Consider the following 133,902-nt stretch of genomic DNA (forward strand, 5'->3'; position numbering starts at 1 on the left):
TAATAATTTGTTCCGTCATCATCGATTTGTTTCAACTTGTATTGTATTATCATTATCATTATTACTATTATTGTAAACTTTTCCCCAATATTTTCAGACTTATTGTCAAATGAATAAAATTCAAATCGAAATTCCCGAAGTATTGCACGCGGTGACTTCGACGACCGCATGGGATGAATTATGTACGTATTGTACACACGTTCGTGCGTAAGGAAAGGTAGAAGGCAACTTTTGCTGGACGGATACATGTGATATATACCTAAATATGTACATAATATACACTATGTACAGATATCACACATACACACACACACTCGCGCGCATATTCACAAGGGCACGCGGATACCGGATGTGAGTGGGACGAACGGTCATGTTCACCACCTGCCGATAATGAAGACCCACGTATGTATGCAATAGTACGTATATTCTCTTATGCACGCGGGTACCGAATTGTAAGTATCAATTACCTGCACCTATAGTGTATACATACATAAGTAACAAGATACGAGGAACGAGTGAGTGAATTAAAAGGAGCAGGATTATATTGTGGTATACACGGGATTATCTACGTAGATTGAATCGGATTGCTCCAAGAAATGGTAGGAAGAAAAAAGTTTATCAAATTCGGCAAATGAATAAGCAAAAGGATTAAAATTCACTCCGACGATATTAAAAGAAAAAATAAACAAACAAACTGAAACAACTGGAAAACAACGATATACGTAACTTATGATATACCATGTATTATATCACCAGGCATTACATCGTCGTAGTGAAATTTTATTCGTTCTTATGACTTATTTTTATATTTCATATATATGTACATACAATGCACCCGTACATACATGTGTCTATATAGCATATAACGGAGATTCGTTGGGGCAATTTTTTTTTTTTTGGTACAGAGCAAACACAAGTATATAATAATAATATATTTAATAAACATACCGCTGACTCATTGTTATCGTATATTAATATTATATGTATAATAATATTGAATTAAATCACCAGCGTACTTCGTCATTCTTTCGACTTACGTGACAGGTACATAGGTGTATAATTGTATATATATACAGAGTGATTATCTAACGGCCGAATGGTCCATCATCTGCTACAATGTAATGCGCATGCGCTATAATCCGAGAACCGATGTTTGCCAGGGCGACCAACCGTCATGAACGTAAACTCAAAAATTTTAACAGTTGCCGCTGGCAGTTGTGCTCAACACAGACAGCTGGCAACATTTTTAAGGCTGTCATATGAATTTGTGACGATTGGTCACCCTGGCAAATAACTACTCTTGAATCTTATCGCATGCGTATTTCATTATAGCAGATAACGGACCATCCGGCCGTCACATAATCACTTGAGTATACATTGTATATTCATTAATGGGATCTCAGTGATTCGCTATCTTTTTTGAAATCGAAACTGAAACGAGCTGTCTTTGTGTAGAAATTTTACGTGTTGTGATCAACGTATCATTTGTATCTGTTATCACTTACGTCTCTAGTCATTAGCACATGAAATTTGATTAGAAAGAAAACTCGTTCCCGCTTTGATGCAAGAAAGATATCACTGTGAGCCACTGGGAACATATTAATGAACATTACTCTACATACAGGTTATGATTTAATCATGATACGTTATTTGCACAGCCTTGATTCGCTTAGTCATGGTAACGAATCTCAAATAAGATTAAATTTCCGTTTCTATAACCACTGTCATCCTATTCCATTTTTTTAAAAACTTTTCTCCATTTCATTTGTTACTATCCTTATTGATTCCTTTTCTTCTTGCTTCATAGTTTCAATCTTCACCCCCATTACCTATTTTTTCCTGTAGAGTAATTAAACTTGTAATGCGTGTCAAATTTTATCATGTTACCTGTGAGATGTGAGATGATTAGAAATATGTTTTGCAAAAAAAATAAGAAATTTATAACCGTGCTTCATGCAGTGATATTTCTTCACTTTTTCTTCCAATTATTCATGGCTTTATTATTTATTCTTCTTCTTCTTCTTCTTCTTCTTCTTCTTCTTCTTCTGCTTCTTCTTCTTCTACTTTACATTCAAAAAACGTACTTTCACATTTAAACCCAAAGATTTGAAGCGATTTTTTTATATTCACGCAAATCGCTAATTTCTTTCAATTCAAGCATGCGACCGCGTCTTTCTTTGTTTTTTTATATAATATAATAGAATTATTATGTACAGTGTGTATATATTCATACATATACATGTATATGTAAACCATAATATGACAGCCTCTAAATTGCTACGCGATGCCACACGACATCTACCCTGTTAAGTTCTGTTCCTCTCTTTTTTCATCCGCCATCTTTCTCAATAAAAAAAAACCTCATTCCAAACGAAAGAATAAAAACGGAAAACGGATATCACAACGTTTTACCTACCTATGCATATCATATATGTAAAACTGTTTAGATTATGGTCTTAAAAAATTAAAACTATGTATAATTGAGTCCAAAACCTACAAGTATAGGTGTAGTCAAAAATTAATTCGCAAGCAAAGAAGTTATGAAAAATGATAAATAACAAACTAATAAAAGAATCTAAAAAAAAGCTGTTGAATTAGTTTTTTTTCCCCTATCCCTAAACTCTGTCTTTCATTTCATTACTCTTAATTCTGTCTATATCTATATGTATCTAGATTCGAATATACACTATGTAATGGATAATCATAGGCATATATACTAGGTGTATTATACTTATATTTATTTTAATGTTGAATTCAGTTGATCGGTTGATTAATCAACATTATAATATAAATACTATTATTTTCGTTGAAAAAATATCATTCAAAAGTATTATTTCTCCCACTTATTGATCGAAACGAACATCGGAATAGATAAGATTATTTACATTATGTGTGTATGCAAATATTCTAGTTGAATCCACCTGCGATTGCATTTGAAGTAACGATACCAAGAATGAAATAATCTAACTAAAAAAACCTGACAAGCTAGAATAACGAAAAACGAGGAAAAATCTAGTCCAATCATTGGAGACAAATTGCATATCATCTATTTTCTTCTACAACTCTATCGCCTGTCACCCATTGAAAGGAAATAAACGAAAAGAACCTAATGATATCTTCTTACGTAGTGAAATAAATAATTAGTTAAATGACTTCGAGAAATAGCTATGCATATTGACAAAAAAAAAATTCCTCTTACGTCCCATAAAGATCACATGGATTTTGGAATTATCATGCACACTGTGTTAGGTGTAATACCCGAAATAGAGGTACCGGTTTCATACCTTTCTATACCTACTATACTTTAGGTATTATAATATCATGAAATAAATAGACTTTTTTTTCATAACGACAAAAATTTCAACGATTATAGAATGAAATTGAGTGAGTCTCATCGGAGAAAAAGCGACCTCAGAATCTATGTATTTCAATTATTTCAACATGGCACGCCTCACGTATAGTATATATTGGTATATATGTGATATAAATATATGCATATATTTATAAATCCCTCTCTTTTCTAAGATTAAAAGTCAGTTCGTTACTTTCCGATCAAAGATTTGTTTACCGCATCTTATGAGTACTGTTCAAATATTGAAAAAATCAAGCGACGAATAAAAATGACATCCCACAAGTCACGGCAAATTATCATCGATGAACTATGTACTTTAGGATTTCGCGTAGTATATATAGGCAGGTATAAAGTTTTTTCTCAGTTGTTGCCAGTCATCTCACGTAGAGTTTGCGTTGACTCATCAAACAAAAGGAGGCAAAGTATAGCCTGAAGTTTGCTGCGAGCCGGCTCAAAGTTTGGATCGAGAGCTAGCGACGATCGATAAAAACTTATAGCCTTTTCAAAATCACCCTGTCGAGAAGAAAATCAAAGTAGAAGTAACGCTGAGGGGAAACAAAATTGATCTTGACGTGAAAATCAATTTTTTTCGTTATTTTCTTATCTATTTCCTCTTGCTTCATTTGCATAAAAAAGAAACAAATGTTTCAAAACGTCTCGATAATGAGAAAACCTTATGAATAAATTGGTAATAATTTTGCAATCCTCTCACTCACCACGGCCGTGTGCAGATTCGCCATAGAGAAGTGATTTATCACAAATTCCGGTCCTTTCATCAGCGCCAGGTCAGCTATCCGCAAAGCGTCTTGATGAAAGCCGCGTTTGCTTAGCAAAGATGCGAGCGTTATCAGTGGAACGTCCTGCATTCCATCTGGCGCATTGACCAACGCTTGTCTGATGCAATCGACCGCTCTTCGACTGTGACCGTCGACTCGCCAGTACAAGGCAGCGGCCGTCGCTAAAGTCCACGATCGAGAATTCTGGAGGTTGATTGTGCACATCGAGTAATTGAAAATTTTTTAGATCCATATATGATTTGTTCTGCGCCAACTCAGCCACGTTTTGTTTATCCTCTCAGATCTGTTCCATAATTAGTTACGTAGGCGTACTACTTAAAGGTACTCTCTGTGAATTTTTTCAGAGTTTTAGATTACTCATTTCGGAAATGGTGTTTTTTTTAAAACCCGTATATCATGGAAGATTGAAGCCGAACAAAAAGATTTTGATGCCATCAAAATATAACATAAATCGCATTAAATAGTTCATTTAAACAAAGCAGACCATTTCCGAAACGAGTAAATTAAAAAATCTTAAAAAATGTCTATAAAGTACCTTTAACCAGTACCATTATAGATCAGATCCGAGAGGTTGAAAAAAAAAGTTGCTGAGTTGGTGGACAACGCCTAATATACAAAGAGAAAAAAAACAGATGGGTATTTGACACTCATTCTTCTCAAATGATGAAACTAACTTTTCGCAAAGCAACGGCTATTCCGGCTCCCAGTTGCTCGACGGTGCTTTTTTGATCATTAGCCATGAGAGCCAGCCATTCAGCATTGTCCAATTCCGTCATATTCGGCAAGACTTCTGATAACGCGTCCAGATTCGCGACGTCATTGATGTCGGGATTTCCTCCTTCGCATATCGGCTGCTGATAAGGACCGTCTTTTAAGGGTTTTAGGTCGTGACTGATGCTGTCGAATAAGAAATTTATGAAGTAAAGATCCAATAATGGATAGAGCATGCGTTCGATCGTTCGTTTAAAATTCGATAGCAAAAATTTCACTCAATTTGTTATCAATTATTTCCTGCAGTCGATGTAGACTCTGTAAATATCGCGAAAATGAAGTGTTTGACTGAATGTATTGCTCAAATTTTTTGCGATCAATGGATAGCTCCTAGCCCCAAGTCGATCCTACAACCGATCACAAAGTTTATGCAAAGAAGACGAATTCTGTCTCCAGTGATCGATAATCACTGTGTTAGAATCGCGAAATCGTATGAATTCTGTGACGTACTGTACAACTCAATTTTTTTATGATTGATGCACAACTCCTAATAAATTTTAGACTTTTAATCAAATTGGTCACTAATTTTTGCAAAATAAATTCCGTTACATTTTCAGGCTGTTCAGGACCTAAAATTGGAGTTCTTCCATAACCGTTTTATCTGAACCTAGTATCTTAATTACTTCAGGTACGTTTTTACAGCTATATCCGATTTGAATTTTTAGATAGTTCTCTTCGTTCCTTTGACTTTTTGAAAAGGAATCAATTCGTCAGATCACAGCACTCACTCAATATTTCTGGCAGTGATATGATGCCACATAGATTGAAAAGAGCGAGAAGGCGGATGCCGCATGTCCCTGCATCCCTTGGGACTGAGTGAAAACATTCCAGTTATATCGTGAATTTGTAAACCAGCGTCGTTAGAGCCTTCCTCAGTCATGGATACGTAAAAATCATCGAGTACATTGACCCCGGGCTCTTTGACATCGTCGCCGCAAGATATCCGCATGTGAAACGACTGTGCAGAAAATTTTCAAAAACTTTAATAATCGCGATGCAATTCCTAAGCTCACGTTACCGGTTTAATATTCTTACGTTTTGCTCCATATTCACCATATTTTCCAGCTCAGATTCGTCTGCGCCGCCTTCGTTCCCAGTTGTCATCAGTGTGTCAATTAAACTCTGATGCTTGATAACTTTTTCCACTTTTCTTGTACACCTTGCACTGCCTGTTTTCGTAATATCAAATATCAGTGAGCAAAATCGAGCCAGAGAGAAAAAATATTTGTTGTGAGTTGGAAAAGAAAAATTTGTAGAAATGCCAACCGGTCGTATCTCCAGTCGTCCTCACTGCATCGCATTGCACGTGTTTGCAGTTTTTCCCATCGCTGTCGCACACCACCGCTTCACCTACACAAAGCTTGTGCCTAGTTATCATCTCTGGCGGTAGATGAGGCGCTCCGCAAGTTTCCGTGCCACCGGGGCTTCCTGCAGAATCTTAGTTTCCACGATAACACAATTTGAATGATAATAGATTAAGCCACGTATCAAAATCACCAACGCCAAAAAAAATCAGGAATTTACAAACTCACCGGGTCCTCCATTGTTCAACCATTCCTGACATGCCAATGTTCTGAGCATCGTTAAGGCCCGTCCATTTATGGCATGTACGTCGACTCGCAGAGTTTGTTTCAGATGGTGTATAGCTCCTGAATTGTTACCTTTGACATGCAGGAGAGAGCCATATAGGAAATTGGTGATGGGCTGAAAGTGAGACAAAGAACAGAATTTGGGTTGTCAAAAATCCGAACTTTGTATTCATTTCTTGACAACTTTATATCTTACAATTAATCAAATTACCTCGACTGGGTTCACTTCTATTGCTTCCCTAGCCACTCTCAGCGCGTCCTCAATGAGACCAACTTTTTGACTTATGGAGGCTATACTAACTAGGGGAACGTCTCGGAATTTGCTTGGAACCGTCGACAGTGCCAACTGAAGACAGTCCAGAGCGTTTCTCGGCTTTCCGACGACTCGCCAGTGCAGTGAAGCCAGCATTGACAAAACCCAAGGTGCAGCGACTTTCTGAATTCACCATAAAAATCCGTAATTTTGACGAAGCAAAGAAATGTCTACACGATTTAATAGGCAAAATAATCATGTACTCACGCTTCTGGTAGCAGTAAGAATCCGCTGTCCGATTTCGGCGAGCTCAGAGTCTTTCACTAGACTTTTCAAAACCTGGGACAACGACGAGTCTGGCAAGTTGTTTCCTATTGTTGCTTTTAACAGCGTCGTAGAAATATACTTGGCATCGAAAGTTTTTGGTGCTTCACAGGCTGGTGGATACCACGGAAGCGAATGTTCCTTGCCAGGATCAATGCCTATCAGTTCGCTCACGAACAAATGAGTTCTGTAATTTGAAACAAAACATCGCTCAGACAAAACAATAGGAAAAAGACTTGAAACAAGCTGAAAAATGTCACACCTACGCGTAGCCTTTGTTTTCCGGCGGTAAGTATGCTGGAACGTATTGTTTCGAATCGGTCAACAGTGGCAACCGACCCTCGCAGTCTGAAGCTCTGGGCCATTTCTCGTTCTCAAATTCCTCGGTTCCCTCTTTGATCTTAAAATTGTGATACTTCGGTCTGCCCGTCGGTTCCATGAACACGGTGAAAAACTCGGGTCCCCTTTCCTTGGGAAACTCGGTCGACTTAATCGTGCGATCCTTACTTGCTGGAAAAATAGACTAAAATTTGAAGCAAGAAACTAATTTAATCAATTTGGTATATGAAATTCAGATAAAAGGTGTAGAAGGAAAGTAGGAACAGAGCACGAACAGATTTACAACGGTTTTCACAGAACGAAAGTATGAAAAAAAATATAGCAAAAACACGCTACCATGCCAACTTCTCGATTTAGCCATCTGTTCCTCGATCTTAGTGAGCTGATTCTCAACGTTTTTCAATAGCTGGAAACTGACGCTCAGATCTATCTGCAAGTTGTGTGCCAACATTTGACTCTCGCTTGTTACGTCGCAGGTCAGGATGGCATCGTTGCCACCTCGCTGCATGCAGGACTGACCCCTGGTCGTCAAAATGGTGCCTAGAGTCTCCTCCTGAATATTACCATTCTGCAATCTGATGAAGGCCGCTTTGGGCGCCTGCTCCCATAATACGCGTTCCTGGAGCTTAAGCCATTCTTCCTGCTGTCCATGATAGGCGTGAAGTTCAGCCAGGATATCTTGCAGTTGCCTACAAAATAAAACCATATAATTCTCGCTTTACAAGGAGAAATTCGACTATACCTCGCACCAGCTTTCCAATTAGAGAGAATATAATTTATGACAGCCACTAAAAATACTCAAACGGGCAAATAGTCTCGTCCTGACCAAATTATAACTTCTTTTCCCTCACTCAAATTCTATCGAATAGTAGCAAGTCGAGTATCTAATAAATAATGCTCGGAAAATACGGGTATGATCTATTCAATAGTCACAGAACCAATTACAAGGGAAAAAATTGTTCTTAAAATTTTGCTTTTTGATGGGCAAAAAGCTCGATACTTTCTCTTTGCATGCCGCCACAAAATTTTCCAACTATATGAATAATTTCCCTGATCAATGGCTCCGTGTAATATCTGTTTAAAAAATTCTACGCACTGGAGAAGCGAGGTTAGAGCTATTTCCAGCTTTTGATGACACAGTATCGCATGCTTGGCATGTCTTGCTTGATCCATCGTCGGCGCTAGCCGGAGACAATTGTCGTAACAAGCCACCGATCGATTATAGTCGCCGAGGGCAGCGTAGACATGACCCAGTGCCAAGTGTTGGTGACTCTGAGTAGGGGCATAGCTTATCGCTGTGTGTAAGATTATTGCTGCTTCACCTGAGTGCTTTGCAGCGTGTAATATTCCTCCTGTCGTGAGCAGAGCAATGTCACGATACCTCCTGAACAGTTTTCAATGTCGTTTTATCAATTCTTCAAAAATTTTGTGCAAGAATAATTGATAATTGTTAACAACAAACTGTGTTTCGTACCGAGGAGCTGTGACGATGGCCCGGCGACCGCACTCGAGCGCGTTGTACGAGTCTCCTCTAACCCGCCAGTATATAGCAGCGAGGTTAAAGTGGAGCCAAGAGCTGCTGTTTCTTATGAGACCGTAAGCAACTTGGTGTCCAAACTTATTGAGATCCGTTCCAGGCGGCAGGTACTTTATCAGACCCTTTTCCTGCTGCTGGGTCAAGTTTTTCCTGTTCCGCATTGCCTAAAGAATAAAATTGCTTGTTGAAAATTAATGGTTGCACAGGGTGGCCACTCAATTCCGCTCACGGAATTCCCTGACATTTCCCGGTTTTCCCTGACTAAAATCATTATTTTTCCCTAACATTTTGATGCACAATTTGTGCAGAAATCACTAAAAACTATAGTAACCTAGGTAAAGTATGGCCAAATATATTAAAGTTATAAAAGTTTTTATAAGTTGTTCATTCCGTTTATTATGATTTTTGAAAGTTGACAAAAAATGAAAATTTCCATTTGCTTGGTCTTGTTAAGTATATATTTAAGAAGGGGCTCCAACAAGCGAAATATTTTTAGAGCTATTATTTGAACATTTATGCTGTTTGCAATGAAAATCGAGGTTCGAAGAATTATGACTAATTAACGAATGTGTAACTTTTTGAAAAATAAACTTAAAAATTTTTTTCCAATGGGACATTTTTCTTTTAAACGTTAAGAATACACCACAATTTATCCAAATTTTTGAATTGATATTTAATACAGCAAAACAATTATTTTATGCGGTGTACTGTCTAGACACGGCGCGTCTATGCCGTAACAGTTGCGCAGAGCCCTATGTTCAGCGTTAAATTAAAATTACTAATACTGAAGATAGAATTCCGGGTGCTTGTGCTTTTTTATTGGAAATTCCCTCCTCTTTAAGAATCTTTTTAAAATTTTCGCTAGCGCTCTTACTTTTTGAGTTACTGCCAAAAACCTGACGCTTCGTTTTTTCTAGACTATTAGGCGTCGGTGAACTTGCGTCCCCACATGCAGTGACGACCATAGATAAATCAAACCGATGTCTGCTCGTACTACTGAATTCATATGACAATCAACAACTAAGCTTATAATCGTCAATAAGAAGAGAAGAAAAATTGTGACGATGCGGTGATAGCATCTCAATTTTATGGACAAAGCTTTTGAAATCCGTGAGTTCTATAAAAAGTCCCTGACCAACCAAAAAATTCCCTGACATTTCCCTGATTTTTCCCTGACATTTCCCGGTTTTCCCGGTTTTCCAGACGGGTGGCCACCCTGTTGCACTGTCGAAATAGATGATAAAACACTCTCTCATATTCAAATCTTTGTCTTACACTCAAATGTTCGAAAGTGAACATGCTGAAATCCAAAGGAAATGTTTTTTTGCAGTCAGGAACTTTTTTCTTCCCGTCCTTAGGAACACCGTCTAGCAGATAATCCTTTTGTCTGAAAACAGTTAAGAACTAGACAACTCATTGTCAAGAGTAGAGACCAGTATGAATGATTTTGAGGATATTGGACAGAATTGAAGCAACAAATATTAAATAATTGTAAAATGAATAAAAAATGTAGTTCTATCTTACGTAACGCCATTTCTGTAGCTTCCATCAGTCGCGACGCTGGCATAGAGATCTACATCGGCGAGGGGTTTACCTGCCAACAGGCAATCAGGGTCTGTAGAGTACAATCGAGTTTCGACATCCATTGCAGAGTCCAGGCTAGCGCAGCGACTGTGAATAGCAGCCTTTCTGGCCACAAGTTGTCTGTACAAGGCGTCAACAGCATTCCGACGATCTTCTTGCTCGAGGAAGGCAACAAGGTCGTAAGGACGGCGCATTTGAAACACGGAATCCGGCTAAAAAGAAATGAAGGCTAATGAGGTGAAATTGGAAAAGAAAATCGCAGGCTGAGAAGTGGGTCAAATCGATGATAGGTTATCCTCAACATGGTTCAGCAAAAGCAGCGTTTTATCCCTGAGGAAAACATGGTTTCGAGGTTGTCATTGGCTCAGTAGTCGGAATTGGTGGTCGAATAGTTTCACACCAAGATAGAGATTCCTTGCAAGTGAAAACCGGGAAAGATAAGTCTGAGTCGAAGTTGGACGCGCAGATAACCGCGACCTCGTGGAAAATACTCTTGTATGAGGTAGAACGCGAAATTAGCAAAGGATGAAAGGGAGAGTATCGCGATTCTTGCGTGTCGCAACTAAAATGATAACGAAACTTACCTGCGACTGAATTCTCCCATTTTCGGTAACGACCCAGTGAGTGGTAGCAGAGATGCCTAGAATTATTTCAAAGAAGGCTAGAAAGACTTTGGTCGATTTGAGCATCATCGTGCGTAGCGCTACCGGTTCCGTCGATGTCGATAATCACAAACAATCACATCGCCAACAAAGACAAACAACATTTATTTGCACGTTGAGTATAATTGCGTGAGCGCGATCAGCAGCAGCGTAACGTCGAACACAAACAACGGCGAATCACTGTGCTGCTGTTCTCTGTCTCCAGCCTTGTCGTCGTCTGCTGTTTTCCCCCCCTTCGAAGCTACCGCGATGCCCATAGGATTAGAGTAGGAGAGGTATAACACGCTCGTACAAGTGAAATTATCTTGCTATTGAAAAGAGAAAGAGAATGTAAGACACTAGTTCCATGGTAAGGCATTACATTGCTTTCTTTAACAACGCATGCGCAATGCTATAACCGCCTGCAGCCATCGCAGCTGACTTACAGACTGGCGTATGTAAGACCGTGGGCTTGACGACATATGGGTTGGATTACTGCGCATGCGTCAGTAGAGATAGAAGGCTTGGTCTTACGTTCTCTCTCTCCTTCTACAAGCCGGACGCTTTCAATGCTCTTTCTTTCCCACTCTATCCCTCTGCCTCCATGGTGCTTCATGGCGCCGCAGCGTCTGGCAAGAACTCGCCTCTGATTGGCCGAGAGTCTATAGCCTCCTGCCAGTTTCAACCAATCGGAAGGCGCAATCGCATCTCAACGGATTGCAGGAACGTTCAAAACAAGTTGACGATTGTTCCTGCATGATTATCGCTCCGCTTAACCGCAACCCGGGATATTTTTTCACCGCAAAGATATTTATACAACCATAATTGAAAGGTAAGATTGGCTGATTATCCTCGGTTGTAACGCACCACTCATCATTCAAAATTTAACCCGGTTAAAAATGCTCTCAGATCTTTCTACGAATCGATGACACTCTTTGTTTACTTGTATTTGACCTTTTTTCTGTATTAACTCTGTACTTGTAAACCCTGATCTACGACTCTTTTCACCTCACGGTCTTTACCATCACAAAAAAACCTTAGGTTTCTCTGTCTGCTTGTTCGTCTATTTTCATTTGAGCGTATAACCTTACAGTCCCGTTTATCCTTGTCTCTGTGCCTGCAGCTCTTAACGTATAATAGAGAAAAAGAGACGTCCTGCGAAACAGAGCGTCGACAAATGCAGCATGAATTTTTCCAGGCAGCAGTTTAGTACTCGCAATCAACAAAACAACCTGGCTCCAAAAAGTAAGCAAAAGTCTATTTTTTTTCACTAAAAAGAAGTAAGAGTAACTCTGTTTCAATTTGACTTCGATTTATTCTTTTTATTTTTTAGCATTCCACCTCTCATTAAAGAAAAAACGAAATCTAAAGCAAGAGCAAGAATTTGCTAAAGAGAACAATCCAAGTGCAGCTAACACAAATGTGGGAATGTGCAACTATCGCAATGCAGAGATTTGCAGATCCGAAAGCTCGAGTTCACCGGATTCTCAGAACTACAATTTGCGACTTTCTGACAGCTTTACTGACACTATTGGCAAGAAAAAACCCTCGTATCCGAAAAGCAATGATTTGAGACATGCTACTTGTGAGAATCGTAGTATAGTATTAGTCAGTAACTCTAGCGCCAGCAGTACCAACAGCAATGAAAGTTCACCCTGTGCGGACAAAAGTAAAAAATCTACAGTTTATACCCCGTTGTATCGGAGCAAAGAAAAAAGTCGTGATAATCCTACGGACACAATTGTGCTAGAGTCTTCGGACAGCGAAGAAAATTGTGGTACGAACAAAGACTGCAAAGGTGTAATTACCCTGGACAGCGACGACGATAGCGTCCTTAATACTCTGAGAATCGAAAAAGATGTCTTTAAAAAATCTAAGAAAAGCAATTCTAGGTATCTCGAAACTGACAACTTGTCGCTGGGCAGTACAGAAGGCGTGAGTAAAATACTGACTGGCTCTGATGAACGGGGTGATAAAAACTCTGGAAAAATTGGTAGAGCCGAATTTGCACAGTTCTTAAACCGTCGCAATAACTCTCACAACTGCACCAGTGGTTCGAGCAGCACAAATTTCACCCCAGATTCAAATATTGCACAAAACAATGGCTTACTGGTTGAGTATAAAGTGATTAGCGAGTCTTCTTCTTCGAATGATGAATCTAGCAGAAGATTGAGTGCAGATTTAAAACATAACGATAATTTCCGCACTGGTAAGAGAAGATCTAAACTGAACAAGTTGACCAGCAGTGAGAATCAGAAAGGAAATAAATCCCTTGCAAATATTAGTTCAAAATCTAATTCCAAATCGCTGTTAGTGACAAAACCATACGATTCTGTGAAGCTGACGAAGAAGGATGCGCAGAGAATATTCAAAGGAGGGAATAACAGCACCAATTCTCACTGGACCCCGAATATAGATTCTCCTTATTTCAAAGAAACACGCAAATCTCTGTCCTGTTCTTCACTAGATGGGCCAGACGAGGTCAAAAGAGGAAATGTGATAAACGAAACAGAGTCTGATCTCCTGATGACAGAATCAAGTTCGGACAAGGAAATAATAGACAAATCGCCACAAAATTTGCGGCTGAGTAAAACTCACATCAGCAGATTCGTAGATCCGCCTAATCAGGAGCAGCAGTACGCCGGTTTGTCGGATAGAAAAAAAAATGAAATTTCGGAATGGCTGAGTAACAATTCACCGGGTTCGACCAACTCGTCCAGCATCATTTCAGAGAGCAACAGAAACAGCAGCTTTGGCAACAGTAGCCTTGAGCGATTTGAACTCAAACACGAGACTCCCAATAATCGAGGGAAATTATTGAAGCCTGATACGTCTGAAAAGGTAATGAGCATTCCGGGTCCCTTAGATCGTTTCATATACAAAGGCAAGACTAGCGTTTTGAAAAATCAAACTCCCCTCGGAGTTGGCAGTACAGAAAAGACGAACACCAGTCCGGATCAGCTCAAAACGCCAACGCCTCGCCCAAAACCAGCCGTAGATGAGAAGAAGAAAAATCAGCCTATAGTAACTGCTACTCAAGGCCTTCACATTGATGATTGTGCCAATATTTTAGACAAGCTTTATGGGGATTTATGGAGGAAAAAAGCTGACGCTGTGCTTACGCCACAAACCGATCTCCGAACACAGAAAAAGGTGATAAACAGGAAAGTGAGTCAGACTGAAAGGTACGTGGTGGTTTCTAGTTGGATATAAAATCGTATGTTATTATCTGTTGTTTTCATAAATAATAATGACCGATTACTCTGCAGGAAACAGACCTCAAAGGCTGCTATAGAAAATGGAATATTATCTAGCTCTGAAGACGACGAGTTTGAAATTTGTAAGTTGTGACTGAATCTAAACAACATTTTAAATACAATTTGGAACTTTTGTGTGAAAAATTGCGATCGTGTTTCAGTCACCAAGGATATAAGGCCAAATTTTAATTCGACAAAGAAGAAACTTTCCAGAGACAGCTTTATTAATGATAAATCACCATCTGAAAACAGCAGCGAAAGTTTCTATTACACAGCTCTGACGAACCCTAGAGTATCAAAGGAGAATTTCCCACCAAAACCACAACCAACGTTAATTTCAGCCTCCACCAAGAAGTATGTCCGCAATAGGCAAACGACACATTTTTTTCTCTCCAAGTTTGATTGCATACATTTTTACCCTGTTGCAGAGCCATTGCAATTTGCGATTCAGATTCTGACGACGATAATTGCCACCTAAGATCAGACAAGGATTTGAACAGAAGAAGACTGTCGTTTAGCGAGGATGCAAGCAATTCTAGCACAAGTGAATTTGATCCAGGGGAAATCGTTCTTCCAAAACCAAATGCAAAAAAAGGTGAGACCTGTCTGAGGATGTAGGTTGAAAATTAGCAACGTTTTTTACTTACAATCAATAAAACAAACTGAGTAAATCTTGTATTTCAGTTCCAGCAAAAAAAATGCCACTAGCATCGAAGTTCAACGATATTATAAGTACTCAACAACAGATTACGAAAAGTTTTTTGGCTTCTTTATCTGCAACCATACCGATCCAATATTGTCATCCTGAAGCAAGGGCTTTCAGAGAGAATTACAAAAACAAAAAAGAGGAGCTGTGTAAATATCTGTTCAAATTATACAACAAAGAGATATTTGACGGAAAAGTAAGTTTGTTTTTGCAGTCTGGGCAGAGATGAAATTATTAGTAATGAATCGACTGTCAGTAAAAAAAATTAATCATCAAATAACGTCAATCTTCGTCGTGTATGTATAGCTGCCAGATGACATGGCTTTAGAATGGAATGTGAGAATGCGTGGAACAGCAGGTTTCTGTTACAACAAAAAGTCGATAAAGAGTATTGGCGGGATCGTCAGATCGTCACGAATAGTTTTGGCCACCAAAGTATGTGAGAAAATATCATTGCTGGCGTTTTTATGCTTCTAACACTTTTTATGAAGATTCTCTAAATTATTTTCTACACAGATTTTGGACACCCCGGATCGACTGCGGGACACTTTGGTCCACGAGATGTGCCACGCTGCTGCCTGGTTGATAAACCAAGTTTCCGACGGACACGGACCATACTGGAAAGGATGGTGAGTTGCCAACATCTCTCACTATTCTTTCTTTGCCCGACTAAAACGATTGATAATCTTTTCCATATCACCGTTTACTTCATTCTGTAAATTTCTATCCCAAGGGCAAGCAAAGCAGTGAAAAAATTCCCGGAACTACCACCGATAAAGCGTTGCCACGATTATAAAATCAAGACGAAGTATACGTACAGATGCACGAAATGTGGTTACAGGTAAGAGAAATGATCTCTGAATAAGTGAACATATTTTTTATCTGAAATCGCGGTTTTAACTTATTTTTATCTTCACAGCATAGGAAGGCATTCGAAATCGCTCAATGTGGAGAACAAGCGGTGTGGTCATTGCTATGGAAAGTTTGAACTTTTGATCAACCGAACAACAAGATCGGGAACAATGCAGACGGCAACTCCAGCACAAACCAGAACACCGTCAAGCTTTGCTCTCTACGTTAAGGAGAATTATCACTCGGTTAAAAAAGACCGCAGGAGTATAAAGCATGCAGATGTAATGAAAATTCTTGGGCAACAGTTTTCCGCTGTTAAAATTGGAAGAAAACAAGGCGAGGACAACAAAACTTGTCGATGAAATATTGATTTTTTTTTGCCCAAGGATGTACGTATGTATAGTGGATGTAATACTTTGAGGACCATCAATGGTTTCCATTGCCGGCATTGGATTATTGCGTATATTATAACAATTATGACGAACGCCGACTCTGAAAGACTGACGACGATAAATCTCCTGAGATTTATGAAATTTTTCTACAGCTTTAAACCAGATTTAAGTAGCGTTATTTACATTTAATATGTAGCTGATAAGCAAGCGATTTGTAATAATGTAATAATGCGATGTAAAAAGAGAATATATTTTATCTTCGTAATGAATACGAACATTATTTTCATCACGATAAGAACCCAAGTATGCAATTTTTAAATTTGATACATACGCATTGAATTAGGAAGAAGCAGCGCAACCTGTGGCGGTGTACGTGTAATATAGGTAGTTTTGAAAATATGCGGGCAGTCCCGTGATGCACCGGGTGTTTATGATTGTTGGACTGCGCAATCGCGGTGGACGGCAGCGCTCTCTAAAAACAGTAAAATGAAAGATGGCGACGTGCGAGTGGTGTATTTAAACATGTTGTTGCCAGTAGGTAAGAATTTCGACGACCAGTGTTAATTTGTGCCTCAAATGTAGAATGTCAGAACAAAAACGTGTTCCTTTTCAATCCCTGGGCACAACGAAAAAGGAGAAAAAGGGCGAGGATTTCGTACAGTCGTACCGTTTTACGCTCACCTTACCAGAGTCGAACGAGCAGGCATGTCCCGAGTTCAACTACTGCGAGCTCCTCAGATCGGCGGAGGTAAGTTTATAACAGAAAATGGTTACGGCGAGCGTTGAGGCTGTTTACCAATTTTCGTTACCGATCAATCGACGCGAATATTTCTAAAACTAGCCAATAACGAACAATAAATAGTGGCGGTATCGCGCCGCTGACACGTTACTTCCCCATTGGGTGCCGGTCCAGATAGAATTTCGCCGTATTTCATTCCCAGCGGTAGATCGGGTACCAGGGTAGAGATAGTCTCCCTCGTTCGTAATTACGTGCCAGAAGGATTCAAGAGCCTGTCGCCATGTTTGAGAGGAAATTCCGATCACCTCGTCGGGTTAATCGGGGCGCTGTCAGGTTGGGGTAGGTTGACCCTCTAGGTACCCCCCAGACTCGACGGATTTTTCCATTTTCTACAAGCTTTCCTTGTTTTACTTGAAATACAATATTTTTTATCCTTCTAATTTTTTTTCCTTTTCTTTTTAATGCACGCACCGCGACCGTCGTCGGAAGTAGATTTAGGTGGCTTTTGTCATTGAGTGACAATGTTCGATTAGATGGGCAAACGCGTGTGTTTTGCCCAACAACGCGATTATCATCACGCGTCCTGCATCGTATGGTGCATGCTTACGTGTCGCGTTGTTCATACATTTCTTCTAGATCGATGTTCAAGAAAGTCACCTATACCCACCACTCATCACGCTAGGTGCACACATACATATGCGTCGCATATTCGCGCTCGCCATAACACCATGTGCATACGCAGGCACACAGGCACGCGTACCCAACACATCGCGACGTGATATTATACCGAAGTATTCGTACATACATCTATATCCGCTGTTTGCAGCACTGCTAACCTGCGTAAGGTTTTAACGCGTTGAGCAAAAATCTCCGAGTGAGCCGATCCTAGGCGGTTATAACGCGTGAACTGCGCTATATGTCATGTCTCGAATCGTAGCGTAGGCAAAACATCTCTCAACTCTCATCTGTCAACCTGATGTGCTGCGCGCAAATACTTCCTCCTCCCTTCGGTCCCTCCGCCTATAACTCACACGTTATTATATTCTTTCAGATCCCATCCTGTACCTGTCTCTGCTTGCCTCGCTACCATCAGCGTCGCATCTCGCTCCTCTCCTCTCCTCTTCTCTCTTCCTCTCCTCCTCTCTCCACAACTCACCTTACTTCACGAAAAAAGAGATTGTCATATTCACCGCTGAGGTGACGTTGAGGAGATGGGAAGCGGTCCAGCGATCGAAATAAACTGTATGCAGCTGGCTTTGTGACCATTATAAAGACGCTTGTCAATTCTTCTCACTCACTATCGGGATAATCCGTCGCGCCGGTTCAGCCTGATCGATCATCACTCGTACTGTAGATCACGTATCCATCCCTGTTCCTCACCTCACACTTTTAATTCGATGCGTGCAAACGAAACGCGTAGACTAGTAGCTCGTCTTTTTTTTTTGGTATCCCTACTTCATTATTCTAATCGGCTTTTGTTCTAAGATATTGCGAACAAAAGATAAGTGTAAGATTATTTTCTTTTTTCTGGTCTTTCATTTCTTTTTCTTATTTTTTATTTTTTATCTTTTTCGTGAACTCGTCTACGACTATTATCGCAAATACGTAAACGCGTAACGGAAAATCCCTACTAGTTAATTTCCCTCGCACGATTTTCCTGTCTGCTTATACAACGAAATTGTGTCCTATTTAATCGCCTCTTTCATTATTTTTTCACCTATTGTCTAGTTGGCATACAAAATCGGCCCTCGCGCTGATTGGGAGATATGAGATCGCGACGGGTTCTCCCGTGATAGTGCAACACACTATATGCATACAAAATATACATACCTAATGCCCTCCCGCCACGCGCTCGAACATACTGAGAAATGGATGTGATTTTCCATTTTTTTTTTTCTGTATTGCATTCGAAAGGTCGCGTAAATCCACGTCCTTCTTTCGTTATGCCTCCTTGCAGTTCTCGCCATTAATGTTATCTTTCCCGTATTGTTTTATCCACGGAATTGGTCAGCGTTTTGCTTCTTCGTGTATCAGGAGAGTAGAATCAAATGTGAGAGAAGTGAACCGTCCTGAAATTTTGGCCAATCGTTCGACTGTGTTGCCACCGCAGCGGTTGCCCATTGCAATTATACTTAGGCGATCACGACAATACGGCACTCTACCTTGTCTCCAGTCGATAATGTTTCACCACACGCTGACCCCTGATACAAAAAATTGCTTTAAACAAAGCGTTCCGTGTCGAATTGAAGAACGAGCTTCATCACTGAAGTATACACCGTGTGTATGTGAATATGAGAGTGAATGAATGAGGCTTGTCATTCCATACGACGAATTAAACGCTCTTTATTCTGCTTTCATACCGACGGTCAGTCTGTAAAAAAAGCATTATGGATTGTAGAGATAAAGCAGATTTCTGCACTGCGGCCAATAATACGTTGAAACTGTAGCTTGCTTTCTCAGCATGGTATCCTGATAGATTTCAACATTTTGCGCACCCTTTGCGTTCTCTTCCGCCTTTATTCTTCCTCTATTCTACGTGTTCACATTACTCTACGTAACGTATGTAGCGTCATCTGCATGTACGCAATAACTTTAACGCTGAACCTAATAGTCGGTTATTATCATGGTTATAAATTTGTGCAGAAAAAACGGAAAAAAGAAAATACTAAAAAGGGCGATGAGAACAACACTGTCAATGGCCTGGACCCACACGATGACGATGACGATGAGAAACTTCAGGAGATGGCGAAGAGATTTGAAGCTAAATATGTAAGTTTTGATTTCGTATTTTTTCAACAGCTGTCGTTAATTCACTAATCTGCTATTCAGTATTTTATTTTCCTCTCTTTTTCCATCGAGGAAAAAAACGTTCATTATTAATCCCCAATTGACTTGAATTTTATGTATCAGGGAATCAACGATTATGTCGACCTTGGGGCAGGATATGACGAGTCAGATTCATTTATTGATAATACAGATGCGGTGAGTTTGACACTTTGCAGCTTGAGTAAATTATAGCTGTACAATGTGTATGCGCATATCTTTTTTGTTCTGAATCTACTAATTTACTTTTTGTTATAGTATGATGAAATTGTACCCAAAGAGGTGACGACGGTGAGAGGAGGTTTCTACATAAATTCTGGTCTCCTCGAGTTCAAAACTTCGGAGAGAAACTCACTAATTGGTAATATTAATAACAACAACAACAACATCGAGGATGAGAGTAGTGCAAGTAGCGAAGAAGAAACTGAGGAACCGAGCAGCCCTAAACAGTCCAAGAAACGTGTCATAAGCAGCTCGGAAGAGGATGAAATTGAGGATGCTGGTAGCGACCATCAACCCAAGGTACAGGAAAAATCGTAAATTTCTTTGGGGATTGACTAAAGAATACATATGCTAATAAAATGAGCCAACGATTATCAATGTTGTTTATCGTGTAACTATTATTCTTGGATATGAAGGATAATTTTGTGATAACTAACTGTTGTACATTATAAAAAAAAAAAAAAAAATTCTGTTAATGACAGATGTTCTGAAATAAATTGTTCTGAGGAGGGCCCCCATCCGGGCTGAAACGTTAACACAAAAAAAGTGTTTTTTGTTTATGACCTTCATATTCAAGAATAATATTTACACAACAAATCACCAAGGTCAAGAAAATCGTTTTCATCAATGTTGTTTATCGTTTGTTCCAGAAAGCCAAGCTCGATGATAATGTAGAAAAACATTCTAGCAACGATGTAATATTGAAGAAAAAAAAGAAACAAGAACAATCGATATTAAATAGGCAAAAAAATCCAGTCGTCAGAGACCTACTTAAAGTTAAACGGGAAATTCGTGACGGCGAGCTGGCAGGTATGAATGAATTCTGATGAGACATAAAAGTTTTTTTCCGAATTATTTTGATCAATTTCCCCAATTTTTAGACGATCAAGATGGGGGTGACAAAAAAAGAGTCAATAAAATTGAACCTAGTAAAACGAAAAGTATATCGGAAAAAAAATTTGATATTAAAAGATTTGAAAAAAAAGCATCTAGCAATGGGTTGGATGTAAAAAAGCCTGAGATGAAAAAAATCGACGACACTATAGAAAGTGTTGTTAATGCAGCACGAGTCGAGGATCAGTCAAGCTCCGATACTATGGATTCCGGTAAATCTAGAAGTATTATTTGCTCGAACTCCGACTGCGACGAAGCAATGGACAAGGAAGAATCTCCCCTGCCAGATATGCTCACTGAAGACATGAAGGAAATAATAAACAGATTGAAACTTCATGCCGAGAACAGTAAAGAAGGAAAAACCAAATTCTTCAATAGTCTGATTAATGCTGATCTTTTTAGGTAACACGCAATCATTTATCTTTGTTTGAGAGTGCACGTGTCTTGTTTTTTCCTGCTTTACCATGGAAAGCTGAATTATCTCTTCACTGCACATTTCGATTTTACTTTCAGCTTAGAAAGAAAGCTGCGTTTGAGGTACTCAGCTGGTGTAAGACTCCTAACTTATGCACATCTAGCCCATTTTTTACCGTGCAGTAAACCCACCCTCGTTAATCGAGCAAAAAAACTATATCTCCAAAACGTCGAAGACAAAGTAAAAGCTCCAATTGAGAGGTATGTGCTTTCATTTTAATGTACGTGAAAACGAAGTGTTTTAGCTTTGCATTGTTAAAAAATAGAGAGTATACTGTGTATAAAAATCATAACATTTTTTCCTTAGGTTAAAGGCAGCTATCGATAGAATAATGCCATCTGTGCTGGTCAAGTACACGAGGGACTGCCAGAGAGTTAGTGACGAAAAGTAAGCTCTCAAACTATACGTGTTATTAAGTCGATCCTTATGTTTGGGCTCATCCAGAAACTCTGATCTGATTAGTGATAATGGATAAAAAGAAAGTACTGTCTTTTCAAAAATTTGTATCAACCATCAGAATCAGTCTATTTTTCTGTTTTCAACTTCAAAAGATGATTTGATTTTTTTAAATATTATACATTGCGCCATTGTCATACGGATACTTAACCCAATCTGTTGATTGGTTTAATAGTCGAGCTATTAACTGTAATTAGTACATAGAAACAAATGATGAAATTTAAGTGAAAGAAGAAAGAAACAAACGATATTTTGTTTTTTCGTTTCTTAGCCCACAATTGTACTGGGAGATATATCGGTACTGTTGGTAAGGCGCCCCTACAAGCTGCAACTTTCTTTTTTTGCCTTATACATTCTTCCTGCTGCTCACTAATCACGCTTGCTAGCGATCACATATATTTGTACAAGTGTCTTCATTTCATTCAAAGACATAAATGTTTTTCCAAAGTGATTAGAGTTTAGAATCACGAATCTACAAATCTCGATAGTTTCTACATAAAACAATACATGCAGTCTCTCTTTTTTACCAATAAATTTCTTCCCACCAACATTGAGATGGTGTAAAGATTCTCCCAAGATTTTATCAGTGATATCAACACTTTGTGCCAATCATCATCAAACTTATGGTCGCATTAATATTATCGCACACACAGACCCAGTTTGCTGTTTTACCCTGGATAAAAATTAGTCGATATTCTACAAGTCTAAACAAAATCGTTACCTGATTACACATAGCATTGGGTACTTTAGGTAGATTCATTAGTCCCAGCAGCAAATGGTGCGAGTCACTGTTTATTACAGAATACACATATTTTTCTCACATTCTATCATCTTAGTGTTTCAACAAGGCCTCAAAATTGAGTTCATACTTGTTCATGACATCGAAAATTTCACGTTACAGGGGCGTCGAAGGTTCTCCGTCAGATGTTGAAAGCAGCGACGGAGAAGACAGCGGTAATAAGTCTTCAGAGAAATCAAAAGTTCCTCAAAGAAGGTTTCCATGGAGTGATGAAACAAAGTAAAATCTTTTATGCATTTCGTTTTGAATCCAACCGTTTCGAATTCTAACTGATAACGTCAATCTATGTGTAATTTTTGCAGAAGATTAGTAGCCGAGATTGCTGCCGCACGAAAAGAGTATTTTGAAATATTAAGACCGAGGAAAGAAACCGTTGAAACTTTCGTCTCGTCGTTTATGGATGCCAGAGTACGATCGCTCTGGCCTCCGGGATGGGTTCGACTGCAAACCTTGCTCAAGTATTCCAATCCTCAACTACAGTGAGTATAAAAATACTTCTTTTCATTCCAATAGTGAAGAAATGGCATAAATGATACAAAAAAACATGATTTATGCAATATTGTTTGGCGCTCGCTGCACGGCAACTGTACAATAGAAAATATCATTGACCGTCAATTGGAATTATGTCTTTGGAAAAACTCAATCAATCACCCAATAAAATTCAAAATTTACTTCCAACTCTGAACAATATTCTCTTGTGTACGCTATTCTTCATCGAAATACACGCGTCTAGAGCATTACCATTTGGCCGTTCTGTGTTTTCAGGGTGGTGATTGAGTTGGATTAGTGTTGGGATAGCCCTACTCCGGATTTTCCCCGCTAATCAATGGATTCTATCATAGTTATTACAATTGAATATTTAATTTTGTACATTCGAAAATGAAAAACGAAAGAAAGCAAAAAAAAAAAACAAAGAAATGCTTATGTTTTACTGTTAAAAAGCAGAATCGAGGTGAACTTTCCTTATCTTCGTACATATTACTTTGCTACATGTTATATTTCTTGAACGCCTCATTCTCTATTGTAAATATGTAATGGCCTGAGATACACAGATGTATCATTAGACGCATAAACTGATGATCCTGGTACTCTGATATATTTATTAAAAAACGATTTTTTTGACAATTCAAATTTCTGATTACTGTTCTTCCTACTCTCTTCTCGTTTCCCCTCCCATAAATTAATATACTGAAATACGGTCAGCATGCCACAGTTCAGGAAACAAATCAACAAACAACTCATCAAGAAAATAAAGTGTTTCCTTCCTGCCTCAAAAAGTAACTAGCAAATTAGACATGCGGTAATTTTTCTGATTGTAGGATAAAGAGGAAAGCAAAAAAGCTTAAAGACGGTTCTGCGCAGCCCGGCACAAATCCAGGACTTTTAACGTCTGTCTCAATTGGTATGACGTCGACCATGATGAAAGGAGATCGTTTAACAGCAAACAACGAAGTGGCAGTGATAAATCAAGTGGAAAGAGACAACAAAACGCCGACGAATTATTTGAAATCAGTCTCCATGAATTCATTGGACATCCAGATGAACTGCCTATCGTCTAATCAAGGTACGAAATTGAATGACACCACAAACGTTGCCCAAAGTTCACAGTCGGATAAAAAATCGTGTTCGAAATCGTCCAAGGATGCAAAACGCGAAACCCCAGCAACAAGTCAATACAGCTCGACTTCTTGCACAACAACGAATGTGGCGAACGTTGCGAAAATATCCGTAGTACCAACCGCGCAACTAATGCCGCCCAAATCTAAGTTGGACAAATTCAACCCAATGGATCTGACGAGCAGTTCGCTGTCAATAACGCCGGTAAACGACTATCACAAGTCAGGAAAAACCAGCGAGACGAAAGAGTTAAAAAAGGAACGTCAACTCGACACCATTTCTATAACTCCCTGCCCTGATAGCGCAACAGATGATGGAGCGGCCACAGTTCCTCTTTCCGTCTCTTACCACTCGAGTGCCTCGACTCAAGCAGCTCCTCAGTCAAAGCCGTTGCCGTTAAAGCATCGGATATTGCATGAGAGTTTGGACACAAAGGAAGAGAAGGCGAGCGGAGATAAGGAAACAACAGATACGCTCAAGACTGAGAGGAAGGAGAAAAGGGAGAAACGGGGCTCAGAGAACAGGCATAGATCCCATGAGAGTAAAAAGGCCAAGAAGGAGCAGAAGGCGTACGAGGTGTCAGAAGCGCTGAAGCTTGATCCTGTGCCGCTGATGTCGCTGCTGTCGAAAGAGGAGCAGGAGCAAAGGCAAATCGAGGAAACTGTTGCAGCGACGAATTTCTTGAGCCAAATATACAACAATGACGATGCTCCCAGGACTGTGACGGAAAAGCGAAAACAGGCAACGAACTTGTTGGACGAGGCAACCGGCAATGTAATCGCGCCGCCCAGTGAGCAGGAGAACGACGTTCAGATGGTTATGCAGTCCCTGAAAGAACTCGAAGAGCTACAACAAATCCATTCGCCAGTAAGCGTCATTCAAAAGCCTAGTAAATCTTCAGCGAATGTACAATACGGTAACTACCCAGATGACTATCAAGAGGATCATCAGCATCTTTTTATCAAGAAGGAGGAAAAGGTGAGAACTCCTAAGAAAGAGGATACTCACTGGTAGGATAAAAGAAACTTAAATTCTGAATGTATATGTTTTATATGTATATATTTATATATATACATACAGACTTATCAACGCTGTGCTTTGATGCACCAGATGAATATAATGTAAACTGCAATGCAACAAGTTTAAGACGTTATTCATCGCACCAATCCCTTCGTTGTAACAAAAAAACAAAAATAAAGAAAACACTTAACATAATACTATTTGAAATAATACTGAACTTCCAAGGAATTGAAATACGTCCTGATTTTCCGTTGTGAAATTTTTTTTAAAAATGGGGAAAAAAAATATAAATAAACAAAGTGGATAAAACACGAGTAAATTCTATCGTTAAACAATTATAATAGGACACTGTTTTTATCACCATATAATAATAAATTGTAATGTATGGTAAATTTTCGTAATATGACAATTATTGAATGGTTTTGTGCGGTAAAGGAAAATATGTTTGTACGCTAAAGTGATGACAAAACGCAGGATTACATTTTTCCACTTCTCTGCAGCAAACTTTTACCCTATGATAATAATAACAATAGTTTCTCACAATAGAAGCAGCGTTATAATAATAGTACGTAGAAGTAATTGTTGTTTCTACTGGAGAATGGACAAATCAGTTATTGAAGTAATAATAGTAACATTAATAATAAGAATATTAATAACAATAATAATAACATTAATTAAAACAACGTGATGCCACAATATCATTTCAGAAAAGGAAGAAAACAGTTGAAATCAAACTCTACTGAGTATTTGTTATTCAATATCGAGTATAATATTACTATGCATATGAAAATATGAAATACCAAATAAAATGGAGGACGTTGATGTATTATAAATAATAATAGATGAATGAGATAAAGTGTAAAACCAATGTGATTCAAAAGCATATTTATTGTGCTTACTTTCGTGATTGATCAATGGAATATTTTGTTATTACATACATGATTTGCAATATATATTCCAGATCTCAGGCTTCCCATGATCCACTGAGTTCTATGACTTTTTTTTCGATACGTGTGTATATCTAATGAATCATCGTCTATCGTTTATTATGTGTCGTTGGTCCTTCAAATCTGAACATATTTCTCACAATGTTCTGCGATATGTTAATTCTGGTCAAAATATTCACCAATTGAGTGAGTGATAGAATTGGTAATTCTAGTTCACATCGTAAATTTTCTTTCTTTTTATTTTAAACACAGAGGTTGCGAAACTTGCCTATTCTAAGATTTTTAGGATTGATTTATTCCATGCTCCCTGCCCTTATTCTCTGCTGTATTATTAGCTTGTAATAGACGCGTTCCATGATTAAAAATTTAATCAGAAAAAAATTGTCAGTGTGGTTGCTGTTATTCCAAGTGCTAGGAGTACAGCGATAAATTTTTGTGATCTCTGCACTTGAATGTGCGAAAATGAGACTATTATTATTCGTGTATGACAGCGAGTCGTTGCGGTGTACAAGACAAATGAATATCATTCATTGTATCGTACATACAGTAATATGTACATGATTGCAAACGCATAAGCGTTGACTACATATGTGCAAGGAAAAATGATGAATCCTTATAGTTTACGAAAATTGAAAACTAATCGCGATTTATCTACCATCAGTAGGTATTGAAAAGAAATAATCTTAAATTATATTGGCAAAAGGGAGGAAAAGAGAACAGAAAGTTTTGTTTCAGTGGTCAATATAAGCCACTGGTGCCTGATAATATTGTTGTTATTATTGTTATTATTATTATTATTGTGTTGTTGTAGTTTTTGAATTTTTAACGAGCCTCTGCTGTACTAATAATTTATTATTATCGTTATTATTATTACTATTATTGTCCTGCTACTAAATATTATATTTTGTCTTGGGGAATTCTTCGTAATTTCTGAAGCATTTTAAAAATAACCAAAATCTATAATTTACACAATTTGATTATCAACCTGTAGAAGGCTGGCATTCTTACCTTGAAATTGGATATTTTTTAGAGGTACGAATTATGCATATAAATAATCTACACGTTCGATGGAGCTTCCTAGTTATCTACTGACTCCTAAAAGAGGCAGGCTGGTCTGCTAAAGGTTAAACCGTAATGATAGTAATGATGATGATGATGATGATGATAATGATGATGATGATTAATAATGACAATGATAATGATAATAATAACAATAGCATTAGTAGTAATATTAGTAGTTTTAATGATCCAGTGTGTACAGTGAAATTAAATTATAAACGATAACGATGATACAATTACGATATCTGAAGTAAACAACATGAAAGGTGAGAATGAAACTAATAGGCAAAAAACATTTGTACATAAATTATGGTGACGTAATGTGCGATGGGGTGGCTCGAGTCATGAAATGGTCAGTATCTGAACTATGACATTGTCTATTTTTACTCTTATAAATATCTACAACAGACATTGCTAAACTGTCGACTTTATTTTTTTCATTGTAAAGCATAAACATATTTTAACTGTAATGCTTCTTTTACTGTGCCCTAATATATGTTGGATGCAAACGGTTTCATTTTTAGATCGCAGGCACGCCGAAGTATATCTTGTTTATTTATTTATTTTATATACGTTTCGGCTTTTAAAGTATAGTATCGATAAATCTTATGATTGACAGTTCTTTTTTGGGTCACCTCAACGCTGCGATGGGTCTCCTCAACGACCCAGTTTAATGAAAATATATCGACGATTGTTCCTAGCGATGTGTATAAGCCAAATTCGTTTTTTTCTTCTTTTAAATTATGTTATTAAACTAGAGAAAGAAATTTCTGTCATTATCAATTCTCTTTTTAATCTCACCTGTTCGTCTTACCACTGATTTGTTTTTCTACTATGCTGTATACTGTAATTAGCTGAAAAATATTGAAGCAAAAAAGAATATAACAGAAGTACTACCTTGGTAAAATAACTGAAAGGTAATTTAAGAGAAAAATTAAGGAAATAGAATAATATTAGGTAAAACACTCAAACTGTGCGATAAAAACATTTTGAGTATCTTGTAATTATGTACAATATGCTGAAATTATTTCAATAGACATACGTTGAACAATGTTTCCAAACTTTGCGTCCTGTTCGAATGGTTTGTATGTGTCTAAATAATCGCGCACATCTCGACTGTGAGGTAGAGAGAAAAAGAGAGAGAGAAAGAAAAGAAAGAAAAGAGAAACAAATTTAGCATATTTTTGGAATGCATAAAGCTGAATAATATTAGCAATTATTATTGATATAATGTAGAGTAAATATGTATCATATATAGAAGAACAATCTCAACAAATAACATCATAAATAATAGTAATGATAAAGACATATTGCGACGTTATAAAAATTGCCTAAAAGTATGGAAAATTTTAAAAGAAAATAACAAAAAAAAAAAAAAACCAAACAACCGTGTACTGTATCAAGAATATTTCGCTAAGATGACTTTTAAAATATAAGTTTTGAATATTTTTTACAATATCCCGAATATTATACCTCATCCATCCCCCCTAGACACGACATATTAAAAAATCAACACATTTCGAAATCGATAAAATTTTGTACTCTCGCGCCGTTTTCAGCGCCGGTAGGTGCGCGACTAGTCAAACCGAATGCCTGCGACTCGCCTAGTCAGTCATTTAATCAGCGTAGTCCAAATTATTCGGTTTCAATTTTCAAATTGTGACAACCACAGGCGGGAATACGGACACACCGTACAACATTGCACAAAACAGGTATGCGAGTACTTTACCGGTAATCAACGGCCATCCATTTTGCCTGAAGCCATTGAGATTCCTACCGTCAAATGCCGATAAATATTTCCCGCATCTGTTCAGTGACATTATCGTAAACCGATTTTTAAACACGCATAATTCAAGGTTAGGCCGAGCAACGCGATGGCGCAAAAAGCCTGCGACCCGACGGTGGAGCGGCATTTCAAAGGACACAAGAACGGAATCACTGGTCTTTGCTTCCATCCTGGTACCCACCAGATCGCGTCCAGCAGTTTGGACCACACGCTGATGGTTTGGAACTTCAACGAGAGGGTGCGAGCTTTCAGATTCCTGGCTCACAAGGACATCGTCCTGGACACGGCATACGCTCCTTCGGGAGAAATCGTTGTCAGTGCTTCCAGGGATCGCTCGGTCAGACTCTGGATACCAACTATCAGAGGCGAGTCTCTGGACTTCAGAGGGCACATGGGCGCCGTCAGATCAGCCAGATTTAGTCCAGATGGTGAGAAGGTGAGGGAAAGTAGACAAAAATTGCTTGATCTTTATAATTCTACTTTGAATTTGAATGGTTGGTATTTTATTCCGTTTCCATAGCTGGTCACAGCGTCAGACGATAAAAGTGTCAAACTGTGGATGGTCTGTAGAAGAAGGTTCCTGATGTCCTTTACAGAACATAAGAACTGGGTGAGATCTGCAAAATTTTCACCCGATGGAAGGCTTGTCGTTTCATGCAGCGATGATAAGACAATTAAGCTGTGGGATGTGGTCAGCGGAAAATGTGTAAAAACGTTTAATGAAGTAAAAGGTATGTGTATGTCTGTGTACTTGATATTTATTTTTAACCCTTCACGGTGGCACTGAGTCATTTTTATCCCCAGAAATCATGGATTTATTATGGAACAACAAATAAGTGCGACCGCAAAGGGTTAAGAAGTCTGATTAAGAATGGACAGTTGTGTATTCATAACGCTATTGCCTAAGAATACAATTCATCTTTCTAGGGCCAGCGCTTGATGTTGAATTTCATCCCAGTGGAGCTGCTTTAGGATCAGCAAACATTGGCGGCTGTGTTAAACTCTACGACTTACGAACAGCTTGTTTGCAGCAGCATTACGTAGCACACAGTGGCCAAGTGAACAAGGCAACATTTCATCCGAATGGAAATTTTATCCTCACAGCGTCAGAGGACTCCACAATGAAGGTACAGTGATTTTGAAGCTAAGGATTAAAGATATTATACATTATCAATGGAGTTTCCCTTAGAACATGAACTTTCATTTCTCTTGGGTAATCGAGTTTTCATATTCCAGGTTCTAGACTTACTTGAGGGTCGGCCGATTTACACCCTCAAAGCACATAGCGGTGGTGTGACAACTGCAGCCTTTTCGCTGAATGGTGATTTCTTCGCATCAGGCGGATCTGACCGCCAACTTCTGGTATGGAAATCGAATTTCGACAGGGATGACAATGCCCGAAAAACTCCTCGACAACTGATATCGCCAGGGGCTAAATTGAAGCTGAATATGAAACAGGGCGAGAGCGATGTATCGAAGATAGAGGAGGACAAGAACAGAACGATAACAGACGATGAAAAGGAAAAATTAGAAGTAGATGAAGACAGGGATGAAGAGGTTTAATGTCTTGAGTCCAAAATTAGTCATCTGTCAGCAGCTTCCAAGGGACCAGCATCGTGATATAGACGTTAAAATCGAATTATCCGTAATTTTTCAGTATGGAACCGAATCTATGGCGGAATTTGAATCCGGGGATTCAGATGGCTGCTGCAAAGGACCCCTTCGCGATATTCCCGGGGGACGAGTCGACGTCGAAGTGATAAATATGCGAAATCAAAGACCGATGGAAAGAGGACACATCGCTAAATTTCCACCTTATCAGCATAGCACTTGTTCTGCAAGTGAATTGCCAAACCAGAGTCACACGGTTGTAGAAGCACTTAGCGGACAAGTTGAATCGCTGAGGAGTACGATTGTCCTAATGGAAGAGAGGCTTGGCATGGTCGAGAGAGAGCTTGAAAACTTGATTGTATGAATTTTTTAATATTAACGAGTAGTATTAAGTACCGATGAGTCTCATCTTCCTGAATTTCGAATTTGGAATGAATTCCGTATATGTTTAGTTTGACAGGCAGATCGCGACTTAAACGGGGTGTTGGGGCTCTAACAATTTGATTGAAATTTACTTATTTTATGTTTTGCTACCTTTTCACTCACAATACTAAATCTATTTTTATATCCAACTTGATTAATTATTATATGATAATGCTTAGGCGAACTTGGAGGCTTTTCTTTCAATCGTAACTTAAGATTTTTATGAGGTGATAGGTGAGATTGTAGCGAGTGAATCCCAAATTGAAGTTATGCCATATAATGAAAACGCTAGTCTTCCGCTATTTATTTTTTGTGTTTACACACATGTGATGATATTTATTTTATTACCATTATTCTTAACATTAGAATATACACAATAAAAATATGCACAAAAATGGAGAGAAAATCTTGTATTGTTAGTAAAAGGTACATGTATACGATTACAAAGTTACAAAACTGTTAGTTAATTAAAAGTGGCTATTCAAAAAGAACCAAAAAAGCATAAAGAAGAAAGAAAATTACGAACAAATATCAGGGATATCTGCTGAATGATCGATTTGTTTAACGTTCATTTTTTAGTACCAAGATAAGTACAGGATTTTCCGGTTTTCTTCAGGTAGCCCAATATCTCGTCTGATGAGAGCGGTGTCGTTACGAAAACCTTCTTCCCTGGCAGATCAATCTTCACGTTTTCGATGCCTGGAAAATTATATTTCCAGAGAACTTACCCAATGATAGTTATGTACGACGTCTATGCCGTTAAGGTACAAAAAGGTTATGTTTCACCAACGTACCAGCTTTGTTGCCAAGAACCCGTTCGACGGCACCAGAACAACCGGAACAGGTCATCTCGACGTTGAATTCGTGTACCTGACGAAAGGGGGGAAAAATGATTAACGTGGAAAGCAATGATGGAGCGAAACAGGGCTAACATTAGGTAAATTTGACGCTTCTTGTGCCTCACCTGCGACCCCATTGCCACGTTCACGAATTTACAAATTTAAATACTGCGGGGAAAGATAGAGAGGTACTGAATAGAGGCGGGTATGCAGTGTTCGATAATTACATGCGCGAGATATTTTACACTGACTGGTGTCGATTATTGGAAAAAAGAATATCTAATTAGCCTCTTATCATCTCTTTTCTAAAGATGAGGGAGATTATTATAATATCCTTATCGTGCTGGTGTACAAAGTCAAATGTTACGCTGTTTCATTTTTATTCTATTTTTTTGTCACGTGTCAATCTGACGTTTGTGTACTTACCTTTATATTGTAGTTCAGTCATTTTTCGTACGGTGTCGCTAGTAGTTTGCCAAAAAGCGTCACTTGACAACGATTTTGTGAACTATATTTGCCGTCAATCCCGTCCAGTCACGTCCAGCATTGATATTATTGATACACATTACACCGTAAAATACGTTCATTCGCCAATTCAAATTTATCGTAAAGTAATTCATAAAACGATCGTTGAATCGAAGCAAAAGCTGCCGCACCTGTTTGATCTATTTTGAAAAACCGTTGCTTCCTTATCACGAATTCCGAAAATCTGTGTACATGTTTTAAAACAGCGAGACATAGATTTAACAATTTTTGAAAGGATATAATCACAATCATCAAATTCTTTCCTATCTATTGTATTGGTTAATTGTTTATTTTCGCCTTATTCTAAGCCGAAACCCACTCTAATTACCCTAATTCATTTTTTAAGGGATACCTGCACGCGGCTTTCCGGCACTTCGTCATCAGCTTCAGAAATGTTCAGAATTGGATCGATGCCCCCGTGTTGCCGTAACGATTACGGAAAATCCGGGAGTCGGACACGGATTTGTGCGACAAAACACAAGTAAAAGAACGCGTGTAACGACTTACTCACTCATGGATCGTGAGTCGATCCTCCACTCTGTACCTGATTGCGAGTTAGTCGGGTCCGAGACTCGAACAAGTCGCAGACCCGTTTCGCGAGCTCTGGAAGAAGCTTCGGTTCCGCGAGGCGCAGCCTTATTTGAACAAGTTATTCGTCAACTGTCAATCGCCTTGCGAAAGAGTCAAGAGACGATAGAATTAGCGAAGAAAGTGGAACGCAATGTCGCGCCGACAAAATTTCATCGATAACTGGACGCTTCTGACGTTGGCAATGACTTTGGCCCTGAGCGGGAGAATTGCCGACGGCCAGGTAGACGATGCTAGGATTGTCTACCCCGACGGCTACAGGGATTCAACCGGGCTGGGATCCACCATCGGTGGAAACACTACTCTTGAGGTAATTATCACGCTGTTTGTCGACGTTATTATTTTAGTTCGACAGATGCGTTATTTTTCACTCTTATGGGCATGGCAATGCGTTTGAAACTTATAGCTTCCACCGATGCCAATAATGCATTCATTTAATGTATTTACATGCACTTATCTGCACTGACGTATTCGAGAGCAAGGTAATATAAGCACGTCGCGCAGAATATTCAATATCCAGTAGTAGGTTCATGTATACATCCTTGCATCACAATTTTTGCAAAGATTACCATTATCGAGGCAATGTTATTGCGTAAAGATCGTCGCGAGACGATCAGGTTAAAAGATTTCAAACCGACTTACTATTAGTTTCATTGTCAGATTCTATAGAACTCTGTTCCAGTTCTGAACCAATTAATCTAAATTCATTCAATCTCATACTGTATCCAGATCAGCTTTTTCCACCTATATTTTTTCTAAGCAAACTTACGAATTCTTTCCCGCGTTTTAATCACCTGTAGCGCAAATATAAATAATCGCTGCAAAACCGAGGGGATATTCACTCTTGAAATCAGCTGTACACCCTAGTTTGAAATCAGTCAGAAGTCGCTTGAAACGAGAAAGAAATCACAGAATAGCGCTGAAATCAGATGAAATCGACTAAAAACTGGTGGAATGGGTATCGAAATCGCCTTGAAATCATAACGAAATCACTCAAGATTATCTGAAGTTATCCGGAATCATTTGAAATCGTTATGAGTCATGAAATCACTTACACACTAAAAGTCTGAGTAAACAGTTCCTCTGGGAAAACGAGCAGCACAGCCGAACAAGTGTGATATATTTCATTGGGAATTGGCAATAAAAAAATTGAAGACATATGTTGAACAAAGAGCAGGTGTTTTTCAATATTACAATTGACAGAAACATATATGAACTTGAGATGAAGAATCTAACGAGACCTCGAGGTATCAGGTGGTTTGAATAATTCATGACTATATTGCTCGGCGGGTTACCCTGTAACAGTTTTTTTAAACTTTTATTTCTATTTTTATTTTCGTTCGTCGGAATCGATTTTGTAATCGTCACCTTCTGCCGCCTCCGTGTTCCGTACCTTTGATAGACCGTTGTTTATCGCTACTTATACGTACAGACAAGGTCGTGAAAGTTCGTATCGACTCAGAGAATCGATCATAATTCAGCTCTCCGAGTAGCTATAGAAACGTTTCTAAGATAGTCAACCTGACTTGCTAACGTGGCTCGAAAGTAACGTGAATTTTTGTACCGTCATAGGAAATAATCTATGATTCAAGAATTAATTAATAACATTCAAGAAAACTGTACGGGCAGTCCCGATCTGTAATTGATTGTTGCTTCAACTTGTTGTTACTCAACTTGGGTCCCTTATGCGGCGATAGAAAATTACGGCGGAATAACTTGACCTCAAATAATCTTACAAAAATTCTTATTCGTTTTCTGCTGATCCCAACTAACGTAGTTATTTGCACGCATACCGTATAAAATAGGTCAAGAAATCCTCCGACGTGTTTCTCTTTTCTTCGTGATTCACCAAGAGAATTTCCCGTTTCGTAAAGTGTGTGATTTGTGCATCATCATATGCACAAACGGTTGAGGGAATCCTGCGACCTCATAATATCGTCATCGTTATCGTCACCGTGAATACGTCAAGCTTGAATGCCAGATTTCTATAGGGTATGTAAAAGGTGTAATCTGCAATTTTGCGAATACCAATAAACAAGGCGATAATTTTTTTAACGAGGAAAACAAACCTGCTGCCAATATGCGAGTCACGACGGAATGCGGTCTTCGATCGTGCCGGACGTTCCCTAATTGTTTTTTCCCCTTCTAGTGGCTTAGTTTTTGTTTAGAAATTTTTTGCCATCTTTTTCAAATTACTTTCATTGTGCACGCTTATTTATAATGATTACAGATTCACACCGAGTGCAAAGAACGCAACGAATTCGTTTCGGCCTCGAGAATTCTAAAGCGGCTAATCATTCTCGTTTACATTCAATTTATATACACAGTGCAGCACAATTGCTTTATTATATATTCCGTGCATTGCTTTTGTAATCGTTAATTCACGTCTCGCGGTTACCGATTTATCAAACTTATACGTCATATATACGCTGGGGAAACGTGACTTGAAGATTACAATCTACTTGGGATTTCCTCGAGCTAGACATTTCGTAATCATTTTTCGAGGCTCAAATCTGAGGATTGCCAGTTTTGTTTACAAGTTTTTGAAATCCTCTGCGTTTCATGCTTTTGATCGAATTCGCAGAATATTTTCTCTTCGTGCCAGAAACGATATATTAAAAATAATTATATTATAATATGTAGTAAAATCGTTGTCAGTACTATATAGGTATATGAAATTTTTTAATTAGTTACATAGCTAAATTTAAATATCGAGATAAACTGTGCAGAGCAAGTAAAAATAAAAGATACATTATTTATGGGATACTTTTCGAGAGTGCTTATAAAACTATTTCACGGAAGCCAGAATTTGTCGATCGTTATGTAGCGGTATATAGTATTATATTATATTTTGTCGAATCATCGATGAAACTAATAAAAAAATCGATGTCACATACTTCTGTAATATGAATAACGACAATAAACGGTGAAAGGAAACGAGTTTTCAAGAATATCGCGCGGTATTTACCGCACGTTCAAAGGACGTAAATTTTTGCGGTTTACAAGTAGCGAACAAACACGCAGATATCTATACCCTCGATGATTCACACACCTCAGGTAAACGATGGCGAGAAAAGAATCGTCTCACGCAAGTTCTCTACCAACAAGTGCAGTCGGCCGACGATGAATTTCAATTAAAGTTCAAGTTCCCGATTTACAGAATTTTTGTTGATTTTTCTCAACACTGACGAAAAAACATCTCAATTGGTGACACAACTTCATTCGAGATGGAAAAACTGGGTGCTTAAAAATTCATTGGTGCAAATCGGAGATGCGCTTCGTCGTGGTTTGACGACCTTTTCGTTTCACCCGCTCTTACTCATGCGAATGTAAAAAATTTATTCACGCACACGTCCTGCTGCATGCTGCAGGTAGAATTTCGTCCTCATCCATGATTCAGAATCAGAATGTCCGCTGCTGGGTTGTAATAAATATCGTTGAGTTTACTTCTAACATACGTCGAAACCGGTGCGGAGCTATAAATATACCGTTTAGTAGCGCGATTTCCAGTTATTTACCGTTTTTTTTTCGTTTTTATCTCCCCCTATTCTAGTTTGATCTGTACAATTTATCTGAGATATCACGCAATCAATTTCCAGGTCTGAATCATTCCTCGGAATTTTTTACCTTCGATTTTTTCTTTCCTGTGACTCATTGGTTCAATCAATGTTCGGAAATTCTTGAGTAATTTACGAATATTGAATCACTTCGTAATTTGATTGGCACAAATAATATGGTAGAAATTTAAACTCGCCTCAAACTCTTTTCTACCCCGCCTATAATGAACGTTTTTGTCATAGAATAATAACTAATGAATTTAAAAATATCAACAAATCTAGTTTAAATTTCCTTATCTACTAATTTTTCAGATGGAGCTCACACTGGCCCGAGAATTCAACGAGATTCAAACTTTAGAGGACTTTCTCAATAAAATTCAAGGTGTACCGGAAGGAGAGAATCTTGGCGTCCCATCGCTGTCAAGTGAGTATATTAACACGAATATCAATAATAATAACAACAACACGCGTATAATATTGCATAAATCTTTATTTGAATATTTGTAAATTGCTTCGCGTTACAGCACATATCACAGAAACTTTATTCTCGTTATATAAGAATCATCGTAGGTATACTGTATAAGTAAATAATAATAAGTAATATAGATATTTAACACGGATATTAAGATAATAATAATAATAAACAAGATTATTGCAGGGTGTATATAGATATATTTATATTTATATGTATTTATGTATGTTGTATGCGTATACTTTGATATATTTCATTAGGATATATATTGGGTATATTAAAAATAATAATAGTTTATTGCCTCGCGGTAAAAAAATAAAATAGAAATTCATCCTAACAACTGTAACGAGATCATTTCACAGTATTGCATGGTATAAAACAAATACAGGGTATAAGTATAATTGCTGAATCGAACGGACAGCTAACTGATAAATAAAAATCCAACAGAAAATAAAGTACATTATAAAAAAAAAAAATCGCTGACCCAGTCCGCGCATAGAATGAAACTCAATCAAGGGAACGTCGGACAAATATATTGTGAAATAGAAGCTCAATATTTGTAACAAATAATAGAAAAGAAAGATAACGCTCCCAGCGTTATTATATTGTTCCCAGCTCCATATAAATATTGCGATGTATTGCTCAAATTTAGCAACTTCCATATTGTGATTGTGATGAAAGCAGAATATAGATAAAGAACCGAAGATGAAATTCGCGCGATGATTATATTATCTCCTTCATGATATGAACAAGAGAACACTAACATCGAGTATAAAATGTTCTAATTATTCTGCACCGATATTTCATATCGATAATCACCTCAGAGGTTTTGAATCTGCGAAAGAACATTGACCGCATTTCGAGTAAACAATCGTAACAAAAGAAGAAAAAACAATAATAGTACAAAATATCTTTCAATCACGTTTTGACAAAGTATATGTGAAAAAGCGAAAGAAGATGAAGTAAAATCCATCCGCCGACGAACAGAATCGAAAATAGATCCCAGGATCGGGTTCGCCGTTCACACGAATTCCGAGCCGGTGTCGACGAATCCACAGGGCGCATTGAACTCCTGATTCAAGCTGCGCCTGCACCTCGAGCTGCCCTGATAAATGATTAGGTGAATGAGATAGTTGAATACGAATCGAGCGCCGCAGTTATGGGGAAGTTGTTCTTCGCGGAGCGGGCGGTCGTATAAATCGGCAAATACGAGTCTACCCTCGCGGTTGTACTGAGGAGTGCGAAGCGCGGCCTCCGCCCTCCGAACGGAAATCTCGGCGTTGAAATTCTCCAAGAAACGGTCGCGCTGCGCAACGAAGTCGTCCTCCTCGTTCTCCGCCGGAAAATAGCCGCCGAAGTTGCAGTTTATGTTCGGGACGAGCTTGCTGCTGATCTCTGTGATCTCGACGAGCGTTGGCAGCAGCGTTCGATCCTGGCCATCGGTCTCCATCGAATGAACAGCCTCTTGGTGCGCCAGATTACCGACCTCCCTGGTGAAAAAAGGCGAATTATTGTCTGCGATTTTTTTTAAGTGTTTGTTAAGTGAGAAAACGGTTGTGGTTTTTTAAAAGAAGTTTTTTTCCCTCAGATTTCACGGTCTTTAATTGGATGACTTTAGAATTGATTGCTTTTTGCGTACGTCAATCGTTGAGGAAATGGGTATCAGTTTTTGTAGAATATCTTAGAATTTATATCGTTTAGAGAAACAATTGACTAATATTTGTTTATTCTCTTTAAAAGGATCAATTATCGAGACAAGGCGAGTTCAAAAATATTTGACAGATTATTTAAATTCACAAAAATCGTACGGAAAAGATTAGGAAAAATCTTTGAAAACAGACTTATTATCTGTTAGGTCAATTAAGGTAGATTCCAGAATAGTATTTCATACTTTCCCTCCAGACATTCGGAATCTTATACACAGAATAATTCCAAAAATCTGATATTCATCTGCGTAATTCTATGAAAAATAATTTCTCTTTCTTCATAACTGTAGATTTTCACAATAGTTGTAAGAAGTTGCAATGTGTTAGTCTACAATCATCTATACGTGAAACTATAACTGTTCCTATTTCTCCATATATTTTCTTACAATAATACAAGATTTCACGGACTGTCATTGTCATTTATACGGCCTGCAGATTTGTTACTTTCTCTCAATATCTGTTGCAGAAAACTGTCGATTATCCTAATTTATTACTCTCCGTATATAAGGAGGAACTCATATTATACTCTTTTGCAAAAATTTACTGAGTTCGATTTCACTTTCTTTTTTTTTCTTTAAGTAGTAGATTGTATCTATATTCTGTTGTAGATGATTGGTAAATATTGTAATTCTTCGTAAATATTTCATCGAATTATCAATTACTTCTGTATACGAATTATTTTTACCACGGTTCCTCCTCGTCTAGGATTTCATTGCTGACGAGTGAATATGCGATCTGCAGCTGGCTCTGCCTCCGCCACTTCTGGAGCCCGGCTCCCCGCTTAGCTGACTTCTTCGAGAACTCGATCTGACCACTGGCCTCGACGTACTTGACCCCGGATCGCGACTCGAGAACGTCGAAGGCCCATTCGTCGGCCGTTATCCTGCGCGACGAGGGTCGCTCCTCGGTCCGCATCCTCCGGATGCTCGCCTCGATTTCCTCCACTCTGGTTGGCGCCACATCCAAGGCGAAGAGCCTCGTCAGATCGTTTTCATTTAGCTCCCACGGCCCGTCACTCTCTTCGACTTTCTTCACCACGTTGTTGTTTTCCGGGTCCAAAACCAGCGGCTCACCATCGCTAATCGAAAGCCTCTCGAAATTCAGACGACAGTTCGATGTTATCGCGTAATTGTCCGCCGTGTTGTCACGGTGAAGTTTCCTGCAACAGTGAAAAACAGAATCGATCAACTTGTAAGATTGCAACCTGAATTTCGTTAAATTCAGTCCCAAAATGGGTATTGCACACCGAGAAATCGCATATGGTACAGTGACGAATTTGCAGGATTTGCAAACGCTAACTACAACCATAGTACAGTACAATTTTCTGTATATCACACGGTACATTATGAAAAATTGTGGTGTCAAAATTGACCAAAATTGCCCATCGCGGACTATTACGAGAGTACGATTTTCATTGCAATAAATCCAAAAATTCCGTATCAGATGATGTTAGATTGACATCGAATTACAGTCTCTAAAAGTCCGTATAGCACTTTTCATACAGTGTACAAGACTGATCTTTATGCCATATGGCATTATACAAGACGTGAATTTTTAGTACATATACTATTATGTACCTTTTTCCCCGCGCCTGACTTTTCAGCATTGCTGCAAACTTACTTTACTTTTTTTTTCAATTTTCAAACCCTCGTCCGAGGCGCTAGGTTCAATTTAAACCCGTCAAGAAGGTTTTCGCTGGTGTTAGTCAGTCATGGATGTGTGGATTTGTCCCCCGTTTGGTCATCTGCATATGCAGATTGGCACTTGGGCTCGGCCACAGAGAGAGAGAGAGAGAGAGAGAGAGAGAGAGAGAGAGAGAGAGAGAGAGAGAGAGAGAGAAAGAGAGAGAGCAACATAGGAGGGGTCGGCGTTCTCAGTATAGCGTAAGATTGTACAACCAGACGTAGTAAAATAAAACTCGACAAACGGTATATCAAGACGGCGTATAATATGCCCGTCCATAGTATTAAGGTACAGTACGAGCGTTAGTTCGTAGTACGGGGATCCTTGGACCCGGAGTTTAAAGTCAAGGTCAAAAAAATCTGGCAAACTACCCAACGCTAATGTATACGTGTTATACATCACTATGCCATGGTGGAAAACACATTACAGACCAAGCCGATGGCCGGTGACCCCCTAGCTAGCTTAGCCTCCAGCTTCCTCTCCTGATTCTCCTTCTCCTCCCCCTCCTTGTTTAATCGAATGCCAAACTTGTCCGTGCAAGTAAACGCGAAATCGATCGAACCCGCGAGCGTCCAAATTGATCGTGACCACATTTTCAAATTGTACAGACAATATTTGCGCCCAGGAAATGGGTTTTATCACCAAAAATTCCCTCGGCATGATACTTGATTACAGGTAATCTAAATGCAAGCACAGTTCGAACTTGAGAAGAATACTCGTATATCGTCCGGACTGCGCAGTCGTCGACGAAAACAACGTTTGGTTTCAACTACCGGGTTGCTACAAATATTCAAACACCAAACGATGTTGTATCGTTGACAGGCCGCGGAACACGGGCGAGAAAAATCGACCGTCACCACCATGAACTGACCTTGCGACCTGGGATTTCCTATAGCTGATGCCGGACGCCGATTCGATGGAGCTGAATATGTGTCTGGACGTGATTTTGTGGGCCTTCATGAAAGCCGCGACGTTTTCGCGGCCGCTAATCGTACGTCCGAACCAGTCGAGGACGACGTTGTGGGCTAGATGGTCCTCGAGGCCGGGGGCAAGTCCGTCAACCAGGGAGAAGTAGCTGTTGGCGAAGGAAATCGCCTGAGCTTGATCCTCCATCCTGACAATATCGGTCTATTGACCCCTCCTGGCCAGCTCTGCGGCGCGATTTAGACGAGTGATTAGAATAACGGACTAGACTGCGACTCGATTTATTTGCTCCCAGAAACCGGCGACGATCACAAGACGGACAACGACGGTCAGCGTGCAGGGAAATTTTACAAGGGATGCGGAAAATCGAGGACCCGTTAACCACAAACCATCCCTCATCCACTTATCGTATAAGGGCGCTCTTCTCCTCCTCGTTTTTATATCGCGAACCAGTCCCAAATCCCTGCAACTATTGACTCCTACAGGATGAGGTAGAGTTCTCGTTAGGTAACAATCGCCGGTTGATATCCCTCCGTCTCTTCTCCTCCTCACGCACCGTACAAACCGACTACTCCACTCTCGGACGTACTATGACCACGGTTTTACTCCAGCTCCTCTCCCCCTCTCTACCTCCTCATCGCGGTTTCTTCTCCCTCTTCCTCCTTCCTCTCCGTGTCGTATACTATACTCGCAGCTTTTTGTACCACTCCGCAAGGCGAAGCGGACCACGGTATATTTGCCCGTGAATGAAGAAGCGTCTGTCCTGCGAAATGAATGAGAGAGAGAGAGAGAAAGAGACAGAAATGATTACCCCAAATCACGTCTAATTCACAAACTTCTTCGCAGACCGGTTCAACGTCGGGGACGAACGAGCGAACGTCGAGATACCGAAGCAGGCGACTTGCACCCCGAAGGAGCAGCCCGTACTCCTGAAGAGGTCCACCATAAACACCAAGTACTTTCCCTCCTGCACGTGGGTACCGAGGTGCTCCGGGTGCTGCGGACATCCCGAGTTCTCTTGCCAACCGACCGAAACCGTCGCGAGGAACTTTCAGGTAATTGCCGTCGAGTACGACATACAGAAGCACATGAGGTACAAGAGCAAGGAGACCGTCGTCATCGAGGAGCACACGAAGTGCAGGTGTGGTTGCACCCGGAAGGCCAAGGTAAGGCAGTAGGTTTTCGAACACCCTTGTTGTTTTCCATCCCGGTAAGTTCATTGGTTAATCCATTCGATCCGCTTCTTGCAGGACTGCAACGAGAAGCAATCTTACATTGCTGCCGAGTGTCGCTGCGAGTGTACGAACACTGACGAGGAGTCCAAGTGCCTGAAGGAGAGCGCGATCAGGCGCTGGAACCCTGAAACGTGCACTTGCGCCTGCCTCGGAATCTACGAATGCACAAACGGAATGTACTATGATCACAATATATGCAGGTGCGTCAGAAGCCGCTGATGATTATTCTCAGGGAAATTTCGGCACGCTGCTGCAACACAGAACTTTATTTTTCTAGCTATCCGTAACTCTTTCTATGCAGTATTTTGTTTTTCTCATTTTTATGTTCCTCGTGGTGTGAATAAGTCCGTTTCCTTATCCGAACTGTGTGCTTGTGGACTTGTAGTGGCTTTGGCTAACGCGTTATGTGGTGAAGGAAAGTGCGGCAGTAAAGAATCGCTAACACATCTTGGGAAAAGGTTCTTTCTTCTAAACGTTATGCACCTTCTTCATCTACTTCTTATCCCGATTGGTAATAAAAACTCCTTCTGACTCCACCTCCTTCTGAATTAAGTATAATCTCTTCCTCTCATTATTACCATCACCATTAGCGTTGTTGTTATTATTATTATGAGGAGAGTAATAACTTCGGCGAAGCTTTTAGCGGCCATGTTGCGTCGCTGCGTTGTTTTGGTAATTGATTTTCTTCCCTTGTAAGTTGTTCCCATTAACACGGTCTGCGGATGACCTGCATTGTAGACGCTCCTCTGCAAGTTCGTAATACCGAGATTACCGCTCTACCTGCTCCCCTGCATCTGAGCACCGTAGTTAATGCTGAATGCACATTCATTGTCGAAAGAACGAGTAAAGCAAACTCGATTCCGAAGAGATTGCGCGACGACGGCCGGTGCGCGATTTACAACATGGATGGAGGCACCCTGGTATTCTGAGTGTTTTGCAAAGTAGAAGGACTCGAGTTTGAACGTTCTCGCGGATTCCCCTCGGGTGCAACGTGCCCTTGATGACGGCGAAATCGTGACTCGTCACAATTGGCTGAGGATTAGAGGAGAAAAACCCGACGCTTTTACTCTTCGCGAAGAAAGGCAGTAAAAATGAAAGGGAATAACATTGGCAATTAGTTGTTGGGGTTTGGGAATGGTATTATACGGAGTTGTGGCTAACAATAAGGTGTGAGTCCATCGGTCCGACGAGTGTCCTCATTTCCAATCGATGAAAATTCTTCCTTCACTAAGCAGGAAGAAGAATTGCAATCCGTTCACGAAGAACATCATTACGTTTTTACCCTGACGTGATTTCAGCTGTAGAAGATTTCTCCTGAGGAATCACAATGACGACAACGGTCAGCAGAACAGGCGAACCTATCCTAGGTACGATTTACCAGATTCATCGGCTGTTGGACAGTCTCCTGTTATCTACACCATTGACGCTAATGATCCAAGACGCAGGCATAAAGAGGATCCTGAATAACGTTATACACCTGCTCACTTGGGAAGATGATCTGGCTTCCTCAGCACGACAGAGATGGAAAAGAAGAAATGACGAATAAAGACTGTTCTATTATCCCATGATCGTACTCTTCCCCTCACCAATGATGACCAACCTCAATAATTAGAGAAGGCGAGAAAAGCTGAGATAACCATTCCTGTCGATAATAAGTATCGTTTTTTGTATTATTAGTTGAAATGAATTGATATTTCTAGACCAAAATTTGTTCACATTTTAGTAGAAGAGACATATTTTTGCCTTATTTATGAAAAGTTTCTTTTTAAATCTGATAGTTTAGAACCAAACTTAATTGTAAGACCTAAACCTTTTTAAGGCACAAATTTCATGGTGCTTTTTCGTCTATTCTTCTTTCGGGTCATATGATCCTGAATTTCATTACTGGACTCTAAGGGAGAAGTGATAGGGTTTTGAGCAGCTGTAGTAAGGGAGTATCATTCCCTATGTGATAAAGATCGGATAAGAGATTTTGTTTTAAACAAATTGACAAAGCGATATGATATTTTTCTATACGCTTCTGAACGTAATATACATGTATTTAATAAACATATGTCCAGAATAGGATACAAATCTCTATTTTACAGATAAAATTCATGTGGTCAATGCTACAATTCGTAAATTATTGCGCACAACATTGAGTTTGCTACTCATGAAACACCGAATACACATATTGGTCTATACGGATTATAAAACATTTATAACGAATCATTAGTCAACAATAACATTTTACTACGCGAGATCGACATTTCTTGTTAGGACAAGAAATGACTAAACAAACACAAAGTATCTATAGAACAGGGTCCGACACCAATGCTAAGTGCCCAAGTATTTATCTAGTTACCCTCCGGGATACTAATCGATGTCTGTAGCTCCTCCTTCTGCTTCTCTTGCAGTTGCAAGTTCAGTTTTACGATCGACTTGTTTAGCCTCAAGAGTAGACTATGTGAATTGTTCACAGATTCGATAGTACTCGCTATAGATTCTGGAACAAAGAACAGCTTTTGCTGAAAAATTCAGGGTGGTTCAGTAGATTTTTTTTTGTTTCTTATATCATGAAGAAAGTAAAAATGCATGTTGAGGTTAGGTCTGAAGAATTCACGATCGAATTTATGACAGTTGCATGCATGTCAGAGAGAATTAGTGATTAGATAAATTGGAGCCATTCGTGAATTTGATACAAGCGATATGCCCTCACCGATCGACGTCGCGATATCTTTGATCACAGACTCCGTAGATATCCTACTCTTTTTTGTTTCACTCATTTTTTGCACCGCCTAGATTGATACCTCTGACAATTACACATTGGCTAATTCGACAGTGACTAGATTCGAGAGCAACTTACAGGGAGCTGAGAAACAATTTTCACTCCGTTTTTCCGTTGACATCCATTAACACACGCAAGTTGCCATACGTATTCAAGTTTGAGGTTCTTTGAAATGGCGGGAAACTCTTCAGCGGCGGTCATTACCTGACTCTCTTGGTCATACTGCGTTCAGTTGCTACAATAATCAGTCGATCGAATCGACTTTTTTACGGGTAGAAAAAAAATATTATCAAGTTTCAAGCTTCTTTTATTACCGCAAGATTTCATTCTATATCGATCTCTGTTTTGTACAAACGTATTAGATTAAATTCGCTTGGAATTCGACCTTCGTTTGACTAGCGACGTTACGTGAAAAAAAGTGAAGATCCAAAGACGAAGCTCCGAAGACTACCGCAGTTGTAGTCGAACTCCGATCAGATGGCGCCTTTTCCATCTATCCCGTTCTCACCAAGCCGTCGAGGCGTTCACATATATCAAGATTTTTTTTCTAAAAATAAGATATGAACGCTCAAGTTTACGTCTGGTGTGTAAATACGTAGAGGCAGAGCATCCTACTTCGTGTCTGCGATTTTTCAGTAGCGAATGACCTTCCAGAATGAGTTTTTCAACGCAAATCGTCGTACATCAGGCTGCGTGGAGATACTACAGATTAGTTGGTTTCCGAGTACTATAAATAAATGTTGAAGAATTGGGAGAATTCAAGCGATATTGAACATCGAAGGTATAAAATTAGCACTACTATGGATAGTTTGTACAGATATTGGTGCCAGGCTTGCACACCTAACCCGACAAGTGTTTATTATTCGTCTGTTGTTGACGTTCGGGAAGTTTACAGGCGTTCGAAGGCATTCGCGGGTGGAACGACGTGCGAGTACTAGGACCCAAGTTGAACAGAGACAGCGTTAGCATTCTATTAGCTGGTCAGTCTAATTCGGAACTTCAACACGAGTAGAAATCACGCAGTCTTTCATCCCTGTTCCCGCAGTATGGTGAAAATTGTAAATCATAATTCGAGATAACGAAAAACGTTCTAAAATCCGTATTAGCTGCGGTGGAAAAGAGACAGAAGGGCATGTATCGTCGTGACGTCATTACAGAGGCCTGGGGAGTTACTAGGGAGTTTGACGAGAGCGCCACTAGCGATTAAAATGAGAACCGAAAGTCAAAGCGGTGATAAACAAAAGAGTGACAAATAAATTTATCCCGCCTAAAAGTGATCGATCGTCGATTGTTTTCTACGCGTTCTTCAATTTTTTCGTTGCTATTTTTCAGTCGGGATGCAGAGTTCGAATCGGAAGAATCAATCGTTAGCTCCGGTAAGTGCACGTTGACGATTATCAACGTTGTTATTGTTTTCGCGTTATTTCCAAGGGTCGATTATTCCATGCTTCCAAGTTTGTTTACAAAATAACTGTCGGATCTTAGTTTAGCTTCGAGAATTCATCAGGAACAAAGCGTTCCGATACTTCTAATCCGCGTCTTTTCTCCTTGCCTTCGTGCGTACTGTGTTTGTTTGTGCATTGGGTGTTGTGCGTGATTTTCACCGTAAAAAATAGCCGATTTGTATCTCAAAGCCTATTTCATGTGCGACGAGAAAAACGGTCGCCGGATCTCCAAATGTAAGTAATCCAATTAATTACACTAACATTGATTTGATTTGTATTTTCTTACGATTTTGTATCATTACTGTTATACTTCTCTTAACCTTTTAACATCGGGACTGCTCGATATATCGACCAGCAGTCAGGTTGGGGACTTCGAATAAGAAATTCATTGAATTTATTTATAAATTTCCTGCCTAATACCAGGTCGATTTTAATGTAAAATTTCCCTTAAAATCACTTGAAACCGCTGATAATTGCTTGAAGTCTACGACTGTTGAAATTAGTATCGTTATAAACGCAACGAAGGAATGCGAAGAAAATTACTGTTTTGCAATGTGAGAATATCTTTGAAAGAGTTAAGTTTGGAAAATATGAATATATTTCGCTTCATTACGATTAACCGAAAATATATACAATATTCCTATACATCCATCGTCGTTATGATAACATTACCAACTTCATCCTTCATCTATCAAAACCCAATCATGAATTACTTAGAATTCGACTAGAAATCGTAGAAATTGCTCGAAATTACTGACAACATCGTGAGAATTAAAATCATCTAAAAGGAGTGTTGAAATTGTTTCCTAAAATTACGTGAAATCATAAAAATCTTTTGTAATCGCGAGTCACTAAATCTGTAAGTGCAAATAGCAACTCGACTTTCGCGCAGTTTCGATTCTCCGTTTTCACTACGGGATTGAAGTTAAATAACGTTAAAGTAACGAAATATTACAAAAAAATCATTAATTAGAAATTTGACAATGGCTTTTAAGATGTTAAGTTTATAGATTCCGAGATTTGTTTTGTTTAATTACGGTTTATTAAATTTCATATCCTAACAATAGAGAACAACTGTTTTTCCTGAAAATACATTGTGTCACGTTATCTTGACCAACTTCAATCTCATTTTTTAGCCTAGGTATACGTATATCGTACGAAGCTTACGTGCGTCTTCTTCCCATATGATTTTTGTCCGCGGCTGTACCGCAGCTCGCGTAGCCCGGTAGTCGTTCCGCATCCACCCTGCAGCAGCTCAGAAGCAGAAGCAGAGCCGTTGTGCCGACACGAGAAACACGGTTATTGCCCAGGCAGTAAATAAGATCCCCGGCGAGTCGAGGATCAGCTCCTCCTTGCCTTCGGCGCGGTCCAGTTTTCCTCTCCTCTCTTCTCCTCGTCTCCTCGTCTTCTTGACCGTAAGGTGTAATCTTCTAAGACGGCCATCGCCTGCCTTATATTACTATACGTAATATGTATACATATACATAGGTATACCATCGTTAATCTTCTATTGTATAAATTACCGACGAAACTAGTTTCGGATATTTATCCTCCTTCTATAGCTTCTTCTTCTTATTCGAGTACCTCGCGCTCCTTTCTCGTCCCGATTCTGATCCTGTGTTACAGAAATTATTAAACGCACTCGTGTCCAGTAGCTTCCGTCTTTCAATGCTTGATGTATATATTGTGCGACATGAGAGGCTCGAGCTTCGTTTTTTAGTATTTATATAATATAAATAAAAAGTTATATAATACCAGGAGACGGGAAGCAGAAATTAGAATTTGATTAATTATTCGGAGAAATCGATTAGGAATTATTACATATGTACATATGGTTTCTGTACGATATTACACGAGTGTTTGATCCACATGTAAGGAGAAATTCTCTCAATTTATCGTTACAAGTATAAGTGTATGCGATACACGCCTGAAACTTGGCAACCTAACAATCACAGCTGTAACTTAACTATAACAATGTGATTAGCATCAATTGAATGAAAGAACAAAAACATCTATTACAAATAAAAATCAGGCGTAAATTTTATAGACCTAGAAAATAAAATTCGCCCGAAAATTTTACATAAGTTATTTTTACATCTCATCGTATCGTATAATATAGGAGTAAGAAATGAGAAAAAAAAAGAAATAGCTAGCTTGAAGAAGCCGACATTTATTCTTTTTCTATTTTGTGAATATAAACCGCTGCAAATTACGAAACGAGCAAATAACGACGAACCTGAAATCCTGATCTAATCTTTCACCACGTGATATGCAGCTAGTCACGCGTTCCTCGTTTCTTCTCTCGATTTCCTCTTTGCCTCGATTCAAGTACGCTACTCGGTAGCCTAAACTCCTGATCGTGGCGCCGCTTCTTCGTCTTCTTTAAATCGTTGTCGTCGCGGTTCGGGATATTTGCCCCGGATGTTGTTCTACTTATTTTCTCTCTTCATTTTCAGTTTGCTCGTTTCTTTATTTCATTTTTTCCCTTTCGTTGCGCCGTTTGTTGACAATCTATTATTTCTATCACCTTCGAGCTGCACGATCATCCGCACTTCCATTATTCCATAGTGCGCCGGGTCTTATCCGATCATTAATCTCGATTGGCGTCATCGGGTTCTCTTTTTTCTTTTCTCTTTTCTCTTGTTGCAGTTCTTCTCCTACAGCAGTGAAGCACGTTTCTGAATTTTACAATCCCGAACTCGTTTCGCAAGCTTCCTGATTACTCATTGAGCGTTCCTCCTTCATCTTATTCTTCTTGTTTTTCTTCTCCTTCTTCTTCTGCTTCCTTTTCTTCGTCGGAAACCCCCATTTTCATGAATGACCGCGTATGTCAACATACTTATATCAGCACAATAATTTTGCAGTTTTTTGTTTTTGTTTTTTTTTTGCACTAGCACAATAAAAGTAGAAAGTTTAATAATTTCTTTTCCTCTTTTTCGTTTTCTACACTTGATCCTGGTGTCAAAAATTTCCATCGCACACGAAAAATGCACCAGATAGAGAGGTGAAAAATTATACAGAGAATACAAAATGACTCGCTGTATAAGCCTAGTCCTTTAGTTTAAAAAAAAAAATTGTTTTGCCTTTTTTTTTGGTTTTTCTTCCTTGTTACGAAGACTCTAAAATCAACCAATAACTATATTATTACCTACAATATCTGGAAGATAAAAATTCGCGACGAATAATATGTACAAGAATAGATTATAAAACAAAAAAGTGAACAAAACTCCTCCCCAAAGTAACGAGAGAAATATGATGATGGCTTTTTGGTTTCTCAGCAATGGGCGCGGGCTCTATATACTTTAAGTATAGGGCTTACCTCCTCGAAGAATTCTGTAATAGCTCTCAGCCTGCTCCGTGCGCGTGTGTATATGTAGGCATCGGCATTATAGGGTACAAGTTTTCTTCAATGGTGACGTCATCGTTCGAACATGGCCAACATGGACCATCTCTCTCTCTCTCTCCAATACTGTACTTACACATGTGATAACTTACGGATACTTCGGGTTCCTATACACATCGTATACAATTCTATACATCTATATACGTATATATACATATATGTGTGGTGTGTAAATGACGCTCCGCTGCAACTGCAGCGTAGCATCGTATTACGCACATCCTATACATGTTTTCTATGGGCTGATGACCTTTACCTATTTAACTAGGCCAGTGATATAAGCTCCGGGTGCGTGTATGTATATATATATATATATATAAAATATACTATACCTATTTATTTATATATTCATGGATTCACGCATCGTGCTGAATTGGATTAAAGAGGATGCGCAGGATGCGATGCTCTCTCTCTCTCTCTCTCTCTCTCCTCTTTCCTTCTTATTCATAGATGTAAGGTCGGTGTGATATTGTTTTTTGAGGCTTTTTTCGCTCTTTTCGTTGTCTTTATTCTCTCTATCTCTCCCTATTACTCTTTATGGGAATGCGCGTTTTCTCAACAGAGAAAACGAAATTTATCGTATCTTACTGATTCTGAAAAGGAGAAAAATATATCTTGAAAACCATTTTGAATGTATAATTCTTTTTACAAATTGTAGAATTAAAAATTCCACAGTACTTATAGTATAAGGATGTCTGCAGTGAATTTTCTTCTTTATCTTAATTTCTATCTCCGATCACACCTTGAAACTTTCTAATTTGATATGAGAAGGAAAAAAAATTGGTAATTTTTTTTCTTTTCATCCCAGGCAGGTATATTACGACTGATTATCCCGGGACTTAAACTCGACAGATTCTCGGTCTGGTGGTATTACCAAAGGATTAACAACAAACATCGATGGTTGATGTAACGCGTATACATGTACCTACATATATTGGAATGATACACGTATTCGGCGCAGGAGGCGAGTGGTGATTTGTGATTGTATTCGTATAGCTGTAGTGGAGAAGCGGATGATGGTATAAGCCGATTACGCCGCCTGCCTGCAGGTTATTTTATTCAAGCCAAACTTATAATAAAACGGCTGAACGCCGCCGCTCCGCGTCGTCTCCGTAATCTAATCGCTGCCTGCTTTGCTTCTTTCCAGGTATGCACAAGTTTCCAACCCGCGCGTACTAATGCGTGCGTGCGTGCGTGCGTGCGTGTGTGTGTGTTACACTACCCGAGTCGCGAGGTTCGACTTATTTTTCCCTGAATTTATACCGGGTATAGTGTGTATACATATCATACTCGCAGCTTCTTATATTATACTCATATCGATCATACACCTATACACGATACGGTTGAAATAGGAATTGTTGTCGATTTACGTAAACAGAAAATTAGAATTATCTAGTATAGCAAATTCATTGCTTATTTTCACTTCCTTTGGTTTAAATTATATTTAAACAAAAAAAAAAAAAAAATCAAACAACAACAACAACAACAACAACAACAACAACCATAATAATAATAACAACAACATTGTTGCGTGATCGTACAACATCTGCAGAGAATATAATGAAATTCGAATTGTTCTAATATATTCTTATTTTATTTGTTTATTTTTTGCTTCTGATCCGCATATGAAGTGAGGGTATTTCTCCGAATAAAAAATTTTTGTAAAATTTATAACATCGAGGGTATTATTTTTTGTCTAAGAAATCTTATATTTCGCGTGATAAAATCGTACATCCGCGGCTACGTACCACATACATTATATTTCCCACTGATCCCGAGTTACGTGCTGTGCAACAGCAGCTACATTTATTTTCATATCCAAGCATACCGCGAACCCGGGTGTCGAACAGACAATGCACTCCTAGACCTCAGCTCCCATTCTCTCTCCCTCTCTCTCTTTTCTATTTGCCCGCGGCTGCAGCGACGCGGCAATATGGCGGATGGATGCTGCTTGCTTGCCGCCGCCGCCGCCGCTGCTGTAAAAGTAATAAACGAACGACTCGAAGAGCGAGTCACTAGACCCATGCTGTTCTCCTGTATACCGAGAGAAGAACCGCCTCCAGCCAGACCCACGCAAGTTTTAGAAAATTGACAACGAGACAAAGAAAATTCCCCGTACAACTACACAATCTAAACAATAATTCATATCAATTGTGTTCTCGATTCTCTTTTCGTTTCTCTAATTCTCTGAATACGCAATAATATACAGCAGGTATAATAAATAAAATTGTGATAGAATTTTCAATTTTATATACCTCGAGATGGCAGATTCAAAATTCTTTTTATAAATTTCGCATATAATAATAATGATAATAATAATAATAATAATAATAATACGTATTGATATGTGAAGAAGAAAAGTTGCATAGGATATTGTATACATCGGAGAGGATCTAGTAGTTGGCCGCGAGTGGAAAGGGGGTTGGCGCGAGGGGGAGGAGGGGGAAAAATAACCTAGCGTTTCAATCGAAAGTTGAACGACCTCTATAGCATCATCGCAGCGCGCATCCCGCGGTATATACAGTAACACACACGACGCAGGGCTCGCTGTTGCTGTTGCTGTTGCTGTTCCTTTGCGATCTCTTCCTCTCTCGCTCACGAAGTAGCGGTAGGAGAAGAATTTTACGGGAGGAGGCTCTGCTTGCTCCTCTCCGAGAAATAGAGAGAGAGAGAGAGAGAGAGAGAGAGAGAGAGAGAGAGAGAGAGAGAGAGAGAGAGGAGAGTCGCATCGTCTCCTCGAACGACCGACCGTCCGAGTGTACGTCACTCACGCGATGCATGCGATACTGATGCTGATGCTCTCGACGCTCGTGGAATACTTCTTTCCGCTGTCGCCGAGTGGTTCCAATAAACAATGGATTCCGTGAAACCGCTCTTTCTCGCGGGCGAGAAGATAAGAGAATAGAAAAGTGAGATTGATAGATAGATAAACAGACGGATAATGATTTATTATGCCCCTGGCAATGTTGGCCAACGTGGACTGTAAACAAAAGCGCAGGCGAAGAGTAAACTGAATAAGTATGTAAGTGAAATGAAGAGTGGATCAACAGATAATAACTAAATAGGTAGATAATTAGACGAAATAACGAAGGGGGTGAGTAGCAAATTAAGAGTAGAAAATTAATGAAGGAATATTTTTTTTTAAGATTTATCTTACGCAGTTGTTCGTGAAATAGTCAGGGAATGGTCGGGATAGTTTTTTCTTCTGAAGGGAAAAAATTAAGGGACCGTATGTTTGTTTGGAGACGGTTAGGGAAGTATCGAAATTTAATAGTTGTTTTCATTGTTCAGGAACGAATTAAGTCGGAAAATTTTTAGGGCAAAGCCGGCATTTTCCTTTTTGTTTTTTTTCTTTTGTCATCTTACAATTAGTTAGGGAATTGTTGGGGAACGGTCAGGGAAGTCGGAGAAAATTAGTTGTACGATAAATAATGAATCATACATGTATCATTAATTATAGCTTACTGAGAAAATGATTGAACATGGTGTTTATACGCGTCGTTCATTGCTACGCGCTTGTTTTGGTGTGTCGTTTGGCTCTTTTTGATATTTCGAAAAAGTTAAAAGTTCTGGACGAACCTTACGGACTATTCTCCATCGACCGTGATTATAGCCAACTGTTCGTCTTCTCGAAAATAGTATGACGAATATTGTAAGCTTACCCTGGTTCTTGAATCCCGTTTCCTCCTCCGTGCGGCATTATTCCCAGGTACACAAAACCAAGTCCGAATCATGACTCGACTGGACTGGACGTTACATACATTCGTAACCTGTAGGCCTGACGTTGAGAAAATAAAAATAAAAGGAAATAAAAACAATAATAATGTACATACGTACAACAGGTTGTCTGCAAGTCGTGTATAATTTATTTAATAAAACATGGCGGTACATAGGCGAGAAATTTATTTCTTCGCATGATCGGTATGTATACATATATAATGTGTACATATACGTAAATGCGTAGTGTTATTATAACGAATTATCTAATTATATACCCGTTGCCGTAGTAATTTTGTATTCGCTATTCTCCGCGGAGCTTCAGGCTGCTGCAGGCTGTAATGTTAAAACGTTACAAATTATAATTCTCAACGCAGAACTGGTCAACGGTCTTTCATTCCTTTTTCATTTTTTCTTCGTTCGGCAATGCGTACGGTATAATGTACCCATATTCTCATGGTATGTTGTACATGTTCTCTGGCCTGTATGAGCTATTATAATTATTTTTTTTTTCCTCTGATCCTTCTCTCGATTGTTGACATCTCTTCTTTGCCATTTTTGTGACGAAAGAAGACACGAAAATAAAGAATAGATGAGAAAAGGAGGAGGCCGTAGGAAAAAGTCACCGTTGCGAAAAATCACGCGAAAAGTTACCTTAAACGTAACCCGGCTGTTTCTCCTTTCATCTCCCTCTTCTTTGTGAGATGACGTTGCTGCTGCTGCTGCTGCACTGAGACGGCACTCAGTCACCAAGTTTTTCCTCCTCGTACGTACGCGACGCTTTCTTTTTGCCCGAGTTCCGGCTCAATGTTGTACATTACACACGTAGGTATAATACGCGCCCTTCTCTTCTTCTGATAGGCTTATAAGCTGTGGATAAACCGGGTTTCATCTTCTCCATACTATACCGTATGCACACGATAATTCTCCCAGTTTCATTATATCTACTAGGGGGATGCTCTGGTCGATTTCGACGTTGTCGTATATATCTGAAAATATACAAGTCCACGTATCTCAAACGTGAAAAAGAGATCAACAGTTCCATTCTATACGCAATTCTGAACAAATACATTCCAATACATTTTCATTTGACGTGAAAATAAAGAAATGGCATGAATTCTACTAATTTATTATTGCAATTTCGTAGAATCCCTGCCATTTCTTTATTTCTGCGTCAAATGAAAATGTGTTGGAGTGTGTTTGTTCAGAATTGAGTATAGAATGGGGCTGCTAAGGCGGCGGCGGGGGGGGGGGGGATTACAGCTTAGAATGTCTGAAATCATCCCGATTTTTAGGATTTTTTTTTATTTAAGAAAGTGAAAACACTTGGGGCAATTTGAGTTTTAGAACTTTATTATTTATAGTTCTAAGGAGATATTAGAATTTTTTCATTGAATTTAATAATAAAATGAAGACATTTTTTCGAGCTGAGGCTCGTAGCCCATTGTTAAAAAAAAAATTTTCAAATATATCCGATTATGATGAAAAAATTTCATTTTTCGATGGGAAAATTGTTGAAAAAATTTTTATGAAAAAAATGATGCGACTGAAACACACAAATCTAGCCACCAGTTTGAATCGATGAACAAGTCTTACAGATTGTGTCGAAATTTCAAGTTGGTCGGATAAAAATTGACCGAGGACTCTACGCCACCAGATTGAAAACATAGTCGTTCGCTACTTATATGCGCTATACCGCCATTTCGTTATTAATTTTAATAAAAAAATTCTAGCATGTTCTTGAAACTGTAAATAATAATGCCCTCAAACTGATATTGCTCTAAGTGGTGTTATTTTCTTTAAAAGAAATTCCAAAAAATAGGTATGAATTTAGATCAGCCAAGTCCCCCTAAGCTTCGATATTCGGGGCATATACGTCAACATCGAAATCCACCAGGGCAACCCCTCAAATTGGGCAAGATAGCGTGTAGGTGAATACTTTCGAATTCATTCAGTACACCGTTGCAGTGTTGCGGACGTGAAGTGTGCGAGGCGCTAACTCGGTGCTCCAAAGTCAGGGACAGAGGAAGAGAAAGACAAAGAGTGGAAAGATTTCTACCTTTCAAACTCGACTCGACTTGACTTGACTTGACTGGACTGGACTGGACTTGACTTTACTCGACCGATGACCGGACTTTGACCCTTGTACAGCCAAGTAGTACAACTGCGCCTCTTCCCATTCTCTTCTTCTTCTTCTTCTTCTTCTTCTTCTTCTTCGACCATAGGTGCTTACTATTCTGCTGGGCAACTCTCGTTGGGAAGATATAGACGTATACATATGTATACACATATGTTATAAACATATAACATATCACTTAAATAAACAATATTATTGATTTTAAAATTAAAAATATAGACTTCCAATGAAATGTTAATTAATAAATTTTATTAAACAACGATATGAGTCAGTTTTGTAGCATTTATAAATTAATAACATCATTATTTCATACGGTTCGATGTTTGAGGCCTGATACTCCGAAACGACTTACCTTACGCGAATCTTTATCCAGATCTTTTTTGTAGAGCGTAAAATTTCCTACAAGAATATGTTTTTTTTATAACTTCACACTGATTCGTCTTCGAGCAATAAAATGCTACATTTTAAAAAAAATTTTTCCCATGTTATTTAAATGAGAAATAGAAAATTGAGAATCGCCACCTCTAAATATCAATATTAAGAGCTCATATTTTACCGAGGTCATTTTTGAGGGACGCTTGGAAGATTTTTCAATGTTCTTCGAAAAAAAAAAAATAGTCGGTTTTTTTGAAACACTCTAATATATATATATAATATATATATTTTATGCACTCTATGCAGCAACGTGGAAGTGTGCAATGCGTAGCATCATACACTCTATGATATATGATCCTTGCCTGGGTTATTTTTCAGTTCCTGCGAGTTGTGGAATCCTTCTGCCGTTTTCAATTCTGTATTGGAATATATTACACATATACGCATCCTAACCGCGTATTCACCTTTTACCGGCTACCGCGACTCGGCCAAGTCAGGCAACTTTTATACTCGGTTACGTTGGGTTAGGTCAGTTGGACAGAGACTGCGTTAGGTTTCGACCAGGTCCGTTTTCAAATTTCTCGAAAGTTACGAATTTCGCGATAAATATTACGGAAAAGAGGAGATTGTAAGTTTCTTATTACCACAATTTGACGAAAAAATTCACGAATTTATCATTACTGTGAAACTTGATAGTCATGCAGAGTGTTGATCGAAAAGCATCTCATTCTTTGTAGCGAGGAATCGAAGAAAATAATGCAAAACACCGTCCGAGACAGTGTGAATTATATACATACATATATAGATAGCAAAATTTATTGCTACACGAATCCAATAATTTATAACTGTACATACATATGTGTATGTATAATAGTTGTGTGTAAATGGCAAAGTTACCGTACGATCCGCAGAGAGTGGCTCCGTCACATGTTGCTTGCTAAAACGTGATAAAAAAAACCATGTAAATATACAACGAAGAAATAACGAAGAAACTCCTTTTTTGTACAGCAAAAACGAGAAATGAGAGAAGAAAAATTCTGAATAAAATAACCCGCAGCATAATGATACGTTATAAATAAAATACGTATTATTGCAATATCTTATCGTTCCTCTTACAACATGCACATAATACGTTACAGAGACATGTGTATCCCATGTACAAAATACATCACGTGCGGTGATCTCATTGTCGGAACGAGAGAGAAAAAGAGATTTTTATCAAATATTATACATGTTACACACACACTGCGTGTGTGCTTTAACTGCACCACAAGACCCTCGGATCCAAACCGCGTATGACGCGATTATATGACATACTTATACCTATAGATACGTATATGAATGTATATCTCTGTGGTTCTCGGTTAAACTAAAATATCTTGGGCTATCGTCCGGCCCGTCACCGTGACCTATATGCATGTACGCAGGTGTACAGGGTGGGCCAAAAAAAAAAACGGGTCTAAATTAAAACGTGAATAAAATCCGAACACGTCTACTGATTAAAAAAAAAATTCTGCGCTAAATTAGAAGAACGAACATTTCGTTTCGTGCTTGAAAGTCTGGAAAATCTTTATTTCTTTCTGAGATGTATACATGCTATGGAATAACAGGTTCTAAAAAAGTCGCTGTGTGGAGAAAAAAAAAATCAATATTAAAGAATGTTCAACCTAATTGCCATGTTAAATTACGATTTGAAGACTGATTTATTTTGGTTCAACTCAATTAACAATGAGTTTTATCCTCTTTTCTTGTTATTTTTTATTATTTGAAATTTTCGAATAATAAAACTCTCCTTCGCTAGGATAAGAACAGGATATGCGACTTCAACTTCCACGGATCAGTGAATAATTATTCTTCGCGACTGCAATTTTCATGCTCTAGGTAATTTGCGAATATTAAAAAAGTCAGCCTTAACGCCGTCTCAAAAAATCTCGAAAATGTTCGATTCATCTGCCTGGTTAGTCGTTCCTGATCGGATCGACATTGAACTCTGCTTAACAGTTAGCTAAATTAATTTTGGTTAAGTTCTCGGCATCATTTACAGCTGACTTTTTTGACAGTGATGTCTCTTCATAATGTCGTTAACGTCCAGAATTTCAATCACAAAGCGTGCGTTTTGACCCTAATATAACGAGAAACGTTTTGCGTCACGTGGAAAGAGACAAAGGAGAATTGTTAAAATGCCAGGATGAAACATCGAATCACAATTTAAGATAAAAATTAAGTTGACCATTATGTAATATTAATTTTTTTCATCCTTCCAGCAACTTTTTGAAAACCCAATATTCAACGGCGTGTATCTGAGCAACGAGTGAAGATGTTACGGTTTTTCAAACGCGAAACGAAAGATTTGTTCATCTAGTTTCGAGCAAAAAACAGTTTCTGCAAATCGGTTGACGCGTTCGGTTCTTATTCACGTTTTAATTCGATCCGTTTTTTTCTTTTTCGGTCCACCCTGTATATACATATATATACATACCTCCACGTGTACGGATGTATGTGTATGCGGACTGTACGCCGAGTCTAATCCGACTCAACTAAAACCCGGTTAGGCTAGGTCCGCGCATTCGCATGATTTTTGCCAATGGAAATCACCACCAATCGACAGTCGTCGTCGCCGTAGCCAGCCAGTCAGCATCGGCATCTCTTCTCGATCTCCGGTGATTCCGTGCTTGCGTAAGCAATTCATACGGATCTTCATACTCTATTCTTCCAGGGTCGTTATAAGTAAAACAAGTTAGCCGGAAGCCCAAAGCATTAATGAACATCGCTGCACATACTATTTTCTTAGAATATCGATCGTCCATTGTGAATTATCATTGGAAACCATTCCAATGGGGGGGGGGGGGGGTTTACACCCGTAGTATGCATATTTGTTTGTTTTTTGATCGAAGAATTAACATTATCCGTGACATTATTAACAAATTTTCAATCATATAAGTGAATCACATCACGTTGGGAGGGGGGTAAAAAACTGCGCGATGTTGGGGGTGGGGGGAAAATGTCCGAAAACAACGTGAGATAATATTGGAATACCGTAGCTTCTTACTTTCTTTGTACTGAGAAATATCGCCACCACGATCAATATTGTTGTATCGTCATCGTTTATCGTCGTGATGATCATTGCGACTGGCTGTATTTCCGCTGCTAAAAAATGAAGAGAGTGTCGGAGGTGGAGCCGGAGGTTGTGTCGCCCAACGCGAGGGCCGTTGCAATGACCGGACTTTGAACCCGAGGCGTATCGTAAACAACAGCAGACCGTACGATGCACTCGCTTTTGCACTGTGCTGCGACCGTCGCGCCTTGCCTTGCCATTCGTGAATGCGGTACTGGTTACACATTATACCCATCCGGTACTCGTTCAGCTCCTGCTGCACTTCCTCTCCTGATGCGCCACCGGCTACTTTTTCTTTACTAGCTACCGCTCTATTTCACTGCGTAACAATATCAGTGCCAGGCCAAGAATTTCAAGTACGACACACCCTCCAAGTCGAAGGAAAAGTTTTGTGCTTGCTTTTTTCTTCCATGCATCTTGTGTGATTATGCAGCGTGGATCAAAGTTGTGTTGCACTCGCGGATGAAAGGAAAATATGATCTGTAATACCTAAAAAAAGGGGAATTAAAGGCGTGCGGTGTGTGCGTTTGTTTTGGTTGTAAAGAACGACGAAAGGAGAGGGACGAGAGGAAATCGCAAAGCTCGGCTCCAATTTGTATTCACGACCCGTCGGCCTCCGATGCTCTAACAGTTACTCGATCACCTCCGATGCCTCATTAAAACCTCGGGCACTGCTTCTGCTGCACATCTTTCGGGCCGTGACTACCGTTTTCAATTGCTCTGCTCCTCCTTTTTCTTTTCATCTATCTTTCTTTCGCCCCCTTTGGGTCGTAACGTAACAGGTTCGACCGACCCGTCATCGCCATGTGGATCAAGTCGGAGTGACATTGAATCGGGGTGATCGGTGATTTGTTGACAAACAAAGCATCTCGTGTTCCTGCGCGTCTCTGTATAATGCAATTTCGTTCTTTGTCCGCTGTTCCAATCAGTGTACATGTACTTTACGTGAAACGCTTACACACAGCATCCGCAAAATCTCCGATGATTGGACCGTCCGTGACTTTTTTTCTCTTTTCACCATTCTCTATCAGCAGCTAGTATATACGCTCTATAATTCGACGATGATGACAGTGGTGATGACGACGAAGATTCGATGTTGGAATCGGTTTTCTTCGACGATTCGATTATATTTTATGCCTGTGCGGTTTCACACCATCACCATGCGTGATGGATCAACTTCAATCTCGTCGCTATAGGTGAATTGAAATTACATTCCGATCGGATTGTTGAGTTCGCGATGCCGATCGAAAACCCATAGGCAATTGTTTTCTGCCGTATTTCAATGTCTGCGGGTTAACGTTTTATCGGATGAGTTGATAAAGAGAGACGGAAAAAAGACTTTGAAGTTTTGCGTCGTGATGCAGCGATAACAGTACAATCGTAGACCGGAAGCTAGCAAGTCACGAGCCGTCGGAACACCGACCTCAGAAGGAGGAAGAAAACCCGTTACCGTGGCTGTTGCGGTGTGTCGAAGTAAAAGAAGAGAAAGAAGAAGAAGAAGGTAGTGGTTCACAAGCGCGGTCGCTCCTTCTTCTTCTCTCGGTTTGTTATTATCTTTTACCCACACGCGCAAGTGTCTGTTTCTAGGTACGTGCACAATGCACACGTACACATATAGTATAAACGGGCAGAAGCAAGCAAAAATACGGAGTACCGTTTTGCGGACACGCCATAACTCAAGCGGAAACGCGTTTAGGATTAAAAAAAGCGCGAACGCTTCTTCATCATATAACACACCATCGACCATACGTATACGATCCATGTTTTGCTTGTATTCGTGTCATGTCATGATACACACCGCGGAATCGTGATGTGAGTCCGAATTATCATCTTACAGTCTTCAGTTTTATTCACTTTTGGTTATTTATTACATAACTGAGAGTGTTTCGAATCGAAACGAATTACGTCTCGACCCCGATTCGAAAGACATGCGGGCCAATTTCTCAGCGAAATATTTCTGAGGAATATTTTTCCTAACGCGATAGACGAGGCGATCGGCACTTACCGTTTGCCGTTCGGAGGCTATGCGAACGTACGAGTGAATTGGCGCATGTTGGAGTACAGTTTCGACTTTCCAACACGACCTGCATCCATCGCGGTGAACAAACCCGACGGCAGAAATCAGATTCCTCGTTCTTCGTCGGTCGGTAAACGCGGGTCGTGCAGCAGGGTGATACGGTGCGATCAGAGGAGAAGAAAACCCACTCGGCCAAACGATGATCGTTGCTTCTGGCGGTGGCGCCTTTTATTATCTATCGAGCAAAACAGCACGGCGAGTGTCGTTCGATCCTTTTCGAATCACCTTAACGTCCTGCCCCAAATCGTCGGATACGTTTTACGATTTCTACGTCGAGGATGTGTTGCGTTTCACCGAAAACAAACACACCGCGTGAATGATTTCAGCGTAGATCAATGATCGGAAATCTTTCATCGTTCTCGTAATCCTATACTTATGTTATGTTGGTGTACGAGCTCTCCAACAGCTGTATCACGGATATGAATTCAGTTAGTAATAAACTTGTTCCGAAGTGAAAGCCGCCGTTGTTGTTGATTGCCGCTTTTGCTGTTCGCTTGCTGCGTCGGTTATAGCGGTTTAATAACGGCGGAACCCGCCGGCGCTGTTCGCCAACCTCTATATACGAAAATACGCGTTCAAACGCGCGGTTTACTTTCAAAATAGTGATAGTTATACGATAATGAAACATACGGTGATACCGATATCACACCGGTGTCAGCCGCTGTACGCGATACGTCATAGATTTTCATTCGTCAAGTTGAAAACTATGCGTCAGTTTGCAAACCGAGGAACAAGATTGATAAACTAATCTCAGTTTCTCTCGTAGAGGAAAAACTAGGTAGATGAAACGTAGATTAAATTGAGGGAAAATATCAAAGCTTCGTTATTTTACTGATTCTCTCTACAATGTATAATCGTATAATTGCTGGCTGTTGGTCTCGAGAATCGTCGCAACAGGCTTCTCGGCATTTCCGTTCAAAGGGTTATTGTTGTTGTATTATGTAACTGAGAGGTGCAGCGGATTGAATTCAATGGGACAACGAAAAAGGCGAGAGCGTAGATATTGCAGATGGAAAAATGGTCGTTGAAGAAAAACGCGTGAAATTTGAGAACGAGTCAAATAGTCTTTCTTCCGATAAACGTTCGCTTCGTCGTTCGATAATATATTGCGACGACGTTTGCCACGCATAGTTCTTCGTATTCTTTGAAGACTCGGTTATATTACAACAATATTCACGACGTTTTCAGGCACCGGAAGTCGCGATTCACTTCAAGGCGAAAACAAGGCCAGGCTTTTAGACCGTTAACATCGGAGATTTTGCCCGCAGCTTGCCTCATTCCACGACCAGTTTTTGCGTAATGCATATAATAGGTACGATGGAATTGGATGTGAGAAATTATCCCACGCACCTGCGCTCGTTTCGAGAACAAGGAAAAAACAAAGAAAAAATAGGAGAACGTGCGAATAACGTTGAAAATTGATTTGCCAGAGATTTGACTTTGTTTCCTCTATTTTCCTTGTGCGTTACCTTGCCGAATTTCGAACGCGAATTATAATCGTGATATCAGTTTGTGTACGATTATTGTGACAGTTTATATTCGCGTTTCGATGATGGGAGGATGAGAAGAGAAAGAAATGGCACATTCCAAATCAAATATCCTCAATTCCTTTATCACTCCGTTAAAATCTATTAACGCAAGATTCAGAGGTGAAGTGTATTTTTATCACCGCCAGCGTACAACAACAAGAGTATCGGCTTGGGCCGCCATGAGATGGATCGAAAATAGATCATCAATGTTGGAAGCGTATAAACTTCAGATCCATCATTGGATTATACGCCTGCGTGAATGACCTATCACGAGATTCGATTTTATTGCTTAAACGGCGTGTTTTTTGCGCGGTCGTTGTCATTTTTATACTCGGTGATACGAATTCATCGGTCGATCTAGATCGCGTGCGAATAAAATTAGGAGATTTAATACGGAAGAATAAGAAGGCGAAGAATCGATCGATATATTGAGAATTCTCAAGAGTTCAGGGAGAAGGAGGAGGTGAAAAAAATTCATCGAAATAGATTTCACGATTTTTTTTTTTTTTTTTTAAATAAACAATAGCACTGTATTTTGGGTATGTATAGGTTAGTGATTTCTTTCTTTATTTTTTTTGTTTTATCTTATTCCTCTTCTTCTTCTCTCAATAATAGTAATGTTATCGTTATTGATTATTCTTATTATTATTGATGTTGTTGTTACTATTATTGTTATTATTATTACTACCATTACTACTACTACTGCTATTACTACCGTTACTTTCTCCTTTAAATCTTTTTCAATTTGTAATTTTCATCATTGTAGGTACATGTATATACTAGGTGATATGTATATGATAGGTGTAATGCTCGAGTATACATTAGAATGTTTCAAAAAAACCGTCTATTTTCTTTTTTTTCGAAGAACATTGAAAAATCTTCCGAGCGTCCCTCAAAAATGACCTCGGTAAAATATGAGCTCTTAATATTGATATTTAGCGGTGGCGATTCTCAATTTTCTATTTCCCATTTAAATAACATGGGAAATTTTTTTTTTTAAATTTAGAATTTTATTGCTCGAAGACGAATCAGTGTGAAGATATAAAAAAAAACATGTTCTTGTAGGAAATTTTACGCTCTACAAAAAAGATCCTAATAAAGATTTGCGTAAGGTAAGTCGTTTCGGAGTATCAGGCCTCAAACATCGAACCGTATGAAATAATGATGTTATTAATTTATAAATGCTACAAAACTGACTCATATCGTTGATTAATGAAATTTATTAATTAACATTTCATTGGAAGTCTATATTTTTAATTTTAAAATCAATAATATTGTGTATTTAAGTGATTTAAGATTTTTCAATGTTCTTCGGAAAAAAAAATAGTCGGTTTTTTTGAAACACTCTAGTATACATATACATACCTACATACCGCACATGCACGCGCATATATATATATATATATATATATATATATATATATCTACTGTTGTAATTATTATTATAATTATGTTACTCGAATTTATCTTCATTATGTATAATGTGTATGGTATATTCACCATAATGCACATAGCGTGTACTTTTTAATCTGTGTACAATTATGACAGTGACAATGATGATGACGATGATGATGATAATAATCAACTTGTGTTTGAATTAGTCGACAATAATAATCACAACAGCAAAAATAACGACATACATGTGTGTGCGCGTGCATGCGGGCGTGTGTATTAAATACTGTATCGAGGAGGAAAAGAAAGAAAAATGTTCACCTCTTCTTTCTCTTCTGTCCGTCTTGTTTTCTGTCTTGCTCGCTTCTTGACGCAAAATAAATTCATTACTTGCGAATTAATAGATTTTTCTTTACTTCATCTTTTTTCGTTTTATTACGAGATTGTTATTATATTCATCATCATTATTATTGTTATTACCGATGCTTCATGTGTCTGTAATATTTGATGTAAAAAAAAAGACCCACCTTATTTTTCAACTTATGCGTATATAAATATGGATATTCTGAATCTGTTATTCGTAAATCTTTTCTTTCGCTATCTGTGTTATAAAAGCAGTAACGATGAAAACGATAATAATGATACTAACAACAATCGTCGCACAGTGTCATCTCTTCTTGCAGTACGATCTTATAGTGCTTTCATTATTATTATTATTAATAATAACAATAGTAATGATAATAGTAGTAATAATCATTATACACACATGTATAAATATAGACACGATAAAATCTATAACATAATATTACATTTTACCACATAATTAAAAAGTACGCGCTAATTAGTTATGTTTACTGAGATCATACTAATACATCACAGGGTTACATCAATATATAATAATAATTATTATAAGTTTATGCATTTTGCTTATTTTTATTTAGGGGATTTTTTTTGCTGAATTTTGAACAACTTCGTTTCACTTGTAAAACTTTTTCAGTTTACTCAAATTTTCCCTGACCAACTCTGTTAATCGAAGTCTTTATAGGTCGGGAAGAAACTTTTGTAGGTATGTACGAATCGATTTCACGAGGGATAGAGAAAAAAAATAATTTCTTTTACTTTATTCTAGCAAGAGAAAGAAAGTTCTCTCGTTTTTTTACACTTCTCTCTTGGATGCTTGTGTCTTGTGTGTGTTGAACATATCATTATGTTGTTTGGGTAAAGGATTCGAAGTTCTGGTCTCTGTTTTTCCATGTTTCTCGTGTATTTTCAGAACTTGAAATGATTCTAATTCGTGTAATATATTCATTGTATTTACGTGTGTTTTTAGATTTTTTTGAAGAAAGAAGGAAGGATGAGGAGAGTGGAAATTCACAACTCGTTGAAACTTTCGGGGTATGTATTGTATAATTCACATACTTACAATTGTATTATTTGAATTAGAGAAGAATATGGGGAACCGAAGAAGAAGAAGAAGAGAGAGTTAGCAAAAATCTTGGTTTACGATATGTGACACAATTTTATAAATTTTCTTTTGAATTTTCATAGAATAACCATTTTACTCGTGTATATATCTTTCATCAAACAACTCAACAGTTGGGCATTGCGTTCATCTGTTTTTATTTTGCACCAGTTAAAAGACTGAAAAACTACTCTCGTTACACTTTGAACGATTCGAACAGAAACTACAATAATTTCTCTGTGAATATCAAAATTTGAATAAAAAATTCTCCTCACATTTCGGTATTTATAAAATAACATTCAAATCACACACAAATTCGAGATATGTTCTGATCTGTAAAATTTTTACTCTCGTTAAAATTTCGTTCCTCTAGTTTTCTGTACTTCAGTTAAATAAGTTAACTTTCGTTTCGTGGTAACGATGTTTGAGAACAGATCGAAATATTTCGGTTTCACGTCGATCCCGTCTCAAAATCGAATTTCAATTTACCGTGTCGTGAATAAATTTTCTGCACCGTTCGACTCTGACTTGTCTGAAATAATCTCTTTGTTAATTATCAACTAACCAAACAAAGAAAAAAAAATTACACAACGAATTTGACAAATTTTTGCCACCGATATTTTTCTTCTTCCTCTTCTTCTCTATTTTCCACTTTACGTATTTCTGTGAGTACGTGTGTATAAATATACATGAGTGGCATTGGAGTATAACAAACAAACGATTAATATATTACATTATATAAATTTTATCACTAGATCATTATTTTTATCTTTACTATTTTTTTTTTTTTTTCGTTTTCATTTTTCCCATCTTTCTTTTCTTGGCAATTACACAAATTGCCAATAATATTTGCCTATACCCTAGTCATATTATTGTTGTTTTTATTATTTATTGTTATTTCTTTTACATGTATATTTGTTTCGCAATTCCATCCAAGAAAAAAAAAAAAAAAACATAACCTACTACATGTAGTAGCGTGAAAAAAAAAATTTGAAAAAAAAAATGGAAAGCAAAACGACGACGTTAAACGGAAGAAGAAAATTTATACTGACAGTAACGGCAACAACGACAAGAACAATAGTAAAAGTAATAATAATAATAACGATGACGGTAATAATGATCAACGCATCGATTAACCGCAATAAATTTATTTATGTCACTCGTTTTATCCTCCATCTCTCAATTCTGGATTAATTATTCAGCTTGCGTCGATTTAAAAACAAAACGACCATTAATTAAATAGGTGTGGCATAACTTTACAAAGCTTTTAAGAAAATGAAAAACCAACGGAACTAATTTTAAATAAATAAATAAAAAGATACAGTTGCGGTAAAATCTTCGATATTTTTTTCCCGATTACTACGATTGTTTTTACCCTCATTATTGTCATCATTATTATTCTCGTTATCGTGTTGCTGTTGTCGTTATTACTATTAATTATCATCACTACAGTTATAACTAGTACTTGTTACTAATGTTACATTATATTTCACATACACGTATAATATACCATACGAAAAATATTGTTAACAACAAAAATTGTACGAACGAGACTCGTAATAATATAATATTTGTATAATTGTAATTAATGTTTAACGAATGAATCGTTCTCGGAGGTATGCGTATAATGGCCTTTTGCGTTTATTGTATTTTGGTAAATTTATACTTATCAATTATAATTTCATTATATATATATACACATATATATATTTCCATCATTATCATCATCATCATCATCATCATCATCAAAATAATTTTTAAACGAAAAGGACCGCAGAAAAAAAGAACATTATTATTATAGACATATTATAAGAATAATAATCGGATTTAAATTCTGCATATGTATATATATACATATATACACATATATATATATACACATACATATATCGTATATAATATATATGTATATATACACGCGCGTAACTGCATTTCTCTCTTAGCTGCGTATTTGTCCCGCGTTACGGGATATTTTTTCCGGTGGTTCGATCACGATGCTGCCGCTCTTCGACGACGTGCCTTTCAACGAACGCTTGCGACTCTTCATAAAGTCTGAAACACACAATGAAAATGATAATTAATAACGAGCGAATTGTTTTTGGTTAGTTTTTATTTTTTTTCCATATACATATCAACGATGCGTCGTATTGTATAAAGATGAATTATCGAAACCGGTTATTCGCTCTTCGTTAATTCTGGTTTGCGTATTTTTTTATACATGTACGTATGTGTTTTAACATTATGGTTTACTAAATCCGTCGTTATACACAAGAATACGAAGTAATATACATATGTGTATATATATATATATATATAATGTAATGTTAAAACACATACATATGTTAGAAAAATATACGTGATCAGTGCAACGTAATGTTAATTCTTATATCAGATAGATAATTATCATTTGAACTTCTCTCCCGTTTCAAGGACACGGGTAAAAGGGGGGATCGCAATCCGGCCGTGTAATTAAAATGGGCAGACAGTGAAAACGACAAGAGTAAAGAAATTGCAAATTGCGAACGTATTGGTTTCTTATCACACGGTATAAAAAATATGTATATACGAATTTCAGGGTAAAAAAGAAAGCCCGCAATCAAGATCAACGCGCTGTAACATGTCGAAAGAGAGGGCATCTCGCAATATATTACGTATATCGTATCGTATGACTCACAATCTGCGTAGCAGGGTAAACGTGAGCTTTCCTCTTTTTCGCCCCTGGATAATCTTCTCTCTTAATTACGCTGTATATCATACATGTCTAAAATACTAATCATGCGTGTATGTGGTGTTTTATTTTTGAACGTGTTTGTTTATTTATTGTAATCTTATCGGTCCAACGCGCTTATAATAACGTATCGAGAGTATGCATGGATAAGTAACAACATAAAAGAGAGAATTATGGAGAGTATTTAATCGGTATCAAGTATGGGTATGTATTATTACATATATGAGCATAATTATACGTCGAAGTGCCAGAGTCGATTTTTTTTCTATCCTTTTTCTTTGTTAGGTTTTTTTTTCCATTCATCTTAATTATACTTATTCAACTACCTTATCGTAAACGTAATTATCGCATATATTTAACGGCTAAACGCGACTCCCACGAACATTATAATACATGTGTGTGTATGTCTGTATGTTTGTATATCTACATATATATGTATTAGGTTTATATCGCACTTTTTTTTTTATTCATGTAATCGCAATCCGCGAGTTTGTACCTCGCGGTCAAACAGTGAAAACACATGTTTTGTACACTCAATTTAATTCGGGTAGCAAAATATAAATTTGAGATAAAGTGAGAGATAAGAAGAGAGAAAAAAATTAATAAAATAAATCAAACCGAATGTACGTAAATAAAAGAAATAAAAAAATACCTATATGAGAGAAAATGAAACACACGCACACGCAGACAAGAGATAAAACATTGCAAAGTGCAGAGCTAATTAGTCTAATCTGCCGATGCATTTTATGTACAAGTATATCATTATGATCGTAAAGTTATAATGATATTTTTTATTGGAACGGTACGTAATAAGTATAATGATATAGGTATAATAATCACGCTTTTTATGCAAATTGAGTAAATAACTTGCGAGAATAACTTTTATACAACGCGAGCATGTCTTTTGCGTTTTTTTATTCATGTTTTCAGTGCACAAAGTACCCGTTTCTACGACGGTCCATGAAAAGACCACTTTCAACACCTATGAGTCAAAAGTGGTATTTTCTGTACTGCGCGCATGCGCCGTCGCGAACAAATCCAACATCACGCGACCTTAGCCTCAATTTCGTGCTTTGTGAAAAAACGCGTAACATACTCTCGTTATATAAAGAATCGTGTGCAACAAGGAGGCAACGCTCTTTTCGCCTCGCTTATTTGCAATATTCCTCTTCGGCTCGGACGCGTGCTCACTTACGACTCGTATTGCAAACTTACGCTCGGCCCGACAAAAGACAGAGTTTGCCTCCTCGTTACACGATATGCTGTTCCACTCTGTAAGTTTTAACATTTCGTCTAATTTCTGATAATTTTACGGTTATAGATGTTTCCTTTCATTTTTGACCCTATCTATTATTCTTATTGCAACTATCAAAGTCGCGGGGGAAATTTATTTGTCCAACCCGCGAGGAGGGTGAGCTTCACTCATCGCCACCCCTCTTCTTCAATGCATCGCAGTCGTCATTCAACGGTCGCGTGTCAGTCACACGGTTATAGTAGTGCGTCCGATTCTCTCTGCGTGCGTCCCATCATTCAGACACACGTTCATTCGAAATACACAAAGGGTCGAGCTCTTCTACATATATATTATACCGTCGAATCACAGATGCGTGGTGTGTATAAGCGAGGGTGAATCACGTGCAGAGAAATTTACCCCCTCGACATATGTGCAGCCTACGTATATTATACATATATATATATATATATATGTATATATATATATATATACATATGTTACGGTGATTCAACAAAATCAACTATTTTTTCTTTTTCACAGTCACACGTTCAATAGTTACGGTATTGTGAAATAACGTGTCTTTCCGTTAAAGTATGAGCCATGAACATTTAAAGGTTCTACTTTCCAGTTTTTCATTTCCCTGCATTCATTTAACACGAGAAAAATTTTGTTCGTTACTTCTGAATTTTATAACTCGCCAACGGGTGAAAATACAGAAATACTCAAATCATATGTTTGTTGAGAATTGAAATCTCTGTAGACAAAAAAACTAATGTCTCATTCGTTATATGATAAAGCTATACTCGCCGAAAAGTTATTCAATGTCAAAATTGAATTTTGACACTTTTATTCTCATTTTACCACCGTATCTTTCATCACGTGTAAAACAAAACACAACAGCTGATCTTTCGCGCGTAAATAATTGACAACGTTAAAGTTTATACTACAACCGTTCATATAATTTTTTTTTTTTTTGTAAATCGTGGAACATGGGGTGTTGAATGGTAGTTCTTCGACCTGAAATAAGTCGCTCGGTTTTAACACCAATGAATTCATTCGTGAGAAAAATTCTTTTATACAAAAATATATACAACGACCAAAACTTTTCTGAAAATCGACTTCACAGTATCGTTTACGAGCCCATTAATGAATGCGCGCCATCTCTTCAGGTTTCGACCTTGTTTCAATTCGGGAAGAATGATGATTGTACGCCGAACGGATTATTCCGGTTTTGCTCCAATGTAAAAACAGGCATCATCATTTTTGCAGACTATTCAACTATCCACTGCACGATTATTTCGGAGAAAAAACCCACGAGAAGAAACTGGAGAATAAGCGTATCTTTTTCTTTAAACGTTGAACGAGAAAAATCATATACACGCTGTGAGACTGTCGCACATTTTCGACTTGAGCTATGAAAACCCACCACTTCGGGAAGACTTTTTAATTATGACAGTAAACTAATGTTCCAGCGTTTCGACCATGTTCCAGTAAAAAAATTGTACACATATATTTGTATCCGTTGTCCCGTACATTTAAATTTGGTTATAGCCGGTATTCGATTCAATATTGATTCATACGACGTATAAAATACCATGTCTCATTTACAGACGGTAAAAGGGTGTGTGTACTTTTCCGTATACCTGTGTACGAATTCACGTGCGTACAGGATAAGAGAATGTTCAGAGCTAACCCCCCCGATCTCTAGTTCCATATTCGACACGCGATACCGGCAAGCAAGTAACAGCTGACCGCTTTCTAGCCCTCCTCCTCGCCCCATGCACACACCATCATCACCACCTCCGTTAAATGCCTCGGACACGCAGCAAAGAGAGAAAACCGTTACACGAGTGAAAAATTCGAATTTCGAACGGTCGCTCACTGGGAGAACGGCGAACCAGCGAATCCGAGACGCGTTGTTCATGGCTTGTTATAAACTGACGCCGTAGTTTACGGCCTGCACACAACGTAACGTGTAACGTGACGTATTTAACCGAGCACCGTGTTTATTGTCTTTATAAACTGTCTGCACCCGCGGCATCGTCGCTCTCTTTTGCATTTGTTTATTATTTATGCCGTACGTCTGTGAAAATGGATCGGGATTGAAATTCCGAATGTGAAAAGTTCCGAAACCACCAAATTCCGAAAGAGCATAACTTCGAGAAGTCAAAGCTCCGCAAGTGCGAAAGTGAGAAAAATTAAGAATATGAAACATCGAAATTCCGAATGGTCATATATTTTGAGTTCTATGAATTTCTGGCTTGGAGAAATTTCACCACTTTGATTTTTCTTTCTTTTGGATTTTCGATATTTTTACGTTCGGAAATCTGGTAATTCTTCTGATTTTCGGGTTTTCCAATTCTTTACACCCGCTCGTTGAATAAACTACGCTCTGTGAGTAATTGTACTTTTCGGAAGTTTTCTCTATCCGAACTTGCAATTTTCGGAATATTGAGCCGTCGGCTTTCCGACCATTCGGAAGTTTGTTGTTTCGTAAAAGTTTGATTTCTTTACTTCAAGTTTCGCCACCAAATAATTCGGAATTAGGCCCTTTCGCATCCCCCTCCCGCAAGTGCGCACTTTTGCGAATACAAGTTGCTGGTGACCCCTCCCCTCCTCTTTCGTTATCGTTAAATTCGTCGGGATACGACCAACAAATATTTTTTACCGGATAGGTATAATTTAAGTTTCGGAAATTACGTTGGTAATATACGTAATCATGTAATTATAATTATTATCATCATCTTATAACGCGGGCCGAGGGAATAAAGTAGATGTATGAAGATGAAAGCTCATCAGTATAAATTCGGTGTGAAAATGTTTCGTGTGATTACATACGTATGCAGTATTAAAAATCATGTGAATAGCAGGAGGTGTTTGTGTACAAGTAGCGTCATATGTAAACGTAAACAACGATTGAGAGAGAACAGGGGACTCTATTTTTCTCCATTATTTATTTATTTTATACACGCCAGGAACAAAATACGTTGCTTTTTATCGTTAAATCCGCGTGTATGCATACAAATCTCGTGTCTGTTATCTACAATCACTGTTTCTTTGCACCTATGTGTACAATTGAGTGTACAGTGCACGGTACAACCACGTAATCAAAATCAGCGTTATACACGTACGAGTGAGTATACACAACGAATATTTCGTGTGCCAGAAGTTGTCCTCTCTCTTTCTTACTCCCTGTTCCCTCGTGTATTTTGCATCGGTACAACACTGTTTTACGTACACACATGGAACGTGCGCACAACACGATTCGGCATCATCCTAGAGACCGCAGCAAGCGAAGAGCAGCGGCAAACGCACGCGACAACGACGCGTCACAGGACAGAAATAGTTGCGACGTGTGGGATGGAACGGAGTATAGATATAATATACATAGGTATACGTACGCGGGTATGAATATAATGGGTGCAGCATTGTGTACACACGGTGGGATGTTTTACCGTTTCAATATTACGATTACAAGTTGGGGATGAGGGAGTGAAATTTTGATGGGAAAAGAAACTAAACTCATCAGAGACGGAAAGAAATAACCAGATGAAAGTACTCAAATGTAAAAAATAATTATGTATACATATAGTGAGAAGAAACGGAGAAACGCTCGCGGGAAACGTGCGAAAAAAATAATATCAGGCCATTGAAATTCACCCGATGGTACGAGTTGCTCAAACTTTTTACTTTATGAAAGAAGGGTATATGTATAACGTAAATATTGGAGGATATTTGACGAAACGATAAGATGATGAACGTTGGTTTAAATCACATGTTATATACAGTAAACATGAAAATGTATTCGAAAGTTTTGATCAAAAGATTGCTAATCGAATCGGAGTGAAGTACTTTTTTTCTTCAGAAATTCGATTGATTGTAATACAACTCGAAGTGGTCACAAGCTTGCTTTATTGATTGGCTGAAGATTTGATTAGTTTGCATACCTATAATAACTTAAAATTCACTTCCGGTATGAATTAATTATTATTGCGTATTAAAGTAAAAACTATCTAGCAACAGTATATATAATAATAATAATAATAATTTAAAGAGCGAACAGTGACGACGATGCGATACGAAATGGCGACAACGACAACGGAGCAACAGTGAGAGTTGGTCAGTACCTACGGAAACACGTATTATAGTTATCATCGTGTTGTTACTGTATACGTGCTGCACGTACAAAAATGTGTGTGTGTGTGTGTGTGTGTGTGTGTGTGTGTGTGTGTGTGTGTGTGTGTGTGTGTGTGTGTAAAATCGAGTTTATGATAGGTATTATCATATAAACACAAATATGAGTGTATTTGAGCGGCCGACGACAAGGTCGTTCCAATTTTGTTAGCCGATTGTTAAGATCAGACAGTGCAGTAGCTGCTTGCTGTTGTTATTCCGAAGGTGCTCGTAAATCGTCATATACACATACGTATTGCAGTGTCGCAGATAACACGATAATTTATGCGCAAATCGCGTCCTCGTTTATGCATGTGTGTTTAACCCTCAGATGCATTTATATAATACATATTGTCATTGCAATATATTAATTTAAGAGGTTGGAATTTATAACGTTAGAACGTAACGATGCATTTTTGGGAAAACTTGTTATTTCGCAACTTTGGGACTGCATCTATCAATAAAATTCAGTCAACTTTCACACGGTATTACGGAGCTGATATTTTTGCAAAGAGAACTTCTTTCAAGTCACTCTCAAGCTGCGAAATAGTGATTTTTCGTTAAGCGTTCAGTTTTGATAGCGTTACAGTAGTTACTAACTTCAACCTTGTATTAATTTGACACTCTCGTTCGTTTGTGTTGCAGAAAACTACGTCGCAGACAAAAAACTTTGTGTCACCACGGCGATGACGATGATCATCTTTGCACGAGGCATTCGGGAGAATGGTAGGTAAATTATTTTAAACCGGATAAAACGAGTATAAAAAACACATTACTACAGTTGTCTTCTTAAATATGTACATAAGGATTTTTCGGTTCAGTACGTTTTTCAGGTAGTACAGCATATATTGTGTATGACATACATGTTATTCACGTGCAGGTTACAGAGGATTGTCAAGAGTGAGGAGGAACTTCTTTTTGTATGAATGAAGCACGGCACGTGCACGTCTTTTTTATATTATTTTTTTTATCCACGGGTATTAAAATTTACGACACAGGACAGTAGAGGTACATATAGGCTTTCGTTTGGTATATTATACGCAAAATTGTAGAGGATAGAGTGAAAGAACAAATTAAGGGGGCAGAAGAAGAGACCGGATGAAAGATTCCATAACTGGAATTTTATAGGTGAAAAATGTTACTATTCGTACAATTGCTTAGTATAAACAATTTTGCTTCAAGTATTAAAAAGAAGTTTTACTCCATCATCGGTATTCACGCATATGGTACCTACTACTGATCGATGTGATAAAAACGATCGAGTCGTTGCTTGTTCGAACGCGAAGTAAACATGCAAACCTGATTTTCTCTACAACCATAAAGAATTTAGTAAAAAGTGATCATAATATATGACCGCGAAAAACTTCATGCAAATACCTCTACATGCGTATAATTATATGCTTTTTTTCGACGAATTTTTTGGCTCTAGTGCTGTCTGAGATATGCTATACTAGATTGATGTACCGTTGGATTCGTCGTCTCAGTGCAAAAATTTGATATGATTTTTCCCCAAAACTTCTTTTCATTCATTTACATACATCATCACGAAGAGTATCGTTCAAGCATATCATCTTTCTCATTCATGAACGATGAAGGAAATGCAATGTTCATTGGCCACAACCAGTTTCTGCGAGGAGTTCTAAATGTCCGAAGAACGAAAAGAGCAGTATGAGGGGGAGGATATCGTCTTCGGTCACGAATCGTGCAGTATTTAATAAAAAAAGAAGGGCTCACCGGTGATCGTTGACTGTTTCCTCGCGGCGTGTGGCAGAACGGGAGTGGTCGGATCGTCGGGGGACTGTTTGAGCCTGACCTCGTCGAGTTCGCGTTCTTCATCGTGAGGACGAGTGGCGTCGGGAGTGGTTTCGTCGTCCGACCGATCGTCGATGTCTGGAACGCGGTGTTCCTGGGGCGGCGTCATCTCGGCGTTTCTCGCGATTAGGGGGGTGGTCGTGACGGTGGAAGGCTTGGCCTCGCTGTTGGCGAGGGTGGCCGCCTTGACCTTAGCCGGTTTTCGGGGTGTGCTGGGAGCGTGTTTCCGCAAGTAGGGCATGCCCCGGAGGGCGTAGGGCTCGGGGACGACCTCCGTCGGCGCGATGACCTCCCAGGTGTACCTCGTCGAGGACCGCGGCACCCCGGACTGGAAGTCGAAGCCCCATCGCTCCGCGTCCAGACGCGATTGAGCCTGCAATTCACGCTCGGCAAGGGCGCGGGCTGCCGCGTGATCGATGGGCCCGAAAAGGTCCCGTCGGATCGGAGCCAGCTCAGCCTTCGTCGGCACGACGCGGCCGCGGCCCTGCTGCAAGCCGCCCACCGAACTCCGGCCCATTTCCGTCATTAGCATCGGGTTCAAAACTCGCGCGCTCATATCTCTCGCCCCTTGGATGCCTCTTGTCGCCGCGGCGCGGCGCTCCGCGAGTCTCTTGGTCAGCACACGCGAGTCGCCCGTCTCGGTCCACCGCCTAGTCTCGTCTCGATTCCTAGCCGCGCTGGGCACCGACAGGCAAACACACAGGAACTTGCGACTCACCGACACACAGGCGCGATTCTCGCCCCGCGCGCGCAGTTACGACGACACACAACGATTATTACACGCCTCCTCTATTGCCGGACTCGGCCAGAAGGTGGGAGAGAGACGGACGAACTATCGTCGTTCAAAATGTCCGCCTCTTTTATCGCTGCACCGACCTCTTCTTATTCACTCAAATATCCATTTCCCAAGAGTTTCAACCCCGATTTAGACCGTTTTCGCAACGATTATAGTAGACGATGTTGTACGGGAACGTTTAGAATGCTTTGGAGGCCGGTATCGGGATACTTTCTCTCACGTACTTAAGGATATCTGTTTCTCGTGTGGATTTTCACAGGCGCTGAATCGCGTTGCTGTGGGGCGCACGCCGAATCGAATCGGTATTCGGTACTAACCGCACGGTCAAAAGTCGAGACTCTGTGCTTTTGAAACACCACTTTCCACTACTTTGAACACAAATTCCACCACTTGAATGCGAGCGTGAAATCACACGGGACTATTTATCACACGGCCCGCGTAAACACGTACGCACTTGACACCGATGCGCAACTACACTCGAAGTTTCCAAACGAGCTCCGTACACACGTACGCATATACACACGCACACAGTGCGAACCGAGTTGGAATGGACGAGAAAGAAAAATGCGCGGGCTTCCTCGACTTCTTTCACTTTTTGATCGATTTGTGGAAAGATTACTGAACAGTACTCCGACGATTATTCCTAGGTTTATATCGCGCACTTCTCTTCTGTTACACTTGATCTGGGCACGTAAGAAAATTCCGATTCACGAAACGACGTCGACCACGGTGATGATGATCAAACTCTCTTCGATGCTTCTCTTTCTCGCGTGGTAGGAACCTCGAGGACTTGACGCGCCCGCGCAGTTAAGTGACCAGCTCACGGTTTAACTTCCGCTTCTGTATGCGTGCTCGTATATACACAGGCGGGTTTTTATGTGTTCTGGAAGCAGCGAGCGAGCGAGCAAGTCAACGCTGTCGACGACGAGAGAGAGCGCGGGTTGTGGAGAATATTGAAAATCTGGCAACGTTGCGGTCGGTGCGCGAGGCCTGAGGAACTTCTGAGCGCGGAGCTCGCACAAACCTTAAACTACACCAACACAACCAACCAGCGACTTGAGGACTGTGGTGGAGAGACGGGCATCCGTGGAAGTTGTCGAGAAATAAGGACGGCGAGATATGCCAGAATGAGATTTTTATGCTTTTTTTTTTTTTTTGCAACGCGTGTGACGTTTTTTTCTTCGACTTTATTCTTCTCGTGTTTTCTTACTTCACGACGTTATACTCAGGTTGTAATTATCAATGGTTGAATTATCATTACTGTTATTAATATTCTTCCGACGACAAAACTACTTCGTTATCATCGGCACCTTGGTGCTCGTGTTTTAAGTAGTATTTTAAAAAAGAGATTTCATTCAATAATCTCCTCCACTTTTTTGAGACAAGAAAATAATCTTAGCAGCAATAAAAAAAAAATTCTTTTCTCAAATCTACACGTGTAACAGACACTGTATACAGGTAATCATTGAATGTCTCCTCGTGGGTGTTGCATGTATTCACTTAAGCCACACGATGTGGCAATACGCATAAGTCTGCATGGATACGCGTACACCACCCGTGTGCATATCACACTTCCCGCCAATAACAAAAATGACAGTTGCAGCAGTGGCAAGGCAGAACTCCACTACCACTGCGCGTTATCGCGTTCTATGTATAGATGTACAGGAATTCTTGCGTGTACGAGAAAATCGCGTTATTTTAATTTTTTTTTCCTTATATCGTGAAATCTGGGATTAAAATCGAGCCGAGGTTGGTTTCCTGGTCGAGAATCAACGAAATGAACGACAACCGAACGCGGGACTTTCAACTAAAACTCTCCTTCTTTCTTCCTTTCGATTTCTCTCTTTCTCTCGAAGCTTTGTTTGCTTTTTTTTTTTTTTCTTTTTTTATTTCAAAACACTGCGCGCGCGCCTCCGTCGCGATCTTGACCGGGCGGTTGTGGAACGCCGTTTGAACGCGTAGAGTTTTTGATTCAGCGTCACACGGCAACTCCACACTCTCCCGATCCCGTCGGGGAGGGGCAAACCGGGTGTCACAGGGAAGGGGAGAGCCAATTGCGCCTCCGTCCCGCCCTCTTCGCCCCAATTCTCTCCACACACCCTCGATCTCACTTTATCTTTCTCTCTCTCTCTCTGCTCTCTCTTTGTCTCCTGCTCGAACTCCCAATTTATCTGTCTCTCTTATTTCTTGGCCGTCGGTGGCGCCATCAGCCGGGTTTTTCTGCGCCAAAAATTCAACCGCACATTTTCTCGTCTAGGTTAACGTACGCGTCCCTTGGCCTGGCAACGCGTTGGCAGAGGTCGATCATTATCCATGTGATGCACGAAGTCGTCGACGGCGGTTTTTCCTAATTCCTCAATCGTCTGAAGGACTGCGGGCGGGACTCGCGGCCCCTCCACCGTTCTGCCGCATCTTTTCCACCCCCACCATCGCGCTTTTTGGTCAGACGTGGTGGGGCTTCGCGATATTAACCTGTAACCGTTGACCATGCGCACGCAGATCGTATGGGCATGATACGAGTTTCGTATGCGTGTATGCGTGTACGCATTTGTTACACACGCGTTTTCGTATATCACAACGCGACGCTGTACGGCGTGCACGTATCTCATCCTGACATATAGGTATGTATAAATGTACGTACGCAGAAGCGTATATACGTGCGTGTACACTTTGCACTGCGAGAGTGCAGCTTGATAGCGGTAATTGAGGCGGAGAGATCGCGAAGAAAAGAGCGGGATATTTGAATCAGGCTCGATAATTGCGGAAAGGATTGAAATTCTTCTATTTCTTATGTACAGCTTTTTGAGAATATTGTGTACGATTCAAGTCCAGATACAAAATTAAGGAAAAAATATCGTGAAAATAAGACAGAGTTGAATCGTTCATTTCACTCCAAGATTCCGATTCATTATGTATACAAGATTCACATATGTTCATATTGTAATACGTAAACCAAGATTGATGAGACATTTACGGCAATCGGAATTCCCGTGCCTCCTTTCGAACGTTGTAAACTGTATTAACCGTATTACATGTATGTAAAATAGATACAAGTTCTATCCGATAGATATAATTTTGATCGTTCGATGTTTAAAGCTTGAGTCCAAGATTTTCGGCGAAGAAGAAAAAACAAATACGTATCGACGTGTATAGGGTTTTAAGGAGAAAAAATAGACGATTTTTTAACGGTTTTGGAGACCTCTTTAACCTATGCGACGCTCGGCAGAAAATCTCGCGATTCCAATCGCTGATTATATAGGTAACTTTGTTTGTGTATAATTTTATTAGGCAGCTGCTGCGACGCGCGATGTTAGAGAAATAGAAAAACAGATTATAAGGAAAGATCGCTGCCGTCAAACACCGGGTGTGTGCGTTAAATTCGAGATGAAATCGCAATCTGAGAATTGCGGGGGCTAAGTTTTGTTTTATTCATGCCTACCCGTCTATGTACAATCATATACCTATGTATAATATACATACTGAAAGTTTTCGGTTCGTTGATACTTGGTACATAAATAATATTACATAACATGGCTTCCAATTTGCTGTATTTACATAACATGCAAGAATTTTGCCGCACATTTTGTTTGGTTTATAATTTTTCACATATGAGTAATTCAGCGTTAATTTGCTGTATTGAATTTTGCAGATACCTAATGTACATGCCGAAATGTAAATATGCGAAGACATTTCTCTTTTTGGAAAAGTCATTACAGAAATTTGCGAATCAAAGAAAAAATACCAATATCATTACGAAAATTGTTGTGAACGTTTTTACTCCGCCAATGTCTTCACATCTTGCATTATATTTTGGTTCCTTCACTATCCACCTTTTTCAAAACCGCGTGTGCCGTGAATATAATTTTATTAACTGTGCGTAACCTCGTGACGATTCGGCGTAACACGGTATGTGTACACCCATATTTATACAATCACGCGCAGGTTACATACGTGTAATATTTATCGTTTTGAAGAGGTACAAATATATATTTAAAAAAAATCGTGACTGAAATAACGCTCGCGTAATTTTCAATAATATCGGAACATTCCCCGGCAAGAATTTACGGTCTAACGTGTACTGCGAATACTCCCTTTTCATTCATCAGCCTCGATTCGCGTTCGTTTCAAGGTCGCCTCGTTTCATTCCTAACGCGACTCTCGACGTAAACAAGTATCAGTGACGGAACGAGTGCCTTCTGCCGTGCAGCGCTGTCGTGTCGCCGTCTTTAACCTCGCGAGAGTCCAACGTAAGTTCTCTAATTATCTATTGCCAGCTCCAACAGCTCCAATCGACGATTCCCGCCTCGCCTTGCCCGCCTCGCTGCTACGCAACGAGATCCGATGGCGATGGCTGCGCTGCGATCGACGCGCCACCGCGCGGCATCGACGTTTAGTTCGAGCCGCGGCCGCTGTCGGCGCTCTTATCGCCTCGCTTTTTGAGGCGCGAAGCGTTCGAACACCGTTATCGATACTGCGCCACGAGGCGAGGGAGAAGGAGAGAGAGAAAGATGGAGAATGGAAACTGATGAGCGCAATTATGACGGAATTAATGTGTTGTAAAACTTGTTTAATATTGAAACATGCCTGTCACAAATTGCACGAAACATTCAAACTACTATAATTAACGATATCTATCGGCTAATGAAAGACGGTAGAATACAACTTTTAATTTAGAACAACTTGGCGATAAGAAAAGTCGCATAATTTACAAGTCGAACATGCGGGGGTTTGTTTTCTATTTTTTCACATTACCTACAACATGATTTTCGTGGGAAACTTTGTAAAACTGCGGTAGATGGGGATACAATTATGCGTTATATTATGTCTTTTCTTCTCTTCCTCTGCACTGCTCTTCCTCATCAGGAATAAAAACTGATTATTTCCCTTACAATTGGATTGATCGATGAAGACGTATATACCTGTAATATTCTATTAATAAAGGTATGTACAATAAGCAATACATTAACGCCTGTGATACGTACGATATTGATTCGATGTCGTGTCACAATGAATTGATGCATCGATCGGTCGCACAGGTATCCAGTATACCTATTAAATTGCATTCTAGAGAGAGATAAAGCGAGAAAGAGAGAGAATGAGTTGAGAAGCGACTATGTATATATGGGTCATTCCACGAATTATTGAGTGAAGTTGTGCCGGGGGTCGGAACTTTACATAACAAAAAATTTTATTGAAAAGTACTTAACAAAGAGAGCTTTCATGATACTTCGATACTTCGAAAGGGAAAAAAAATCACGAAAGCTCTCTTTGTTATGTACTTTTCAATAAAATTTTTTGTTATGTAAAGTTCAGACCCCCCGCCACAATTTCACTCAATAATTGGTGGAATGACCCATATATATACATACACATACACACACATACATGTATTGCTGCAAAACACTCACCGGACTGCATCATTCATTCATTTATATACATACGAACGGCAGACGCGTGTACAAGCATGTGTTCATTATTATCATCATCATCACCATTATCATTATCATCAGCTGCACGTGAGAACTGGGCCGCGCCTTTCGCATAACTCGCGTTTAGTCAACTGAATCGACGAACGAACAAATCGACGAACTACTACCAAAATTGAAAGATGTTAATAATAACCAGGAGATTGGTAAACAATAAAAAATAGTAATCACACAATAGTGATAATAATAATAATAATAGTAATAGTAATAACAATAGTAATAATCGCAGGGTGAACGGAAGAAAGTGAATAGAAAATAGGAAATGAACTAAATTAATCGAGATGAACAAAAAATGTGATATTTTTACTTGAAATATTCAAATTTGAAGATAGTTGTTCCTGATACATTTATTATACTTTTGTTTGAAGTATCCTGTTATAATTTGAGACACTTCGTATACGTAACAGGATATTGGAGAATCTTTTCGTAATATCTATTTTAAATAACTATAATCGTACGTGTTAATACCTAGATTCGGAATAAGGGAAGGAAAGAAAGGGAAAGAGAAAACGAAAGGGGGAAAATGAGAAGAAAAAGAATAGAGAGGGTATCGAATCTCTTGGATCAACACTCTATCGCCGTGCGATGTTATCTGAAAGTGAGAACTTACGACCTTTATAGCCGCATGGTGTATGGTCGGCGCTCTCTCTCTCTCTCTCTGCATCGCTGAAGCCAGACAGCGTGTCGCCTGTACCTAGTATAACAGGGATAAATACACGTTATATAAACATATAATATTCATGATGCGCACGAATTTGTTGACTGGAATGGAATAACAATAATAACAATAGTTATACGTGCTTTGCAGGCCAAGTTTTTTTCATCGTTTTTCTATTCAGAAAAACTCATTCTCGATAATCGGGTACCAAATTTTATATTTATACTTCACGTATTCCGACAAGTTTATTTATAGGGTGATAATAATAATAATATAATAATTATAACCGCGTGATTGAAAAATTGAGAACAAAAGCGGAAGGAGTTAAAAGTGTATGTAATTATTCTAAACAGTTTGAACGATTTATCGAATTACGGAATTTGCGAGGATCTGTCGTTCATTATTCGTATATTGAAAAAACCGCGTATAATCAATCGATGCAATTACACTTGCACGAATCGCAAATCCTGGTGAAAGTTGTTCGTGCACTTCAGCTCGATTACCAGCGTTTCTATATAATCTGTAAAACAAGTTGATTGCACGTACATGATAATCTTATAATAGTTGTCAGAGAAAAGTGTTAGGTCCCATGGTTATTTAGGAATGGAAATGTATAGCTTCGGTTTGGTTCGTTGAGTTTCGCAGGCTTAGAATAGGCGGTGAACGGAGGTGCGAAATTTAAATTTAGAAACCCGTACTTCGAGGATCTCTGTAAAGCCTCAGGTATACGTACCTGTCAGTAAATTTCTTGTGTCCGAGTATTACAGGAAAGAGACAGCTACCTGTTCACCGATGTGTACATAAGAAATTATTTATATACCCAGCCTGGTTTACTTTGGGTAATAAAAGGCGACCCTTGTTGTATGGCCAAACAGCTAACTTTGCACGAACCTTCGTTATGCGGGTATACGAGAGATTTTAAACAGCAGGATGCATCTGAGAAGGTAATAGAGATAACGGAGGATTAGGAGAATATTTGTGGGACAGTGTGTAAGAATCGTTGAGAGAGTAAATGATAGAGGCTAGATTTTTTCCCTTAATGAGAATATCGTTAACACGGGTGGGGGGGGGGGGGGGGGGGGGATTGGAGTGTAGAAAAAACATTTAATAAATAATATGACAACAAGAATAACATGTGTGTACTGAAATCTTTCAAAATGAAAAGATACGTGTATTATCACATTATTATTGTTATTGTTGCTGTACATATTTCGAGGCAATATCATTATCATCACGAATGCTATTTATAAAATCTTATCAAGTATGTTATATATTATGACAATAATTAAAATTTTTATACTATATGTATATATAAAATTATCAAAAGTCTCCTTATGCCGATCACGTATGACGTTACGCAATTTTTATTGGCGAACGGTTGGAGGTTTCTTTTTTGTTTTTCATTATTTAAACAAGAAATAAATAAATATATAAATGACTAAAAAATCGTATCAATCAGATAAAAAAAAATAATAATAAAAATTAATAATATTACACGTACGATATAATGAATCGTGACTAATATCTCTACTGGCGTGAATTTTGCTTCGTAATTGCACGTTATGCGTAGTAGATTTTTGGTATAGAATGCATTTACAATTTTCTTCAACAAGCAGTATTTCCTCTGCATTTTCTCTTCTTTTCGTTTCATTCGAATTAATATTCGACCATTCATACCCACAGGTATAAAATATTATCTAATAATTACTTATAACATAGCATTGCCTTTTCTCTCTCTTCTCTTCTTTTCTCCGTATAAGATTTAAATATATTTATGCACTTGGTAATGTACCTGAAGACTATAGCTAATTATCATCATTATCAACTCCCCCATTCCGCTCAGTCTCTGTATTATCTTTTAATTCTTCGGTCCCTTTCTCCGCCAGTGATTCAAAGTCCTTGTCCCCCTCACCCTCGCCGACCTTCACCCATGCGTATTTACCCTCCAACGGTCTTTCGTTGGTGAAATCAAAGTTCCACCTCTTCTCAGCCTGCGGCAGTCAATTTCAAATTATCGTTACTATACCTATCCTACACTCGAAAGAACTGAACGAATTATAACGACGTAAAATAACGAAGATTAAACAGTGAATATATATGCAGCGCACCTCCGCTAAACTCTTTCGCCCTTCCTCGGACAGACGGTTCGTCAGGTTATCGTCGACGCCTGTCTTCCGACGATCCTGCGCATCCTGCCCCGAGCTTCCCTCGTCCTGAAAAAGTCGTCTCGCCACTCTTTTCGCTTCCGTTCGCCTGACTGCGAGATCTCCCTCCTGCATCGCAAGGCGGGCTCTGAAAAAAGTTCAAGTTTCCCTTCTCTTGTACTGTAAATTTTGATCACTTTTCTTGCAATTTTTTATTTATTTATTTATTTTTTTTTCCTTTTCTTTTTCTCTTTCCGTTCGTCAGAAACCGAAACTTGAGAATTATTACACAGTTTTCGGAAGAAGATTTATCGTAAGAGGATTCTTCCATCTTCTTATGCTCGTGCTGTCGTATTTTAATACAATTTGTACAGTTTGCCCTCTGGAATTATAGAAGCCAATACGATGCGCGCAGCGGATCCGTTTCAAAGCAAAGGTCCGACGTAATTTGAGCCATCGCGCTTTTCGGACGCGAGCTTGGCGTCTAAAATTATTAATCGACGAATCGAACAGCGCGTCTCGACGATTTTTGTAGAGGTAGAAGAAATTTTTTTTTTTCCTGAAAACCAGATTTTCATGTTCACGAATTTTTGTATACGTACAAGAAGTGTTTTTTTCTTTTATTTTGTTTTGCAATTAATTTCCGCTTATTCGTTATACTCAAGCGGTAACAAATATCAAATTTACACAGACGCGTGTTTTTCTTGTGCTCATGCGCACATTTGTACAGACGCTGGGGAGAAAATGAGAGCAAAGAGAGAAAAAGAAAGGCATCTGCACCTGCTTCCGCAGAAAATATATTACAAAGCGTTTTGACGCGATCAATGCGGTTAGTTATTATTCGTACACATCCATGCACCATCAAAATTTTTGTATCTTTGCACGCTCGTTATTTTTTTTTTATTTTACTGTCAGACAATAAAATTATAACAGTAATAAAGATTATGGCAATTTCTTTATCATAGTATAATACAGGCTTCGCTTTGTATCAATGAATTATATATATATAATGCTGTTTATAATATGGCAGATGCGTCTATTCGTCTTATCGTCCCGCTCTGCAGAGTTGCAGGTTTCCGTGTTTGTTCCGCATTTTCGAAAATTCTTATCTGCGGAAACTGAGACCCTCGTTGTGTATCAAACACACGTGTAACGGCTTTGTTTTCTTTCTACTTCACTACTTTTATCAGCGAAAAAAACTGCAGCTGTAACTAGTTTTGTACAAAAACTATTAAATGTTTAGAAAAAGTTTTCCTTCGTGCTAAAAATTTTTGTTCACGACAAAATAAGTTAATTTAGAAAGAAAAAAATATCACCTCTTTGTACTGACTAATAATTGAGGGTTATCGGCCAGGTTAAATCATACCAGCTGCATCTTACCTCAATGGCCTGTGCTTGTGTGTAAATTTATCCAGAAATTGTAATAATTGTTGCACAGCAATCGCGTTTACTTATTCATAAACTTTTTATTTCGATTTATTTTATCTTCAGCCTCCTTGTTCAACCGAAGAAAAATGTTTATTATTTATTCACTTCATCTTTCTCTCTCTCTCCTTCTCTTTTAAAAGTTCACCATCTCTTTCTCTCGATTAATTCTCTTTTTATTTTGTTCCCGAACACCGATTATCTTCGTTTCAAAAATTCTCGTCCATCGTGATTATTGATGAAAATCGTGTGCGAGGGTTGCGAATTCCCGACGAAACTCTCCGCTCTCTGCTTTTGATAATAGAAAGCAACTCTTTATTGCTACGCGATATTCGCGAGAAACGGACTGATTCGCCCTGTCGACTCTCCTCGAACATGGTTGCGAGCCTCTGTTACACCCCTGAAATCGATACAAACCATTTGTTTCCAAGGGTGCGCTACGCGTACACGGGGGTGGATCATCCTGCGCGCGCACTGTCATTTTTCTTATACCTGTATTCATACTCATTCAGGTTATCACAGTACGGATGCGTGTAATAATGATACGAATCACGAATTGACGCATGTTTCAGGGACCACAGGTTGAGCTGGGTTGATTAAAAAAAAAAAAAAAAAAAAAAAAAAAAGAAAAAAAAAAGAAAGGCAGCAGAATGTCACAAATATCGGGATAAATAAGGATTGCTGTATATCGTAGGTATAACACAGCTGGAAGTCTCACATTAATACCTATCGTAAATAGCGTTGTAATCTGGAAAGAATTATTCTACGTACAGGTTTTTGTAAAAATCGTGCAAAAAACATCTTTGTCGTGCACTGCTGCATTTTGTTTTTTTTCTTCTTTCATTTTATCGGTAGGGTACATAAAAATACATCAAATTTCGAAATATTGTTGTAAGCTGACGTTCGTAATACAAGGTTGAGGATACTAAAATTGCAGTATAAGTGTTTTGCAGCAAGTTGAGTATAATTATGACTAAATTTATTTTGTATCCAATATAACGAAGTTTAAATTTACCCCAACACACTTTGCTCACCCATGCACTTGCGGATCTCGTTAAAGTCCCCATATTTCTGTCGGAATTCTCACAATGACATTGGCTGAGTTATCATATTCTATGTCCTGTGTTTTACCGCAGGATTTCGAACGAGTCAAACACTTAAAAAAAATCTTGTTCCGATTTTCGTACAGGGAACAGTTTACGATTAAATTTAACTTACTTCCGGTACATCAAATTTTGACGCAACAACGCAATCAAGAGGGAAAAAAATGACCGAAGGGACGATTCTGCACGTTTCAATAATTGATCGGGGTCACTTTATTACTTACTTATTAGCTGTCCTGGAATCGAGAAACGGTTGTGCGGGTGTGCAGCTTATAAAGCTCAAATCCGTCAGGTGCACAGCGTCGCGGGGAATGAAATTCACGACTGGAGTTGTTTAACGGCTTACGCTTATCTACGGACTGCCTCTGCTGCACGCCGAACGTTCTCCTCATGCATGTATGGACATACATATAATTAACGCCGTGCACCGATATTACATAGGTATGACACACCGGAGCTCTGCGATTAATCGATTAATCGCAAAATCGCTTTTATCTATTACGCGAAACGCGAAGAAACGGCGGCTTGAAAAGCGTTTGTACCGAGATTTATACCAAAGTTTAATACCGTTTAACGATACGAATTGTGTCGTTGCAAATATACAGCACTGAAGGTCGGATGACTTATTTTCGTTTAGTTTCATCGAACGTTTTATAAAGTTAGAAGAAACTAGCTTATCTCGTCGTATTTTTACCATTGGAAAATAAATAAATTTACAGAAATAATTTTTACAGTGGAAAATTGGCCGAAGCTTTTGCTCTATGCTTGCACACCGTTTTCAGGACGGTTGCTGGAGTAGCTTTTGTTTTTATTTTTCCGCCTCACTATATCAATGAGTCAGATCCTCTTTTCTCCGCAATCACATGGACAGGATGAAACTCGCCACATCTTATCGCGAACTGATTATGCTGCTTAGGCGATTATGTAACGGTAAACTTATTTGCAAACATTTGTATTGGAATAACTCCTGACTGTGCGAGGAGTATAAAAATCGAAAAATACGAAACACGTATGGTATAAGAGAAAGAAACAAAGTCAACATGAAAATGTCTGTAATTTTTATTTTCTCAGTATTTTATCTGCAATTTTACGTTTATATTGTACGATACTTTGAAATTATTCTCCTTAACGAGAATTAATGCTCTAGATAGCGAATAAATAAACAAGTTGTAAACCATTATTTTATACATATGTATATTCGAGTCTGCTTATCCCTTGTTTCGATTTTTCCGTTTAAAGTCATGTAGTACTCCCACCCTTACATACGGAGTAAATTCACCCTTTTTCTTCCTCTGTTAAATAAACAAACGAACAGAAAGGGTGTCAAATTTCGGCGGTGCGTCGTTCGTTTGCAGCGGAATTCAGGAAAGTTACCGATATCCCGAAAATCGTAAAAAATTGTGTGATCTTTTGACACGTGTTGCTATTACAAATTTCACGTATTTCAGGGGCCAAAAAGTGCGCAGCTGAGATACTTTGCGCAATTCCGGATAGAATGAGAAGTAGAATGAGGTCCCTAGACGAGAACTCACGTTCAGCTGGGCGCACGGCCAGGCAAGGAACGCTCGGCTACATGACCTTAACGAGACAATATAATCGACGACGGTAATTAATTCGAGTAAATTAATTATAATAGGCGAATGGAGCGCACGTTTCGATCAATGCCCGTGATTGGTTTCTTTTTATTCTTTTTCACGGACGTAAATAGCGTTGTTAATCATACGTATAGTTACGTGCAACTGAACGTATCGACCATATGCTGAAAATCTTTCACCAACTGTTGCTTCCTGCAGCTCGTGCACTGTGTTCTCACCGTACCTTGAAATCACATTCAAAGACAAATCCGTCGCATGCTCGCTTCGGTGAATCGTTGCTGGTTATTCGGTGGGGATCGCCCCTATACTTATGGTAAAAAAAGAAGTAACGAAAAGATGGAGAAAAGGAGGAGGAGGAGGAGGGAACGATGAAATGCACTGAAATCTACACACGAGACGGTTATTTAACGGATATTCTTTGTACGATGTAAAAAACTGATTGGTGGGTGAATCCTTTTTTTTAACACGAGAAAACTCTTTGCTTTCCCCGATCGCTTACAACTGTATTCGTAATATTCCTTTCGAAATATTTTTCAACTATACTATATAGGTATATACCGCGGAATTTCATTTTGTTCGTTTCATTGTTCATTCTCAGAAAATTTTTCCTCTTCTTTTTCATCTTCTTATTTTTCATCGCCGCACTTTGATCAATATCGATATAGAATCAGATAAAACCGCTTCAAGAATAGATCCTCGTATGTATACACAAGGCAGAAATAAATTATACCCTCCATAGAAATTTTATCTTCGCCGTGGAATTTTCATCGTTTGTCTTGGCCTCTCTTTTATGTTTTCAAATCGACAGTGGATTGTGAGAAATAGTTTTTCGAATACAGAGAACACAAAAAAAGATGCCAACGTTAATCGTGTATGTACGATGATTCTAATCTTGTCAACTGTGGAATTACCTTATAGTTTTCCATCGATTGCGGAAGAGGGTTGAAAGAGGAATAAAGATCGCAGAAGATAATCATTGATTGGAAAATATTGTTTTTTTTTTTTTTTTTTTTTGCTATGCAATCGATTCGTCATCAATTATAACTGCTATTCAATTCTCGGCAGGGATGAAATAAAGGAAGAAAGCCAGATCCTCGATCTTATCTCTCCCCACTTTCTTTCTCTCCCTCACTCTCTGATTTTCTTTTTCTCTTTTTCTTCCCCTGCGGTTCCTCTATTTATATCTTATGCCGCACCCTTTATAATCCATCCATCTGTGAACACACCGCGCCCCCCGATCTTGTACCCCTTTATGCATGTACGAAGGAAGGTTAATAAACATGTTACTTTTTTTTCTTTTTTTTCCTTTTTGTACTTCTATGTGATTTAAAAACTCAGTTCATATGATGATATTTTACGATTTCGTTACAAGTCTGCAGCAACGTCCTGTCGTATGCTGTTCTTCAAATTACTATACGCAAGGGGAAATCTGCAAGCAGCGAGGAGAAAATAACTCACTGAGATGATCTGTCAATGGGCTTGTGAATTAATTATAATTCACCCGAATTAACGAGAGTCGACTGAATTAATGCAAAATAACTAAATCAATGAAAATTAACTGACAATGAGAAATATCTGAATTATGAGAAATTAAGTCAAGTTGATTTGAATTAGTTTGGGATTCGTGTCGGAATCATCTGTTAACGGAGAAAAAAAACAATTGAATTGAAATGAAAGAGAATTGAGTTGAATTGAAAAAAAGCAATTTGAATGAACAAAAAATACAAAAGAATAAATTGAAATTTTTCGAACACACACTTGAATTAGAATCAATTACCAAGAAATGTCGAGTAAAAAATTGGTATTCGTGAATTGACATGAATCAAATTGGATAAAAAAAATTAATTTGAACGAAAAAAATTAAGCTGAATGACATGAATTAATTAAAATTAATTGACCTTAAAAAATTATAGTGTCATTCAAATCTCGACTTATTTCCCCCTCGGAATGCAGCGCGGTCGGAAAAGACACGGCTGTTTTTCTCTCGTTCGTCAATTTTCCGTATTCTTTTGTCGTCCAGATTTTAATTCTGGATGACGGGAATACATAATTCGTCGTTAAAATTTATGTATACGTTTGAATATTAAACTCGTGCATAATTATCACGTGCCAAAAAGATATACAAATTTAGAGTCGATGATTCACTCGGGAATTTTTTTTCCTTGTACCTTGTTTACTTTCTTTCTTTTTGCCATACGTGTGCATGCAATTATAATTGCGAGGAATTTTTCATCAAGAGTGTCGAGTTTTTTCTCCCGTGAATTCTTGCACTGGTAATGACGAATTAAAATTGAAGATAAAAATATAGAGGAGGACGAGAATGATTCGCTGGACGTCACGCATCAGGGTACAAACCGCGATAACAATGGGACAATGCAAGCTGAGCTTGACTTCTGTGCCGCGGCTCTAATAATTCTTTGTTGTACAAATATACTCACGTACACAACTCGCGTGTCTCAGCGACAATAAGTGTAAACACAAAACATATACACGCACACGCACTCCGCGGGCTGTTTTAACAACTATAATATTATAATTTAATGCGTTTTGCGCCGACGCGCGAAAACAATGGCAATGCCTAGACGGTTGTATTATAATAGCACCCTACGGGGGGAAAATATATGTCAGGAGAGAAAATTCTTCAACTCAACGTCGAACTGCTTTTGTCGCTTATATTTACGCACATTTACTGAAATTTCTCGAACTTTTGCTTACGCCACTTGGCACGCTTCGATAATTAAAAAAAACGGAGCTATTATATTCTCGCGTGTTGACATACACGCGCAAGGCAAGGCAATTGACGCACGAGGACTTGGCGGATGAAAAGAAAGAAAAAAAAAAAGCAAAAGTAAAGAAATTTCCTTTTTTCACCCGCGGAATCATATGTCCGGCCGTATAAGATTTGTCGCCCGTTTAGTTAGTTTCGCCGCCGCCGCCAGGCGTAGTTTTCTCGCAGTAGAAGAAACTTGAATATTCCGCGGCTTCCGAGGTTACTTCTATCTTCGCAGTAGGTTCATCGTACCACTACGATTTAGAATATCTGACGAATCAATCTTCGGAGGATAAAAAATGCATCTACAAAATGAGCGCAAGCATAATTGGCCGAGTCGATCATCGGCCAAGGAAGGTCTCGAAGAGAAAGAAAGGAGCGAAAGAGGGGTCAACGACTTTTCATCTTCTGCAGTCCACCAGAGTGGCGAGAAAGCAGTTGCAGGCTGCATGTGATGCAGAAGGAGGTAAAGAGAGAGGAAGAGTGAGAAAGACAGAGAGAGGGAGAGAGTGAGAGAGAGAGAGGTAACGAGGGATGGAGGGAAGTGGCGATGCAGAGAAGGGAACCAGGCAGCCGAATGAACCGGCGCCACCGAGATTAAGAGTGGATATTTTTAGACCTCTTCATGTATTTCTACCTATACGGTGTATTCGGTCTGCTTCGATATTTGCGATCCCGGGCCGATGAGCCGATAAAACCTCCGGTCACCATTCTTTGGTTGCTAGTTTGTTGTTTGTTTTTTGTTTTCCACTTTTTTTTCAAAAGCTGTAACGAAACATTGAAGAGGGTAAGAAAGAGATGTCATTATTTTGGAATTCGTTAGAACGACTTTGAAGTTGAGTATGATAAATGCAACGAGTTAGGGTTTATACATGTATACTAGATTTCATGACAAACCTGAAATTGTGAAACAACCCAAGATTTCTTCTATCACAGTTACAAATTCCCGTGATAAAATATCGGCCTGGGTATTTGTGTTAAAACGTCATCGCGAGGAACGAAAAATCGGTCACTGAGAAACTATTTGAGTCAGGTTAGGATCTCTGCCCACGCGAACAACTGACGGTTCTGTTATGCGTTCAAGTTCTGCTTCTCGAGCCAAGTAGGTATCGTCGCGGTGCGACGACAATTCGTTGTTTAGATGTTGACTCGGGCTTCTCGCACATTCGAATACCGCATACCGGTGTCAAAAGATGACGGTATTTTTATTTACCAATTCTACAATGAAACCTGCAACACCGAATCGTGCATCGAAATCCCGGGTGAGTATTTTTTTTTCCTTTTTCTCATCACGGTAGATTCATGGGGCACCATAAAGGGTGCTGCAGGAAGGACCTGTCCGCGTAATTCAATCCGTTTAAATCCCGCATGAAACGCTAGTAGATGTGGAAAAGATATTCACGTAGGTATATTCTGGCAGGGCACTCTACTTCAAGTGGTCGGTTTAAAGTGGGTGCGGGTTTAGGTTGACACCGGATGAGGTAACCGTACCTCGACATGTTCTCCGTCCCAACCCAACGTAATGTAACATCGTGCACAACGTGCGGTATACATTGTTCCCATTTTCTATACAACACACACACTCACTCTCTATCTCTCTTTCTCTCTTTCGGTGCGAGTATGAAATCTGCGCCTTTTGGCAATGTTCGAACCTCCGTGACCAGAGCACAAAAAGTCCTCGCAAGTTCTTCTACGTGATGAAACTGGTTCCACTGTCGATGCATGAAAGCGCAGTGCACGTTTATGAAATTAGTCAAGTCAGACCATCACTCACCTGTGTCTTGCCGCCAGCATTACTAGGTTGATGAAGTTTTTGGGGTGATCGGTATTCTTCCGGAGCCGGGGACGAGGCGAGTTCAGACCTCTGAGGAAGGACTTCGCGGAGAGTCTTCGATGTGAGAACGCGATCTTCAAGAGCGTTGAGCGCACTGTTCGTCAAATGTAGGAATGGGTAGATAGTTTAAATGTGCAACCGGCTGCGTTTTGTTTTAACCTTTAACGGGGTCTATTCCTTCAAGTCAAGTCAAAGCGGCGCTTGCGCGTTTTCGAATTAGGAGCGAGTGAATACAAGGGGCGCTGCAGCCGGGTTTTCTATACTTAGGTGTCGTCCTCTTCCTCCTCCTCATCTTCACCTCTGCATTTCACTTTGTTGTATAGGTATATAGTTACTCGCGCGTCGTGTACGCTATCAGCGTTACGTTGCACGTGTGTTTTCGGTGACTCGTTCGTCTTCTCCGTCATGCGGTACCTAAACCCATGCATCGTATGATCGTCGATGTTTGAGCCCTTCTGTGTATACCTACACACGTGTTGCAGGACTTACTAATAATAGTTTCTCGCCCGCGAGTCTCCCTCGGGAGAGAACCGGGTGAAACCAAGACAGAATTAGAACTCCGCTGTATTATAACGAACTGCAGTCAAAACTCCACCTCAAGGGCGACGACGTCAACCACGCTTCCGACTATCTTGCGTACCTACTATCCCTCCCCTAAGCCACAGCAGGGTGGATTCTAAACATAACTTACATCTACACGTCGAAATTATAAGACGAAATATTTCGACCCTGTAAGTCAGGAGCGACGAGAAACAAATTTTCTTTTTCTTATCAATATGTATTATTTATGTGCTCAATGTGTGCAAGTCAATGATTCAATGGGTTTGTGTAAATCCTCAATCATAGATACCGCCATTTCTGAAACTCAGGTGTTTATTTTGTAGAAAGTGGTGGCGGCGGAAATCTTGAATCCAGAAGGCGATAGCTCGCGTCGAAAATAAACAAGCTGATGGAAAAATTCGAAAATCAATTAAGTTCGGTCACCCGTCAACTTTTGCTGCGTCAATTTTTTAAAACTATTCGTGACTTCGTGCAAACGACAGAATTACTACATTATACAAAATCATGCGTTAAAAACATTCAATACTTTGAAAAATATAACACAATCATGTACTTGTAATTAGAAAGTTCAGGGAGGGGTTGTTATGTCCTCAATTATTCTACAGTTGAGTAAAAGTATATAATGATGCAAAATTTATTGCATACTGTATAAAAGTCTCAGTTGCTTTAAATCACGATTAAAATAATGAGACGGGAAATTTGCGGAAAAAGGATCTATCTCTCTACGTATCCATCTATCTATCTATCCGTCTATCTGTATGTCTATTCTGTTCCATTCACCAGCTGTAAAATCCACCTCGCATGCAATAACAAGATCGAATATGTAACACACGTTACGTACGGATCAAGTACCTCTTACCCTATATAGTGTACAGATAAGCTCTGTAGAGACGTCCTTGAAACACATGCGTCGTATAAAGTGACATTCGCAGTTTAACAAGATTCGTTCGATGTACGCGCGGGCTTCGTCATACGGCACGTACTCGTATTTATGTGCATACGAATCCATCTACATAACTACGGGTGCGAAACATGTTCGATACGTGTCCTAGGTCAAGATTACAGTAGCTTTCTCTGGGTGTTGCAAATTTTTAACGGTTGTTCGAATTTTTTTTTTTTTTTTTTTTTTTTTTACGCTTCTTGAACACTGTCACAGAAAATAGACTTGTCACCAATTTGATCGATGAGCTGTAATTATGGAAGAGTGTATTAACGAAAGAGTTTAGTTAGGAGAAATATAATAAATTGAACGGATGAAAAAAAATATACGAAAGAATTAAAAAATATCGTAGATAGAATTACAAGAAACGATGCATAATTAAGAAGTAGGTAGAGTAATATTCATTAATGGGTTCCCAGTGGCTCACTATTTTTTTCGAATCAAAACTGGTACGAGTTTCTTTTCCAAACAGAGTTCATTTGCGACGCAAGTGGCAGGAGAAACGAACGATATGTTGATCATAGACACATGAAATTTTTATAGAAATAACACTCGTTTCAGTTTTCATTTAAAAAAAAATATCAAACCACTTACAGTAATATTCGCCAACGCCTCAACCTTCCGGCTAACTTGTTTTCGATCGGAAACAAAATGCGAGTCTCAATTCTACAGGAATTATGTGACAGTGACTCCCGTTCTCTCCACGTCGGCTGCACCGCCAGTCATTAATTGTCACACAATTTGTGTAGAATTGAGACTCGCACTTTGTTTCCGATCGCAAATAAATAAATTAACCGGAAGTCCAAGGCACTAACGAACATTACTGTACGTACAGTTTTACACTCTCGATGTTTTCTCGCGCTCTCTACTTTCTCCTTCTTTGTTCATTCTTCGTATTTTTCTTTCAAAGACCAAGGGACATGAGATCCGACCAAGCTCATTTCCCAGAGAGTTGCACTTGTGGTGCAGACTACATGCAGGCCACGGAGCGTGGGACACAAGGAGTTACAAATACGGTTACTCGCCTCGACTTGTTCGGTTGTGTGTAATGTTGTACGGATGCCTATCCTATATACTTGCAGCGTTTCGCCCAACAACGGTCGCTCCATCCCTCTACCAACACTGCATGATCCACGATCGATATTACGGTCAGTTCTGCGGTGTCTTGGTCCGCTGACCAGTGACCAGTGTCCAGGATGTTGCATTAAATCCCCCGTGGGACTTTTGCGATTCGATTTAACAAACTTGACACCTGCCGCTCTCTTGTTTCGTACTGCCAACTCTTTGTAATTTCAAAGCTGATAGTGGATAGGTATACCTAGATTTTTCCTCTGAAACACTAATTTTTTTCATACATTAGTGCCTTGAGTTGCTCACATTCAAATATTTTCGTACTTCCAACGCTTCTTTTCCAGAATTCTAGACACATTTACAGGTAAAAAGAATTTTCCTCGCGATCCTTTCGAGGATTGGTTTTATTTTACGACATGGAACGATTTTTTCTTCCAATCGTATTCTACTTCTTGTTTTCTTATACGTATTTTGAAAACTTTTCATTTACGCTAAGCTTTGAAGTTTATCATCATTGTTATTCAATTTTCAATTATAATTGCGATAACGACGATACATCTGCTGTCAACGGAAATATATCCGTGAAAAATTTGATTAAATTTTTATATACATAAATCAGGGAATTGAGAAGATTCAAAAGTAAGTCTTTTCCGTGGAGCGGAAGTCACTGCCGTAGGGGATGAAAATTGGGGACGCGTGACGCGTACCAGACATGGCAGTGTAACAGACACGTGCGACTTGGACCACGTGTCCCGTAGGGAGGCGGGATGCTGCGGCAGCTGGGCACGTCAAAATATATATGTATAATACGAGAATCGAGAGGCAGTCTATGTAAGCTTCATCAGGAAGTTGAACATGCGGTTCGGCGAGGGTGATTTTTTATTTTTCCCCTTTTTACTTCACTGGAAGAAGATCATTTCTTCTAATTCAGCTCTTCACTTGTTTCGCGGTAAATTTTGATTATTTCTTGTACCGCGTTCTTGGTAATGACAAGACGGGACATTTGTCACACATGGATTCGTGTATACTTATCAGCTTGAACGAAAATTGCAAACTAATTCGCTCGTACTTTAATTACTGGAAATTAATTTACAGAGATTGTATACGCATAGGTACAGTTAAAAACTATATCTACAACAAGATGGTCATAACTGTTTTCCTGACAGGTGGATCGAGCCTGAGATCATTACTCGGTATCAATTGAAATAGCGTATTAATTCCCAACATTGTGACAAGAATCGCTCAAAATTTAAGCAACTAACTAATCTGACTGCACTTTATTTGTATGTTTGAATGTTAATGACAATTGAAAAAATTTTAATCACAACAGTATCATTAGTGTAAACATTGGAAGCTTTGCTATACTTTTTCATTTCACAACAAAGACGGCGATTAGCTTTACGTCCTTAATTTTCTGCCCTTCTGGAAATAGATACTCGACGTTTTTGTTTATTTTTTTCTTCACAATGTTTTTGTCGAATCTGTACTAAATACAGTTTGCTAAATGCACGCCTATTAAGCTGACACCGTGGAACGAGAAGAACCACAAAAAAACAAATATAGTAATTTAGTACTCTTTTATTGCTAATTAGTTGCATTATTGCCGATTTTGTTACTGTAAATATTTGTTAAAAATGGTGTTTATGCTGACTTGATATTCAAGCCAGCACAACTAAAATTTTTCTTTCATCAATTCAGAGCAAAATATTATCAACGAACGAGCATTAAATTTTCCCACCCTTGAGTATGAAGTCAGCACCATTTTCCCAGTCCATTTTCAAGAAAATGTATGCAGCAAGAAAATTAGCGATACCGTAACTACTTAGCAACAAAAGCACACTAAATTACCGCATACTAGTTTTCTGCGATTATGCTTATGCGGCTGAGTGATCTTAATAACCGTGCTAAATGCCTATAATATACATGTATGTATGTACAAATGTACGTGAAACGTGTTCGAAAATGTGCAACTAATACATATATATATATATATATTTATACACGGTCTATATTTGCATAATAATATTGAATGCCGTTGTAACCGACAATTCGCTTGACCGCTGCGGAGTTTTTCGGTTTCAAATGCGGACGAGAAAAGAGAGCGATTGGTCATCGTGGAAAAAAAAAAAAAAAGGAAAAGAAGAGTGACACTAATGAAGGTTATAACGTAGCATTCAGAAAACTCGTGCAGTCTTCTCTCCTCTCCAACCCTTTTTCGCCAGACTGTTTGAATTTCACCTAGCAGCCGTATGTGTAATATAATCAATGTATCGCATCGTGTTGGTATAAAAAAAAAAAAAAAAAAAAAAAAGAGAGGAAAGAGCAAACAAACAGTATCATTTGACGAGGAGTGGTGGGGAGGGGGGTGGGGAGGGGGGGCAAACGAAGTAAAAGAAGGAGAAAAAGGAGAAAAATAAGGGATGGAAAGGGGGAGAGAGGGGAGACACGCACATACGCATAAATAAAATAACAACAAATGCGGTTTAACCGGGGCGACGACTTCTTCGTGCAGTTTCAAAGCGTCCCGTGATGCACGCGCCTCTCGGACCTTTTCAACGTTATGTTACGATGGATCCGACAATAGGCGTCATAGAGCACCTTAATGAACTCGTCGAGCGACATTTACCGCGTTGGTAAAGAGCGAGGGAAAGAGAGATGGAAATAAACGCGGTTAAGGATACCCATGCAGCTCTCTGCACTCCGCAGGTATAACAAACGTAACGTTCATCAAGTACTTGTATCGGGCGAATGCCGAAAAAATTGAATACGGGCTGCTTGTCTTTTTTACAGATTTATGAAGCGCATCGACGTGGTCTTGAATTTTTGGGTTAATTTTATTACATCGGGGCTTAATGATTCGGCGAGTGTTTCTTACGCCGTATCATAGGTAAATAAATGGGTAAAATTCACTCGAACGCGCGATGAAAGATCCCAAGCAATAGCGAGAATTCAAAAATTCGTATTACTTTATGGAATTAAAGTAAAAAACTCTTACTTCTCTTTTAGTTACGATTTAATATTGCAACAGGCGCGGAACGCCCAATGCAATTATTTTCTTACAACGATGATAATATTATGTAAATCGCTGTGACTATCTCGCTTCTTTCTCCCTCCCTCTTTCTTTCGAGTCTCGGTGTGATGCGCATAAAAAATTTTAAATGTGTGTTAGAGAGAGAGAGAGAGAAAGCGCCAGAGGGTGAGCAGGGCGAAGGGTGTAACCGACGCTTCAATTAGTCCTATTCATGCCGTTCATTTATTTATCCCTCTCTTCTTCTCTTTCTTTCTTCTCTTCCACTGCCATCGTCATATATATATGTAGATATAAGGTACCATTTACGTAGTTCAGCAGAAGCCATACGTTACTTTTAACATTATACATTACACGCGCGTGCAGTGGACATATATTATGTATCATTTATACCTATGTGTATTATTGTATACAATTATACATATATGTAGGTATAATCTACGATAACGAGTCGAATTATATAACTCACTATCAGCCCATGGCACGGTGACATTATGTATAATTTATACAGCTACCGGAATTTTTTCGTAACATAAATTATTATCGCTTTCCTGACTGTTTTTACGATTATAGTAACATACCGTTGTCATTATTTATTACGAACGAACTTCTGTAAAGGGCGGCATGCTTACTTTATTTTCATTTCATTGAATCTTCTTCGTTTTCTTTTTTCTCCTTTCTTTCTTCTTTCTTTCCCTTTCTTCGTCGTGTCGAGAAAGGTTCGTCCTTTTTTTCTCTTCACGAACTTTTAATCGGAATTTTTTTATAGGACGCTCCAAATGATTTCACGGTTTATTTTCACTCGATTCAAATCACCGCGAGTGCATGAATCATGCAACGGTCTTTCGAAGATTGATCGATTTCGGTTTTTACGATATTGGCAGTGTAGAAATGGAAACGATAATATTAAAAGTTTTTTCTTTCCCCTTCATTCGCCACATTTAACTTCACGCTCGATCGATCTTTATTTTTTTTTTTTGCTTTTTATTTCCTTATTTGTCGTTGTTGTTTTCTTTTCATACAATTTTCAACATTTTTAACAGTTGTTCAATTTTTAATTATGTAATACATCAATCGATTTTAGCGAGATCAATATTGAAACGCCTCTAGGGGATTATACTTTCGTACGTGTTTTTGCCGTGCGAAAAGTTCCGGATTTGCGGATGTGAATTATTTGCGATCGGATTTTCATGTGTACGCATAATGTAAAATCGGATTCCAAATACAAATTCGATGTATAAAAATCAAGGGGCTCCACGTGTCAACAAATTCTTAACGTATGCGTACATTTATATGCATATATATATATATATATATATATATATATATATATACACATGCACGCACATACTTGTATACACACGGTATTTTAGTATGTATCTACAGCTTATACATCATGCGTGCAGGTATATGTTTTGTTGGAATACGCGAAACAAGGTGTAATTTTATACATCGAGCTGTTATTCAGATCTGGTATATAGCTTTGCGGGAGCAAAAAACGAATAGGTACCTATAATATAAGAAAAACAAGAATTTACATAAGCTGAGGAGTGAGGAGGCCGACGAACGTGGAAACGGAGAAGATAAAAAAAAAAAAAACAACTACGCAGAGTTTGAAAAAATTATATACCCTGCATACGATCTCTAAAAATAATCTCTCGCGATACGAAATTTACAATTCTGAATTGTAAGTATATATATATATATATATATCAGAGTAGCAAAATTCCGCGCGATTTTGCCGCTTGTTTTTCATTATGATAAACTTTTGGCTATGTAGGTACGGGGCTAGATACAAACGTGATACATATATTACATATCTCGTTCGTTTCTCTTTTTCATTGCCAGTTATACATATATATTTATAGAGGTGAAAATAATATGCGAAATCTGATGAAATCAATGACGACGACGATTTGTGGATTTCGTCGTTTCGAACGGTTATGCATTATATATTTATCGATTCACCGATATACACCTATATGTTAAATCAACATCGATTTGGATCACGTACAAAGTAACTATCTGACAACGAGCGATTTTTCACCATCTATGAGGGGGGGAAGGAATAGAAAATGAGAAAAGAAAAAGAGTACAAACGAAATTTCAACACGTCGATAAATATTCAACAAAGATTCGGAACTCGAGACGAGATTTTATTTTTTTTCAAAAATGTCAACAACAATGATAAAAAAAAAGGGAAACGAGAAAACAACACTGATATTATTTACGTTGTGTAGAAATTCTCTGGCGTAAATTTTGACCCGATAATGTTAGGCATTTTATTTCATTTTGATACGATGACGGGGTGAAAATGTTGACACGACCGAACGGTCGAACTTAATTACATACCTGGCATACAAGTATACAGATACGCCTAATGCGGCACGTCATGTATGGAAGGTAATTCAGCTTTCGAGGGTTGAACGACTCTAACCAACCCCCGTTTCCAGTACCTACGTATACGATATATACATCGAGGTACGTTTTAAACTGTCATCAGGCTAATCGTAAACCGGAGGCGCGTGACTCGTGTCGCGCGTGTTTAGGCAACGACAAACATCCGACTTCTGCCCTCTTCAATTGATGGTTGTTCGGCGTTTCCAAAAAACATAATAATAAGAAAAAGAAAAATCGAGAAAGTTATGTGCAAGTCGAATTTTCAATTTCGATTGGATTATTACTGCGATCATTTTCTACATTGAATAAAATTATTGGGCTAGAACTGACAGGCGATGAAAAAAAAATTATAGTATATAATAATAATAAGTACAAAGGTATTCTAATAAAGTCTTGTGTAAATCCTATGAAAATTTTCCGTGTATAATACATATACCAGCTACATTATAAAAATAAAAATCTTCAAAAATGTCGTGAATTTTTGGAGAAACTTTTCCTTTTTCTTTCTTTTCTCTTATAACATGTTAATATTATTACTATATTCTACCACATATTTCTTACGCAGATGAATTTTACAATACATTCTTTATATCGATAGACGTATATATAAATGTAAACTTTCTCTTTACTTAGGTATTTATTAATGACTTGCTTTTTTTTCTGTGTTGGGGGGGTGGGGGAGGCAGTATTGGTTACCCACGGTCGACGAAAAATTTTCATCGATTCGTTTTATTCGTTGAACGGACGGAAGTGACATTCCGTCAGGAGAAAAAGAGGATGGTAAGCGATGAATGAATGAAGGGCGGTGGCGGGGGGCTGATTTTGACTTGAAGCGAATTAGGCAGCTGCACATCACTGCGTGCGGCAAACAACCCGCGGGGAAAAGAGTTTATCGTCCTGCTGCACGCCGCAGTTTTGCGCAGGGGACATGACGAATTTCCGCGGTCAGGTCCGCATGCGGGAAAAATTACGTCCCCCTGCACACATGTACGTACGTAAAGTCCTCCTCGTCGTCGTCGTCGTCGTCCTGGGCAGTTTTCGTAACGTACCGATCCACCTGGAGGGGCTCGCGCGTGCCATGGGGGTCCTTCCTGGCCCCCATGGGGCCCGCTACCCCCTCCCCCCCGCAATCCTTGGCGGGGGAGGAGAGGAGACCGCGTGCACTACACGGCTAATTATACACCCGGCCTCACACAGAAAGCAGCGCCGATGCGCCCCGACGGAACTTAAGCTATAATGTAACTATATACATGTATGTGCGGTAAGGTGCGCCATGGGTTTTACTTCAACGAATCCCATAATAACTCGACGTTGTTTCCGTGTATGGGACATTCCGTGCCAGTTCGGTCCGGTTTTTTACTCGCATCAATGATTTTCGTAGGCACACACATACGTGGTATAATAATCGTTGATGTCGAAATTTTTGGAAATGCGCATATTTCTTTTTTCGAATACAACCGTTTTTCATTTTCTTAATTATTTGAACGTGTTTGCAGCGAGTATCCCGATAAACATTGTTCAGAATTCTTAAAAATTTCATTCAATTTCATTCAATTTCAGACTTCGTTTAGATGTACTTGGTTTTTTTTTTTTTTTTTTTATTTAGAGACTGTATTTTAAAAATTTTTACAAAAAATTATGTTTTAACACCAATCACTCTGTAACGAGCAGTTTGAAACAAAAATTTTCAATCAAACTGTAATCCGTGAGATGAAACCCTGCCTGCAGTTGAGTTGGCACGGAATGCCCGTTACATATAATGCAGATCCTCCTCCTCCACGCCGCAGACACCCGGTGCAGCTGGGCTTTCCGAAGCTGCTTCTCGGTCGCCCTGACACAACCGGGGGGGTTGATGATTAGGGGTTGGGGGTCGCATCGCGGCGGGTTAACGTTTGTTTGTCATCCTAGCTGGCTATTTTCATAATGGAAATCATTTTCATACGCTTACACATGCGGTACAGTCGAGACATCTCGTATCCTTGTTCATCCGCTGACGCTCGTTGCAAATAATACTGTCAACAACGACAACTTCTAACATTATTACGACCATCGAGTTTTATATTCGTTTAATTCATGTTCCTCCACCGTTTACGAAGTAGTTTCTTTTTTGCGATTTCTTTTTTCTAAATAATTAATCGTTATTTTTCCTCAGAATACTTCGCCGCATTGCATAACAATATTGTACAAGACAGGGTCGGTATGTGACGTATAATACACGGTTTACTGTGGATGTTACATGTAATGAAATAAAATTGATAGTTTGACCGTTGCAGGGGTTGCCTAATGAGTTTGATTTTCTATTTCACGAAGTTTAACGCCCGAACGACAACGGTCCGCTAGCACGTCATAACGTTGAACTCAATTTCGTATAATTCATACGTTATTAAATACATACCGATACCCGTACAGATTACAGTGGTATACATAAACGAATTCACTATAGGTACATACGTTTAAGCACCGGAAAATATCTTAACCGAATAGAGCGTCGCTATACCGATGCGCACATATGGGTCTATATAAATTATAATTGAACTGCGAGACTTTCCCCCGTATCGATACTTTATACCGAAAGTTAATTGATTTCCGACCGTTGCAAAGCACACACGTATGTATACATATATCCACAGTATATGTACGATACTTTTCGTGCACATGCCAGAAACTATCCAAGCCTGACGTTATTCCTCCGATTTTTGACTTTCAAACTTTATTTTCTAGTCAATAAAACCCATTCGAAGTTATAATATACTTTCTATTTCTCTATAATTCTTGTACATATTTCATCCGAGTGAAAAAAAATGATTAAACGGAGCTTCGAAACATTTTTTTTTTTTTTGTCGTTTTCTCGGTTTTGCTCATCGGGATCAACTCAATACGGTATTTCACGATTGACAATTTTGTCATACCCTGTACATAAAGACCAGGCGTTATATACCGCAATTATAGACAGTGTAGAATATAATATTGTTTACGTATTATAATCCATATCGGATTGAAATTTCATGATTCTTATCCCTCTCGACACCGTCTCGAGTTGACGTGATCGATCGACGAAGAATTTAATTACTGCAATAATGATAATAATGGTGATGTATGATAAAAGTAATAATCATAATGGTAAAGATTACACTGCAACGGATGCATTCGAATAATTTATGCACGTCAATTTATCAGTGACTGTGTCACTCGCGATTTTATTGTTATCAATGAAAATATGTTTATCTTATTATAGGTATAGAAATCGTGCATATATCTGTCGTATGTAGGATATTCATTACCCTCGCCGATAATTCTTGTACAAGATATAATATATTTATTCTTAAGGAGAGGTTGATTCGATATGATTTTTTTCAGACAATGTTATTTTTATTTTTTTTATTTATTATAATTTACGCGATTATCGCTAACACCCTATTGTACATATTTCTATTTATTACATTTTTACGCCTTTAATGACTAGAGATTCGATTTTATTTATAGTATAGTTCGTATAGTGTATAAATCTAAACAGATATACATTGGACTGGGCCAAAAAAAACGGAGAATTTATTTTTAATGGTAATTTAAAAACATTGTTCACGACGACAAATAAAAATTATCCTGAAAGTTTGAGCCCTTAATATTAATATTAAGGGGTGTATCGTTACAGCTATTGATTTTTTAACAGTTACCGCATTTTTTTTACCCAAAATCCGTCAATTATCAATGTGAAAAATTTTATCAATCCATATTTTTGAAGGAAATTAAATATCCTACAAAAAAGCTCTCTTACTAAATTGACGTAGATCGAGCCGTTTCCTTGTAATCGTGCCTTAAACATTGATTTGTTTTTTCAAATTTTTGTTCGAATTTTTGATTTTTGTAATTACCAGAAAAATCAATATTTTCATAGATCAAACCATTATTTTCGTGGGAAATTTGATGCTCTACAAAAAAGGTCTCTTAACATTTTTCATGAAATTCACTCCTTCAAAAGTTATTCGACATTGAAATTACTTTTAAATACAATTTCAATGTTAAGGGCTCAAATTTTCAGGATAATTTTTATTTGTCGTCATGAACAATGTTTTTACAGTACCATTAAAAAAAAAAATTCTTCGTTTTTTTTGGCCCAGTCTAATACACATAGGAAAAAATGTTGTCATTTTGTTAAATCACTTTCACTCTCCTTCTCTCTCTCTCTCTCTCATTATCTCTCGCTCTTTCAGTCTCGCTAACATGAGTGTAAAATTAGCATTACGGACTCAAATATTGGCCCGTACATTATTTCTCACCGTTATTGAAATTCGATTGAAAGCATTTTTTTTTTTTTCTCTGTTTTCCTTACAAAATTTTCTTCAAGAATAAATATTTATAGTCTTTGGAGGCGCTGCATATGTTGCCCAACGTACAAATATGTATATACATATCAAGGAACAACCGTTTCAGGCTTGTAGTGGATTTTCTCTCCGTTTTGTTTTTTTTTTTTTTTTCCTTTTCTGTGCAATTTTAATACGTCTGACACGATTATCGTAAAAATCTAAACGGATTGTGATAATTCACGACGATTTATCGTTAACATATCAATTGAACGTATTGTATTAGCGGGGAAAAAACAGAAACGAAAATGAATTGATTAATAAATAAAAAAAAAACTGCATTCAAATTAAAAATCCATCTAAACCTCCGTATTATGTTCTCTCGCGAATTATATTATAATGCGCATACACGCGGTTTTACATGTATACTGTATAGTATGATATTTACAATTGGAAGGTGAAAAAGAAGGAAGAACAAACATTTGTTGTCCGAAATAAAAAGAAATACTACAATCCAAGAGAAAACGAATTGTATGAAAAAAGTAAAAAATTCGAAAGTAAGCAGGATGAAAGAAAAATAAAAAAAAGAAGAGAAAATAATAATATTAATAATACTAATAATAGTAATAAATATACAAGCTAATAATACAAGAATGTCGCAAGTGTGTTTAACCTCTAACTAAAATTGTCAATTTTTGTTTCTGCATATTTGCAGAACGGAATTGATGTATGGTACGTTCGGTTTACGAAGATGACGTCGAGGTGCATCCTGATATTTCTGCGTTGTTGCTGGTCTGTTTGGCGACGTCATCAGACGACGACGAGGAGGATGACGATGAAGTGGAGACAATTTTCTTGCTGCTAGAATCGTAAGCCTTTCGCGAACGCCAGAAGTCTGCAATAAAGAAGACGGGACACGATTAAAGGGGTTAAACATTGGTGAGTCAGTAATTGGAATAAGTAAAACGGATCGCTAATTGATACGTAAGCGCGTACGATGCGCATAATGCGTTACGAAAGGAGTTCGCGTTTTTTTTTTTTTTTTTGAAAATAGACCAGAAGTGCAGTTACGTCGGGTGGTGATGGTAGAGCACAAGTGTTCAAACGGCGCGTAATCCGGGTGCACTGTAGCAAACATAACGCGACATGCGGGTCGTATCGCTACTCAGCACCCAGCATCTGTGTTATTCGGTTGGGCATTATGCATGCGGTATACCCGCCCATAATGGACACATGGAAAGCTTGAATGGATAGGTGCTCGAAGGCCCGTGAAATCCCTTCGAGGAATTCACTCGCGCGCGTATCGCACGTTCCTCTTTTAATCACGCCCAAATCGAATACGCAACTCGATACGTCCTGCATCCTTCGATTCTCGCTATCGAGAGACCGGATCTGTTATTGGAGTGGTCATCAGAAAAAGAGGTATAAAAGAAGAGATACAAGCAGAAAACCTGGATGGATTAACCAATTTTTTTCCAAAATCTAATCAGTTTTAAGTCGGACCATGTCGAAGCACTTTAACAAGTTTCTTCTGAATCGGTCGATCTCTTTTCGAGTTATTATCGGACAAAGAAATTCAATTTTCCCGAATAGCTCAGAAATTGCTTATCACGTTTTGCTCAAAATCTGGTCGCAGCTCTAACAAGTCATGAAGAACCTTACCGATTGATTGTATTAAATTAGATTAGATCGTTATTTATTCTTTAGCGAAGCTTTGGAACAGTAACGACATTGGCGTCGATGGTTATGCATTTGAGTTAAGCATGTACCGATATTTGGTAAATACAAGTTTCGTACGAAATTGAGAAAATAAACCGCTGATTCGCTGACGTGATATTTTCGGACAAAATATTAACGAGAGACTGAAAATGATCAGATGTGATTCCCTAGATCCTAATTGACAACCGATCTTCTCCCTTTCAGTAGTAATTATAAGAACTTAACTAGACGAACGAAAATATGAAAAGAGACTCTCGTAGTCTGGTGTCCATCGCTGGTTTTGAAACGACCAAAGGCCAGCTTTGCACGCGGTGCGCAATAGCCCGAGGAAATCGTTCAGCCCTCTCTTTTACGTATAACTATGGTGGGTCCATCACTACCCTATTTTGGTCAGGTAGCACCTGAGGAGGATAAGGATGAGGTTGAAGAGTAGGGAGAAGAGGAGAGAAGGGGAGGGAAGAAAGAGAGTCCCGCCTCTGGGTCCGAGGCGAGTTTAAGGTACACGTGACAGCAGGTGCGCCCTTGTCCCAACTTGAAATAACCGGATTCGAGGTGCAGAGCTGCCTGGTGACCGAAAATTTGGCGGGAAATTTCCTCTCGACCAGCTATCTTGCGAGATAGCCTTGATTGCTGATTCGGTTATTTAAGGTTTAGCAGCATTGATCATCGGCTCGAAGCGAGAAGCAAATTCCGACGCGACGTGGTCTAGGTTGTAGGTACAGGTATAGGTGCCCACTTCTGTTTGCGGAAACAAAGTGCATTCCTTTAAAATCTTTAATAGGCCGAGTGCCGTGGCTAACCTGGTTTTGGTTGCGTTTATAAAGAGAAAGAGAGAAAAATAGAAAGAGAGTGTTTTTAGAGCAGTTCTCTCGATAGCGAAGGGAAGGAAGGAACGTTGAAAGTATGGGCTGCCCGACGTTCTTAGATAACTAATGCATACGAACTGACCTGAGCTGGATAGAAAAAGCAACCGCGAACTCAGTGACAGTAGAAACAAAAACACTCTAAACCAAGAACTTCTCTGATCTTGCCCAAAGATTATACGTCCTTGATGCATTATACAACACATTTGCCGCTCGATTCTTCTCGAGTGAAATCGTACACTTGATTACACTCCGGATGATTTGATCAAAGAATAACAACGTCTTCTTGGATCGGCGGAGCGATTCAAGTGTTTAGGTTGATAATTGAAAGACCAATCCGTCGGAATCTTTTGTGCGCTACTTTCAACGATCGCGATGTCGGGCCATACGGCGGGGCATTTCGCGAGCGCGTTTATAAACTGACAGAATTTGGTGGATTCTTTAGATTTTTGGCGGGAGTCTAGCCGTAGTCTGGTTCTTCTGACCGCCACCGCCGTCACATCTGTTTCCTTACAACAACCAACGTCTCGAGGTTCTTTTAAGAAATATTGTGAAAAAGGTGGAAGCAGAGGGTAACCCCTGGCGGCCCACCTCCTTTTCTTTTCTTTTCTCTTCTCTTCTTTTCTCTTCTCGTCTTTTTTTTCCTTTCCTTTACTTCTCTTTTCTATTCTTTCCTCGTCGCGTGGTTCTGCTCACTACCTTTTTCGTGACCGTGGAAGGAAATCGTGGGAGTCTTTCAACCGTTGTGTCTTTCACCGTGGCTCGGTGAAGTGACATTTTTACCCGCCAAAATTTCCCCTCTTCTTTGATCAGCGTGCAGTACTTTTTGTTCTTGAAATTCTCAAAACTTGTGCTCGACGACCAGTTTCTGGAGAAGTTTGCAACAGACGTCATCGTTATCGTCGCCTTTCTCTTACCGTGTCAACCAATCGTATCAGTGGATTCTATCCCCGATTAACAAAGACCTTAAAACGCAGGCAGGCGTTTACCTAGGTATTCGAGTGTGAAGAGGGACCCATCGCGTTGCGACGCACGCCGCGCACGTTTTTCTATATTATGAAAATTCCATGCGCGTATGGTTAGTTGTAGGTTGAGGCAGATGGCGCACGACCTCTCCAAGGTCTTTCCTTATGGTGTTAGATCGCGTGTTTCCTTTTTCTTCTTCCCTTCCTTGCGTTCTCTACTCTTCTGCCTTTTTCTATCTTAGTCTCTCCTTTCTCTTCCTTCTTTCCTTCCTTCCTTCTTTTAAAGGCTGATTTTAATCGTGGGAAAAGACGTTTGGAACGTATACCGACCACAGCACAGTCTGCATCAAAGTGTCGTAAGTAAAGAGGAAAAAAATGGAAAAAGAAGTAGCAGTAGGAGGAGAGAGCAGGTGGTGCATTTAAAGCCACTGCACAATCCATCGGCGGTAGAGTATTTAATTTGTTTACAATACGATCTACACGCTTTTCCGGATCGAGAAGATGATTTTCCAGAGTACGGAAAGTTTTCCTGTTCGAGTTTTCACTTTCTTTATTCTCTACGCACTCTCAAAAAGTGTTCTCTTCCCGATTGAGAACGGTGGAGGAAACAAATAGGAAAAAGATAACGAAACCACTTGAATGACGTCCGTATAATTATAATACGCGGGTAAAAAAGAAAAGAATAATCTCTTATCTGTAACAAGCAGTAAAATTCTTGCTCTTTCTTCTATACAGATATTGGTCTCTTTTTTCGTATACGTATCTATATATGTATCTATACGTATACAAGCCTAGGAACGAGTCGACCTATCAGGGCGAAAGAAACGGTGATACGAAGTAAAAAAGAAAGGAAACTGTTTAGAAGAAAGAGAATTGTTTCGAGAAAAGAAAGGGGGGAGGGGAGTAGAAAAATACCACAGGAAATATCTTTCGATGCTGCGCATTCTTCTCGAGAAAGAATTAGGCCTGTATATAAAGGGCATTCCACCTTCACCGTTTTCGGTTACCAGAGATGAATCACGAAAATCGTTCGGCGTTGTTGGCTCATGACTCACCGAGCAATTCACTCCGAGAAGAGATATTTTTTTCTCTTATACCTTTTCTTCTCTTCTCTTCTTCCCTTTCGTCTTCCTCTCTTTACTTTTCCAATATCCGAGACCATATGGCGCTGGATCATGCAAACAGAGACGAGACTCTCTCGATAGCTGAACGTGTACTCCGGATAGTGATAATAACGAACGAACCGCCGCGTAGCTGCGTAGGTGTGAAAAAAGTGACGAAGATGCGAGGCGGTTGTGCTTCGTTGCTCGAATCGAGTCGAAACGGTAGCCCGAAACGCGCAGCCATCACCTCAGCCGGAGGATCGTAGGTACGTACCGATGTGTAAAACAAGGAGCTGAAACCGGGAAGAATCAAGTCCGATTCTACACACTTGGGGTATAGGTAGGAGGGCGAAACCTGTTTCGGCCTGAAAGAGCCACGCGACCATGGCTATACCGGCGACTACCAATACATGCCGGCTCTACCCCTGACCCGACGCAACCCGCGTCTCTCCTACGACCGTTGCACCGCGACTCGTTATTTCCCGCCAAAATCGAAAGGGCCGAGTACTCGATCGGCGATCGGCCTTGTTTTCGGGGTGCAGTACCACGTAAGCACGAATTGGTTGATTCGCGAATCGACGAGCCGATCGTCGGGATCATTGCTCAAATCTTCGACGCTGACTCGACACGTTACGCTGCATCGCAGTAACGAGAGTATAACCTAAATTAAGTCGTACGGTTTGATTGAGTTACGACTTTAACAATTACCGTGACCGAGGGAGAGAGCTGGTGATCTGTTTAAAACTGTGTCTGATCTGATTCTTTACGACACCGGGCCGTTTGTTGCCTCTTCACCACGATGAACAGTCACGTAATAATCGAGTCGTAAAATCAGTCGACATCGTCGAACAACGAGAGGAAACGAATGAGGGGAATATTCAGGACCCGTGCAGCAGCGTGAGAAAATCAGTGCATGCGTACAATCAGCTGAATATACGATGAATAATTCGAGTCGTTTCGTACGTGTCCGTAAGCTTGTATGATTTTTTTTATTTAAACATACCGTGGATGTTCGTCTGCCGCGAATACGGGGTAGACCTCTTCCTCGGGGATTTGTTGCCGGTCCTAGGCTTGCTTTTTGCTGCTCCGCACTTGTTCTCCTTGTCCTCCGAGGACCGCGGATCGACGCCCCATCTTCTCGAAAATTTTGCCCTTTCCATCTCCAACGCCTCCTGAAGAAGATCGACCGTATCCTTGGCGTTCGGCTGGCCGAAAAGACATCGAGGTACCGTGGAAACCAGGGACGGTGGTAACACCGTGAAGTGCACCTCACGGCACATCGAGGCTGCGAGCATTGTTTCGAATCGCGAATTTTCCCCCTCCGGCGCCTCTTGTGGCTTTGATTTTCTTTGACTCGTCGTTGTTGCGAAATTTTCCGTTCGCTTTATCGTTCGAAAAGTTGGCAAGGAAGAGTATGGTAATATTTATTCTTCACACCGACACTTGAAAATCTAGCTGCCTGTTCTGTTTACCGGATGAAATCCTCCAGTTTACTTTGAAAAATAAACTCGAAGAAGTGGTAAAATCTGAAGGGTAAAGAAAAAGACAACAAACTGAACTCTTGATATGTAGCGTCTAGTCCCTAAACCTCTGACGACCGGTGCGTTCGGTGGTCAGACTTATTCTGGCTTCCATGGGGTGCGTGCAGGCGCAGGCACCAAGTGAAAAGGTCTCGGCGATCAGCCACGAGGCTTCCCCACCATGTTCTTTAACTCGATTCAAATCTGATTGGTGCGCCGTTTTAAATGCGCGGTAAAAAGCGCGCGGACATCCATACACTCAACGGATTACGTGTCATTATATGTATAAATGCTGGGTAGGTGTACAGTTTGCATAAGCTGTTTACTATTTACGAGCAATTTTTAAAACCCGGAACAACGACACCTTTTCTATACATAGGTATATATATATATGTATAATATATACAAAAAACAAACATGTGTGTATTCTATATGAGTATATGGTTATATAGAAACATGGCACGAACTACCTTTTCGATTATTATTATTATTACTGTTGTTGTTATTATTATCGCTGTCATTATTCTTTCTTATAAGCAGCTCCTCGCATACACCAGACACGAATTGAATTGTACGATGAAATCCTTACTGAATTGACTTGAACTTAGAATGGGTACGATTATTAAAGGCGGTCGTTTTAGAACGTGGGCAGAACAAGTAACTTCCAAAGACAAAATGAAACTTTCGAAATAGAAATGAATAAAAATATCGTTATGATATCTTTCCGCCGTGGAAGAAGAATCTTCAAGTTAGAGAACGCGTGAGGAAAAAAGAAACTTTTCTGCACCATGGAAGGCGAGATGAATTGACCAAACATAGAGGCTTTGGAAAGATTCTCGATAGCTGTTCAGATTGTTCAGGTATATTTTATTCTGAAAATCTGCAATTACTCGTCATTTTCGTTGGCAATAATTCGCCATTATGGACTTTGATTTTATCCATGCCTTCAGCGTGAATTGATTTTATCGCAACACGGTCACGGCTCGACTTGACCTCTGTGCAGAACAATTACAACGATCATAGACCGCGAATCGGGAATCCAAAAATTATAGATCATCGATATATCAACGCTGGGAAAAAATGTACGACTATCATGAATGGCGACGTTATAGGGTGTTTCACCCGTGCGTGATGCGGTCTGAGAATGCACCTTGCTTCCTGGTGCTGCAGAGTGTCTCTCAGTACCCACGTTTCATACCTGCAGCACCGTCTCGGACCGAGAGAGAGAGAGCGAGAGAGGGAGAGAGAGAGAGAGATACATATACGCTTGGCTATGGGGATTGTGGGTATCACGGTGGTGCTGGGGCAGGTCGTATGGGGGTAAATTTGACCGTTACGAAAGCCGATCCCGAGGGAGATCTACTCGCACTGCCATACGTGCCCTGCACCCTCCTCCGCACGTCGCTGTTCGTACCCACGCTCGCTTTCCTTCTCTCGCGATGTGCGACGATCTGTACCGTGGGCTGGATGGTCGGCTGGTTGGTACGCTCTCTGCGCATGCATGCGGGCCTGCGACAGGTGGACCAACACCATGAACGACCGTCACGGCCGCGATCTAACCATCCCGATGTACATACGTGCGTGTAACGCGTTCTACACTCGTGAACTAGGTGTCTGGTGCATAGGTGCCGGGGTGAACCGTGTCGGGATTTAATTGCGGAACCGAGAATATATTATCTCGAACGTATAAACGTGCGCTGCGAGGCTTTGAAAAGAATCCGTTTCAAACACCATGTAGTTCATGTTCCGAGATATCATTACGCGATACTGCAATTTTCAACGGTCAGGATTTGCACGTGAGGTTCTCGCAGCGTCGATGAAAATAATTCTTAATAAACAGTAAACGTTCTGCTTTGCAAATTTCTTTCTAAGAATAGACCGAGATTGTCCAGCTACACTCTATGGAGAATGTCTGTTCACTAGCTGTAAAGTTAAAAAAAAAAGAATTATGAGATTTATTATTCAAGGAATATCTAAAGATTCTTGACAAGAATAATAATTTCATGATGTAACCACAAAATTTTCCACGCGGCGAAAGATTGAATCAGAGTCGATACACCGCTTGAGCACCTTGCTTTAACTTTGCTACGAGGAACACGCAGGACTAACTCTCGGGGGTCTTTCTTACCGGGCGGGCATTGTTGGCACTGGGGGGTGTAATGACGTCACGTTCTCAGCACCGGCTTCCGTCATGGTCTGGAGACCGCGCGTAGGATATACCGGAAGTTGTATCAAGTGTGTAGGGGAGGTCCCGATTACCTCGGCTCGAAACCCGCAGGGACGAACTCTTGGTACGCGTCTTTTTACTCCCGTACACGTATGAACGAAGGCCTCAGCTGCCCTTCGGGAAGATTTGAACTATGGGCTTTTCATACAGTTCACATGTGCAGCGGGGGAGTAAAGTGCTTTAATCGACTAACGGTTTTTCGGTTAACCGCTTCGTCCGATGATGCGATTCTCGCTTAACTCAACCGTCGTTTCTGTAGGTTGATACTACACCCACTCCAGATGTCGAGGATGAACTTGCACTCTAATTGTGTAGCCAAGCTCGCCGAACATCGAGCTCGATTACGTTACGTCTGTAGGTATCGTGAGAGACCTTTCGGTGAGCTTCGTGAAAAAATATCGGAATGATAAAAACCCGATGAGCTGTTGAAGTTGAAAATAGAATTGACGCTAGGCCCGTCGATGACGATATTCCTGTCCGTTCGAGAGAGCGTTGCGAAGCGGCGCGGTGCTTCCAAAGGCGGTTGGATCGTTGAGCGGGTCAGTACTCGCGGGTAAAAAACTGAACCGCCTTGAATTATTTTCCTCTCCCAGCGCAACGCGGTACCGGGACCTGGATATTCCCGCGCCGGATACACCGAGCTAACGACGACGACGCTCTCAGTTGCCAGGGAAATCTCGGCTCAAATAGCATCCGTCAAAGGCGCCCACCTCCTCTCTGTTTATCTGTCCGTCCATCCGAGAACCCATTATGAGCCGCCTTTCGCGCAGCCAATTCCAACTTCCGCTCTGCCAATCGTCAGGTTGGAGCAATTTAACTTCTACGACGTCGAGATTCGTGCGTTCTCGGCTCTCCGACTCGCCACGGTGATTTGGTCGGCTTCTTTTTCTTCTTTGTTATTAAATCTGAGAGAGGGTGAAGCGAATAGCGCAGTGTCAATAAGTTTGGGTCTTCGGTGTTCGTGTGGGATTAGTCATGCATCATGTATGCTCTTTTCTCACTTTATCAGAATAGTTGGAAACATTTTTATTTAAGATCAAGTACAGTGCCAACGACAGCTGATGAAGCATCGCGTTTGCCGTTCATTCGCCGAGTATCCCGAGCGACGAAAGTTTCAAGTCTACCCTTTTGGAAGGCGGTAGAGAGCGACAGAGAGAGAGAGAGAGAAAGAGAGCAAAGCGTTTCACATCTGCCTGGCCGCAGGGTGTAGCTAACCTTTCTTCGTAATCGCTGCGAATGGTCAAGCGGCCTCGCATCTATGGCGTAGATTTTACGCAGTGAAGCTCCAAACAACAGCGCAGAAAAGTTACGGGGGCCGTGTATCTTTGAACAGATTTTACGCCATGAAATTTGCAGATTCCAGAGCTTCTTACCTACGGCTTAGGCACATATTCGCTGGTCGTTGACTCATTGGCTCACCGACTGCGCCCAGAATGGACCCAGTGATGTAAATTCTTTGTCCCGCGTTAAAGAAGCCGAATGTTTGTGAAATTTGATACACGAGGTTCTTGAAGCAGAGGCTGCAGATCCTGTGCGGTCATCCGCTGGCCACGATACATCGGGAAATCGTTTTTCATCTGCTTGTTCACCCACCCTACGTCGGTATTCAATGCTGGTGAGTGAAGGGTGAAGATTTGGTGAAAATGGTGAAAAGGGAGAGAGAGGTTGCAACTGGAGTCTGTGCAGCAGCAGGCATTAAATGTGAAAGGGGTTTTGTCAATGTGGCAGCATGGCAGTTTCCGTTTTTCGGGAAATGAGAGAAGGGCCGTGCGTGCACATCCATGGCACAAATACGCGCGTACCTATACCCACATTTTAATAAACAGCTCTCTTGCGGCAGCTGTTGCCGTATGCAGATGCCATCGCCGAATTGAGTGCTGCAGTAGGAATTTGGCTCTCATCTTGAGAGCGAGGCTCCCTCATATTTTTTACCATATTAAACAGCCGAAAACAGCACGCGACCCTCCGAAGGAAACGGACGCGAAGACGAGGTACATGAAAAAATGTATAAAGAAGAAAACCAAGAAGTAAAATAATAAAAAAAAGACAAAAAAAAAAAAAAATTGAGTGGAACCGCGTATCCTCAGAGTGCTGCTGCCGTACTCCTGAAGAGCTCCGACAGAACGACTGCTCGAGTGTATCTTAAATACTTTCAGCGCCTGGTCAATCGGCTACTCACGTTACGTCCGTAGCGTTTAACGCGCTTAGTTCAGGCGTCGACTCGCTAGTCCCGCGCGCTGTTTTAACACCATTTATGCAATGTATCCGGTAATAATTGGCACGAACTGTCATACACCGTGAAATTGTTCGGTAGGGTGAGTATGCCAAAGGGACACGCTTAACGCAGGATGTTCACGGTGGTTGCGTGCGGCTTCGGGATCCCTCGATTTCCATAAAAACTGCTCGTACCGCTCCACACCGTGAGAACAATTATCAGAGTTTTTTTTCCAGTTTCTTCGAGATCGTTCTTATCTACCGATCTGGCGTCAAGGGTTACTGATCATCGTTGGACATAATATTCGTCTCAATGATCAGCAGATTGCGACGGGTCAATATTTTGGTTTTTGTCGAAATCGTGTCGTAAGTCATGATCGAGCATCTGTTTTGCCAACTCTTTGGGTTTAAGTATCGTTTTTACTGTTTTTGTCTATCGAAAAAGTCGGTTGCCGGCTCTTGTCCAGTTTGATTTTTTTTTTCCCGCAACCATCTGCCGGAGTGCGTTTCTCCGTTTCTCCTCTCCTCTCCTCTCCGTCTCCGTCTTCCTCTTCCTTTTCCTCTTCCTCTCTTCTCTTTTCCTTGCCCTCCTCCGTCCTCATCTCTCTATCTCCGACGCTCCTATCGCGATAAATAAGGACCGGGAGAAAAGACAGCTGGATGTGTGTATCCCAGTTGTCGGTTGGGCTCTCACTCCCTGGTTGCGGTCTGTTCGTGGGGGTGTGAGATCGCTATCCTGGGACGTCGTGCTCTCCTTCCCTCTCCCTTGGTGCAGAGGGTGCTCGGTCTGGTCTGGCCAGATGCTGGAAGTAATTAAACATCCTGTTCCTCCAGGCAGCTTCCTGCAATGCGCCACCCTCGGCTCTCAGCCCAGATTTTTCACGTACCTACGCTTACCGATCGCCGCGAGAAATCCGTTGATGCTGCCCGGGCCGTGACTCGCTGCACCAACGATCACTTTTTTCCCGCCTGTTTCTTCGAACGATAACGGTTGAACCGCGGCAGCCTTCCTTCCTTCCTCCCGCCACTCCTTGAGGTGCAGGCGGGATAAAAGCGGCAGGTGCACCGGGCTCATTAAACACGCCCTGCATCTGCGCCAAGCGTTCTCGATTTCTCGATCCTCGATTCTCGAGACGTCGCCGTCACGTCTGCATTCCTCAAACAAACACCCGCCGATTTTCTCAGACTTCTTCCCTGAAAAGGCGGGCTGAAAAAATAAACACCCAAGCACATTGTTTCCTTACCCGGGTCCGTCTCAGCTTCGACCATTCTGGATTCTGGCGCGTGGCTACCTTCCTTGACGCGCGTGCCGAGGCTGCTGCCCTCCAGATGCACGAGAGGATCGACGGATGCACTCTTTTCGCCTTCGTTCATCGCGCACTTATCTTATACGTTAGCGCCACCGCGTCCCAAACGCTGTTCATAAATCATTTGATTCGTACGGAAAATTTATTTTCAAATTTAAATTTCTGCAGGTCTTCCTGCACTCGATGACGCTCTCCTCAGAGACCTGCGACTGGCTGCATTTTTTCAGTCATTTTTCTTCCCCACCTCCCATGTAAATGCTTTTTTCCGCACCTTGCCGACGACGACACCGTTCTCGCTACGATAATCCCGCCGGTGATTCGAAGAAGGAATATAATGGACGAACGGACCTTTAAAATTTAAAGGGAGCCCCGCTTCTCCTTGGGCTCGGATCGAACAGCTGACGATCCCAACGCCACAAACCTCCGACACTTGACTATAGGTACAAATCTGAAAAGCGACGGCCTTCCGGAAAAACGAAACGCCTTGTTCACCTTCGCAGTTGGTCGAAAACAGCCTGTAAGTATCTCTAATTTGCTTTTTTTCATCTGGGTTTTTTTACGCTGGGTTTAATTTTGCCGTAAACTGCATGGTAGATCCATAGCAGCATCGACATAATACCTGGAGCGAAAAACGCAATGAACGGAAAATTCGTCGCGTGTTTAGAGTGGCTGCGGAGAGTTCACTGTGCATGTATGACGGCATATGGCGCTGCAACAAGCTTATATTATAGAATTTATTTTCATAGCGGGAGTTTGAAAGCTTACATGCGTTTACATGCAACGATGCCCTTAATATAAATAACGAGATGCCACCGCACGTTTTATTCCTTCCGTTTCTTTTTTTTTTTTCATTTTTTACATTACATTCATGTTCGTATAAAACTGACACCCCATGTGGGGTGTCTATGTATTTATTACACAACATCTGATCTGCTGTATACTGTACGATATATCTCGTGTATATCATAAAGTTCACATCGTCAAGCCTGCTGTTTGCTTTCTGAATTGAACAATATAATTAAACGGATAAAATGTGGAATAGGACGAAAGTAGAATAATCGCTGAGATAGAGTCATCACCGTCATCATATATATATTTACTTCCGTTTATACGGAGTAATTAAACCTAAATGGCTAGCGCAATTATTGTCAGCCAACTGCAGACGACGAGCTTCCGATTAAAATCAAAACAAACATGCGTTCTGTGGGGTTTACCAACCTATAATCATCCCCCAATTGACGATGTGATAAATCGAGGGTGGTTGTTTCGGTTAATGCAAACAAAGTTCTTAATTGGCTCTCGAAATGTGTACAAAAAATTTTCAATACCGTAAAAAAATGTATATCCATCATACTTGCACAGGAATTTCATAGTCTCCACTACTACAACACACTGTTACGGTAAAAAATATCGTGGGAACGAAAAGTATTTGAGCATTGTGCAGATCGAGAATCAACCGTCCGTCGAGCTTGTTATACGATCGGCAATTACGGCTGATTGGTTTTCCAGGAGATGTATTAAATGTATCGACGGGGGGTGGATATCGGATTGTTAAACGAGGCGGGACGGCGATTAGTATAATCTACTGTCAATTAGGGTCGCAAATTAATCATTGTGTGAAAATCGCAGCACAGGTGATTAGCATTTATGGCTCAGCTAATTATAATCCAGATAGCTGTAACATTGTGTGTTTCAATTCGAAGTATCTTTTTCTCGGTATATCGAGTGTCGTTTTAAAGAGTTAGGTTTTCAACTTGCCGGACTCGTCAATTTTATTGTGTTCAACCATGGACCGTTTATCCCCGAGCACGGGTTTGTTATGCACAAACGAAACTTCGCGTGCAATGGTTCGTTGCTCACGGTACGCCGACCAAAAAACGAAAACGGCGCCCTTCTCATTCGGGATCCTCGGGGATTCCCTCCTCGCGTGGCATCATCATCCCAGCAACGCCCCCCATTTAGCACCTGGATATCATATCCGAACATTTATGGTAACAGCTGCGGAACCTTCAACGATGAGAACCAACGATATTACCGCGCCTGATGCAAATCGACGATGATACACGCGTGAATTCGTTACCCCGGCTCTTCAATCAGAGATATCATGGATCTATATAACTGCAATGTATGGAGGAAGATAAAATTCTTCTCGTGTTTCAGTTACTCACTGTGGGAACATCCTGCGGCTGCCTTTACGACACCACGCAATGTCGCAGTTCAATGTGAAAAACTTAATTATATCTTATTCATTTTGCAAAATAATTCCAGGTCAACGATTTACCTGCAGAGAGTGAGAGTCCGTTCGGTGCAGATACTGTATAATCCATTTCACATGGACTCGGTATTGGTTCACACGATCGAACAGATGACGCCACGTGTTAAATGGTGCAGTTTGAAAATTGCCTGTATCTATCCATGTATGTACAGTTTACCCCCAAGCAGCGCTTTAGGGTAGGTAAACTGAATTATTAACGGAGAAACGGAGAGGCGGGAATCGTAGGGGGATACGACTGGGTTTTCTAGTTGGGATAATGAGTACAATTATGAATCGGTGGTCCTTCGAATTGTGGTCGTTATACCGAGTAATTAAAGGGAGTTTTTCCCATCGCCATATGCATTCCCAACTTCCACCCCGCTTCCAGACTTTCCGGTGCTATGCACCCGTCGTCCCTAAGCCTGCATCCGAAATCTGTTGATCCCTTTCTTTTCGCGCCTTTGCAATACTCGTCTTTCAATTCATTTTAACGATTCATTATTGAGAATTAAAGATTCGAAAATGATAACTAATAATTGAATAGTGTTTTTTACATGTCTACGATTATTCATATTTCAATTGATAGATGAGAAAATTTTTCGTAATATTATTTAATTATTAAGCGTATGACTATTTCGATTCGACACAACGAATTCTCCGCTCAAAATTTCTTTCCGTATACCTGAAAAAATTGAGATCTAGAAACATGACTAAAAAATCAATCGTTATCTTTTGCAGGTACACAATGATACAATGAATACAAATCACTGCGTATAATTCTTTCTTCGTTTCATAAAAACTATTTAGAAAAGTAGAAAAGAAATTAAATACAGGTATTCACGTTAAAGCTAGTTTACACACGTACGTATATAACTACATACTTGTTACAAATTGCAGTTATTATTACTAAATATGGTGATGTCTTACTCCTTCTCGTATGTACATCGCAGCGTAGTTAATATAACAAAGTTTGAATACCGACTCCAGCCGATGAGCCGGTAAAAAAACATTACTCATTAATGGTGCTCCATGAATGATGAAATATTTACAAAATTGGCAGTAAAGTATTTACAAGGGCAAATTCGTCTCTCCTGGCCCTCTCCACGAATCTTGGGCTGGCCTTCGACGATCGCGAAAACTGGTTGTATCGAAAGTTTTCAGCCTTTCGGTTCGGGTACGCCGTCGTTTTCCTAGTCTTTTGCAGGCGCGATCCGTGCGGGAATAATCTTCCCTCATTTACTCGAGTTCAGGGCAAATCTGAACGGGGTATGACCTCTCTTTGCGAATACCATATGCCAACGCCGAGAATTACGATTGCTATGCCAGCCCCAATTCCACCGCCAACGATGACGCCCACGTTCACACCTGCTGAGACGAGGCAGTTCTCCTCTGTTGGAATAAGACGGATAAGTAAAATCACGATCAATCATCCTCGATGTTGCAATTAGAGATTGAAATACTCGCCTGTTCGGCCGGACACGTCGGTATCTGTGTTGAAAGCAATTAATTTTACGTTATTGAACGTCGCGATTATTTCGGAGCTCAATTCCGCCGTCTGGGGAGTACTGCAGACGTATTTTCCAACTCCCAAGGTTGTTCGGAAGAGGCTCAGCCCGGAGTTTCCTTCGGCAGTTACCGCGCTTTCTGGATACAAATCATTTGATCTGTTATTTGGTGCCGGAGGATAGTTAAAATGTATAGACGATCAGCTATGGGGATTTTTTAATTACCTTCAGCGCTGGGGAACGTCGTATCGTTTAGATAAACCACGGCCTCGATGCTGTCCACCGTTGACGCCGTCCCGTCATTTGTGAACCAGAGTGTTATACTGCCCGCCGTTGTCTCTGACCAGGTTAACGTCAGGTATTGATCAGATTCGTTACAGCTACCGGAAGCCGTTGCTGTCGTTGGAATCATCATGATACCAGATGAAGTCTAGAGAAAAATAAAATTAGTTATTATGGACAAAGAACAATGGTCATCGAATGTAGCGTCAATTAATTGAAATCTTTTCAAAATTACGAGTGACAAAAAAAACGATGTTAAGTAATCTTTAAAGAATTCCAAATTTTTTCATCTCACCTCTCCGTCAGTAGTCGTATAGGTGACCGTCAAAGTGATGTCCATACTCGCCAAGATGCAGGTTTCATTCGTCGACGAATCTGTGACAACCCAATCGAAATCAGACAGAATTATTGCTGCCGAATTTGTTGTGCCTTGCGCACTTATCGTCGTTGCCGTATCGGCAGATTGTGTTACACTGGTCGTTGAATCAGTAGTCGTTTTATATTCTACTGCAGTTGTCATTGATTCGGTAGACGTTACTTCGGTTGTTGTTAACTCTGTAGTTGTTTCATTCTCTGCTATTGTCGTTGACAAAATAGATGTATACGTTTCAGTCGTGATCGAATCAGTCGTTGTTTCAACCTCTAATACAGTTGTCGGTAAAATAGTTGTTCCCACTTCAGTTGTCGTAGAAACAGTAGTTGTTTCGCTCACTGATGTAGTTGTCGGTGATTCAGCTGATTCTGTTTGGACACTGCCTGTTATAGTTGTTGCCGATTCGCTTGTACCCGTTTCAGTGGTTGTTTCACTCGTTGATGGAGTTGTTGATAAAACAGTTGAACCCGTTTCACTTGTTGTAAAATCAGTAGTTGTTTCGCTCACTGATGTAGTTGTCGGTGATTCAGCTGATTCTGTTTGGACACTGCCTGTTATAGTTGTTGCCGATTCGCTTGTACCCGTTTCAGTGGTTGTTTCACTCGTTGATGGAGTTGTTGATAAAACAGTTGAACCCGTTTCAGTTGTTGTAAAATCAGTAGTTGTTTCGCTCACTGATGTAGTTGTCGGTGATTCAGCTGATTCTGTTTGGACACTGCCTGTTATAGTTGTTGCCGATTCGCTTGTACCCGTTTCAGTGGTTGTTTCACTCGTTGATGGAGTTGTTGATAAAACGGTTGAACTCGTTTCAGTTGTTGTAAAATCAGTAGTCGTTTCGCTCACTGATGTAGTTGTCGGTGATTCAGCTGATTCTGTTTGGACACTGCCTGTTATAGTTGTTGCCGATTCGCTTGTACCCGTTTCAGTGGTTGTTTCACTCGTTGATGGAGTTGTTGATAAAACAGTTGAACCCGTTTCAGTTGTTGTAAAATCAGTAGTCGTTTCGCTCACTGATGTAGTTGTCGGTGATTCAGCTGATTCTGTTTGAACACTGACTGTTATAGTTGTTGCCGATTCGCTTGTACCCGTTTCAGTGGTTGTTTCACTCGTTGATGGAGTTGTTGATAAAACAGTTGAACCCGTTTCAGTTGTTGTAAAATCAGTAGTTGTTTCGCTCACTGATGTAGTTGTCGGTGATTCAGCTGATTCTGTTTGGACACTGCCTGTTATAGTTGTTGCCGATTCGCTTGTACCCGTTTCAGTGGTTGTTTCACTCGTTGATGAAGTTGTTGATAAAACAGTTGAACCCGTTTCAGTTGTTGTAAAATCAGTAGTTGTTTCGCTCACTGATGTAGTTGTCGGTGATTCAGCTGATTCTGTTTGGACACTGCCTGTTATAGTTGTTGCCGATTCGCTTGTACCCGTTTCAGTGGTTGTTTCACTCGTTGATGGAGTTGTTGATAAAACAGTTGAACCCGTTTCAGTTGTTGTAAAATCAGTAGTTGTTTCGCTCACTGATGTAGTTGTCGGTGATTCAGCTGATTCTGTTTGAACACTGACTGCTATAGTTGTTGCCGATTCGCTTGTACCCGTTTCAGTGGTTGTTTCACTCGTTGATGGAGTTGTTGATAAAACAGTTGAACCCGTTTCAGTTGTTGTAAAATCAGTAGTTGTTTCGCTCACTGATGTAGTTGTCGGTGATTCAGCTGATTCTGTTTGGACACTGCCTGTTATAGTTGTTGCCGATTCGCTTGTACCCGTTTCAGTGGTTGTTTCACTCGTTGATGGAGTTGTTGATAAAACAGTTGAACCCGTTTCAGTTGTTGTAAAATCAGTAGTTGTTTCGCTCACTGATGTAGTTGTCGGTGATTCAGCTGATTCTGTTTGGACACTGCCTGTTATAGTTGTTGTCGATTCGCTTGTACCCGTTTCAGTGGTTGTTTCACTCGTTGATGGAGTTGTTGATAAAACAGTTGAACCCGTTTCAGTTGTTGTAAAATCAGTAGTTGTTTCGCTCACTGATGTAGTTGTCGGTGATTCAGCTGATTCTGTTTGAACACTGACTGCTATAGTTGTTGCCGATTCGCTTGTACCCGTTTCAGTGGTTGTTTCACTCGTTGATGGAGTTGTTGATAAAACGATTGAACCCGTTTCAGTTGTTGTAAAATCAGTAGTTGTTTCGCTCACTGATGTAGTTGTCGGTGATTCAGCTGATTCTGTTTGGACACTGCCTGTTATAGTTGTTGCCGATTCGCTTGTACCCGTTTCAGTGGTTGTTTCACTCGTTGATGGAGTTGTTGATAAAACAGTTGAACCCGTTTCAGTTGTTGTAAAATCAGTAGTTGTTTCGCTCACTGATGTAGTTGTCGGTGATTCAGCTGATTCTGTTTGGACACTGCCTGTTATAGTTGTTGTCGATTCGCTTGTACCCGTTTCAGTGGTTGTTTCACTCGTTGATGGAGTTGTTGATAAAACAGTTGAACCCGTTTCAGTTGTTGTAAAATCAGTAGTTGTTTCGCTCACTGATGTAGTTGTCGGTGATTCAGCTGATTCTGTTTGAACACTGACTGCTATAGTTGTTGCCGATTCGCTTGTACCCGTTTCAGTGGTTGTTTCACTCGTTGATGGAGTTGTTGATAAAACGATTGAACCCGTTTCAGTTGTTGTAAAATCAGTAGTTGTTTCGCTCACTGATGTAGTTGTCGGTGATTCAGCTGATTCTGTTTGGACACTGCCTGTTATAGTTGTTGCCGATTCGCTTGTACCCGTTTCAGTGGTTGTTTCACTCGTTGATGGAGTTGTTGATAAAACAGTTGAACCCGTTTCAGTTGTTGTAAAATCAGTAGTTGTTTCGCTCACTGATGTAGTTGTCGGTGATTCAGCTGATTCTGTTTGGACACTGCCTGTTATAGTTGTTGTCGATTCGCTTGTACCCGTTTCAGTGGTTGTTTCACTCGTTGATGGAGTTGTTGATAAAACAGTTGAACCCGTTTCAGTTGTTGTAAAATCAGTAGTTGTTTCGCTCACTGATGTAGTTGTCGGTGATTCAGCTGATTCTGTTTGAACACTGACTGCTATAGTTGTTGCCGATTCGCTTGTACCCGTTTCAGTGGTTGTTTCACTCGTTGATGGAGTTGTTGATAAAACGATTGAACCCGTTTCAGTTGTTGTAAAATCAGTAGTTGTTTCGCTCACTGATGTAGTTGTCGGTGATTCAGCTGATTCTGTTTGGACACTGCCTGTTATAGTTGTTGCCGATTCGCTTGTACCCGTTTCAGTGGTTGTTGTGGTTGTTGAAGTAGTAGGTGCCTCAAATCCCTGTACAGTCGTTGTAATAGTTGAATCCGATTCAGTTGTTGCTCCATTCCCCGTTGCAGAAGTCGATAGCTCAGTGGAACCTGTTAGAGATGTCGTAGATTCTGCAGTGGTCGCAGATTGAGCCGACAGTTCTATTGAAAATTTCAATGATTGTCAATGAAATTGAATCTCGCCTATCTCTAACTTCAACATTGAAAAGTAAAACAGTATTTTTGTATCAAAATCGCGCCTGTTGTTATAAACGGTCCAGCGTGAGCTGAGTTATAATTTTCGCACATTGTGTAACGCGGTATTCACTATATTATTCGGTTATTTTCTGTGTCTAACAATAAGTATCAACCCGAATATACTTTTAATGAATTTTTCTCGTATAACATCGGTGCTCACGGTAACGTGGAGTAAACTCTGTTATGACGCATATCGTTAATAACAATTCCGATGATTTTATTCTTCACTTACTTACATGCCTGCAGGGCTCTTTTTACTAATCGACACGTTTCTCAAGTCATGAATAATGAAAAATTCTCTACAACGTGTCAAGTAAAGCCTATTCTGCAGGTCTGCTGTTGCCAACCGGATGTTTCCGATAATTAAGAATATTTTATTACGTGTTTCTTTTTTTCCTCTGTTCCTTACAGTCTCACATATTCCTCAACTGTTATTAAAGCATATAAAAATGTCACCTCATTTTTCCCAAAGTAAATTATAGTTCAAATTTGTCAAATTAATTCACATCTGGGGTTTAACGAAAATGCATGGATTCGACGTATCGTAATAGACACGGGTGTGCACAATTTCTAATATCCCTATCTCGAATTCCATCGATCATAAATATTCAACATTTGTAATACTATTTTCGCTAGAGGCAAAGGACTGACATGTACGTTCGAAGCATGCTGCTTCGTTTCCGAATATCGACAGGCGGCGTCGGTTATGGATGATGCTCTCACTCCACTAGCTGGGTTTATCCATAAAAGCATTGTCAATCACGAACTCCAAGCGTTGAAGATAGATAGGTAAAGGGTGACGTAATTTACGGATTATCGCCCCGGCTCACTGATTTTATCGCGCGAATTTGTCCAATTTTGCTCCTACGCTTATTGTATATTCTTTCAATGTATTTTACAATATTACACTTATACTCAAATAAAATTTATCGCGATTTTGTGGCCAATATCTGCATCGAAAAATTCTTGATCATCAGCTCACGTGCAGCTCACGTCAGTTTCAAATCTACAATCTCGAGATACCACGATTTTCGTTGATAATACACAGGAAAGCACTTTGCGTCGAAGCGAATTAGCCTGCTACAGATAAGTTTAAACGTTTTTCAGTTATATTTATTTCGCAACGAGTCTCTTTGACTGACACATCAGCATTAGAATTAAATTCAATATCTATTTCAGCAATTGATATCGATCGAGAGTATCTGTTGCTTCAATCAGTCGCCAAATGGATTTCGATTCGTACCGTCTCATAATGTTTCGTAAAAGAATATAAAAAAAAAAAATCGAAAGTAAAATAAAAAATACCGTAAATTGTATCGACAAAATGGTAAAGAGAGAAGAAATTTATAACCTACTGTTGATACTCGGACTAAATATCTGTCGTTACATTTTAACTCACCCTGAGCAACTCCAGCGACGATGCAAAACAGGATGAATTTGAATTTCATATTTTAATGAATATTTCTCCTCGTATTGATTATAATTTTGTCGGTAAAAATAAACGAACGTTGACGAATATGTAAGTTAAAACTTGTTCATTGCACAGGTTGAGAATAACACACGAAGACTATTGAAATTTCCACCTCACTTGAACCAACTGGCGTTGCTTTTGTGGAACTGTCGACCGCGTTTGGCAATAACTGACCATTCGTACCGGTGATGAGTTTGAAAACTGAAAATTCGTCGGCCGTGCGCCAAGCTGATATATTAGGAGGTATAGGAAAAATTCAGGGTAAACCCCACCACCGACGCCAAAACGACTCAATTCTTCGTTATCTTTCCCCGTTGCCTCCAGATTTGACCAGATACGTTATTGCCGCTAGAGTAAAGGCCTGTCGATTGACCAATCACGGCAAAGGACGACATTTCCTTACTAATTGATTCTAATCCGCTCCGTGTTTCCTTGAAAGCAATTTTCACCCACATTGTAGTCACTGTGACGTCAACCCCGCAGGACTAAGCACCGATTCACGGATCCTCTTTTCGCCTGACTCATTACCTCAGGTCAACAAAACTTTACGCAATTAGGCTTCTACCTGTCCCCAACGTCGCACATCCTCAGCCCTCCGTCTAAATTAGGCAACGTTTCGACTATATTTCTCTTACTTTCAGCGCAAATCGCGATTTATTACGGTATCGTGTGATTTATACACGGAACCTGATCGCAGATGTCTTATGGAGAAAGCATCTGGATCAGTTGATTGTATTACTCGTACAGGAACCCCGATTATCCGAACCAATTGAAACCGAGCCTTGTTCGGATAATCGAAATGCAATTTTTATCTTAGAGTATAATAATATAAACAACACAAATTTAAATCAACAAACAGTCCGTATTAAACATCCAAATACATATTGAACCTCTTTCGAACACCGACCCATTATTCTATTACTTTGGTTTTATATAGTCGTCTATTGCCAATTGACGAACGGCTGCTCCGCATTTTTTAACCAGCAACAATGTATATTCCGCACCAAAGTCTATTTTCTAGGCCGGCGTTTGGATAATCCAGGTTCTACTGTAACTCTTACGCTATTATTGTGTCTTGGCAAAAAAATCTGAATAACAGTGTATCGTTTTATATTATTTTTTTCTCTGCGGCGGGCTTCTACTTCCTCGTTGGTAGGACTTTACACATTTATTTTACATCACATTAATTTTTCGCAACACATGAAACCGTAGACCATAGCTTCCGGTTTTTATATGTAGGTACTTCTATCCCCATACAGTATACACATGTTAATTTCTCAGGCTGCAATTTTCATTTCTATGACAACGTTGTACATTACATACCTACCTTATAAATGCAATACGACGCATCTCAGGCCTGCATTTGAAATCTCTCGAGTTTTTTCCAGTTCATTGTCTTTATTATAATTGTTGTTTCGTGAGAATCATGATTAGAATTATTGCTGGTAGGATTGTGCAAAGATGAGAAATTTGAGGAAGGGCTTAGAGATTAAATGAGACAGTGATCTGAATAATCTAGTTTTCTTCACTCTCATCACTCCTTATCTTTCTTTAATTAACGTTTATTGAACTGTTGTTTTCACTTATGTCATTTGACACAAACTGTTGTTGACAATGTTGTAAAATATTATTAAATATGTCGTGGGTCGGCATAGTTTTCAGTTAAATCTAAATAAAACCCCATCCTATTATTCTCAATATTTTTATAAAATTAATAATTATGATAACAATTGTAAGATGCACTATAATGGTGAAAAAGTTATGACTAGATCTTAATCTAAAGACAGGATGCAATGATCAGTATTCACAGTCTAGAATTACAACTATTTACAATATTCAGAAGTCATTCCGCACTAATTGTGCGTTGGGGTAGGATTGTTGAGCCATAGATTGTACATCTTGTTCATTCCTCCTCGATCTATCATGCCAGAATCTTTGAAGAATATTCCCATAACTCGTGAATTACCCTATGCGCAATGATCAATTCTGTTCTTGAAGCACCACACCACGTTAACGGCTGGAAAAGTGGGTGTATTTTCGTTGTTTTTTTTTAAGATATAAATATATTCAGAAACTAGACACCTTCGTCTACAGTACTACGTAGGGAAAAGTCAATATCTCAAGAATTAACACAATGGCCGAACATTGCATGTTTTTCAAATTATGCGGATCAATTGAATGGTTGGGAAGAAAAAAAATAAATAAATAGGGGTTTTAATGAAAAATTCTTACAATTTGGATGTATGGTTTTTTTTATTTGCTGTCGACCCGATCGAAAAATGACGTTTCGAGAAAAAAGGGTTCAAACTTTCAGTTATAGATTATATCATAGATAGAATTTCATACATAAAAACAAAATTTATCACTCACCAATTTTGACATTTAATACCTCCAATACATACAAGAGGCTTACATGAACGTCGTGGAAAACCATGCGGGCAATATTAACGGCAATTTCCAAATAATGGAGTTTGAATACCGTAATCACGCGCTTGAAACAGTTTCACAGAAAATGCTTCATCTCCGTCAATTTTACAAATTTCTTTATAAAATTTCCAGAGAGCATTCTTAAAGTATGCATCTGTCATCAAATTTGAAACAAATTTTTTCCCGCGGTGTGGTGTCTTAAACATAGGGCATATCAAGTCGAGATGTTGATGGTCGTCGAAAATACCATATGCTGAACCCAACGATTACGAAAAGGCCAGAAGCTCCAACAACGCTTCCAATAATTGTACTTACACCAAGGTCGTCAATAGAAGACTCTGGTTTTCAATACCCATAGTGGGAATTGTTTTTAATCCCGTCGTCAGCGACGTGGTGTCCGTCGACAAAGTAGTCGAACCCATTTCAGTATTGGTAGTAATTAGCAGCAAACGCTCAAACTTAGATTTGTCATTTCAAATCGCTTGGAAATGGTTCAAATTCTATTCCAAATTCATTTGTTTCACTCTACTTTTCTGCTCGCAAATTATATTTGCGATGATTTTTCTCACTCACCTCCAAAGACTCCTAGGACAGTCAGAAGCATGACGAGTTGAAGATTCATGTCACTTTTTTTCCGTCTACCGATTCATAAATAAAGTAATTCAAAACGCCAAGACTATCAAACACCTAAACCGATAGACGAAAAATTTCACTAAATCACCACCGCACGACTGAATTGGCAAAATAATCAAGTATCATCAAAATTTTGAGCACGTCGCGAGAAATAGTCTTACGCCTTCGAAAACTAGAGCATCAGTCACGCATTGCGATAGAGCAGACCAATCCTCTTGGTCACCGTTTTAAAACTGGAAATATTTCACCCCGGTTGTGAGCTGTTATATCGAAGGAGATGCAGGATGAATTCCGGGTAAACCCCCACCCATCCACGGTAACTGAATTTTTCCTTATCAGAGTCGCGGTTACTTCCAGACTCGCAACGCACGGCTATCTCGACCAACAATTAAAGCAATCCCGTACCGTCGAACAATCGTGCCTTTGCACAGCCTGGCGTTTCTCTCCTTCGTCAAAATAACGAATAAAAATTAATATTCATCCGAAAATGTAAGATTGGAAAAATTCCTAAGCTGTAGGTACTTTTCGAACATTCAATGATTCAATGATTCAATGATTGAATAGGCGTACGGTACAGCATCTATTGAATCAGCCTTCTTTCAATCATAACGATCAACCCACCGTCATTTAACTTTTCATCCTTTACCGTATTGTTACAAATTCTTCCCAAACACGTACATAATATTATAACGTTAAAAAAAATCCATATGTTTAATCCAATTTTTTCAACATCTCTTTCCACTGTTAAATTCGCTTCACCTAGTACCATAAATCCTGTGTTTTCAGATGGTTGAATTCGATGTTTTACACGCGTGGAGCTCCGGATGTGTTCCCGCTTTTGTGAAAATTCCATTTCACTAATTTGCCGAGGCACTTTCTCGTGCGGCCTATAATTTTAACGGACTTGGGAAGTCTGTAGGGTGATAAGGAACGCGACAAGTATCGAGACCGACACTTTCATCGAGAGATTAATTCGACTGCGACGCCGTAAATCAGAATTCTTCTCAATTAATGTGAGTACAAAAGGGAAGTGTTCGCGCAACTTTATTATTATTATGTTAGTTTGTAAATTTATCACAGCAAATACTTTGGTTTAGTTATATTCGTAGGTTGTACCTATTTACCACGTATAAGGTGAATAAAGGGTCGCAACAGTAGAATTACTTTCTTATTCCACATGACAAGTAGTTCAACGTTACAGCGATTCAAATTACGTACTATTTGTCCGCGCCAGAAACTCGTGGGCCGATACTCGAATCGGCAGTTACGTACGTTTCGCTTGGCCGGTGAAGGCGCAGCGCAAGTTAGTTTGTCTCGAGCGCTCGAATAGACAGAACGTGTTAGGTTTTCCTTTACCCACGCGCGTCGATTATTTCGTTTCGCGTAGTTTTAAGATTTATCTGTTTAAGTTGGTCGGGGGAGACGCGGTTCACCCTCCGGTTACACCGGAGGTGCCCGTCTCCCGGGCGAGCGTCATCGCGGCGACATACGTCGTCGCCCGAGCACTTCAGCGTTGGTTTCCCGACACGTCGGGACCGCTGTTTGCACGGCATTGGGCTACCTTACACGCTCCCCCTTCCCCGCTTCCACGTTAGCGTTAGAAGTTGCGGATCACGGTTACTCATGGAGATTTAGATAAGTTGGCTTAAGATTATTGAATGATCGTTCAATCTAGTTGACAAGGAACGCACCAGCGACTGTATTATCCTGTATTATGATAATCTGATTTGCAGTTGATAAACATTTGTCTTGCTTCGACTTTTCCCTCTGCACCGTGAGGGTTTTTATGCCGAAGCAAGCGTCCTGCCTCTCCCGCGAAATCGTGTTATTTATTTATTCACCCTCTCACTCGCTCATCCCATCCCGATTGAAGTTAGAGAAGAACTCTGGTCAATCGATCTAAACAGGAAGCTTGGGAAAATTCATGATAACTGTCCTATTTTTTGGATGACAAAATTTAGCGGAAGAATGACGAGGGTCAGGAATAACTTTATTAAAATTTAAGTAGTGGAAATAAACCGTGCAATTACCGATTTCAACTGGAATTTTTTTCCTCTTAAGATTTAATATATGGTATTAGAATTTCTCGTCGTTAATTATGAAAAAACTACGATTGCAATATGCGGTGCTATTTACGATAGCAAAAGTACGTGTAATGGGCTCAAGCCCGAGGACTTTTAAACGGACCTAATTAATTACAAGCCCTGCGCAAGCCACTAGAAAGTAGATAAAACTACAGGACGTTTGTTACACGTGAATTTTATAGTGTTCTTTCACGTAAATTAGCACTCTTTCCGATGCTTAGTATATCCCACGAGCTGTAGAATATAATATTTCTGCCGAGAATCGCGACTTGCCGGTGCAAATAAATGACAAATATTTCATAAAAAATATGAATAGATGATCGTTGATTTTCATTGGATATGTATCATTATACGTTTGAATTGGCGTCTTTATAGTCGCTTCGCGTAATTCCAGCAGTACGTAACGTTGGTATCTTTATTGCGGAAAGTAATGCAAGCGTGCCATTTCAACCGACCCACTTACAGCTTGATCAGTATAAACGTCTGTTGTACGTGTCATTAGCACAGTTCCAATTCGTGCTCATTTTTCAACTCGCGGACTATTAGAAATACGAAATACGTTTAGAAATAATTCTGCACGATATGACGAATATTGGAATATAAGGTTGAATAAACGTATAACTCGCTATCGCGTTTTCGTAAGCTTTTTTCCTTGATTTCTAACCACCGTGACCGCTTTCTTTCTTCGAATTAAATACGTGCTTCAACAATATTTACTGTATACAAAAACGTGTGCGTATACAGTACCGATATGCATATCATATTCAACTAATAAGTTGGCAGTGCGAACTGTTGTGAACCTTGATTAGTGCGAATTCCATACGAGATCAACCAAGAAGTGACTCCGCAAATTTGCCACATCGGAAAAACCCACGCGAAAAAAAATGTAATACAGATTTTGCATCGGTCGTGATGAATATATGGACAGCACTCTTTTGGAGTCAAATTCACATCGATTGTCGCAGATATGCGTGAGCATATTGTAACATTTACTATTGGCATTGTAACTCTCATTATCGGATTTGTAAATCTGGCCACAATTGCCGCAGATTAAACTCCAAAAAAGTGCTGTCCGGTTAAAGTAAGCGTACCAGTTATTGAACCTGTCCCAAATATTTAGCTTTTTTAAAATTACCAAAAA

The 133,902-nt window shown here is 39.5% G+C and overlaps 12 protein-coding genes and 1 long non-coding RNA gene across 26 annotated transcripts; 5 read left to right on the plus strand and 8 right to left on the minus strand.

The window, feature by feature from the left end:
* Positions 1-623: 623 nt before the first annotated feature.
* Positions 624-18,250, minus strand: LOC124303042 (tetratricopeptide repeat protein 17). Of its 6 annotated transcripts, XM_046759762.1 has the most exons (17): positions 11,131-11,621; positions 10,487-10,758; positions 10,238-10,349; positions 8,900-9,126; positions 8,522-8,809; positions 7,762-8,114; positions 7,353-7,596; positions 7,030-7,273; positions 6,721-6,945; positions 6,453-6,624; positions 6,187-6,357; positions 5,956-6,089; positions 5,649-5,878; positions 4,824-5,046; positions 4,069-4,332; positions 3,668-3,865; positions 624-1,839 (listed from the first exon to the last, which is right to left on the minus strand). In XM_046759762.1, exons 1-16 carry the CDS (start codon positions 11,236-11,238, stop codon positions 3,713-3,715), a joined length of 3,420 nt encoding a protein of 1,139 aa, XP_046615718.1. In that variant the 5' UTR covers positions 11,239-11,621; the 3' UTR covers positions 624-1,839; positions 3,668-3,712. The 6 variants fall into 6 exon arrangements, with proteins under 6 accessions (XP_046615718.1, XP_046615720.1, XP_046615717.1 ...); XM_046759764.1 differs by lacking the exon at positions 11,131-11,621 and adding an exon at positions 18,199-18,250 and having other exon boundaries at positions 624-3,865; XM_046759761.1 differs by having other exon boundaries at positions 624-3,865.
* Positions 11,792-16,648, plus strand: LOC124303043 (uncharacterized). Of its 2 annotated transcripts, XM_046759767.1 has the most exons (11): positions 11,792-12,019; positions 12,311-12,432; positions 12,521-14,372; positions 14,457-14,527; positions 14,606-14,798; positions 14,873-15,039; positions 15,129-15,346; positions 15,457-15,585; positions 15,667-15,779; positions 15,884-15,991; positions 16,070-16,648. In XM_046759767.1, exons 2-11 carry the CDS (start codon positions 12,372-12,374, stop codon positions 16,362-16,364), a joined length of 3,207 nt encoding a protein of 1,068 aa, XP_046615723.1. In that variant the 5' UTR covers positions 11,792-12,019; positions 12,311-12,371; the 3' UTR covers positions 16,365-16,648. The 2 variants fall into 2 exon arrangements, with proteins under 2 accessions (XP_046615723.1, XP_046615725.1); XM_046759769.1 differs by lacking the exon at positions 11,792-12,019 and having other exon boundaries at positions 12,209-12,432.
* Positions 16,890-28,901, plus strand: LOC124303045 (ubinuclein-1). 2 transcript variants are annotated; one of them, XM_046759770.1, is made up of 12 exons: positions 16,890-17,142; positions 19,777-19,902; positions 20,044-20,115; positions 20,215-20,478; positions 20,829-20,988; positions 21,060-21,474; positions 21,586-21,747; positions 21,854-21,934; positions 22,275-22,310; positions 22,905-23,021; positions 23,105-23,281; positions 24,122-28,901. In XM_046759770.1, exons 1-12 carry the CDS (start codon positions 16,978-16,980, stop codon positions 25,431-25,433), a joined length of 3,087 nt encoding a protein of 1,028 aa, XP_046615726.1. In that variant the 5' UTR covers positions 16,890-16,977; the 3' UTR covers positions 25,434-28,901. The 2 variants fall into 2 exon arrangements, with proteins under 2 accessions (XP_046615726.1, XP_046615727.1); XM_046759771.1 differs by lacking the exon at positions 22,275-22,310.
* Positions 28,902-29,019: 118 nt separating this feature from the next.
* On the plus strand, positions 29,020-31,771 carry LOC124303050 (POC1 centriolar protein homolog A). Of its 2 annotated transcripts, none has more exons than XM_046759778.1 (6): positions 29,020-29,157; positions 29,302-29,667; positions 29,752-29,962; positions 30,159-30,358; positions 30,468-30,788; positions 30,889-31,771. In XM_046759778.1, exons 1-6 carry the CDS (start codon positions 29,035-29,037, stop codon positions 31,204-31,206), a joined length of 1,539 nt encoding a protein of 512 aa, XP_046615734.1. In that variant the 5' UTR covers positions 29,020-29,034; the 3' UTR covers positions 31,207-31,771. The 2 variants fall into 2 exon arrangements, with proteins under 2 accessions (XP_046615734.1, XP_046615735.1); XM_046759779.1 differs by having other exon boundaries at positions 29,093-29,157; positions 29,307-29,667.
* On the minus strand, positions 31,661-32,490 carry LOC124303070 (copper transport protein ATOX1). The gene is made up of 3 exons (XM_046759830.1): positions 32,230-32,490; positions 32,060-32,135; positions 31,661-31,964 (listed from the first exon to the last, which is right to left on the minus strand). Exons 1-3 carry the CDS (start codon positions 32,239-32,241, stop codon positions 31,834-31,836), a joined length of 219 nt encoding a protein of 72 aa, XP_046615786.1. The 5' UTR covers positions 32,242-32,490; the 3' UTR covers positions 31,661-31,833.
* A 111-nt stretch (positions 32,491-32,601) lies between these two features.
* LOC124303062 (platelet-derived growth factor subunit A-like) lies at positions 32,602-44,873 on the plus strand. Of its 3 annotated transcripts, XM_046759815.1 has the most exons (6): positions 32,602-32,676; positions 32,976-33,527; positions 37,087-37,198; positions 42,406-42,725; positions 42,810-42,994; positions 44,093-44,873. In XM_046759815.1, exons 2-6 carry the CDS (start codon positions 33,351-33,353, stop codon positions 44,259-44,261), a joined length of 963 nt encoding a protein of 320 aa, XP_046615771.1. In that variant the 5' UTR covers positions 32,602-32,676; positions 32,976-33,350; the 3' UTR covers positions 44,262-44,873. The 3 variants fall into 3 exon arrangements, with proteins under 3 accessions (XP_046615771.1, XP_046615772.1, XP_046615769.1); XM_046759816.1 differs by lacking the exon at positions 44,093-44,873 and adding an exon at positions 43,180-44,076 and having other exon boundaries at positions 32,643-33,527; XM_046759813.1 differs by having other exon boundaries at positions 32,645-33,527.
* On the minus strand, positions 37,452-45,867 carry LOC124303058 (uncharacterized). Of its 2 annotated transcripts, XM_046759798.1 has the most exons (6): positions 45,640-45,867; positions 45,493-45,571; positions 45,139-45,279; positions 41,507-41,786; positions 39,638-40,111; positions 37,452-38,736 (listed from the first exon to the last, which is right to left on the minus strand). In XM_046759798.1, exons 4-6 carry the CDS (start codon positions 41,746-41,748, stop codon positions 38,268-38,270), a joined length of 1,185 nt encoding a protein of 394 aa, XP_046615754.1. In that variant the 5' UTR covers positions 41,749-41,786; positions 45,139-45,279; positions 45,493-45,571; positions 45,640-45,867; the 3' UTR covers positions 37,452-38,267. The 2 variants fall into 2 exon arrangements, with proteins under 2 accessions (XP_046615754.1, XP_046615753.1); XM_046759797.1 differs by lacking the exon at positions 45,493-45,571 and having other exon boundaries at positions 45,640-45,853.
* Positions 45,868-46,041: 174 nt separating this feature from the next.
* Positions 46,042-89,690, plus strand: LOC124303066 (uncharacterized). 2 transcript variants are annotated; one of them, XM_046759825.1, is made up of 8 exons: positions 46,042-46,342; positions 46,450-46,541; positions 46,894-46,937; positions 66,079-66,143; positions 74,227-74,291; positions 74,991-75,071; positions 89,218-89,374; positions 89,563-89,690. In XM_046759825.1, exons 1-8 carry the CDS (start codon positions 46,299-46,301, stop codon positions 89,633-89,635), a joined length of 621 nt encoding a protein of 206 aa, XP_046615781.1. In that variant the 5' UTR covers positions 46,042-46,298; the 3' UTR covers positions 89,636-89,690. The 2 variants fall into 2 exon arrangements, 1 of the variants encoding a protein (XP_046615781.1); XR_006907821.1 differs by lacking the exons at positions 66,079-66,143; positions 74,227-74,291; positions 74,991-75,071; positions 89,218-89,374; positions 89,563-89,690 and having other exon boundaries at positions 46,457-46,937.
* LOC124303074 (uncharacterized) lies at positions 47,794-54,141 on the minus strand. 2 transcript variants are annotated; one of them, XR_006907826.1, is made up of 4 exons: positions 54,069-54,141; positions 50,739-50,999; positions 50,326-50,516; positions 47,794-49,796 (listed from the first exon to the last, which is right to left on the minus strand). It is a non-coding gene; the product is annotated as an uncharacterized LOC124303074 (long non-coding RNA). The 2 variants fall into 2 exon arrangements; XR_006907825.1 differs by having other exon boundaries at positions 47,794-50,516.
* LOC124303065 (uncharacterized) lies at positions 68,011-78,905 on the minus strand. Its single transcript, XM_046759824.1, has 2 exons — positions 76,080-78,905; positions 68,011-68,262 (listed from the first exon to the last, which is right to left on the minus strand). Exons 1-2 carry the CDS (start codon positions 76,711-76,713, stop codon positions 68,150-68,152), a joined length of 747 nt encoding a protein of 248 aa, XP_046615780.1. The 5' UTR covers positions 76,714-78,905; the 3' UTR covers positions 68,011-68,149.
* LOC124303069 (uncharacterized) lies at positions 84,500-94,055 on the minus strand. The gene is made up of 3 exons (XM_046759829.1): positions 93,909-94,055; positions 85,206-85,389; positions 84,500-85,088 (listed from the first exon to the last, which is right to left on the minus strand). The coding sequence occupies exons 1-3, from the start codon at positions 93,926-93,928 to the stop codon at positions 84,903-84,905; spliced, it is 390 nt and encodes a 129-aa protein (XP_046615785.1). The 5' UTR covers positions 93,929-94,055; the 3' UTR covers positions 84,500-84,902.
* A 12,957-nt stretch (positions 94,056-107,012) lies between these two features.
* On the minus strand, positions 107,013-112,534 carry LOC124303068 (uncharacterized). The gene is made up of 2 exons (XM_046759828.1): positions 111,923-112,534; positions 107,013-107,164 (listed from the first exon to the last, which is right to left on the minus strand). The coding sequence occupies exons 1-2, from the start codon at positions 112,212-112,214 to the stop codon at positions 107,013-107,015; spliced, it is 444 nt and encodes a 147-aa protein (XP_046615784.1). The 5' UTR covers positions 112,215-112,534.
* Positions 112,535-121,199: 8,665 nt separating this feature from the next.
* On the minus strand, positions 121,200-130,905 carry LOC124302850 (mucin-2-like). The gene is made up of 5 exons (XM_046759419.1): positions 130,618-130,905; positions 122,524-126,050; positions 122,172-122,376; positions 121,906-122,085; positions 121,200-121,830 (listed from the first exon to the last, which is right to left on the minus strand). Exons 1-5 carry the CDS (start codon positions 130,664-130,666, stop codon positions 121,688-121,690), a joined length of 4,104 nt encoding a protein of 1,367 aa, XP_046615375.1. The 5' UTR covers positions 130,667-130,905; the 3' UTR covers positions 121,200-121,687.
* Positions 130,906-133,902: the final 2,997 nt, after the last annotated feature.

This window comes from Neodiprion virginianus, chromosome 4, assembly GCF_021901495.1.
Source record: "Neodiprion virginianus isolate iyNeoVirg1 chromosome 4, iyNeoVirg1.1, whole genome shotgun sequence".
In the NCBI taxonomy this organism is placed as follows: domain Eukaryota; kingdom Metazoa; phylum Arthropoda; class Insecta; order Hymenoptera; family Diprionidae; genus Neodiprion; species Neodiprion virginianus.

Excerpts from the sequence above, each read along its gene's own strand:
- LOC124303042 (XM_046759762.1), bottom strand. The coding sequence starts at position 11,238 with ATGATGCTCAAATCGACCAAAGTCTTTCTAGCCTTCTTTGAAATAATT. Across the intron at positions 7,597-7,761 it reads TAAATCGAGAAGTTGGCATG|CAAGTAAGGATCGCACGATT; the intron begins GTAGCGTGTTTT and ends CTATTTTTCCAG. Across the intron at positions 5,047-5,648 it reads ATCACTGCCAGAAATATTGA|CATCAGTCACGACCTAAAAC; the intron begins GTGAGTGCTGTG and ends CTTATTCGACAG.
- LOC124303043 (XM_046759767.1), top strand. The coding sequence starts at position 12,372 with ATGAATTTTTCCAGGCAGCAGTTTAGTACTCGCAATCAACAAAACAAC. Across the intron at positions 14,528-14,605 it reads AGACGACGAGTTTGAAATTT|TCACCAAGGATATAAGGCCA; the intron begins GTAAGTTGTGAC and ends ATCGTGTTTCAG. Across the intron at positions 15,347-15,456 it reads AAGAGATATTTGACGGAAAA|CTGCCAGATGACATGGCTTT; the intron begins GTAAGTTTGTTT and ends GTGTATGTATAG.
- LOC124303045 (XM_046759770.1), top strand. The coding sequence starts at position 16,978 with ATGTCAGAACAAAAACGTGTTCCTTTTCAATCCCTGGGCACAACGAAA. Across the intron at positions 19,903-20,043 it reads AGAGATTTGAAGCTAAATAT|GGAATCAACGATTATGTCGA; the intron begins GTAAGTTTTGAT and ends TTTATGTATCAG. Across the intron at positions 20,989-21,059 it reads TCGTGACGGCGAGCTGGCAG|ACGATCAAGATGGGGGTGAC; the intron begins GTATGAATGAAT and ends CCCAATTTTTAG.
- LOC124303050 (XM_046759778.1), top strand. The coding sequence starts at position 29,035 with ATGCCTGCGACTCGCCTAGTCAGTCATTTAATCAGCGTAGTCCAAATT. Across the intron at positions 29,668-29,751 it reads TTAGTCCAGATGGTGAGAAG|CTGGTCACAGCGTCAGACGA; the intron begins GTGAGGGAAAGT and ends CCGTTTCCATAG. Across the intron at positions 30,359-30,467 it reads CAGAGGACTCCACAATGAAG|GTTCTAGACTTACTTGAGGG; the intron begins GTACAGTGATTT and ends TTCATATTCCAG.
- LOC124303070 (XM_046759830.1), bottom strand. Across the intron at positions 31,965-32,059 it reads GGTTCTTGGCAACAAAGCTG|GCATCGAAAACGTGAAGATT; the intron begins GTACGTTGGTGA and ends ATAATTTTCCAG.
- LOC124303062 (XM_046759815.1), top strand. The coding sequence starts at position 33,351 with ATGTCGCGCCGACAAAATTTCATCGATAACTGGACGCTTCTGACGTTG. Across the intron at positions 37,199-42,405 it reads TGGCGTCCCATCGCTGTCAA|ACCGGTTCAACGTCGGGGAC; the intron begins GTGAGTATATTA and ends ACTTCTTCGCAG. Across the intron at positions 42,726-42,809 it reads GTTGCACCCGGAAGGCCAAG|GACTGCAACGAGAAGCAATC; the intron begins GTAAGGCAGTAG and ends CGCTTCTTGCAG.
- LOC124303058 (XM_046759798.1), bottom strand. The coding sequence starts at position 41,748 with ATGGAGGATCAAGCTCAGGCGATTTCCTTCGCCAACAGCTACTTCTCC. Across the intron at positions 40,112-41,506 it reads AGGAAATCCCAGGTCGCAAG|GAAACTTCACCGTGACAACA; the intron begins GTCAGTTCATGG and ends TCACTGTTGCAG. Across the intron at positions 38,737-39,637 it reads CTAGACGAGGAGGAACCGTG|GGAGGTCGGTAATCTGGCGC; the intron begins GTAAAAATAATT and ends TTTTTTCACCAG.
- LOC124303066 (XM_046759825.1), top strand. The coding sequence starts at position 46,299 with ATGTTGAAGAATTGGGAGAATTCAAGCGATATTGAACATCGAAG. Across the intron at positions 46,542-46,893 it reads CGTTAGCATTCTATTAGCTG|TCGGGATGCAGAGTTCGAAT; the intron begins GTCAGTCTAATT and ends GCTATTTTTCAG. Across the intron at positions 75,072-89,217 it reads ACGAGGCATTCGGGAGAATG|GGGCCAAAAAGTGCGCAGCT; the intron begins GTAGGTAAATTA and ends CACGTATTTCAG.
- LOC124303065 (XM_046759824.1), bottom strand. The coding sequence starts at position 76,713 with ATGAGCGCGCGAGTTTTGAACCCGATGCTAATGACGGAAATGGGCCGG. Across the intron at positions 68,263-76,079 it reads GAAACAGTCAACGATCACCG|ACTTTATGAAGAGTCGCAAG; the intron begins GTGAGCCCTTCT and ends TGTGTGTTTCAG.
- LOC124303069 (XM_046759829.1), bottom strand. The coding sequence starts at position 93,928 with ATGCTGGCGGCAAGACACAG. Across the intron at positions 85,390-93,908 it reads ATGCTGGCGGCAAGACACAG|AGCCCGCCTTGCGATGCAGG; the intron begins GTGAGTGATGGT and ends AACTTTTTTCAG. Across the intron at positions 85,089-85,205 it reads GGCGAAAGAGTTTAGCGGAG|GCTGAGAAGAGGTGGAACTT; the intron begins GTGCGCTGCATA and ends TGACTGCCGCAG.
- LOC124303068 (XM_046759828.1), bottom strand. The coding sequence starts at position 112,214 with ATGCTCGCAGCCTCGATGTGCCGTGAGGTGCACTTCACGGTGTTACCA. Across the intron at positions 107,165-111,922 it reads GCGGCAGACGAACATCCACG|ACTTCTGGCGTTCGCGAAAG; the intron begins GTATGTTTAAAT and ends TCTTTATTGCAG.
- LOC124302850 (XM_046759419.1), bottom strand. The coding sequence starts at position 130,666 with ATGAATCTTCAACTCGTCATGCTTCTGACTGTCCTAGGAGTCTTTGGA. Across the intron at positions 126,051-130,617 it reads TGTCCTAGGAGTCTTTGGAG|AACTGTCGGCTCAATCTGCG; the intron begins GTGAGTGAGAAA and ends AATTTTCAATAG. Across the intron at positions 121,831-121,905 it reads CGACGTGTCCGGCCGAACAG|AGGAGAACTGCCTCGTCTCA; the intron begins GCGAGTATTTCA and ends TTATTCCAACAG.